Consider the following 130,188-nt stretch of genomic DNA (forward strand, 5'->3'; position numbering starts at 1 on the left):
CTTACTTCCAATCTTCGTTCGGTTACGTATTGCTGGTCTTATTCGTAATTCGTATGATGATGACAGGGGAATAAAGTGAAGAAATAGTGAGCGAACAGATGAAATCAGGTATACCTTCTTGTTTCATGAACTGTTAACATGCAATTTAACTAAACAAGTGTTTTAGTTTGATTAGGGTAACAAAACTTTGTGTTCATTTATTTTCTTAACAAAAATATAATTTTAATAAATCTTGATTTTGTATATAAATAAGTATAGATATATTATTATGCTTAAGCCTATTATTAAATGTAGTTTGCGAATGACACATATAATGTAAATAATATTATATATTTGAATGAATAAAACCTAACTAACCTTGGGTGTATAAAAGTACATACATGGAGTAAATTATTAATTTATTTTATTATAATTTATTTTAAGAACACTATATTATTAGTTAATTGTTCCAGAAAATATCATGAATTAAATAAAAATGGATTAGACACTAATTATTCTGAACAAGGAGTTATAAGTATTTTGAATGTGAAATATAAATGTTTTCTCAATTTGAAAATTAAGAAAATATACAATCAGCATGTATTTGTTTAACGATAAGTAAATGAGATGGTTCAGTAGATATACATAAAAATAGCACATGCACATATTATGAGAAAGTTAACCAGTGATACTCTGAATATAAATTTATATACAATATACAAAACTTGTACTTTTATTATACACTAAATAATGTTTATACTATTTTATAATCTAAAGTCAATTTCAAACAGTGAATAAATATTTATTTTAATTTCTATTGTAACAAATCATATTAGTTAATACATAGTATAAAATTATAACGTATTCAATAAAAATATCAACCTTTTAAAGATTAATTAGATAGAAATGACTGTTTAAGAAAATACATATTTTATAACTATTATTTTCATAAAATAGATAAATATATAAAATCAGTAAAATATAAAAAGCACAATTTATTAATCGATAAACAAATAATTTGATAATTTAAATACTATTCATATTAAACATAAAACATAATTAGACTGAAAATAAAAACAAATTGTTTCATCTGTTTTAGATATAAAACGGTTAAAACGTAAACTATAATAATTTTACTATAACCGTTTAAGATGCAACAACCATTTCATTTTCCATAAAAACCCTAAATATGATAAAATGATCAATGAACAGGTAATAATTGATGAGTTTTCAATAATGATATATCAACATAATAACTTATGTTAGGTGTGATATTTTATCATGTATATAAGTTGTATAATATAGGACAGGTCCCTTCTCCTCATTTTCATGCGACAAGAGAGACTTAGAGTTTTGGAAAACCTTGTCGGAATAGCATTCACGATGCTATCTAATTTCAACCCGCATTTTCCTTTTAGCAGTTAAGTCCCAGGCCGTTTTCACGTAGAAATGGCAATAATAACAACAACAATAATAATAGGTGTAATAACAGTTGTGTTATAGACCACGCCGATAAAGTGACGCTACTTAAAAACTATGAATATAATTTAATAATATGTGTAATATGTATGACCTTTCAACGCCACCGGTTTTTCACCGACGATAACTATAGGTATTCGAAAACCATTCGTCTGTTCGCGCTTATTATCGTTATTGTATATATATATATAAATATACAGTTTATTATTGACGATTATGGTATATCGCGCCTAAAACACGACCGGTGAGAATCCTAAAGCTTTTATCAACAATGTACAACTTCACGACGACAAGTATATAATTATTATTATTGAACCTTATTAATATTACCATGATATACACGTAGTAGTATTTTTACGTGGCGGAACGCGATAATAAAAACACGCGTCGGACGTCTTCTACCTCTAATACATCGTCATACTTGCCTAGACGAAACGAGAAGAGGACGTGTGGATGTGAAGTGCATAGGTACAACCTAATCTATGCCGTGTTATTACATAATTTACGATATTCCGCCGACCACCGCCGTTATGAATCGTGTAAGACTGACAACGAATTCCGAACGAATTACATTACGTTAGGTACTCGTACATCCGGCGGCAGCCGTCGTATTCTGATGGTATTATTAATTGTACGGTTATATTATAATAATTAATAATATAATAGGACGTACTATGCACACTGAAAACAAACGTCGTGTACGCTACTTGCGTCTAGGTCGGAGGTATGGGAAAACACGACGAGGAAAATGTATGGTAAAACCGACACGGAACGTGTTTTCTTATTTATAGGTAATAATTAAAATGTTTGAAACTACAAATATCTTTTCTAGTCGATTTAGCCAATCAACATGTCGACTGTCATAATATGAGCATTTTATTAACAAATATAGAATGTAATTTTTATGACCGCCGACTTCCGAAATTATACATAATATTATATCACGTTCTAATACGAGTTGTGAACTTTGAGCTTGGATTACAATAACACGTTAACGGGAATACCTATACGGTTTAGGCATTATCATGGCACAGAGGGGAAAATAACTTTGAATAATGATGAGATCAATAAGATACCAAATTATCGAAGGCGATCATCATAATACGTAAAGCGTAAAAATATGACAGTAACGATAAAATGATAGCGATTTATGCATAAAGATCACTTGGGTAAATTTTTATTTTTAAAATGAATTAAGAGCTTATATTTAGAAAATTCTTTAATTTATGTATATAACTCTGACTCGATTCATAGAAATCCCATAAGGAGCATAAAAGAAGATGTTGTTGTCACCTGAATTCTTGTCCTTAAAATTAAAAATATATATTATACAATAAAATAAAAAATCAAATATTATGTATAACCACTGGGGTACTTTTTTTCTCGTGTAAGTCGTCTCATTGTATTTTAGCGTACATTCTCATTGTGAAATAAACTGTCACGGATCGCATATTATATTTATTAATGAAAAATAAATCATAATGTTTAAAAAGAATTATTACAAATATACACGAAAATCATAAAAATAAATTATTCAAAAAATATATTTATAACGTGTAATCATTTAAATTCATTTAAAACATTTTACGAGAAAAAACACATTCCTAGTTGTTTTTTACCCTTGTCGGTTTTTTTATTTTTTTTTTTTTTTACTGTCTGGGTCATAGACGCGATTAATTCGTTTCGAACGAAAACGAGACGTGTCGATCATTATTGTATTGTTATTATTATATTATTATTATTATTATTACTAAATTATGGTTTTCACCTTCGAACGCGTCGTCGCGTACAGGAACCTCGGGACCCGCGCGGCAGGCTTGGTGTTGTGCGCGCGTTAACGCGATTAAACGTAAAATCAAATCAAATCAAATCAAACAAAATAATCACGTTTGGTTAAGTATAAAACAAACACGCATTAAATCCATACAAGAGGCCGCGTCGCGGCAGGAAGAGCAGGAGTAGGTGTGTGGTGGCGGAATAGGTGGCGGTGGAGGTGTGCGCGTCGGCTATTAATGTATTATTATCGTGCCATAGCCATTCGTCGTCATCGTCGTATCGTTTGTGCGACCAACAGTGTAAAAAAAAAAAAAAATAAAAAAAAATATTACATAAACTATAATATTATATTACAGCCGCGCGAGAAGTACGTATAATATTAAAACGATAATATGATAATTTATTATTTTATATTACAATATTTGTTGTGACGCGATATTGTTATTTTGATCGTGTTGCGATCGCGGGCGCCGCGCTCCTATAATCTGACCGGGCAAAGGCCGAACGATAAGGTTTTCAGCGTGAAGTGTGCAGTACATGATATCACTCAGGTTCCCTACTCTCGGACTCGCGACGCATACGCACGCACACACCCGCACGCACGTACACACGTTCGACGGTTATAAGAGAGCGCGATCGCCACTCGCCGTCCGGGAAACTGTCACAGTCGGTCACGTGAAATCTTTCGGCCCGAACGTCTCTTACCCACCCGTCGCGTGCGCCCACTAATCTCGATCGTTCAACCGTCGCCGGAAAGGCCGTTCAATCCCGTCCCCGCGGCACAGAGCAAAAAAAATAAAGGCTTAAGAAACCATGTACGCCACCATGGCTGACGTCCGCGGTCTGACGACGATCGTCGTCGTATTGCTGATCGGCGCCGTCCAATCCATCAATCCACCGCGCACTGTTGGTGGTCACGGAAGGCAATCCGCCGGCAACGCGATAAAAGTCTCGGACACGAAAGGTACTGTGCACGACAGGTGTGAAATCGGTCTTGGTTCGTGTTTTTTTTTTTTTTTCATCTTCCGACGATCGACAGTTATAAAACGCTAACGGTCGATTTTCTGTACGAAAATCTATACTTGGTTTTTTTTTTTGTTTTTGTCGAGGGTTATGATATGTATTTTCGTGTGTATTATGTATAGTCGAGTAAGTACCTTATTTTGGAATGCTAAAATGTGTTAAATATAGGGAAAAAAAATTCTAGCTCCGTGACGGCGAATCGCGATGTTGCGATGTTTTTCACGATTCCGCCTCGGAAAATTTTATTGATGATATAATCCAATAATATTTGACATAATATAATAATATGTCAAAAACATTAGTGTCCATATCAAGAGATCAATAGTGTTTTTTTGCTTATAATTTTTAATCAACTTCTAGTATGTATTGTATTATTTTAATTAATAACTACGTTTTTTACATTATTTATCCGGATATTTCACCTAACCTAACCGTCGACTAAATTTTATATACTTATAATATGTAATATCTATGCAATTAATATCTCTTTTCATATATACAGGTAAATACATTATTATAGAATATTTATAGATGCTTGTTTGCTGTCTTATATCAAGTACTCTTTGAAACAGGATGGCAAACAGTATTTAAATATGACGTAAATATGATTTATTGAAATTTTATTAAAACGTTTATTGTTATTACTTATTTATCTAACTACAATACTCGATAGGCATTACTTAGCCTGGTACGACGGTGAATGACGGTGAATCGCGATGTTGCGATGTTTTTTACGATTCCGCCTCGGAAAATCACAATCGCGGTATAACGCGGCTAGATAGTATACCTAATATATTTGACGAAAGTTCGTTTGTGATAAACGATCTGATTTCAACGAGCATTTTTCCTTTTCGTAGCTATAGGTTCCAAGGTCGTTTTCGCAGTAAGAAACGGCAAAACTAAAAATGATAATAATAATCGTATTAGTTCAACACTATACACACCGTCCACAGATAACTTTTATAGATAGGTACTGTCTCTGTATTCTCTTAACACAAAGAATTTCAGTACTTAAACGGATTATACTCGTATAATCAGAAATGTACGCAATGGTCGCAATGTAATCTATACGAATATAGTTCACTATTTGTAATATTTACAACAAAAATAATCATAATTGCTTATTAAACTACGCGTTTTTGTCGAAGTTTTACAAAAGAATCAATATTTTTTTTTTTTGAATAAAAGTTTAAAATATTTTACGGGTAGCATACAGGTCGTTGATTGATTATGAAATTAATTCTGATATTTTGACATAGGCTGGTTATTACTGATTATTTTACTCGAAATATTATTAATTTTGAATTGCATGACTTAAATTAAATTTCGAGATGAATGTATTGGTGTTCAATATTTTTCTGAAAAATCTTTTTATGTCAAAAACAATTATTCAATCTAAAATATGTTTCTTGTGAAAAATCGCGTCTAATTTTTATTTAGAATTAAAAAGTAAAAAACATCAATGATCATTTTGATAAATCATGGAAATATTTACGCAAAAATTATTTTTGACAAAATCAATTTTGTTTGAGTTTTGTAATTTATAATCACAGACTTAAAATTCTCACCATATATTTGTATTAGTATTTTCTATACATGATATAATGTTCAAAATGTTTTTGCTTTTTCACACTTTTTTTCATTATGTTACGTTTTATATATCTAAAAAATATTGATACAGATTTGGATGTTCGGTCAAAAAACTAGAATTAAATTAATACAAGATTCCCCATAAATTATACTTATAGTAACTTAAAATATCGGAAACAAAATATATAGACATGATTTTTATTTCATCGACGGTTTATTATATCCAATCAAAAATAGTCACTGAAATCTATTGAAGTATACTATATTATACACTCGTGCAGATATTGGCTTGAGAAGCTCACAAAGAAATTTTAGAACACGATGCATTTTACATAGTACGACGAAGTTCGTTTTCCGGTTTAGCAAGCTCTTGGTTTAATAGCACGAAATAATATTTATAATTACTACTTACTGCTAGACATTAGTCAATAAACTTTCAGTATATTTTAGTCAATATATTTTATAAGGAACTCGTTCTAGCCGTTATAAGTATGACGTAATGGATATCATAACTGAAACACAATATTTTAATAGCTATTAGTTATGACCATGAAAATTGAATAATAACTTATTTCCTTACTTATAGTTTTATTTTTCCTAAAAAGTTTTTAATTAATAATATTTAGTTATGAAGTACCAGTTATTAAATAAATTTATAAAAATAATAATTCATAAAAACAAATGAGAGTGTAGATTACATCATTCGTATAAAAAACTAACATGTAGTAGTGGTGTGTGTGTGTGATGGGAGTTATAAGTGTTAGTTTTTTAGATTTTGAACGGAGCTTGAATGATGGAACATTAAATACGTGTGTTGCATATACATTAAGTTGTCTAAAATATGTTTCGATTTCCAACATTGAGGGTGGTTTCTGATAGAAAATTGGATCTAGTTTGTACTTAACTTTTTCTTAAAGAATTTTTGTCCTAAACAATTAATCTTAAATGTTATAATTGAACTGAAATCAGTAAATTTGAAGAATCGTGTAACATATTTTTACTATGTAGTATTAAATCACTTAGATATTGCCAATCGCCTGCACTGCGTTACTTCCATACCCACTCAGGCCTCTTGATTTTTTCTCTCAATAAATTTAATTATTATACACATTGCAAATTTTAAACAAATTGTAAATTTTTATATTTTAAATTGTTCTAGTCGGACGGTATTAATATATAATTAAAAATTTAAAAAAAAAGAATAATATTGGAATTGTAAAATAGATTTGTGATGTGGAAGTGAGGAACAAGACACTCACGAATCAACTTGCTATAATTTTATCAAAATACTTTTATAAATACTTAAATTTAAAAAAAAAATAATTTATATATATATATATATAAATTACAGGATTTCTGCTTGTGTAAAAATATTAAGTTCGTGAGTGTTTTCTGATAAAAATCACGATTAAAAAAATTGAAAATTTTCAAATGATTATATAAAATTCAAAAAATGTCAAAACATTTTGAAAATGATAAAAAATAAAGAAAATGCTAATTTAAACATTTGGTAAAATGTAAAATTTCTTCGATTTTTCGTTTTTAAGTTACACCCAAAAATAATTCATCGAATTTTACTAAAACTCTGGTATATCTTTTATTGTTTTTATTTATTCTGGTTATTTTGAAAAATACAAGCAACTTTTAATTTTAACTTCTCATGTATCGATTAGATTTTATTTTCTATCAAACACCATCTTCAAAGTTGAAGATCGAAACATTTTTTGTTCAATATTTTTTTTTTTTTTGTTATAAAGTGTTTCTGACATACAAGGTCATCAACTTATTGATATAATAGAAATTTGAACATGATTAGTTGTTAAGCGTAAATTAATTACAATATATACAATAAATTACAGTAATTTACATAGATGAATAAATAAATACAATTTTTCTACTATAATATATTATAACGTATACGCGCAATAAAATAACACACATCATTGTAAAATAAATACATCGCCTCACTCAGAATCTAATATAATATTTTAGGTACCGGACATTTCACGACTGAAATAAAGTTTACTACTGTTTACTAGGTAAACAATTTACTATATATTCTTAGAGCTCTTTAATTTCCACGAAATCAACGACCATTTACAACAATGGGCAACGATATCTAATATCAAAACGAAACAAATAAATAATATAATATAATATTTAGTAGTCACAACTAGCGTAATAAATAACACGGAGGTATTATAAATAATATAATGTAATTTTACTCGTTAGTCATTTAATTTCGGTGTGTCATCGATATCAATGATATCATATTGCTATTTACTTATTAAATATTTTATTTGTTATTAGATAGAGTACACGATTATGACCGTTAAGACTTCATGAGTAATGTTATTCGTAAACTAATATTAATTTTATATCAGCTATAAATACACAATAATTACCTAATAACGTAAAATACATTTTGTACAACGCAAAAATGACGTAGAAACGTGTTTTTTTATTATTATTATTTTTATTGTTAATCGTTAGAAGTTTCATCATCGACTATGGTCAGCGATGTTGTGAATATTTCATGGTAATAGAAAATCTTTGCTCGGAAACGATCGCGCGTGTTCTTTTGTCGTAATCGTAAAGTTTAGGCACGTAAAGCATAATATCATAATATTATAGGTGTCATACAAGTCAATATAATTAGTGTATTTACTAAACTGCTGGAAAATGAATAGTAAATCTTAAAAAAATAGGCCAACCTGCATTAACTTAATGCACAACATACCAAAATCATCATTGTGATGCTGATGTAGTATAATATACTTTTGTTTTTTCTGTATATTTTGTATTCACAATTTTAATGCTTTTTATTTTTATGATAAAACATCAGCTTGTTGGAATATTGGTACGGTTCATTGAATATATAACAAGAGAAATAAAAGAACGCGGAATTCTGGTACTCTTTAACATTTAATTTCCAGGGGTCTTAAAATCGTCATTAACTAAATAAATTTAAATATGTTTAAAAATAAAAATAATAATAATAGCAATCAAATCTTAAGCCACAGCTACAGAAACCAACTTAATAGCTGTAGTATAGCCTAGATCTAGAATAAAGCCATTTATTATTCTTTAATTAATAAGAAATTAATCTGCACGAAATACTTGTGAGATGAATTTACACTATACTTTTTAAGTTTTTAAGTCAGCGGCGTAACATTTACTGGTAGAAAGCATTATATTAGAATATTTAATACAATTAGACCTCACGGCTCACACTATTAAAGTCATGGTAATATTATTATTATACATTTTATGTATTTATAATATTTATTGTATTATATATTTGTATCTCTAATACCTTCTTATGTATGATTATAAGGATAATATTACGATTGCATCAAGTATAAGTAAAATGTTGACTTAATAATAATTGGTGATAAATAGTAATGAATCATTACTAATGAGTAATGATTGATGTTTGTATTCGGGACTTGAGTTTGCATTTTATGAAATTACCACATATTTTTTGATAGCTGTTTAAAATTCAATAATATTTTCTAAACAAAATTATTATCTTACAAAAAAACGTATAATTAAAAATATTTAATAACCTACTTTAATTGATGTGAATACTGAATCACGGAATATAGGTATGATAGGTATGATATAGGTAGTAGCTAATTACTATGAAGTTAAAAGTTACTTAAAAACATAATTCATCATCAAACTAAATTCAAATTAGCTTAATTTAAACCTTTTAGCTTATTAACGCCCAGTCTTGCTAATATCCAATAACTATCCAATAACTAATAACACTTTATAATTTTTATTACCATTACCTTTTTTTTTTTTTTTTATTGATATCATATGTTATACATCTGTATAGCTGTAATGTTGAATATTGTGTAATATGGAGTTACTACTTGTTCGGTTTCCCAAGACCCAAATAGAATTTGCTTCTGCTATAACACGTTAAAGGTTTTGGATTTAGATACAACACTGTGAAGCTCTTATTTGATCGATAATTCTAATAATTCGTATTTAAAGTCATAATATTAATACTAATATAATGATTATATTGTAAAATAAATACATTTTTCAAAACTTTGTGAACGAAAATAATTTATGATCGTGGAGATCTTAAGTTGTACCTAAGCTTGGTCATCGTATTAACTAAAATGAAACTATTTAAATACTATTGTAAATAACAGTAGTTTATAACAACATTACTTACTATGAAGTATGCTAGTGCATTACGACCACTGTAAAGCTCAATTAAATAATTATTTCATGATATATTTTTTGTTATTGACTATTTAATATTTATCATTAATACGATAATACGTAATGTTTAATATCTCGAGAACTGCTTGTTCGATATTTGATTTAGACATAGGTACATATAAAAAAATTATCTCTGAATAATTTTAGTTCTCGTTTGAAACATTCCTTACTTAGTGATATAAAGTGGTATAAATATTCTCAAGATTTTGAATACACGATTTTTAAGTGTAGGTATTTAAAAACTTCAAAAACCAGATTTTGAATGCCTATAACTGTATTATTAAAGAAAAAAGGGGGTTGATCGTGCTTGGTGATCTGTACCTTTATTATAATATTTTATATAAACGTCAGAGGCCGTTATGCGTCCACTATTTTTTCATATACGCATCTTATAAACCGAGTTTATTAGGTACATTTTTAAGACAGCTCGAGTGTTGGCCAAGTGACAGTGTCGACAAGAGATAAAAAATAGTTTATAATTATTAAGCATTATTTTATTCAGATGATCTGTGCAATAATATGTTTTAAGTCATCGCTGTAGTTGGACGACGAATTTATGATTGCGATGTATGCCACCTAACCTTTTGTATGCGGCCTTTGGGGTTAATATTCGACGTTCGTTAGGGCACGTTCTGGTAAGTTCCGACTTCGATAATATCATTTACTTACTGCATACATTTATACTAATATATATATATATATATATGTATGTAAGTATGTATGTATGTATGTATGTATGTATGTATGTATGTGTTTATGTAAATAGTATACACCGTGGGTATCGTTATTATTGGCTCCCACAAACGATTCTAGTACAGTCAGGTGTAAAACAAAGACGTTTACTCAACAGACCCGATAATTTATTTATGATAACCTATCTAAAAAACATTATTAGACATTAATATTTGGTTTTTATCGGTGTAAATAGCAGTGTATCTATTGATTGAAAATAATTTATAGGTATATAATTATCTACATATTGAAACTTAAACGACGAGCAATATATGCTTCATGCTTGTAAACATTAAATTAAACTTATCAATTCGTTTTGAATACAATCCATTTTGTTACCTATACATACCTATTAAGTAAATAATATTTGTAAAAAGTTGTTTTCTTCAAATTTTACGTTATGCTTTAAAAATTACTTTTTCTTTTTTCTTTTTTTTTTACATAAAATGGAAATCAAATCCTCTACAAAATAATGTTGTGTGTTTTTACAAAAACACATAACATTTACAAAAGTCGAAAATCAGAAGATTTTTATTAAAATTTCTTGTAATAATTATCTTAAATTTTTTGTACTCTACATTAAGCTGTTGATACGTATTATGTAGGTACCTATCTATATTACTGATTATTTTCTTATATAACTATATGCTCTCTTAAGTGTTTAGTGTCCATCATAGTCTTTATGTTTACGATGGCCATAAGAAATATGTTATTTGACGGCTTTAATTTAATTTTTAAGCATGTAACTCGGTTATCTATTTAATACTTAATATTATATTATTTACATTAGAATTTAATTTTTATCTATTTAACACGTTTTAATATGTTGCTAATTTGTTACTATTTGTTTAAAAACACGACTCTGATTTGAATTGGTGTCATTGTCGAATGTTGTATTGCCAATTGAAACTGTATATTAACTACTTCAAACTTGGTTGCAAAATATACCTAATGAATATTTTTAAACTGTAAAACACATAAATCAGTCATTAGTCAATCCACAATTATTTTTATTATTCATTAATTTTTTTTTTTATAAATATTTTTTTTTGATACTGTCATATATACTATATCATATTATTATATAATAATTATAAAAAAGGATGGGCAGTATTTTATATTATTAGAATTTTTATTTTTTATATGTAATTATTAATTAGTATATATTTATGGTGATTTGTTTTGTATTAATATATTTAATACTTATATATATATATTTATGTAGATATACATTATAGATAGCAGAAAGGAATATCTTAATCGTACTTATGTCATTGAACATTAATCTTATAAGTATTAAAATACTTTTATATTATTTCTGGAATCGATAACATATAATGGTTAAATTCTCAAGTGTTTAATCAATATATTATATGCATTTTAACAAAAGAAATATTTTAAGGTCATTTGAACACGTGTAACATGTTTGAATTGTATAATGAAATAATGTTTCGATTTTTATTTAATCCGTTTCATGTTGTACATGATAATTAATTTATGAGCTTGTGTTACAATTCCAATATTTTATACTAAACCTTGCATTTTTTATAAATACCTAATTAAAAAAAAATTAAATAATCTAAGAATTTTAAATTCCTATAAATATCTTAAATTCAGTACAAATATTTTAAAAATATTATTGGGATAGTAAATAATAATTTAAGTCACAAAGAAGTGTTTTAAGATTCAATGATTGATACTTTTTAATCATAAAATAAAAAAAAAACTAAAACGGTATTATGAGAAATCATTTTATTATGTGTGAATACGTAATTTCACTAAAATTTAAATTTCAGACGCTCATAAAAATATTTATGTAATTAAATTAAATTTTTGTTTAATGATTCTTGTAACTAAACATGTTTAGAATCATGTACCTATTGAATATTCAAATCATAAATTTTAATATTAAAAATAATGAGAATTTCGGACTACAAAACAATTTGCAAATTTCATAGTTTTTCCGAATTTTGGTGAAAATTAAATGTTTATAGTAATAATGATTAAATAATACAATAATAAACACTTATATATATTTAACTCTAGTATTCAAACTATCAACAGCAGAAGAGAACCCTTATATATTAAAAAAAATTCTAGATTTCGATACAACTTAAATTTTTTATCAACATTTATTGAAAAATAACAAAAAAAAATTAAAATTGAAAATTTTAAATATAAAAAAGGCTCTTAAAAAGTTAAAATATTTTTACTGCTCTCCTTTCCCAAAAAAAAAATTACAGTAAAAGCTCTAAATACCTGATCGTATTTATCGATACTTGATAGTTGAAATTTTGTCAGCTATTTAGAGGGGGGAAAGTAAAAGAAAAAATGAACAATATAAAGATTTCATATTATTACAGTAAAATATAATATTATGATAAAAAAAATTATTAAAATCTAACCTTAAAAGTATCCGTTATTTAGAGAGTGTCCTGTATTTAGACTTTTCTTGTAGATAAGTAATGAAAATGTTCCAGTTCCCGAAAAATATCTGCTATTTGGAAGTGTTCGTTAAGAAAAATTTCACTGTATTTTTAAAATATTTTAACTAAATTTTGGCATTTAAAATTTTCGAATCGTTTAGCAATTTGTTAAAATATCGATAGATATTTTTTAAAAGTTCAATAAATAATCTAAAAATATAATAAAAAATCCTTCATAAGTTTTTCTTATAGACATTTAGAAATATAGAAAACATTTAAGCACAATTATTTATACACGTTTGAAGTTTAAATTTTGATAAAACTCGTCAATATCACAAAAACGTTCATATTTGCTAATTTAATATAGAGTCCCTCATGATTAGTTTTTGCTGAATTTAAAAAATCTTATAAATAAAGAACTACAATTTTTTTCTAGTCATTTGAAATTAAAATGTATTAAATAAAGAATAACGAGCTTAGTTATTTTATTATAACTTAATCATATTTTAAGGACTTTGATGTATTTTATTATATTTTACTAAACACAACGACTTTTTAAAAATATTTAAATACAAATGATACAATTAAAGTTATTTCTCATTTACACCTTAAATTTATGAGTGTATTGACCTATTCAATGAAAAAGTGATAAACTACCACTTATTTGATAATTTTTTTTTTAAATATTCAGGTAAATAATAGTAATAATAAGGATAGAAATATTTCGTATAATCAAGCTTCTTCGTCTAACTATGATATACAGGAGTCAAGTGACAATTTTTTTATTATAGTATGATCATTGATACTAAATACTTTAATTAATTATAACTTAAAATCGAGTGTTATGTCACCAGAAATCTTTAACTTTAATTTTGAACACACGTATTTTTAAGTTAAGTGGATTTTTGGTGTGATCACGACATTAAGAATTCAATAAACGAGATTCAATTATTCAAACTTAACTATCTATGAGGTGTAGCAGATAAATATAACTATGTAATTATCTAATTTTGATTTTTTTGTATTCTTTTTTTCTTTCAAAGGACCCCAATGCCACCACCCATTGATAAAAAATTGCGACACTTCAGTGTACCCGATCTTGGACTGGGAAATATCCGGATGGTTTTACCACTCGATGTTCAAATCTTGCCGACCAATGTACTCACCAAATGGCGTACACATTTGCAATGAAAACAGAGATATACCTAATACCAGAGAAATGTGTGAAGATTTATGCGGTAAGTTATCCATTTAACGATGCGTAGCGTGTATGTATCTACTATTGCCCCACTTTGGTATTATAATTAGGGACCGTAATACCGTTAATATTTACCATTAATTTAATGTAATTATTAAAAATTATAAAAAAATAAAAATAATCAGATATTAAAAAAAAAAAAAAAAAATGTTTAATTTAGAATTACGTAAATACATCTAAAACAAAAGCCGTGTTTAAAAAGCCAATTATGAAATATTCGATAAAATGTGTTCTAAAAGATCATTTTTTCTAAGAGATGACTGGCGCATGAATTCAAGGAAATTTCGAGCAGTACTTACCCTGTTTTTCTCCATTTTAAAAAATTCGCTTTTAGTATGAGCTCTGAAAATAAAAATCCACACAGTCAAAAAATATTATTGACTCCAACTCATAAATTTTTTAATCGATGTTGATAATGTATATTCGGACCAATCAGACACACACGCAATAAAATAACATTCATTTTTTTCCCAACAAATGTCCATTGTAAGAGTATCTATACAACCTTTCAAGAGTATACAACTAGCGTTGAACTTTGAATAGTGTTATGTTTATTATTTCTTTGTAAAATGTACAATCTCTACATTCAGCTGAATGATTTCTTTGGCATTTTACGCAAAGTTACATTTGATTTTGACAGTGGTAATAATTATTTTCCACCAACATAATTGATACATGATATATGGATGGTAAACGATAAAACTTTTGAGTGTATAAAAGTCCTTGATAATTCGTTCATTAAGGGATGTCCTTGAAAGGTTTTTTTTTATTTATACTATATTACACGTGTAAAAATCTGTTCAAAAATGTATTTTTGTAGAAAATTTACATAATAAGATTGTGACAATAACTATATAACTATATAAGTATCAGATTTTTAAACTTTTTCTGAAGACGTTTTATTGAAGCAACTTCGAATTTTAGCTATTGAAGTTCGTTTTAAACAGAAAATTTTGTAATGTTTATGGGGACGATTCTATTCATTTCTATTAGATTAATTTCAAGGATATGATTTAAAAATAAAATTAAAAAAAAAACATACACATTATTTAATACTTTTAAGAACAAGTAAAATAAATAATTAGACACCAAATCAATAATGTTTAAAAGTTGCATACGAGAAGATAGCCGTGGAAATATAGAAGGAAATTAGTCCACTAATATCATGTTGATTCCCCTCTCTGCTAATAAGTTTTTAGTTAAATTTATAAAATTTAAAAAGATAAAAAAATAAACAGCTGCAATGAAGTATCATTCGACTCTCGACTCCTCTGCAGATGTGTTGTATATCATCTAAGACTAAAAAAATATAACTAACTAATTCGCAGAAGTCTAATTTTATGAGAATTACAATAAACTGCCACGGGACTATAGCTATATATTATTTAAATTTTAAAAACTGCATAGCGAGACCCTGCACGAGTGCGCTCGTGCTTGCTGTAGTGCAGGTACAAGTTAAACGCCCAACCGCGGATCTATAAAAACGATTTACAAAATGTAATACGCTAGCAATACTGATTCCGTATGAATTGATTTAATTTTGTTAATCATTTTTGTTTATTTTTTCATAGGTGAATCGTGTATCATGAGCAACGGTTCGACTGGTATTTGTATGTTCAATCAAATGTGCAATATCGTCAATGACAAGCCCTCCGCCCACCCGAGACCGTGTGGGAGTTACAATGTAAATTGCTGTCCCAAGGTAAGCGACAGCAACTTGGTACCATTCGAAGATCCTTCGGCAAACAACAACGGGAACGCTGATCCCGAAAACCGTGTACAGCTCGCTGACCAATCGTCCTCACGAAATGGTACACTCTACGTCTATCGTCTTCCGAATAGGCCACGTGCGGAAACCAAACGCAACTAATAGTACGAGGACTCGCACCTGCAGTGACATTGTTATTCTGTTTAAAAATAGTTACTGAAGTTTTTTTTTCTAATTATTACTATTATTATTATTATTATTATTATTATTATTATTATTGCAATTAATATCATTATCATAACTATATAATGTCATATATTATTTATACGTTACGTCGTCTAAAAAGTGTATCTCGACACCGCACTGACCGGTCGACAGTCGACGTTATATTGTGGCTACGCATCACAAAAACGAACGGACTATAAAATATAAAGACGAACCAAAAAAATTAACCGTTTCATTCTACGATTAGCGGTCCCTCCCCCCCCTCCCAAAAAAAAAACAAAAAACACGTCAATAAATTTATATATTTTTTTATTGATGCAGAAATACTACACGCAGTATGCACATTGTATCACCTTCATTGCGCACACGACACTGACACGTGAAATATCTTCGAATTCGACATATCATGACCTCATTATTTTGTCCGCAGATAAGGTAAATAAGTTGAAGTTCCGCCAACGATCCGTTATCCCTCGCAACGATAATGATTTCAAAACTTTGAATTTATATAACCGGCCCTTCGTCAAACAATAACAACAACATACTTAACATATTATTACATAACATAACTACTTGAAAAACAGTAATTTATTTTGCATTTTTACACGACGTCTTACCTGACTTTTATCTTGTATTACATGAAAATAAAATATATTTCAAAGGCCGCCAAGATGTGTGATTATTTCGTTGTACAATACTAAACTTTGACGGAGCCCGTATTGGTAAGGGTATAACTACGTTACAGTGTTTATTTATTACGTTTATGCTGATGGTTCTCTTAAATGTTTGTTTATTTTTATTTATATAATATGTATTTTTTTTTTTTTTTTTTATAATAAACTTACCATGTTTCGTCATGATTATCAAAATATTAAACCTTTTAAATATACGTATTATTATTAATTATTGATATCACCAATAATTATTCAATTTATTCTTTGGATGTATTTTTTATCATAATGAAACAACCGATAATTTTATAAATACATACTTTATTTATAATATTTTTTATTTGTTGATGTTTACTATCTAAGATTTTACTTCTCTAAGCTTATTTTTTAAAATTAATTTCTTACTTTATTCGTATTAATATTAATTATTTGTGAAATGGTCAATTTTAAACGAAATCTGAAAATATTAAGTTACAACAGATTAGGTATATCTGCATTAAATTATTAGTAATTATAGCTATACATTATGTAACACAATAATTACTGTGAGTAATATTATTAATATTTATATTCTTGTGCAAACGTAATATTCACGTTAAAATCATGTAACCAACCAATAAGTTTCAAGACACCATTTTTAAACCGTTTATGATATTGTCATTGGAAATTGCTTAGCATATACATTTTAATTACTAATTAATCTATGCAATTTGTTAGCTTGAGATAATTACTAACATATTGTTTTGGAATAAGACACTCAAGTGACTACTGAAGCATTAAATTATTAGAATTAATAGCATCGTTCATTTTAAAAGTGGAACGATAGCTTTTTGCTAGCTTGTGTTCAAATATTTCAAACAAAATCGTCCAACCCAATGAAAAGCTGTTAATGACTTTTAATAAAAATAGTATAATTATTATTATAATAAATACCTAAGGATATAAAATAAAACTGGTGGTTAATTTTTATGAATTTCATAATACTGTAAAATGTATAAGAAAACCAATACATTTGATAGATAAATATGTACGCTTTTAAACACAATTATCAATAATTGTAATAAATTAATATATTTTACTCGCTTATCCAATGGAATTACATTAATGTATAGTTAGGTATTTGAATTGCGTATATATATTATACATAAATAATATCAAAAACATTTTTTTTTTTTTTTTTTTTTTTTAATTTAAAACAAATAATTTTGTTACTATATAATTTAGAGATTTTAATTTTAATATTCATGATAGTATTTTAGAATGTTCTTCTCCAATGTTTAAATATGTATATTTATGCTTATTTTATTTTTTATAATTGAAAGTGAGATAAAAGTATAGAGATTGTCTTTCGGTAAAAAAAAAAAAAACATAATGATTTGGAGACTGGAATTTAATATTATTTTAAGACATCTACATTAATATTTTTCCCATTTGTTTTAATTTTAATTTAATTTTTTTGTCAGGTTTTATATTATCATATCTATCAAAGTTATTACACTAATACAATTTTTATTTTGCTATTTAAATCGTATTAATTTTTATATTACTTCTTGTATACTTTTTCAACCAAAATAATAAGTAATAAATATAATACAATAAACTGCGTGATTCTTCCAACAAAAAATAATTTAGTATTTTGAAAAAAATATTTTGTTTAATCAATTTGAACTACTAATAAAATAAATGAAAATAAAAAGTAATATATATTTTAAAATCTGAGAGGAATTATAAATGGGATGACTTTGAAATAATGTGTACTTATTTTATTATCGTGTCTAATGTCAACTTTAGGAAAGCAGTAAAAATAAAAATACTTAGACATTCAATTTAAATATCTATTTAATTGAATCTAGTTATTAATACGTTGTGGATAAAACACTAAACTTAAAATTCCACGATATTTTTTTTTAAATTGTATATAAAAAAAAAAAAAAAAAACGTGAATTTTTACACAAAACTAATTTTTGATAAAATAAGTTTTTTTATTTTGTTGTAAAACAATTTTATAAACAAGAAATAATTATATACCTTTTTGACTTTTTAATTTGTTCATAGATATTTGAAATTTTCATTTTTCGTTTTTTTTAAATTTTAAATGTATACTTAGTGAATAAACTTAAATGTTCAATACACGGTTCTTCATAATTTATACATATTGTTATTATTATTATTTTTTTTTTCTTTTGATCGTTTGAAGATAAAATTCTGACTGAATTTGACTATATCGCGAGAAAACGTTAAAAATACATATAATTATTAATTTTCATACCTACGATTTTAAAATTAAATATAAGAGTTCATATAAGGTTTCATTAAAAAGTTTAAGTAATATTTTATATAACAAGCTGTTTTTAACAAAACTAAAATAAAATATTATATAAAAATAAAGTTATTAATAAACTTTCTTTATTGTACCTATATTTTAAGATTTCTCTATTTTTAAGGTACAAATTCATATATTTTATTGATTTATAAATTACAAAATTATTCGTTTTATGTTACAAATAATCTTTTTGTTCGACATGAATGAATTATTTGCAAATACCACATTATATCACAGTAGATATTTTTTAATTTCCCTTTAAATTGAACTGAAAATAAAGATTGAATTTTCCACTATTATTCAATTTAATCAATATATCGTTAAACTATTCACCATTTATTATTTATTTATTTCTATATAAATAATAAAATATTACGTAATTGTCATTGTATAAACTAGAATTATGTATTAAACAACCATAATACTAAAAATTATATTTTAGTGTAGTTAACGTTCATAAAATTTGTTTTTAAATTACCTACCATCTTTGCCTATAATTTTTATACACAGAGATATTGTTGTAGCTTATAAATAATTATAACTGTAACAGAAGTGCAACCCCAGCTAATGTCCATTTGGATGATTTATCTTTGCTCTTAAGACTAAATGTCCATACATACGTCGGTCCCCTCGTTCTAGTTTTATATACTGGGCACTCATAAACGTTTCGTGAATCTTGTTTGTCTTGTGTAATCGCCTGTAAGTTCAACATAAATCGTAAAAATTAACAACAAATCACGTAAGAAAAAAAAATGTTGAATTAAAACATTCATATACACACACAGTATACATTATAAATTATAATATATTTTTGAACAAGACAAATTATAGCTGGTGATAAATACTCGAGCGTCATTTTAAGCGTACTTAACATATGACTATATGAGTTATACATGTGCACAAAAACGCATAGTTGTTTGTGAACTGAAGGAAATATTAATTTAAAAAAGTATTAATACTTACTCGGACATTAATCACTGGCATTTGAGGGAATAACTCTTTTAGTTTGGATTCCATGATGACCCCTTGCATTATATCCCATCTGGCGCCTTCCATGAAAAGCCCGTGAATGTAAGCCCCGTCTCTGGCGGCTCCACTAAAAAATTGTCATCGGTAAGCATACAATAAACTACGCTAGTAGTTAAACCCGACAGTTGAATTTGCGATACGCTTACTTATTGCGTATAATTATTATTATGTGCTGGATCATTTACCTGAATTCTTCTTTGTGCTTTTTTGTCACGTCACACTGGAGACACATTTTGTCAAGAGGTAATTCATGTTTCCTCGCTGTGCTTTGCATAATCGCCGTCAAAAACGATTGAGGATTGAAAAATCCAGAAAGCCAAACTGAAGTAGGAACCTTAAACGATACAAATATGTTCTTTTGTATTTGTATTATATCTTAATTACTAGATAATAAGTATATGACATATAGCCTAGGTGACTAGGTATATATTAGTATTAGTATATTATCAGTCAAATAATAATAAATTATAAACAAAAAATATATATTATAATGGACCTTTTTACTGGCCAACGCTAATTATATCAAAAAGTACACATTATTAAAAACGTAAACTAATTAATATGCAGTTGTAAAATGTATAATTTTAAGATCCTTGATTTTTTTATTTCTTATCATGAAAACATTATATTGACATGTATTTTTAAATGGTGACCTATAGTTTAAAAAAATTAATCTGAAGTAAAATATTTGTATAACAATTTCGAATATCGAACAATTATTTTTAGATTATAAGCGGAGCTATGAATACTATTTTTAGTTAATAATAATTATACGTATTGTACGTTTTGACGAATAGTTCATGCATCTCAAATTTTTAGTGGCATCCTAATTTTTACTTTACACCTCACTATATACATTATAACTTATAATAGCATAAGATTTAGTATGAAGTAAAAAAATTTTATTAGTTTTTATTTTTTTTTTTTTTTTTTTTTTAACAGCAATAAGTCAATAAGAAATTTTTGATTTCTGTGTGTGAAAAATAAAACCATAATTTTCTTACGATTCATGTAATATGAATTTACGCATAGGTACTCACGACAAAATCAGTGGTCCACGTTTCCAATTCCCTAATACGCAGTAAAAGATCGGAAAACCACGCACCAAGACCAAGCAGAGACGGATAAGCCCGATTTGTCCACACTAAAGGAATCTGATCTAAGAACAAGGCGTTTTCCAAGTTTTCCATGTCAGAAGTAATGGTTAGTTCACCCTAAAAATATAATTGATTTTGATGATTAATCGATGAATAAATATACAATACAGTCGAATTCGCTTATTACGATGCCGTATATAACAATATTCCGGGTAAAACGATTTTAAACAACGTATTTGGTTGGTTTATGCTTTATGTGTAGTACTTTTAGTCATATATAACGATATCGGTTACAACGATAATCCGGATATAGCGATGTTGTATTTTTGAATTGAAAATGAGTTTTTATATTCCCTTATAGCAATTAATAATATATGCATAAATAGTAAATTTGATTTCGTTCGAAGCAATAATAATTTTTTAATCTTATCTGTAACAGATAATATGTCTTGTACGGCACGTATATTGTATCGACATACTTATTTAAAGTACCGTCTATTTCGTAAGTTTATTTTTATATCGACCAGGTGCGTATTTTTGTCTTGGTAAACAGCAATATAAATACGCCAGAAGTATCAATGGCAATAAAATATATTTCTAATTTTGTTAAAAAATCTTATTCAAATTATAAACAAAGCACTATAGCAGTTTATTTATCAAACAAATCGTAAACATTTATGTACTATGCATAATGCATGTACTTTTGTTAAAAATTATAAATACCTTTAATGTTAAAATGTGTAATCTTAAAGAAAATAATACAATAAAAAATGTAAATAAATCAATTTTTCAAAAAAATCAAGTTACTTTTTATAATCCGAGTATAATGAAGTTCGATTATAACAATCAAATTCTCTAGGTCCCTTGAAGATCGCTTTAAGCGAATTTGACTGTATATAGATGCTGTAAAACACGTGTTTACCTTAAGTCCGAGTTCTAGCTCTTTCAAAGACCGTTTCATTTCGCTTGTTAGAAAATTCATCCGTTGGCACTCTTGGAAAGCTACAATCACGTAAGGTGTTCTTTCTTCGACTTTACCCATCATCTCAGTTATGTTAAATTCTTCAGGTAATTTTTCTAACGTTTCATCGACAATTTGTTTTACCTAAAAAAAAATATAAAATCCAAAATAATATGTCCAAAATATTTTTATTTTTCTTTACACCGTCATATATTTTGTATGATAAGATTATTTGGTGAGAGTTATTCAATTATTTGCAGTGTCGAGATTATTTGTTTTTTCGCCCGATTTAGCTTAATATCATATCATTTTGCGCGTTTCTGGATATTAGTTTACTATGGATAGAGGTTATAACATTCCAATGCACTTACCTTATCTTCCCTTGTGACGTTCGTGCCCCCGATGGCACCAGCTTCACGTGGCTGCATTTCGAATACTGTGCGAAACAAATTCTCGGACGTTGTACTCATGAATCCAATTTCAGCGTTGGGGTGCAATCCATAAAGCACCGGGTTCTCGGCAGGTAAGACTTCGTCGATGTAATTGTGGTAACCTTGATAATCTGTGTTTGGTGGTGCGGGGAAACCCGGAGCGAGCTGAAGATCTCCGTCAACCTGTACAAGGTATACATGTAAAAAATTCGATTCGTTGACGGTCATAAACAATTAAAACTAAGAAGTCAAAGACTTGTTAGATCTTTTATAGAAATACAAATATGGTGTACTATAAGAGTGGTAAAAACAAAAGCTCAAGGTTAGTGTATAAAATATCTATAACATTTCTTAATTATCAATATTCCATTCAAGGGGTTTTAAAATAGTATTCTATTTTACTTTTTCAGATACAAGACAGTCGATTAAAAAACCAAACTAAATTCAAACTGATTTTATCTTAAGTGTCTTTACTTCGATCACTGTAGTAGATAATAATTAAAATAATATATAATATGCTCTAAAATATTTTGAAATAATTTTTCATAAAAAATTCAATATTTTATTCTAATTACACTGACTTAATTAGAATAGTCTAACAAAAAGTATAGATACACAAAAATATATTATAATGTGAATGCGCCTTTGTTGAAAAGAAAAAACATTTTATCGATTGAATAAAATTTAAGTAATATAAATATTTTATCAATAAATTATTGCAAAACTATGATAATATAATATTGTAATACCTATTTTGAATATTGTATAAAATTGAAAATACTTTTAACATTTAATTGACAAAAATATGTATCTATTGGCTATTTCAAATGTTTGAAGTACTTCAGTAATACTATACTATTCAGAGCAATCCACCCACTGTACTCAGCGTTAATTTTAAAAACTATTGTTTTTTATTATATTTATTTGTAAAAAATTGTTTATAAAAAATATTTGAATTTCAAGAAACTATGATGTAAGATAAATTGAATTATAATTTTTATGAACATAAATTGTTTATTATTTCATATTCATTGTTTATAAATAATTATCGATATTAAGTTATTGGTACTTTTATTTCTTCCGTTTAATGTAGTAATATTAATATTATTAACTATTTTCATTCTATAATAATAAATGTCAGATTATATTAAATTTAAAACTGAATTCAATTCTTGAAGAATTTAAAAAAAATGATCAAGTGCTTTTTTTATAAAAAAAAAAGAATATAAAATACATATTCTATCTTCTATGATAGTCGTATATGATAATTAAAATGCTTTTGCCACATCTCATTAATTAACATAATATTATGGTACATGTTATATTAATTAAATTTGTAACATATCAAAACTTATCTACCAGGTCAGGCTGCATTAGTTCCTCCAAATATGATATACATAATTTTCTATCCCAATCGTCCGTTATGTGGCCACCATACATGATTTCGCCAAATAAATACCGCAGATCTTCCCATGGAACTTTGTTATTCGCTTCTAAATAGTTGAACAGCACGCTGACACTAATATTTAAGTCACCTGAACGGAAAACGATTTGATAAGATAACATCGTGATGACGATTATATTGTGTGCATTGTAGATATCGTCCTCAACTGTTCGCCACTCTGTAATGCTTTATTTGCAATTTTTGCATGCGCATACGTACCGACGTTAAACGGATAAATCTTATTCCATCCCTGCGCGCCGAATTTCCTGCGTTCAGCGACTACGGCGTGGAAGTAGCAAAGTGAAAACAGAATCGCTTTAAATTCGGCTTCTTTGGACGACATCTCCAGTGTTTCTTGGTTGAAATTCTCCAGCGCTTTATGCAAATTAGCTTGCATACCTGTCGGTGGTTCGTTCGTAATTTTGATGCACGATTCCAAAATTCCCTGATGTTATTATTTTAACGGTATAATATAAAATTATAAAACTATAACATTATTTTTAATAAGCATAATTATAATTTAGATGTCTATATCTACAGACAATCTAGGTTAATACAATTTATTTTGTGCACATATTTAAGTGAAAAAAAAGCCGTTGTCTTTAGACATCAATAATAAACTATTATGTACATTTTTATCAAAAACAACTTTTTCTTAAGACCTAATATTTCTTGAACTTGAAAACCATAAGATAAGTTAACATTTTTTAGCGATCATCTTCTATTATATATCATAAACATATATATGTAAGTGCTGACAGTTTACCGAGTTGAAATTATTTGTATTGTATACCGTGCATTAAATTCAAAATATTAATGCATAATGCATTATAAACAGGTAAATATAAAAAGTTAAATACTTGTGGAATAATGTGCGCGGATGCCGTAACTGCTGGTTCAGCGCTTAAAAAGAGTCTATAGTTCGGATGAGCTATTTCTCCTAGTAGTTCCATTTTTTTTTCAAGCGTCGGTAGCCATTTCTTTACTAAATGTATGTTCTGAAATTAAAAAAAAAAAAACATTGCTTATGAACTAATATTAGGTACATAACTAACTTTTATTCAGTAATTACGTATTTGTTTTTGTTCTGTAAATTAATTAAAGCTGTAATAGTTTGTGTAATATATAATCAAAATATTAGGTATGCATAGTATGCAATTTTATTGATAACTAATCAAAAATTTATAATATTGTACAATTATTTTTTAATATTACATTATTATTTATAATGCAATATGCATTATGTAATTATAATAACATATTGTTTTAAATTTTTAAAATTGAACGGTCTTTTGTTAGACCTTAATATTATAGGTGTACCTTCAATAGATATTTTTGAACAGCGTCAATACAAACCGTCGCATGATAAAAATGTATAGTAACGAAATATACCATAAAATATGCATTTTTTGCATTTTTATAGTCGAAATATGTAATAATATGCATATTATAATATGCAAAATAATATGTAAAATAAAATCACCTTATTTATCTCATCATGAGGTGGTTCGTGGAGATTACTTACAAAAAACAATAATCAGAAGTAGCAAAAAATATATACTTTTACATGTAAATCTTAGCCCTAATTATAACATATTTGGGTTGATTCTTTTCTTACCCAGAGAATTTAAATTAGATAATGATTCATGGTTATTACGAATTCGTGTTTACTGGTAAGAAAAATAAACAAAAGTTGGTAAAAAACAGGTAGATACATGTCGATGAACACATTACTTTTTTTTACTTGATTCGATTTAAAAATGATTTACTATAATACAACGTCACTCTATGCATTTTGGCGGGTCCTAGTTAATCTAGAGCAGCTATACTCAACCTTTTTTTCATTTGGGCCACATAAAATATTTTGAAATATTACGCGGGCCGCAAGTCTAAATGAACGGAACGGAAAAAAAACTAAAAATACATTTTTATATAGTGTACAACATTTGAAAATTTATTGCAAAAAAAATTAAATATTTATTTTAAATTAGTGTGAATTTTGATATAATTGTTCTGTTATATCTATTTTATACTCACATTAGTTTTAAATTTTTTTTATAAATTCAATGAATTCTGTTTGGGCCACATATAAACCATTAGCGGCCCGCAGGTTGAGTATGGCTGATCTGGAGGTTACAAAAAAAAAAAAAACACACTGCAATAATGTACCTAAATTGCCTATTGAAAACGCCGTTTTATATATTTATTGTAATCAAACTCATAATAAATTATTTTTAAAATGTGAAAAATTAAAATATAATGTTGTTATTAACATATAATGTCTACCATTTTTATAAAATTAACTGTATATTTATATACATGTATTATTTAAAATATGTTAAATAAGAAATAGTTAAACCTATAGATGTGATTAACTGAAAAGTTGGTATAATGATATTTTTTCGGGATTAATTATTTAAATTTATTACTCGTGTTTTTTATGTTTTATTTTAATAAAAAGATAATTATTTAACTTATTAATACATTTTTGGATAGTTTTTGGATAATACAAAGTACCTGAAGAACGACCCAATGACCATTTTTTGCCGAAATCTCCATTGCGTTTTCAGCAACAACTTCTTGGCCTTGACCTAATGATACATTATGAAAATTGTTTAATCCAGTTGAAATTCCTAGTTTATGTCCCAAATCTTCGACATCCTAAAAAATTAATTTGTTTTAATAGTTTATCATAGTAGACGTAATAATATAAAACGGTATACTATACATTATAGAGAACAAAACAAATGTGCGCTTTTTAATAAAAATGTAGAAAAAGTAGTACAATTATACTCGTGTTTAGAACAATATTTGATACGTAAATGAAAATTTTGAAAATAACGTTGTTTTATATACTTAATTTCAACAAATAATTTTGTAAAAACATTTAATTTTTAGTATTATTTAAGTTCTTGATTTTAAAAAATTTTAAAAACCTGAATTTAATACTAATATTACGATTTACAGTCATCAAACCAAATAGTATTTATTTTAGTTTGTTTAAAATAGATCCAAACATGAATATAAATAATACTAACATTACTCATTAGTAATTTTAGTTTTTAAATTTTTTTTTCAAAATATTTAGATTTATAAAAAAAATTTAATTACCAGTACAATAGTACTTTATTTATAATTATTACATAGAATACGTATAACACAAATTTCTATTTTTATTAAATGACATGCAACTATTTTTTAGAATTTTTTGACTGTAACAGACAACAATGTTTATATAATAATATAATATTTATGAAAACTAGTTCGTCAATTTAAATATATAATTGGAATTTTAACCATATAATCAAATTCAATTTTTATAAAATGGATTTATAATAACTAGTTTTGAAAAATTTTGCTTTTTCACTGTTATGTTAAAAACAAAACATTATTTAATAAACCATTAGCTTCCTAGTTAACAAGTGTTTACTTTCAAAATTTTCAGTTAAAAATTATTTATGTACAAATAATCAATAAAAATTCTACGTGTCCAAATAAAGAATTCTGAATTTTTAATTGGGTAAAAATTTACCAAAAATTCGTAAATAAATACTCTTATCAGTTATCAGTAATATTAATATTATTAATATTACTTTTAATGGATTCACTCCTGGGGAAAGTATAAAGAAAATCGGTGTTGTTGGACTAGTTTCTTCAAATGATTTTGCAAATTCTACACTTCGACCTTCTACATATTTTGTGCCAAGTTTCTCTTCAATAAATACCCTTAAAAAAAATTCAATATGATTAATTAACGTCAAATAAATTAAATAAATAAAATCAGATTTGAAAAATATAGTACACAATTTTTCAAAGAGCAAATCGAAATACTAACGACATAGCATAAGTCATTCGGTCTGGTCGTAATGCCCTCATCATCATTAGTCTTTGTAATGACACTTTATTTTTCCATTCTTGAGGAAATTTTTCACGTTCCGGACAATCCGACTCAACAAATTTTTTCCATCTTTTTGATGATGTCTCGATATCACGGTCTAAATTTCTAATACATGTAATTTTAACAATTTTAAACACTATTTCATGATTTTGCTATTTGATCTAATTGAATATTTTAAAAATACCTAAATTCGTCTTTAGTTGACAAACTTCTAACACCTGACCAACTAGAGTTAGACAAAAATTCTACTGGACTGCTAATGTGTTGAGCTGTAGGGAATCTCAAAAAAAAATCTAACTCTTGTGGAGCTATTTCTTCACTCATTAATAATATCTGTAATACGTTTTGTTTTTATTACTAAATAACTTACATCATGACAAATGAATATATAATAATATGACTACTGATTACTTCATGTCTATATTGAAATCAAACTTTAAAAACCTTTATAGTATATTAGTATGAGAAAATATTATTATAATTTTATAACACACGCGCTAGATTACCAAAATACTTTATGCGAACACTTAATAATATGTACCAACAAAAAATTAACCAACTGTATAATATGGTGTATGTTCATTTTTCAAGTATATTAATTGTGTAAATGTGTGTATCTTATAAGTTATAACTAATATAGATAAAGGTAAAAACAAATAAATAATTGGAATTTATAATAGTTATAGATTGGTAACACATTGTGTTTTAATGGTTATATAAATTCATAGCAAAACTTAGTTCAATAAAGTTTAGACAACAATATTATTATTATTTATAACTTGCAGTGACGTAAATGGAAAATATTTTCGATACAGAGGGAAAAATATTAAACAACTTAGTATGAAATAATAAAATTCCATTAGCAATCCTATAATAATTCAATATTAAATAAGGAAAAAATAGTATGCTATATATACAAACATGGTACGTCTATATTATAATTTATGGACATATATTAACCTTTTTTTTATATATATAATATATATATATAAATATAATACAATATTTAAAAAAAAATAATTTAATTATTTCCGAAAAAACATAGCTTAGATAATCACTCTGATATATAATAGAGATTTTGAGTGTAATTCTTCATATAGAGTAAGTTATCCACAGTGTAATACATTTTTTTAAATTTTAATTCAATGATAAATCATTACATACGAAAAATTGTTCTAAAACGGCATGTCAAATTCTAATTCTAAGTATATTAGTTAATCGTCATCATAGGTTAATGTTACTATTAGAAATTTATTTTTCTATTAACGGTATGTTGGACTGATTTTTTTTTAATTGTTTATTATACTACAATAATTTTGTATAATGCATATTCGTGGTACAATAATATAAATAGCTTAAAACCAGTTTAAATATTGACGAAAGTTTAAAAATTCTACAGTAAATATTTTTTTATTTAGAAATTAATAACTAAAACTATTATTTTAAGTTTTAAAACCCAATTTTTCTTTAAAATCTCAATAATTACAAACATTCATAAAATTTAATATGGCTTTAGATCTTTATAAATAGGTTATTTTTTTATTTCTAGTAAAAAAATTTGCGATGCGAATCTTTTTTTACATTTTCAAGTCTAAAGAAAATAATTTAAATGAAATATTTAATTAATTGTCAATTAAAAAATAATTTTAAAACGTTTATGATCTTAAACTATTTTGTAAATATATTAAATTACATATATCTTTTGAAAAACTGTTTTAATTAAACTATTGTATATATTTTTAAATTTTTGTAAGAACAACTTATGAAGATTTTTGTAAGATAATTTCTAGCATTTTTACTTGGTGATAAATTATTTATAAAAAAAAAATCAAAAATTCATATACATAATATATAGCTCAAAAGTTCCAAAATTACACACAACAAAAAAAAAAAAAAACAAAATCTTAAAAGTTGTTTTCCAATTAAAAAATATCAAAAATCTACCGTCATAATATTTTTTTATAAGCTTTTTAAGTTAAAATTACGTAAAAATCTCAAAAAATTATAAATAATTTTGTATTTTAAAATTCATATTCTTTTTCTAAAATTTGATAAATCAAATAAGTGTTTTATAACTGCTTGAAGACTACATTTTTATGACATTAAATATTCACTCATACAAAACAATATTTCGTATTAAAAACGTTGTAATTCCAAAACGAATAATACTTGGAATTTTGCCTTCCACTTAAAAATTTTTTTTGTAAACAACAATAAATCAAACACCAAGAAATATCTTCAAAGTTGAAACACTTTTTGCTCTAGATGTAATTACATAAATACATAGTTTTAACACTAATATATTCATTTAAACTGAAACTGATTTTTGTTGATTATGAAAATAACTAATACTAGAACTTATTTTATTATTTTGAATGCAAAATTTTATGATTTTTTATCATAATATTTAAAAAATTCCATTTCGTGGCCTGTGTCCCTAAATACCAAATTAAACTCGTAATATATGATTAGGGTAATAAAAGTCAATACAAAGTTATTTAAAAAATGTAATAATTAATCTCCTTAGTCTCTCAACGCCTGTGTACATCAATAATAACGATTGATTAATTATATACCTGATTTAACTATATTGTACGTATCATATAGTATGTGTGTACTAAAATAATTATCATTTAATATATTTATTTTAGTGATCTCGTTTACTTGGAATGTCATCTGTGACGCAAATATCAGTTTGTCGCATTCGAATAGCCCTCTAGAAGTATACACGAATACGAAGTAAGTGATACAGTCGATCAAGTTGTTCACCCTCGACGATACGTTTTCCGCCGGTACCGATTTTTCAATGGCGTTGTTAAACACTACGCTGAAAGCCTGCAGTTTTTGACACGGTATATAATGTTACTTAAAGTGCACATATTAATTGTAACGTTCTAACGAGCATTTTTACCTTTAACGAGAATTGATAGACCAAATTAATTGTGTTCAGTTCATTGAGTATAAAATACAACAGACTAGCTCTCGCAGCTGCCGGTCTATAATGTTCTCTGGCTTCGTCGATCTTTTCCGAAGTTATTTTTGCCTCGGCTACTTTCTGTTGTATCTCGGCGGCAGTTTTTTTAGTTGTTTCCAAATTTTCCACCAATGCTGTGTCACTTAATATGTTGTCTTTAAAGTGAAAACAATTTTCCTCATATAATATGCAAGTTATAAATTATATTCAGCTTTATAGAACAAAATATTAAATAACAATTAATGAATACTATTCTAAACTACTCAAATTTTATAGTTTTAGTGATCCTTTTAATCGGTAACGTTCTTTCTTTTAAAATATTAAAAACTGAAAGTGAAACTTAGTTACTATTTTTCTTCAATTACGTTAACTATCTACAGAGATAATATGTGCGATGCAGGGCTTGCATTTGAAAACAATATTTTGTTATACGTGATTTATAATTAAACCTTTATACAACTTTTGTGTTTAACGTTATTCAGAATTAAAATTTTTAATATATTTTATAATTTATAACTATTAAATAATTAAAAATTAATTATTTCTTTTTATGATATACTATATAATATAACGTTATGCATTATGTTTTGTTTTGTGTTATTTAAATATTTATATTGATCGTTTTTCATAATAATTACATTTACAAATTTCAATTGTTCTTTGTCAAATATAACGTTATATAACGTTATTACAACTTTGCAAGCCCTAGTTTAATGTATTCATGTACCTGTATAAAATAATATTCAATTATGAAAAGATTAAAAATTAAAGTTGGCACGAGTTGCATAAATATTTTAAAATTATTTATGTTAAATTACCATATTATAAAATTAGTTAAAAAATTATTTTTATTTTTTAATTTCTGATACATTATGTCTATACAATGTTCTTTACCATTGTTCAATGTTAGGACTAATAATTATTATGCATTTAAAATAGCATGTTCTAAAAACGTACAATAATTTAACTTTTTTTCAGATGAGTATATATTATATTATTTTATATTATACTATACAAAAAGAAAAAACTTTATACCAATATGATAAACTAAAAACCTATATGAAATTATATATTTGCGACCATTACTTTTTTAGTCGAGATTTAGCTTTTTTTCTATAATACAAAAAAAAAAAAAATCATTATAATATTAGATATAAATTCTTTTGTTAAGTATTATCTTAATATGAGCTAAGTAATAACTAATAAGGGTCTATATATTTCTGTTATTCACTTTTTTTACAGTTTTTTAATAACGTATTTATTGGAAAATCTATAATTTAGACATAGGTACGAGGCCGTGATATGTTTATTCTTAATACCATTTTTATATTTAGTGTTCAGACAGCAGAGAAACAAAATCTTGTAATTCTTGAAAAACTAATAAATTTTTTTAGGTATAGCGATATTTAAATACATTTAATATCCTTTATATAGTGTCTAAAGTTTTATAACTATACAAGTATTTAATAAGTAATAAGCAACTATTTATATAAAAAAAATAATAACTGTATGTAGCATACCTCCTGCTGAAGACAATCGTGAAAGCAGATCGTCTTCTAATTTTTTCAACATAATTTTAAAATCATTTTGTTGTTTAGTTAATTCAGCCTTGCAATAATTTAACAATTAGATTAAATTATATCACAACCACTAATACAAATAAAAGTAAAAATATAAATTACTTTTAATTGCTCCAAGTCAGGTCTTTCGGCTTTTACAACTTCGGCAAGTAACTGATCTTCTAAACCATCTCTCGTTACAGTAAAATTAATTAAAGTCGTTTGAGCTTGCATTTCAGGTTTATAATGTGGATTAGCTAGTTTGGTATGAAGTAAAAGCCGAAATTCTTGATTATATTCGACTTCTTTATCTCCCATTTTAATGGCTCTATCCGAAATAAAATTAAATATAATTAAAAATAATAATACAGTAGTTTAAAAAACTTAGATCAAATTTTTACAAACTATAAATAGTATAGCATACTAATGGTACATACTTACTTTCCTTTTTTTATCAGATTACGACCTAATAATGGATCTAAAACAGGATCCAAATTTTCTTCAATATTTTCTAGTAAAACAATTTTTCCTGTTATTATACTTTTTTCTAACTCTTCCATTGAACCTTTTTGCCCTAGACGCAATACAACTAAACTTTCACCGTACTTCTGTTTGATCCATTTAACACCTTGTAACTAAAATATAAATTACATATATTATATTAGAAAATAATAAATAAAAATAAAACACGATAACAGAAAGAATTTCTAATAATTTATTTTAATAAGTACCAATGCAAAATCATTAGCATTTTAAAAATATTTATATCTATTTGATTTTTCATATATTTTCATTTTTACACATTTAAGTACCTATGCAAAATTAAACGTATTTGATGCAATCCAAAATAATTAATGAATATATTAATATAAATGTATTTGTTATATATATATTCCTATATATATTATATATGAATAAATTATTTTGGATTTATTATAATATTAGTTATTACTAATCTTTTACAAGGGAGGTATATTCATTTAAAGAAGATTCATTAATTAATATATTAATAAATAATAGCGCATCTCTAAAATGAAATAAATTTATATAAAATTTGAATGCTATATCGATGACATACTTAAAACATTACTTAAGACAAATAAATAAAATTAGTAAATTAATGGGTAGGCAATACAAAAACCATTGAACATATTACTTGTGGATCGATCATTAATGGCCAACGATCTGAATTTGATAATATTGTTGCGTTTTCTGTTGACATACGATCACTGGGCAAGCCTTCATTATTCCATATCGCCACTTGAGTGTCATCTGTCAGTAAAGTCAGCGGATCTAATCCTTCAGTTATTGGTACAGCAGGCTACAAGTTTAATAATTTTTAATTAAATACTAATTATTATGGTCACGTATTTTTATTTGAACACAATAGTAAACAAAATGAATATTTAAATTTTAAAAAACGAGAAAGCGTAATTAATTTACTTATTTAATATTCTCTCAAGAAAGAAAGTTAGTTTTATAAAACCACTATGAATATTATGCTGGGAAAATGAACATTTTAAATGTACTTTGTTGTTTAAACTTTATGCAAAATGTATTTATATAATTCTTATTTCTTATTAATTATTATAATTTATTAATTTATTACTTTTATTACATTTTAGGATTAATTGAATACTTTATCTATTTAAATTTTTTGAGAGAAGTATATTTCACTTTTTTCGAAATAAAGATAAATGTAATTATAGTCACAATAGTGCGGCTAAATGATGATAACTAAACAAAATTTAAAATGTTCTACAACTACGACAAAAGCTTTTATATATTTTGTAAGATCTAATAGACAATAGTTTTTAAGAATTTGCTTTCGTGAAACTCCAATGTGCAATATAAATTAAATTGAACCAACTAATTTAGTTAATAGATTAAAATAATAAATACCTACCTACTGATCACTGAAAAATGAAAACAGTATGCTTTTTTTTGCAATAAATTAATATAAGGGTTATATTCAGTAACATTTTAATTAGTTTTATGTACAAAACTTGAAGCAATATTCAAAAGTATAATATACAAGCTACATTCATTATTTTAAACTAATTGATGACATGCGTTAATGCGTTTTGAATATAATGTGTAATTTTTAACTATACTCAAATGTCACGTTTAAACAATATTGGTCTCATATGTATTTTTTTTTTTTTTTTGAAAGTTTTTTATTTCATAAAATCCTTTAATTTCTATAAATACGTACATCTAAGGTTTTTACAAATGGTGTCCATATTTTGTGTAATAGCTCTTGTCTATAATGCTTCGTGAAGCATCCAACATACGATATGAATGCTGTAATAAGTAAAACGTCACCTGGTAAAGTGGTACTTTGTTGCATAAAACTTTAAAATAAAAAAAAAAAAAATTAATCCCTGATAAACACACTTTGACACGCAACAATAATATACCATGCTACAGCTTCAGCCCATCGGACGTTTTCTGACCCCAAACCACCAATTAGTCTGTTTGCTAATTCGATTGTTTTATTGGTCGCGTCCGCTTCTTGTTGACAATGCAATTTTTCGGATGTGGCTTGCTCAAAGTCAGCTGTCAATTTGGAAAGCTGTTCTTCTAAGGACTTCATAAAAAATGTTCATTTTAATTCAATATACCTATAATTATTATACTGCTAAAGAGAATTTCATACTTACGGCGACTTTTTTCTTTATAACAGCCAATTTTTCTTGGGCCTGAGCGAGTTCTGTGTTGGCTTGAGCTAAGGCTAATCGTTTTGGTTCCACGTCACAATATACTTCGTAAAATTTTATAATGTTTATCACCCAAGCACAGAGACCTACAGTTAAAATATTGAATACAATATTAAATACTGATTTATGTTAAACCTTAACACAGCACGAATATTTTGAAATTCACCAGCAGCTGCAGCGGACTTTGATCTAACGAATTCAGGTTCGAACTCTGGATCTTTTAAGTACGGTTTAATAGCTTTAGTTACTTCAGGATGAATGTTCTCTTTATCATAATTTATGAGTAAATCTAGGAAACTGTCCACTTTAGCCATCATTATCTAAATTAAAATTAAGCAGTCTAAATTAAATGGAAAACCAGTTTTTTAATTTTCAAAATATATTGTTTAATGTTTAGATATATTTCCCACATTAAAATATAAATTGAGTATAATATTATACACTTCGAACCAAAGTAATCTAAAGTTTTAATGTGAATATATGTTTCTTATAATATATTGTATATTGATAGAGTACTTTTATCGTATACATTTAAAAACAAAATATATATAATATATAGATATACTGTAAATTATCATATTTGTAATCATAAAATTAAACACTGATTAAATTTTCTGTTTAATCTCAACAGTACTATTTAACAATAAAATAACGGATATCATATTTTTTTTATAAAACCAATTCAATTTAAAATTATAAATATAATATAATTACATAATATAGATTTAGCACGTACTTTAGTAGCTTTCCAACTACGATCTTTGGGTATTTTACCGTTTTGTGCCAACAATACCATAACAGCAGCCGTTACATTTGTAACAACACCGGGAGGCGATCCAAATGATTTTAATTCTGTTAAATTTGATTTGTTCAATGTGTTTAAAGCTTCCTGAAATAACAAAATTATAATAACATTTTAAACCATTTAAATATAACAATAAATACTAATCAACAAATACGGACGGAGTTCACGCCAAATTACATTGAAAATGTTTTGTAAAAAAAAAGTATGATAAGTTCGTTATACTAGAAACCTCTTGTATTTATTTCGAATATTATTTTAATCTTAAGTCATCCACTGGATGCATATATAGTGAAAGGCAAGGAAACGGCGATAATAAGCTGTGTTTATAACCACAGATTTAAAATAAGTTGCCTGAGAATCAACCGAATGGTCCAAACCCAACTTTCTTCTTAGGCAAGAAACTAGGTTCTATGTGTGACATAAAATTATAACACAGTATGACTTCTTGATCACACCACAGCTTAAACCTTTTAAAAAACTATTTTACTAGTAACAAACTACCCATACGGTTGTAAACCAAAAAAGTTATTAAAAAAATATAACTTCACAAAAATATATAGGCGAAGTAATGGAAAACAGTCAAATATGTCACTATAATTATTTATTCATATTTTTTTAGTGTTTAAATATTGTTTCATTTTAGATATTAAACTAAGTATTTTAATTCTAGTGCAATATGATATTTTATTTTCTCAAAATAGGATTTCATAAACTTTTAAATTTTTAATATTTAAAAAAAAAATTAATGGAGTATTAAGCATTAATTATCTAATATTCGGTATTCATTTTAGAGAATCTTATAATTAAAATATATATTATCTATATTTGTTTTCAATATATTTTAAATACAGACTTGAGCAGCGAGTAGTGCTGGTTCAGCCTTTACAAGGTCTTCTTCGCAATCTCGCTGTTTTTTCTTTACTTCTTCTGCTATCGAACCAACTTTTTTTTCTTCGTCATCGGCTTCATACAAATAATACAAATATATAAAATATTTGAATTTAGAAAATATTATTTTTGTAATTAATCTTAAATCATACCGAATGCTTTTTCTTTTGATACTTTTTCAGTTTCAATACCAACTATTTGAATAAGTTTGTCAGCTGCATCGTTTTTAATTTTTAATTCAACTTCTTGAATTGCTAATTTTTCTTTTAAATTATCCACCTAAAATTAAAATTTAACAAAAATCACACACATGATGCATTTAATACAGATAATGAGATAAATATATAGTAACACATTAAATTTTATCCGAATGGATCGTCAAAAAGCTTTTGTTACTAACATATATTTTTAGATTATGATCAAAGTAATGAATATATTGTTTTTACAATACTTATATATTTATTAAAACGTATATGAAAACGGTTTATCTTTATTTTTCATTTTTAATTTAACATACCGTATAATTAACAGCATAAAAAATAAATTACTTTAATAGCAAAATAAATGTTTAATAGAATGTACCTACTATCTAGTATTATATAGATGGCTAACCAACTGATCAAAATCGTTTTCATTTATAATTATTTATCATTGAATTCAAATTCAACACATGATTACTGTGACCTAACCTCTCAGTGAAGAAATTTATACTTTTAAAACCAAGCTATATACTATTCAAATATACAACAGAGTATATTCCCTAGGTTTTAATATAGGTACTATCACAAACACAAATCTTTTCTTTCTTATTTTTAAACAATTGAGTCTATAATATAGACTCAACATAAACTAACTTGATTAGCTGTACTTTTCAGTTTTTCCAACCCATTTTCTAGACGATCTATTTTGCTTGCTAACTCAGCTGACTTTCGCCTTAACAACTTGGAGTAGAGTGATATCTGTTCCAAAAACGACTTAGGCGTAGTATAGTTGTACCGACGGTCGCTCTGTAAATATATTCGCGATATGATGTTGACCTGAGTGTGCGCGTAACCCATGAACTTGGCGACAGATTCTCTAAAATTTTCCTAGAAAAAATGCAAAAACGACGGGTACGTCACATTACTTTTTAGCAATGATAAATGAGGATTTGATTGAAAAGAAATAGTTTTTACCGGAAGCACTTCAAGTTCCGATAAAAACTGATTGGAAACGGACATGAGTGCTTGTTGAGGCCACTCGTGAAACCAGTTGATAGATGTGCAGTTGACCAGAGCGGGAAATTTCCTGGAACGAACTCGTAACACCGAACCAACTGGCGAAAAACATAGTACGATTTTTAACTGTCGTCTAACCCGGTCGATGAAAAACTTCCAACAATTTTCACGCGTGTCCAACTGTCCAGCGCCTTTAACCTAATCAATATCCAAATGTATTATATAATATATGTTTAATTTATTATTATTGTTTATTGTACAATATCTTATAATTATAAGTAAAGGGTAAAATATATTTAAAACATTGTTAGGATGTGTCAAAAGCAACTCACATCTCATAACTGTAACATTAAAATATTGATTTTTTAATAAGGTGTTACAAAATATTCTCATAGATTACAGAGATTATGAGTTATTGATTTAAACGTTACGATATTCTAGAGATAATGAATGAAATGCACTGTCGGGTGTTGTAAAGTTACAATAGCTAGTATTAAACTTATAATTCCTCATTATAAATTGTTTGCTTATATGATTCATTATAATCATGTATCACGTCCTTTATTATCAAAAAATAAATAAGCCAGACGAGTAAATACACGCAAGCATCGAATTAATACCCTTATAAACACCTATGTTCTACAACAATAAACACATGAGATCATTGATCGAGCAGCAATAAGTAGACATTTCATGCTAAATGTATACATATATTACATGCATTTACTAAATACTTGAATACATAAATATATAAATACTAAATACATATATACACAATTATAAACTTATTAGTAGAATATAGTATATATATATATATGTACATTATAACGATAACGATTTAAAATAAAGACTGATTAATATCAACAAGTAAAGAAACCACCCCTCCATGTCATTATAATATCTCCTTACAACATCCAACGACCGATTCGTTTTCACAATCGTATCTTTCTTTTGTATACCTGAGTCATAACTTAACACCTTCTTTCCCATTGACGTCTACTAATTCATTTTATTTCATTTTTATTACAATAAACGGTTTTATATACGATAACATAAAATCTTACTTCGTTACGAACGCCGGCTATAATATTTTCGACCTCATCGTCGGGGAACAGTTCAGGAATTTCGCCAGTTGAAAGCATGTCATTGATCAAAACTAAAAACGATTCCGACGGTACTTGAGCGTCAGTCATCAAAAAAACAATTCCTACATTCTTCAAACCCGATTTTAAGTACAAACTAGATAGTTCCATCTACATGTTAGGTAATAATTATTTTTAAACGATTACTCTTTGTTGAATGTTATGTCTTCAAAGGTAAACAATTTAATTAAAACAATTGTCAAAAATAATTAAGTTAACACAACATTAAGAACATTAAGTTACTGTTGATAAATAATAATTAACAAACAATATCTTTAACTAAAAATTTTAAAACCAATGTAGAAAAAAAAATTAAGCTTTACTTAATTAAAAGGAGTTAATTTTTTTCTTTTTTTTTTTTTCTATTTGAGTCGCACATAATATAAAGATTGCTATGAAACTTTCTATTTTTTTTTTAATACTAATTAAATATTTTATTAAAAATAAATCCTACTGTTCCTTATTATTATACATTAGCTGTTGCACCTGTTATACCTAGTGTTAGAGGTAATTACAGGTCAGTAGCACATTTAATGAAACTAAACTATTTTATCAAGAAATATCTATTGATTCGTTTTTATTTAAAATAATGTATAAAGTGGGTATAATTAATATATATATATGCATAAACTTGATTTTAACTTAGTGTATTATTTTTATATTAACTTGTATAGCTTAGTAATTATAATGGATATTTTGATTAATTAAGTTAAATAGAAAAGTAATTCTAAAATATTTTAAAAGTCAAAAAATTAAGTTTAAATTTAAGCTTTAAATTATTATCTAATTAATGCTTACCTTTGAATATATTTTAATTTTTTTCTATAAATAAAAGATTTTTTTTTAAAACCTCACTTTAAGATCCAAAAGCCCGTAGCCTTTGCGTAATTGTATTTGAGCTACCTCCAAGCTGGAAATAAACGCTGCCAAACGCGCTAAACACTGTTTTCCGCTACCTCCAACCCCTACCAATAAACAGCTGCCCCTTGGTGATTCCAATATTCGGTTTATTCTAAATGTTATTTTAAATTATTTAATCATATCGAAAACTGTAACTCATAAATTATAATTATTAATTATTACTGCCAACCTGCAAATGTGCATCATAGCGTCTTCGAATAGCACCAAATTCATGGCAGCAACCAAATCATTGTATAAATTTAGAGCTTCTTCCAGTAATTTTGTAAGATTAGTCCAATTTTTTACCGATAAATACTTAGGTTCACCAATACCTTGAGCAAAATGGCAATAAATATTCGGTTTTTCAAAAACTGCACATTCATCGATTTCCTATAAACAATAATGTTTATTTTTATTAAAAGTACTTATGTCATATTATAATATATAATAATATATAATATAAATATAGGAATTATAATAAAACGGTTATTTGACATACATAATTAGGAATTAAATATTGAATTCTTAAATTTACTCCTTTTTGTTTCAATTAACCAGAATTTTCAATAAAAATAACTTATTATTAATAGCATACAGTTATTTAAAAATGTTTGAAAGAAGATTATCATAATATATTTTCGTCATAATGACATTAAAGTTTTCATCTATATATAAATATATATATTATTTTAAACTATCTATTGACTATTGTTTATTTATATGTTTTAAGCAAAAAAGAAATTAATTTTATTTAGTTGATAGTTTCTATTTAACTTTCTTAAACAAACTGTGTTAAAAATAAAAAATAAATCAATCAAATATTAACTACAAACTTGTTTAATTTTTTTTCTATTAACTCAACTCAACTTAAAAAATATCATTAAATGCTCAGTTTAGATGTGTTTAATGTAATTTTAGTTGCCTACTTTTAAACTTATGAAGGCATTTACACAAATATTAATAAAAAAATCTTTGAATGTTACAATCTATCAATGAATTATTATAATCAATAAATGGTTATTGAGCATTTCGAAAAAAATATATATATTTTGATATTTCTATAGATAATATAATTATTGTATTTTAAACTGTCAATAGTCATATGTTTAAATGTTGAATTATTAAAGTATTCTATTCATATACGAGTATAAAACTGTAGACTTACATCAAAGAATTTTTTTAAGGCATCTGTCTGTATTTTGGTAAACGCATCTGAATCTTTGTCGTCAACTAATTTATCTGAATATACTCTTTGGCATTCGTGCATCCACAATCGCATTAGATCTGCAGTGCAGTTCAGACATTCCCCGGTACTGAAAAGCAAACCCTAAAATACAATATTTAAAAAAATATTATACCTACGTGATTCGTTTCAAAACTTGTAAATACTTGAAAGACATTTGATAAATCTCTTAGATTGAAAATATAATGAAATTTGGTTGCGGTAGGTAGAAACACCGAATTAACTTTGTTGTGTAACCAGATTGTAGCTTCTATTACGTTATCAGCTAGTTTTGAGGCGACTTGTGGGATTCGATATTCAAAATTTCCGAAATGTTGATTTAAAATTGAAGAATAAATCATTGTCAATGACTCTGACCCTGGAAAACTGTACGCTAAGAATCATTAAAATATATATGTATAACCAATTAGATAATACTAATAAAGTAATGAATAAAACACAACCAATAACTAAACTTAATCATACATGATGAATGGTGTGACATAAATACCTTTTTCCATTTAAATTTTTTATAATATAAAATTGTAATATTAATATGAATATGTATAAATATTATATTATATTTGAAGCTATTATGACATAAATATAAATATATTGTATAATCTGCTTATATATTTTATCACTTTAGTCATACACAACATTATAACAATACGACCTACGTATTATTATTCTATTTTGAATTTTTTTTTTTTTTTAATAAAAATTAGGTGTACTTGCTCAATGAAGAATCATAAATGTCTTGACAGTTCAATTTTAATGAAACTATTTATTTTTTAGAAATTAATTATAATACATTATTCATAGAAATAAACAATAAATCTATAAGATTGTATGTATTATTGTAATTTAATTCCAAATTTAAATTTGTAGATTTAACTTATTCGATCGTTATGAATACGTTGTATACATTCTATTTTTGCAGCTCAATCTTTTATTTTTACAAATATTTAATATCTTGTATGAATCTTCGAAACAATAGTGAAAGACACCGCGCGTAAATTGTAATTTGCCAGTATAGTAGATTATAGGTATACACAATTTGTTATGTGGAGAAAGTGAAAATAAGATCTTTTAATTATTAAAAACAAAAGGTTTATTAGATATACCTCACAGCGATGACACAAAAATGCCGCTGTAGCCGAGGGTTGATTGTAAAACTTCCCGCAGTTGGATTCATGCAAGACACATATTGACAGTTGTGAATGTCTTTTAACGACAATTTGGTTCTATCATACCAGTGCCCATAGTCCAAATGTTGTCGTATAAGAGTGTGAGGTTGAACAGTTCCGTAGCAATCTACCTGAAATTGTATACAATAATGAATAATAAAAAACCGTGGTAGTCAACATTTCACCAAGTCGCATGTATATTAGTTTTTATGCATAATCATTCTGTAGAAAAGTGTTAATTGTATTCATATAGTAAGTAATTAGTAATCTAGACATTTACCAAGTTCATAATAATAATATGTAATTTAAATATTTAAAGTCATATTGTAAATTATTATTATTAGGGATCAAATTTACATATAAGCACAAAAAATTCTCAAAATATATTTATTTTTTAAATGCTGTAATATGCTAAAAAATAAGCATTTATTATTAAACATGCACTAAAAATTGAATCGAAAATATTTTATTTAAAATTATGTAAAAAATTATTATTAATTTATTAAGTATTAAAAAGGGAAAAAAGTTTTAAAAGTATAAAAAAGTATTTCGCCATCTTCGCCATCTAACATTCTTTATCTTCAATTTATAAAATATTAGCCCACATAAATAGTGAAAACAAAAATAGATCTATATTAATATAATATACCTATATACGTAACATATGAGTATGTCATGTTATCGATATTATATGGTTGTAAACATGGAAATACGACGAAAAATAAATATATGTGCGATAAATAATAATATGCTCTATAAAACTACAAATATATATATATATATATATAATATATATATTAGGTAAAACCGTAAAACCGTTGAAATATGCAAAATATGCTAAATACAATTAGTTTTATTTGAATAAAAATGATCTTAAACGGGGATAATTCTTATCGGATTTCAAAAAGCTTATTTCAACACGTATAAATAATATAATACAATACATATGTATTTGCGTTTTTGCATATAAATCCGGTCTCTAGTTATTATTATTAGTTATTAATAATTATTTTACCTCGGGCATATTCATGTCGTCTAAAAAGTATATGAGTGTTTTATTTCCCGGTGGTCCATAATTTCGGCCAGCTTTTTTCTCTAGAGGTTTTTCTAGTATTTTTTGTAACATCTCTGCAATAAGCCAAAATCAAATTAATTACGTATTGAAAACTATAAAAATGTACAGATATTGACACCAAACTTCATCGTAATGAGTACTCATAAGTTCCCATGCATATTATCAATCATGTTATTAAGTATTTTATAATAGGTGACATTGAATATTATTTCAAGATACATTCATGATCGAATTGTTTCAATTTTAAAACAAATTATAATTTTATAAATATATATTTTTTTACTGCACATTCGAATAATTTTTTGGCACAAACTCTATCGCACTTACAAGCCAAAATCATTATACTGACAGTATTATTGTTTATTATTCATTACGTTAAAGTATTTTTACCTGACGTCGTATAGTAATTGAACGGTATATTAGTCACAGCATAGTTTTCCGAGAGACTGGTGAGCTTCTCGTTCATCAATACCGTTTTTCCGCAACCCGCACTCCCTACTAACATTACTGGGTGTTTGTGGTCCATGAGAAGGTCCACAAAAAACCTGGTCCTTATCGATTCTGGCGTATGAACCAAAGCGCTCTGTGGAAAACGAAACAGTGGTAAACAAACGTCAAACAATCAATGAACATTATTAAACCTGTAGGGGCATGTCCGAATCCAATTCAAATTTTGGGATGATGTTCGTCCAAGGCATGAACTCTTTGGTTTCCGTGTCGATGTAGTAATCGAACACAGTACCCTGAGACGGATATTTAATAGTTTTGAATTCAGCTACCCACCATTTGGAAAACTCTACTTTGTAATCGACCACCTGAGTGTCAAAAATAAGAACAACAATTTTATGATCTATCAAAGTCTCTAGATTGTCAAAAAATCAAGAAAATATAGAATATTTTGAAAAAAAAAATACAAGTTTTTAATCACCTAAGAGTACCTATGCGTAAAGTATGAACAAATAAGCAAAATATTTGGTGTAATAAGAAAGGGCTTCATCCCCTGATTTTTTTCACGCGTTTATTGTATAATGTTATATTTATATACAATATATAAATATGTTAATTTAAAAAAATTATGCATTATATCAACCATATATTTTTTTAATGGGGTTTATAGAAATTTTAGGAACTAATATATTTTTACTTGCGCTACTTTCTACGCACTAGATAATACCACCTGTTGATAGCTTAGATATACTCGGTGTGTTACATGCTCAATCAGCATTTATTAATCGTTTTTTCATTTAATGGTGTGCTTTTGTTGCCAAGGTATATTTTTTTGAAGAGCAATGGTGCTGATATCCGTTAAAATATTTAACACTGTGGTAAATAATTAATATAACCCAAACATTGAGATAATAAAACAATAAACTACTGATTACAACTATATAACTGTTTAATAGTAAATATTTAATATATGTTTTATGTCAACTTCTCGGGTTCAAAATTTTAAATTTACCATTTATGACTTTTAAATTACTCCTACCGATTTTCGTTCTTACCTGTTCTTGGTATATGGCCGCTCCGAATGACCATATGCACACAAACGTGAAGTATAGTTCGTACCATTCTTTAGGACAATCCGTCGGAGTGTTGGTTGGCACTAAAATGCACTCAAGCAAATGACACAGCATTTGTATATGTGACATCTCTGTTATTGGTATGATCTTTTTAAACCTGTTGCGGATATTTTCTAGACACGATGGTATGTATTTATCAAACAGGATCACGAGGTTACTCTTCTCCACAGCATGCTCTCTGGTCTCGATCCAACTCGTTACATACCTGTAAATAACGTATATACTTACTATGGAGATTGTTTTAATTTTATAAATGAATATTATATTGTTTTTTTTTCTCACGGATTCCATCCTAAATCTTGCGGGTTTAAATACAAAATGCCTGCTCGGGATACGGTAGCTGGTGTAGCCGTCCGCAAGTTTGATATTTCAAAAATGAGCCTCATCGAAGGAGTTAAAGCAATACGTTCATTGCTAGCTAACGTTAATACCTAAATAACACAGATTTTTAAAGAAATTGGTTATGAACAATATTATATTAAATTTATATATTCTTTATTAATACCTTGTTGTCGTCCATTACAGTGTTAAGTGACTCAATCCACATCGGGTCAATATCACCGTCCAATAAAATCCATTTAGGAAAATTGTTTGGAATGTTTGCTTGTTCTCTCATTATAACAGAAAATAAACCTTTGAATGATATATAAAAAATAACCGTTGTATTTTAGAGTTAAAATTAAAGATATGCAATTTAATATTAAAAATATCATAAATTATTATTATATTTTATTATTATTATTATTATATATTATAATTATTTTATATTAAGAATGATTATAAATAAGTTAAAAATTTAAAATTTACCGTCTTTCCATTCGCGGGTAGCAGGGTTAATGACACCAAATAGCTCATCATTAGTTACTGCTTTTGGATTTAAATCATTGTAAATCGGTTTTCGTTTTATATTTTGATAAGTCCTAAATAGCGTTTTCCAAACTTCAGTTTTACCAGTGCCTGCATTTCCAACTACAAATACGGAATGACGAACTTCCAAAAGCTCTTCTAATTGTACGACCTGTATATTAAAACTTATAACTATTACGCTGTCGCTATGTACTACACGAAATACAACAGCCAATACTTTAAGTATGAAATTTTCTTCTGGTTGCAACAATAAATCAACAGCCGCTTGTTTCACGGTCTTTTCAAAATCTTGGTCCCTTTTACGAGGTACGTCCAGCGACGGAAACAAATCCCCTATCAGTCCCATGAATACCGGGACATCATCACTAATAATTTTTGGTATGTTGAAATCTCTTAAAGCTCTCATCAACACTTCTTCTTCGATACGTCCAGGATCACCTCTCTTCAATGATTTTATAATTTTATAATCATATGTGTCGTGTTACAAATAGTATAAATAGCTTACCTTCAAAGAACCAGCAACAACTAATACAGACTTTATGGCCCTTAAACCCCAATCATAATGATCCTGCTTGGAAAGCAGTTCTTTACACAGAGTATACAAAGTTATAAATTTCCTTGCAAGAATTTTCGCTTCTTGAAATCCTTCAGCGACCAACATTATTTCACAAATTAGTTCAAAATCCGGTACTACCATAGCACATGGTCTATAACAGTTGGAATTGTTTATTTAATAAAAAAGCCAGTTTTTTTTTTTTATCAAGAGTACTAACCTAAATAGAGCTTTTAAATTTTCTGGTAACTCTGTTCTACCAGCATAACCGGGGTTCATTGTAATAAAAATTCCAACAGACGAAATCAAACTAATTTTTTCTCCCATAAAGTTAAACGTAGTCGCTTTTTCTCGAATCGCATCCTACGAGAGATAGTATTTAATATTATAATAATATTAAGTTTTAACGTTGAAATGAAAGATTTGTATTATAATAAAATCATAAATAATAATTTAATAAAAGTATTTTAATCCATATAAAATTTTCATAGTAATATTTTAATATGATATACCTGAATGGATTTCACTTGGACAGCGACCACTGATAGTACTTCGACAGATATTCTGTTAAACTCGTCGAAACAACCCCAAGCACCTGTTTGAGCCAATCCTTTATAAATATTGCCGCATGACTAAAATATATGTATTTACTTATAAAAAAATAGTTATATAATATATTTATTGATGCGCGTTATACTATACAAAACGTATACCTTGTAATCCATTTGCTCAGAACAATTGAACACGTAAACCATGACGCCGAGAGCGCGACCGAGATCTTTAGTTGTCTCTGTTTTACCAGTTCCTGCGGGTCCGGCGGGTCCTCCGCCCATCACTAAATGTAACGACTAATAAATTTAAAAAAAAAAATACAATATTTTTATCCTTTTAAAAATTACAATATTATCGTAAATTTTAATGCATACTTGAGTTAGGGTTATGTAACATCTGTCCGTCAAAGGAGTGATTACTAAACGCGGTGTATTACCTAAATATTCGTGACTGTATCGAAATTGTGCATCACAGATATTAGCGAAGCAGTCTTTATCTTTTTCATCCCACCTAAAATTAAAGGCATTAATATCAATAATATTCATGGATGTGATATATTTAGATAATACTCTCTATTAATTTTTATGTTATCGCAAGCCATTATAATTACCTTAGTCAATTTTTGTGTTTAAGTAGCTAAAATAATATATCAATATGATAATTTTTAATTACCTACATAATACTACATACATAGCAAAGAAGTGTTCTAAAAATATTGATTCTACAAAATAAATTGGATATGGAAAAAATATATTTTTTTCAATTATATTTGAAATATATATAATTTATGTAATAGAAGTAAAAGTAAAAAACATTTTTAGGTAATTAAAGTATTATATAAGTCATAGCTTTTAGAAAAGTATTCTGATTCAGATTATTAGAAAACGAAAAAATATCAAAAAAAAAAAAAAAAATTATAAAGCTTATAAAAAAATATCATGACAATGTAATTCTCTGTATTAATTAATTACTTTAAGAACGACTTAATTTAAGAATCTTGTTTAAGATTAATTATACTATTTGATAACAAATCGTATAACATATAAATCGAAAAAAATACATTTTAATGGGCAAGAAAAAACTCCGAATTCCAATTATTGCAACTCCACTATATATATAAAAGGTATCCGAATAGAAAAAATATTTTTAAAGTTATATCATTACTTCTAGTAAATCTTATTATGAATAAGTATAGGAAAAAAATACTCCATCATTTAAAACATTGTTACTTTTAAGCTATAGTATAAAAAAAATATAATCTCGATTTTGATGATATCTGATGACTGGTTTTAAAAAAATATTTTTAAATTTTTTAAATTTTTATTTTATTTTCAGATTAGGTTCAGATTAGGTTTAGACATACTGGAATATTTTAGTGGTATTGGCAACCCCAAAATACCAACTAAATCAAATCAAGATTTTTTACCAAAAACCATTCTCAACAGTAATTAAAGTTTAAAGCATTTTTACCACTTTAAAGGATTATAACCTCATTACAGTCACAAAAAAACATAATTCACCACTCAGCCATACATTGTCATAAAAATAATTAATAACGTATTAACGTACGAAATCAATTAACACAAAACATCTATAAGTCGATTATTACTTCTAACTATAAATGCTATAATTTTACTGATCAAGAACATAATATTCTCTTCTACAAACAACAAATTATCGAGGTAATATGTGATTGATGTTAAAAATATTCTTTGTAAATAATGTTAATTTTAATATTATTGGTATCATTATACAATATACATACATTATACACTTATATATTATATACATAATATTTAGTACCATATCTTGATTCTTTAATAAATAAACCACTGTATTATAAATGATAAAATTAACTATTATATACATTAATACATTATAGTAATAAGCCTTCAATCATTACATTATCTTATCACATGAAGAATACACTTTGCATTTTTTACTTAAATTAATAAAACACTACATGCGTTTAATTAACATGTAGATATAGACTTGCCTGTGTCTGAGTTGCGATTGCCATTGAAACGCAAGTACGTTTTCAATCTTTGATTGTATCAATCTAGCTACGACGTCTCTAGAATGCACATCAATTGTACAAATTGTCATTATTTTTTGTCTGTCTTGTCTAGTCAATTCTCCCAATAATAATGATATCAGCGTATTCAACTGAGAAATCTTTATATACAAATTCGTTTTTAATAAACTTACAATAATACTATTTATATACTAATATTGATATGTGGCTAAATAGATGATCATGTACTGTAAACTTATTAACTCTTTATAAAACCAATAAAATAAGATTATGAAAATTCAATAAAAAAATTGAGTTAAATTTACTTTAATTTTAATAACACTATTATAATATTGTTTTAAGGAATAAATTATACAATTGACTAAATTATAATATTAAATAATATAGAAGTTAATAAGTTTTTAACGGCAATGCATAAATATTCATACATTATTTTCAGTATTATAATTTAATAGAAAATTATTATTTTTAATTTTTAAGAACAGGTAATTATAATAATTATTTCAATATTATGTTTTATGCATTACTTAAATAGTTAAATGGTAAAACAATTACATTTGTATAAATATTTATAATTCTAATGTAAATAATAGTTATTATAACTCCTTGTCTTATTTCATTATACAATAGCTCAAATCATTATAATATTTGTACTAATTCTTAAAGTTAGTACCTAATATTAAATTATTTTATTTCGATAAAAATCTGCCTACTTTATAATATTCAATAAATTAACTTATATTTTATCAGTTAGATATCTGTAACTAGTTATGAGTTTCTCATATTATATTTTATAATCACTTGTTTTCTTTGATAATCTTTTAGGGCATTTTCATAGCCCTCTTCAAGCCTGGCAAATGCAATGTTTACTTCCGTAGTCCACCAAATTTGAGTACCGCACAATGATACTTGAGCTGGGTAGTCGAACAGCCATTGTTCTCTTGGTTTTTCTTCATAAGACAAGGTACTTTCTAAAAAATTATGTCTAATTGTCTCACGCATCATTGATTGTATCTTGTTGAGCCATTTTTCTACCTGCAAGTATATTATAGTTAAAAATTAAAACACAGTATAATAGTAAACATTAAATTTATTGACTTTTAGTTCATAAATATTATTATAATAATAATTAATTATTAGCAATTGAAGAAATAAATTATACTGTTTTATTGTCAAAATTATCAAACACAACATAATCATCATCATCATCATCATCATCATTGTAATTATTAATTTAATGCATGTGTTAGAATTTTATTTTATTTTATATTTATGTTTTGTATTAGTAAGATTGATTTTACACGATGTACCCAAAGTCTTAAAATACCTATATTACTTAAAACTGAAATATAAAATATTCATATTTAAACGAATTAAAAATATAATAAAATAAATACACAATATACATAAAAAGGTAAATAAATTTTTTCATGATACTAATAATTAGTAATTAATATTATTGTAGTTAGTAGTATGATTATAAATGACAATAAATTAATAAATAACTATGTGATTATTGTTAAATTAAACTACTCGTAACTCGAATAAAAATATATAATATACATTAAACAGAACATAACAAATATCTATCATAATTATTAATATTTTAATGATACCTATAAATTAATACTTATATATAATGTCATTATACGCCTGGACACTTATAAATTTGTATATTATTATCATGTGCCTATTATTTAATATTCTTAATGTTGAAGTACAACTTTAAAAAAAAAAAATATTGTCTAAATAATTGTTTGTTACATTCTACTGAGTAAGTTGAAAGTAGTGTTCATATTAAAACACTTAATATATACCACAGTTCCTACTTCCTATACAGTACCCATATAAACATAAACATTATATGTATATACAATAAAATATACAAAATAATTCAATTGTTTGAATTAGGTACTAGTATGTAAAAAAACATTGCAAAAAAAAATTTTTTTTATAATTGTTATTAAATACATTATACTACTATTTTCACTTTTGTTTTTTAATTTTATTCAAATTTATGTATAAATATTATTAGGTAGGTACTATCTAATATTACCAAATTTGTCAAAAAAATAACACCAATTAATATTTATTAATATTTTTATAAATAATTAGTATTTATTTGGATGTCACTAAATAATTTACCTCGTAAAGCTTATAAGTTATAATATACGTTAGCTATAGTTAAATTGATATTCAATTTTTATTACTTATAATATCGCCTATTTTTTCTATTCTAAAGGTCTTTACACTCAGATATATTAGGTACTTTCAAAACTGAAAATAGTCTTGGCAAAGTAATAAGAATGAATTACTCTTTCTAATGCCAATTCTACTAACCTTTACATAAACTTATATATATATATCATATTGAAATAGATTTCACTTGTAATCTAAATTTATAATCACCTGCCAATTATTATTTTATTTAAATATAAAAATATGTGTGTAAATCAGTAGATTACAATTAAAAGAATTTTCGATTTTTTGTACTTTTATTGTTTACTATTTTAGTAAATTAGTTTGATAATTTAGTGTCTATACAGCACTATTATAATACGTTATAACTTAAAATGTAAGTTCAGAAGCGCTTGTAATGTTAAAGTTTTGTTTTGTTTTAAATAATTAAATTAGTTATACTTCAAACATATCTAAAACCACAAGCAGCAATAACAACTAGACAAATAATCGGAACAGATACAAAAAAAGGCGTTCATCCTTGTTGACTCGTATAGTTTTGTTTTTTTTTTCAAATAGATAATTATTAATAGTAACTATAGTTCAACAATTAATTTTATTACTAGAAAAAATCTTTTTAATTAGAAATCACAACTGAAATAATTAAAAACAAATATAATACATTGTATGATACTATGATACACAGTAAATGGCAATTATTATTTATTACAATTGAACAAATAATAATAGTTCATATAAATAGTGTTGTTTTTATTGTTACTTTAAATTCGGAGGCGATTTATTCACATTAGAAAAAAGACGATTCAGAGTCGAGCTCGGATAATTGAATGTTTATGTCGTACTTGAAATATTGATGGCTTACAAAATAAACATATTGTGTCTATTGCGTGTTATTCTAATGTGCTACTTACGAGATGAAATAATATTATTTTTGTAAAACCAAGAGATTCTTGGCCTCGTATGAATCTAAAATAAGTAACCGTTAGTCAATGAAGAATTCAAAGAAAATATTTTTCATCTTGGGATAACAAAAATTTCTGGATGTATTAATATTCTTTAGTATGATAATAAAATAAATTGCGTATTTTTTCAACGATTACTCTAAGCAGAGCATATTTGCACTTTATAGGTCAAAAGCAGTGACCAAGTCGTTAATAATAATAACAATAAAGGCAATAGTGAGCGGACTTATGATAGAATATTATATCTTTGATACATCTAAAAAAAAACATAACTATATTTAGGGCTAGGAATTGTATGTATTGGTATTTATTTTTTTTAATTCCTTAAAAAATATGATGAAAATTGTCCACAAATTGTCTAATAACAACAAATATGATTTCATATTTTGTTTGCATATCTTAACTGTAATCACGAAAAATTAATGTTTTATGATTTATTTTTAAACAAAAGTAGTATTAAAAACAAGATGTCATTAAATATTACGCTCAAAATTTCAATTTCATAGGACCAGTGATTCTTTTCTTCAATGTGAAAATGTAAAAATATATTAAAATTTTAAGGGTTTGGTTGATGAACTTGCCTACAAATAAATAAGATAAATATAAAGTGACTTTGTTTAAAATATTTTTAAGTTATAAGATATTTCTTTTAAACTTCATGATAGCTTGGATATTGAAGTACTTATAAATTTATCACATATTTTTATTGCATAATTTTTATTTTGTATCATTAATTTTACATTATCTAACAAGTAATGATATGATAAATTTACATACTTTACTTTTAGATTCCGAGCAAAGTATCGAATGTATTAATTTTATAATGATATTATGTGTTTTTAATTTTTAATTTTTAAATATTTTTTGTGTCCGTCATTACTTTTTTGGGACAGTAAAAATGCTTCATTTTTCGCCATTGAAGGTAATTTTTGATAGCTAATTAATGCTATAATATTATATTAATTACATTAAAGGTATTAATATAATCCGTATTATTTTTCGAGATTGAAACTAACAAAGTGACATGTTCCTATAAATACAAATTCGAACATTTCCATGTTGAATATTTACAAACACAAAATAATATTTTGTATTGTTTCCATCATAAAATAATACTTACAATTATATGTTAATATAAATAAATAAACCTTAAGATTAATATATATAATCAATAATATATTTTATCACCTACCATAGTCCATAAGACATATTAATTATAATCTTATGTTTTTTTTCCAAAAGAAAAAAATTGAGGATTTTTATTATATATATACATTTATTAAACTTAAGTCCTCGTATTTTTAAAAAAATAATAAAAATGCTCAGTTATTATTTTAGAATAGTTAGCTAAAACAAACTTAGTGTGTAAAATTTTTAAAACTAATAGTTGTTTAAAATTTACATGTTTTTATATTTTCAAATCTATATTTCTTTCAAATAATAGTTTTAAGTAAGATTAAAAAATTAAATTAATTTATATGATACATTAAAAGTTTAAACTTAAATCACCAATATATTAATTCGTTAATTTAAGATTTTTATAAATATATTTATTTTACAACAATATGGATCTTTTTTTATATGTATACACCAAAAAGGATTGATTTTAAACAAAAAAAAATTATTAAAAACAAGGGACTTAAAACACAAAAATAAAAAATCTTAGATACTTTAAATTTTTATCAAATATTTATAATGATATTTTCTATACATTTTAATATTTACGAAATACTTTGATATTTTATGAAAATTGTTTTTTTAAATGTTGATATAAAATTTTTTGCTTTGTCAAAATCCTTGAAATTTTAAGTTATAAGTTATTAATATGCCAAATAAATATATCAAATGATATAAATTTAATATCACAATATTTTCTTATATGTATTTAAAGTGTCAAAATAAATAAATTTACAAATAATTTAGTATTTAAAAATGTATAAAATATTGGATTTTTATAACTAAAAATTACAAATTTAATTCTAAGTACATCTTAAGTAATTCATATACCGCAACAAAAAATCATAAAAATATATATATACTTTTTTTTTTTTTATAGTATCTATGTATTTAAATTCCAAAAAAAAAAAAAAAATCAATAAATAAATTAATAAAAATAACGATCTTTGTTATTTTAGTGTTATTACTTATTTAAAAATATTGTTAGTGAGTTCTTAAAAATGTTTGCATGTATAATTAATTTTACTATACGCAATGACATTTTCAAAATATGTAGATTAATTTTAAGATATTATCTATTACTGTTAACATTGTTTTACGAAAGGTATAATATAAATATGCATATACTTAATACTATAATAATAATACAATACTAATTATATAAATAATTTAATAATGCAATATTTTCGGACATGGCAAATGTTGCCTGTGATAATCCCAAGAGAGAATCTCATTTATATTATTATTGTATATTAAATGGAGCGATGTTGGGCGTTTTACGTCTACACGAAATTACAATGAATTGAAAATACAAAGTACTCCAATTTTCGGGCGTGTGGGCGTAACAGGATATCAGGAGAACACGCAAACCCGGCAATATAACTATGTAATTTCATAAACGATGCAAATTAATTACTTTGAAACCCAATAGGTACCGAATTCAACGTTTAATTTATTCTATTCCAAAAGAATTGTTTTTGTTAATAATTGAAGTTCGACGACAGTGAGCTTGTGATGATGTAATAAAAATCTAAATTACTTATATAATACTATTTATGTAATAACCAAACTGTTACTCGTTAGGTACGAGTAATGTTTTTATGGACATCACAGAAGGTACATAATGGCGCCAAAAATTCTGATTATCCAGGAAGTACAAATTGTCATATACGTGTTATAAAAACTGTTGAGTATAAAAAATAAATTATATCCCACCAAACAGGTATAAATTCATACAGAAACTGGTAAGGTTGAAATAGAAATAAAAGATTTTTAGCAATTTTTTATTTATTTAATAATGACGTAAGTTAAAAACACTTCGACTTCTTAGTCTTTAGCTGTGTATAATTAATTATAATATACTTAATAATTATACACTATAATACCTATATTGAAGTATTTCCCATTCAAATAAAATGCATTTCAATACTAAATAATTGCACTTAATAAATTATATAAAAATTGTACAAATAAACCTTACAAAAAATGTGAAAAAACACTTGTATATCGACTTGTATAGATTTGTGTAAATAAACATTTTTTTTTTTTTTTTTAAATCTGTTACTAAAACTTTATAAGGGAGTTTATTATTGACTGAATTTTCAATTCTTTAAGTCCATTCAATCTTGTAAATAAAAAGTACAAATATATTAAAAACAAACCGTATAATAATCACATTTTTAATTAATCAAAAAATAAAACTCATGTTGTAACTTAAGCATAATATCTGACTTTTTAACTTCAAAATTTAATTTAATTTAAATTGAATCTAATTTAATTGATTCGTAAAACATGACAAATGCGCAAGTATACAATAATTCCGTACTGAAAACATACCTATATTGCATAAATCAATTTTGTACAGTCATATAAATGTATAAAATTTACTCACGTCTCTCATATTTTCATATTTCTACATTTACAATAGTATCTGCATAGTATATAATGTTGCATAGTAAATATAAACATGTAGTATTCCTGCAATACAGCAATTTATATTTTAGCATTTGTATAATCACAGCTCACAGATACATTCTGAACGCAATAAAATTACTAACAGCCTAATCTGATTTGATCTCTTTAAATATTATATTATATAGGAACTTGCTAGTTGCAGTGATACCTGAAACAACGATAATGATTTTTGTAGGTACCAACAGACTTGGGCATTGAAAAAAAAATGTTAATTTTGACAATTATTCAAGGTTTACGTCGTTGAAAAATACAAGCCATACTCCGTTTATGCAATAATTCGATAAATTAAAAGATATCGTATATTGTTAATAGTTATATTATAATAATGTGATTAGAGCGCAATTTTATTTGTGTGATCTGTGCAGTTTGGAAACATCTCAGACCTCGGTAAGTCAATATTATTTTCTCAGAAAACGTGAAAGGTTGGATTACGTGTTTTTCTCTTGTTATTAATTCTCTAAAAAGTGTTTTTAGGAGAAAAAAAACCCATTTATTCGAATAGCTGGTTGTTCGTTAGTTGGCAATCAACACGTCGAAAACGCGACAGTCTACCAGGGCCGTAAGCGACATCGGCGCGCGCGAGAGCTAACGGATTGGAGCTCGCACAACGTCTTGACGAGGGCATTGTTTGAGAGCCCTGCACTACCAGGACCGCATGCAGACAGCCGTCGCGTTTTTTGCCGCCGCCGTCTTCGCGCCGCGATCGCCCGCCGACGGACACACTTGTTGCGCCCGGCGACAAATTTTTTTTTTCTCCGACAAAGACCGTCGTCGGTTGCCCGATAACAGGATCCCATCAACTCAGTGATATGCTCCGGCCGCGCCGTGCATAATATTATCGATAAAAAACGACTGGACGCTCGGCCAAATTTAATGTTTTCGTAATAATAACGTGTCGACTTCTCGACTTCGTGGCGTTATCGTCGGTCGCAGAACGCCAGAGAAACAGCTATTGGATATTATATAATATTATAAATCAATAATAATATTATGCTTTCGAATTATTATTTTCGAGAAGCGAAGACTTCGGTGTAGTCGCATCTTAATAATATATTTACGTATAAATTAACTCGCGTGAAAATCGACGAACTTTTAAATAAAAAAGAAACGAACAACACTAATAACTATTAATTCTTGACATTACGACGACAATCTTTGTATATGTTTCTAAGACGACTGTCGAACGTGAAATCGTGTATAATATGCACCTAACTCAACGGATGTTAGCCACGTTATATTTTATGCAGCTGTACATCGCAATAATATTATTTACATTGACGATAATTCCGTGACGAAGTAATATTCTGAAAATTAAAATATTTTTAGAAAAAATTTCGTAATCAATCTAGAATTTTTAAACGCATATTATTATTTCGTTATATTATAAATTATAATATAATATAGTATTGCTATGGTAAGTGTCTATACGTTTTTAAGAAACGTTAAAAATTCACAACACACATAATATTCTAGTTTATTGTAGTATTTTATACAAATTTAATATGAGTTATTTAAAATGGATTTCGACAAAAGCTTAAAAAACAATATCAAAAAAATTGAGATTTGCAATTGAATTATATAATAGTATTTCAATAATGTTTTTGAAAAATAATATTTAGCTTTAGCTGTCATTAGTTATAAATTGCGTTCCGTTTGAAATGTTTAACATACATAATTATTGACCGTACAAATGGAAAACGTTTTCAAATAGTTAAGACTTTATAATTTATTTTGAATTATTACTATTATTATAATTTATAAGTATAAATATAGTATGACACTATGGCAGTATATGCACGTAAATATTTTCACCACGAAAAAAGTATTGCAAGTGTATCTTTAAATAAATTAGTCGATGACAGACAACAATTATTTACCAACAGTCACCGTGCCAAAATGATCAGTACAAGATGAAATGAATCGTACAGATAGTAGGTATAATATTATAATAAAATAGAGGCCACTCTAATACTGATATGACATGTTATAACGTTAAAATTAAAATTATATAGTCGTATACATGAGTACGTGATGACCGACACGTGTACCCATCACGTGTACATAGTCATACATAGTAATATAGTATAATATACAATACGCGTTGTTATTATAGTTTGTGGGCATAAATGTTTTGAAGACGGTTTAAGAATCTTAAAATTTAATTATTAATAATATCAATACCAATATTTTAGCCAGCACCATTCCTAGTGTATTTGGTACTGTATTGTAATGTTGTATACCATATTATAAAGAAAGAGTAAAACTAAGATCACAGCGTTTTATCGGTTGCCGATTTTATTCTGATCACAGATCCGTAGTTTAATGAAGTCATTTCTAAGTTGGTACAAAAAATAATGTAATTAGGTAACAAGTATTGAATTGTTGTTGAAATTTCCAATAATTTAAAAAAAAGTACAATTATTAATAATTCTTAGATAATTTTATTTAAATGGTATGTTTTAATATAATACGGCTTTAAAATAAATCCTTATCGACAGCAAAATAACGGTGGAATAAAATGGTTTAACACCCATTAAAATCAATTTTAAATTCACGGATTTGGTTGGTTAATATTTTTTTAGAAAACAATAAAACCAATCTTTTCGATTAGGTAATTTGTAATAGTATTTATCGTTTGTGAAAATATAATAATTGAATATTATTCGGTGGCACAATAAAAATAAATATTTATATACATAATAAAAGGGTCATATTATATTTTATAGAATTTCACCAAGAATAATACTATAATAAATAAAGGAATATTCATTGAATGTGAATTACATATTTTGAACTATTTATATTATGTTCTAAGTTACTATTCGTGTAATCCTCGAATATTAATTTGAATATTCACGTTATAATAAAAACCAGTGTAAGAGAGTGTCAATTGTACAACTAGAGACTTAATTTAAAGTAATGCGAAAATGCAGAATACATGATTAATCAACTCACTCGTAAAAACAACATTCTTTTATTCTAATAATTTTATTTGGTAGCTAATATGTACTGGTACTATCCGCGTTATGATTCATGTGATACTATATAGTTCTAGGATTCTGGACCCTGAACTAAACACTAAACAACCTAGATAGTTGCTTTTGAATATTAATAATATTATATATGCTTAGTATTCAATCTCATTTGTTCATTGTACAATATACATAATTATTACTTATTAGTTATTATTTATTATACATTATATTAAATATTGCTTTATTGAGTAGTGCACCATACTATCACCGTGATTGTTCATTATAAATTTACATAATTCTTCAATTTACGCCCTTTTCGCATTTTATTATAGGTACCTACTGCGAAAAATATTTAGCATTTTCGCTACTATTTTTGATATCCATATTAAACAGAAATTGTGGTGAACTCATTTTAACTGAAGTTTAACACGCATAAATAATATGTATTATGTTAAATTATAAAAAAAATAAATATTAAGTAGGTACTTATCGTCTATTGAGTCTATCATCTGGATGAATGTATATTATAATATGTGTTTCTGTAAATACGTTATCAGTACACATTTAAATACATATAGATAACGATTTTAATAAATCACGCATGTGTATACAATTATTGTGCTTATACACACGATTAAAATAGCCAACTTTAATATAAATATGCGAGTGTGTTTTCAAGTGTATCAATGATGTATGTAAAAAAAACAGGAATTATTTTTGATGGAAAAATAAAAAATATGACGTCTGTATACTAAGCCTATACAGATTCACGCATAAATAATGTATATTCAAATCTATACATATAAAATCCAAATACCTCACTCACTAATCGCTGTATCTCGAAAAATACTCAACCTACGAACTTGAAATTTGAAATAATGGTCCCTTTAATACTTTCTGCACTGTTCAATAAGAAAGGATTTAAAAAAATGTTGCGATTAAGTGGACAAATTAATAATTGTAATTATTCGTTAATTAATATTTACATTTGCATTTTTACTGTGTGACGTGACGGCCGACCACGCGAGTTTCCAGCTACCTATACCGACTATACATATACCGGCCGGTGCGGCGTGTAGATATGAATTAGTCCAAGAAATTTATCGAAAAAAATATACACGGGCAAAACCAGATAATAATTCAACTATAGTATTAAATAAATAACCGTACTACAATCATCGTTTTTATTTATTGCATATAATACAATATTTTATATTAGTACATTAAACAGATATGTTATACATTAAAGCGACAAAAAATATACATTTGTCTGTTTTTATAGCGATATCCCTATAGTTAGATACCAAATGTTTATATTCTATTTCAAATTTAACAATATTAAAAAACTATAGTCAGATTAAATAAGCTGGTGTAACTGCGTGACTTTAAAATATAAAGGTTATTAGGCTAGTTGTTATCATATTTGTTTCATAACGATTGTATGATTAAATAATGTTTATAAAGTACTCGTGCTGTATATAATAATCTATTTATGTAATCTAACCTGCCGGAGAACGAATACCAATTGTATCCAAGGACCTTAAATTTAAAGTTTACCCATTATTACAATGATTTATGGCCTGTAGCGTATAGTTTTAATATTTTAAAAATTTACTCATTATTCCGTGTGAGACATTCAACATACCTAATGTAATCAATACATCAAAAACTATTATTTAAAGTTTACAGAAAAACGAAATGGAATGGTCTCTGTGTATGCCCTTAAATGCTGCTGGTTCACCTGTCAACTATAGATTACTTTAAATAGTTATAATGATATGAAAATAATATTATGCATGACTTCATTTCAATAGCCTCTTGATTAACAAAATTTAAAAATTTGATTGGCTCAAATGTTTATGAATCATTTGTACAGAAATTTGCACCATGTTTCATCATTTGTGCATAAATATTTACTATGATATCTCTAAAATAAAATTAAGAAACTTTGAAACATTGAAACAGTAAATCCTCTTCTAACGTAATTTTAATAATAAAAAAAATCGATACAACATACTACATTTTCTTAAATAAAAAACCTATAATTCATATTGATTCAACACATTAAATATAATTAATTAAAACTTAATCTTAAAAAATCTCTCATTGATACCTCCTAATAAAATATAACAGATAAATAATAAATGTGATGATTTAAAGATCATAAATCAGATAAACAATACAATTAAATAATATCACACACAAAATAGTTCATTATCTATATAATAATATTTTAATTTCCCACTTAAATAATTATATTTTTAATCACCCTTTTATAACTAACACATTTTAATCTTAAAGATTTATACGTAAAGGAACGTTGTAAATATTTATTTACATCTAAAGTTCTATAGATGGTCCTTCAAGCAATAAACTGGTTCATATACTCTTTGCTATAAATATTCTTACAGATAGTGTATTCTTCCATAATTGTAAAACAAAAACAGAAAAAAAAATAGATATTATATATAATACATTTCAATAATTTTATTTCATAATAATTGATTTAGATAATATATTTTTTTCGGCAACAATTATTTGAATACTAAACTGATTTTAATTTTAATTTAACATTGATCTAATGACATTAGTCATAAGATTAGACTGTCAAAAGAAGACTTAATTATTTTTGCCAACCAGAATTGATTATGTCTTTATATTCTATAATATATATCCTTGAAATTCTCAGTGTCATTAAAACAATTATTAATAAATAATGATTTATTGTAACTGTTAAATGAGGTATATTGTTGATTTGTCCTATTTTTATAAAAGATTGACCTTCGTTTATTAGTCGAGTATTACATTTTCTGGTTTATGTTGGTATTTACTTCAAACTTTAATCAAACAGAATGTGATTTAAAAACGATAAATGCATTAAATTACTGTTTCTACAGTCACTATTGAATTAAGCAAAACGCTATTTCATTAGACATCAAGCTAATCTTAATTTATTCCATAAAAAGTATTTGATATTCTACGAGATTTAAAAACCGTTGTTTAAATTTATTATGAATAATAAACAATAGACACATTGGCTTAGCATCAAAATCATAGATTAAATTATATAAAAAGTACAAAAATTCAAACACATTTAATAAACAAACAAAAAAGATTTTTTGCACAAATTCGAATATGCCTATAAAAAATGTATTTTTCATTTTTTATTTATCTTAAATTTCATTGAGTTTTTAATTCATTTACAATGTGTCTATACTTTAGTAGGAAAATTCTAAACTCATATTTATCTTCATAACCATAAGAAATAACCACCAAAAAAATACCCTGCAATTGTAATTTTAGGTATTATCTAAATATCAAATTCCAAATATTGATTATTAAATTACTTACTAATACGATCAAATAAAGCTACTTTTTGTAGGTAATAATACTTATCTTTCTACTTAGTTTATTTCAAATAAAAATAATATTAAATTCACATAACACGAATAATAATAGTAATAATATCCGTGCAATATTATGCTTTGGCTAATCGGAACTGATTGATTAAAAAAAAAAAAAAAAACAATTTTTTTGATACTTTAAGATTGACCATGAACTAAATATAGGAATGATATATTTCAATAGAAATTAAGGATTTTCATTTAAATGATAGCGCGTGATTTTTCAAGTAAAAAAATTTTATACTTTGAAACCAATTGATTTATTTATTAACTTTATTTATTATTTGAACCAATATCGCCTTAACAAACAATGTCAACATGGTATGAATAAATAATATCTTAAAATTTATTTTTATTTTTACTGCCCTAAAAAACGAAAAAACATATATTATGTTAAATCAATATATTCACCACCGCTCAGAATAAAAAAGTGGAAAGTAAGTAATCTTTTTTCCATAGAGTAAGTCCAGTGTATCTTGTTATTCTCGTTATTGAAGAAGTTACTGTTATAGTTAATGTATGTATATATATTTTAAATTAAAATTTAATGCACTGAATACAAAAACCAATTCTGAATAGTGAAAGTATGTTAGTCTATAACAGTATGTATATTTTATAATATATTTTTTAACATAACTCATTTTTAAATATCCACTATGAAATTACGGTTTCAAAATAATAAAAAAGTTGAGAAAATCCATTCTTCGAAAATGCTAATTTCTCAGTTTCTAAACATATTTTTATTTTTAATTCATTGTAATAAGTAATAATTTCATATTATAATTAAAATTTAATAAGAATTTAGATATCTTCGTATTTTAGTTCCTTTTTTTTTTAATACTAGCTAGTATGTATTTACTTTGACTAGAATTGTTATAAAATCTTAATATAAATAACCATAATTATTAATTAATAAATATAATATATAAAGATATACAGACAGTAACTATGGACAATAAATAAATATTTTTATGTCAAAAATTGTAGTTATGTATAATGGTAACTAACAAACAGACACAACGGGAATATAAGGTGGTATTCTAAAGTTTAGAAACTTAAAACTATTATTTAAGCTATTTTAAAAAAAGATATTAACCAATACAATTTATGAATAAGTACCTATATTATTGTAAGTTTCAATCTGTATGCCAGTAAAACTGTAACAATAAAATTAACATTAATATTACGATGGAGCCTCAAACTTAAAAGTTATCTTGTAAACAATAAGAGGAAGAGAATTTGAATTACATCTACATTATTATTTGAAAATAGAAACTAGACATGTCATAGTTATATTTATTTTTTTACTAGCCGTTGTTGTTTCCGTATAAATTTTGATGAATACAATATGTTAGATAAATAGGTACCTATGTATGAGGTATGACTAACGTCGAATGCAGAGTACGCGATAACCTTGAAGTCAATTTGAAGGTTAACATATCGAGGCAAAGCTAAACTAAATTTTGAATATCATGCTTAGGTAACTACATGAATCCTAACAATATAATTTTAAAAAGACGTCACACCAGCATGTGTTGTCGCCATCTTATTAACGAATAATAATCCAATATTTAGGTTCAAAAATTCCAGTTTTGTGTTGTTAAGTTAAATACTGGAGTTAATTGACCTATTATCAAAATTACAATTAAGAACATTATATGTGTTGTCTCTTTATATTATGTTAATGTTTAAATAATTTATGAGCATTATTAAATTTTAATACTTTACATACACAAATAAAAAAAAAAATTAAAGATTGGGAGATTTTAAACCTTGAAAAGTTTAATGTGTGTATCTTAGCAGATGTATATATTATATTATTCCCAAAATTTATTTGAATGGTAAAACCTAATGTTCTGTTTGAGTTTTTATTTCGAACAATTATTCATAAATATGATTTAATTTTATAAAATATATTACTTAAGCACTTATTATAAAATTCACACAATAAAACAATAACATTAGCAAAACATTAATTAAAGTAGGACATTGAAACAATATTTTTATCACATTTTTATCATTCATTATAAAAACTAAACAATAAATTACTAAATCGATACAACTTGATGTTGTGTATTTTGTGTGTTTATTAAATTTTATATTATACATATTATATTATGTACCTTCTTATAGTACACAGAATAACTACAGACGTTATATCATACTATAAACACGTTCATATTAAAACATTTAATTCATTTTTTACATACCTACATAATATATTATGTTAGGTTGAGAATTTAAGTTTTTTTTGTTATTTACGTATTTATATTCACCGATCCGCGTATAAATAGATAGGTATAATATATATATATATTTATATTTTTTTTTAAAATCGAGGTATGTTTACTTTAAAGTTGAAAAATTACCTAAGTATACTAGTTTAGGTACAAATACTATAAACAAGAAATAAAAATAAATTGACGACAGTATTATTGTTAAGTTTTATGAAAATTTTAGTTGTATTTTCAATTTAATTTAAAATTATTTTAAATGACTGATCGTATCACTGCGTTGTGTTATTAAAAACGTCTGTGTAATTAACATTGCTATATTGTTTGTGTAAACAGAATTTAACTGTATTAAACATCAACTTAATAGCAGAAACGATTATATACGAATTAAAAAAAAATACCTGACCATCTCATTAGTATAATACATATTTTAGTATTTTAACAACAAATAATTTCAATAGTGTTTAGTACTATGTGACCAGTTATAGATAGTATTTAGGCGAACAATAAGTACACACCAACATTTAAAATATCTATTGATTTTAGCCTTGGAACAGAAATATTCAGATAGCCATACTGTAGGTTCATAAATGTTAAAATGTTAAGCCACAAGATTACAATATAGAAATTTTTATTTATTAATTTTTTTTTCCATAACAAACACGTTATGATTTCAAAAAATAGATAGATGTATAATTGAGAAATAATTCATGTATGAAATCATATTAGATTTTTATCAAAGCGATGAATTTGCATGATCATGTTTATATTGGTTTCTCTAAAATATATTTTTTATGTTTTTTTGCGTGAGCAATCATCTTTTAGACAAGTTAAAATTCTATAATTTTTAACTAGTTCAACTTTGAGGGTAATTTCTAGTAGTAAATCGAATTTAATTGGTACTTTTAGGGTTCCAAATTTAAAAAATATACAACAGGGGAGGTTAAAAATAAAAAATATGATTTCCAATTATTTATACCACGAATCTATATTTACGTTGGTTTGACAAATATACCTATCGAATTATGAAAATACTAATAACAATAAAAACACGGTATAACATAAATACACTATTCTTGAATATAAAATCTATAATATCTATAATATCTCCATAGCTCAAAGTCATTTTTCGTTAAAAATGATTTATCATGAACACCAATTATTTTATATATGTACATACCATACAAATTACAGTTCTAACCTATTCAATGACGAGATGAACTTGAAACCTACTATAAATTATTTTATTTTTTTTGAACCTAGGTACCTTATAACCGTACAATCTGTTGCCATAAATAACCAAACTATACCAAAATCAATACTGCTCGTTTTTTAGTTTTAATGCTAAATTATATTGAATATATCTAAGAAAAACTAACAACCTTTACTAGGCTCTAAACATAAATCTCATCATAACATATTTTTTTAAATTTGATTTCTAATCAAAATTATTTTTTTATAAAACTCTAATACTGTCAGTCTAGAGTCTAGACATATGATATCCAATTATGAGGTGCGACCAAAAAACTAAACATTAACAAATTTTAAACAATCCAATCAATTTTTCTTAATAAATTCACAAATTTTCTATTATTTTATTAATTTTATTTCAATGTATTTCAATTAATATTAAAAATACGTTTTTAAATACTAGATTGAGGTTTCTCAAACACGTATATAATTTACATATTAAAATCATTTATTTTTTTTTAAATTATTTATTTACTTTCGATTTTTTTATAAAATTAAAATGAAAAATAATTTTATAAATTATCTGCAGAATTGCAGTCTGCGAACACTACAAAATTCAAAATGTTGTTATTATTTAGAATTTATATAAATATTACTATTATTTCTAAAAATGTAACCTATTTTAATAATTAATATTAAAAAAAAAAAAAAATTTGGTCGGGAAATTTTCTATTTATTGTAAAATATTAAAATATGTATTTAAAATACATTCTCTGGAGAACCAGACTAGTATTTCAAATCTTGTTTAAGTATTTCAAAATTCAGATTCAGAGTTGAAAAAAAAACTATTATTTTAATCAATCAATCTAAGTATGGCTATAGGTTATACGTTATTTTAAGTTATACCTTTGAGTGTTTTGAAAAATATACGGCGCATCGTATACCTATTTAATGAATTAGCGTATACTCTGTAAAAATAGTACAAATAGGTACGCACGAATGCCTTAAAACTTTTGAAAACATTTTGTAGGTAGCTTGTAAGTAGAATGAGATTTGAATATTAAGTAATCTACATTTAATATAATTCAATTAATTAATTAATTATTGCTTTTTGAAAAGTTGAATCTGATAAGGTTAGTACTTATACTTGTAATATCAGGAAAAAATTGTATTTCATTAATACCTTAAATGCATAAATAAGCATGTAGCTTATAGTCCTATAGTTTCTTTTTTTATAAAAACACCACTGTTCCATACTTAATAAATTATACTTTGATGTAATTTCTTAGTATTTCAAATAATATGACTCTTTTTGTTTTAATATTATCAATAGATAAATAATAAATGATATAAACCAATTCAATAAGTATTCCTACACCTATATAATACTTACATAAAATTATTGACTTTGGAATCTAATTTTCCAAATAATCATATGTCTATATTGTCTATATACATATATCATAAATTTTAGCTTAATAATTTCATAGAAAGAGAAACGTATTATTTTAAGTCAGACAACCCTAAATTTCAAATAAAAAAATGTTTCTATACTACATATAATATGTGATTATAACACTACTCACTGGTCCACTACAGTCACAATTTTCGTTAAATTTTACGTATTCACCGTCCTTGGCGTGCATTCCTGCAGCTACTTTCTTCTCAGTTGTTTTCGAATCAATAAATTCAAGTGATGCTATTGAATCAAATAATTTTATCATATGTCTGAAATATTAAATCATATAATTTAAAGCAAATAGGAATATATATTTTTTTTCCTAATTATTTATAGAAAGCATTTAAATTTTAAATAGTGTGTAATTATATTTTATCATAGTTATATTATTAAAATTTAGTGGTTCTACTATAAAAAAATTCGTAGAAATTGTTCGATAAATAGTTTTTAAATTGTATTTTGAGAGTATAAATGATGTATTATGAAAAAACAGAAAATCACAAATACCCAATCTTTGAATTTCACTAGATAATAAATAATTTACCATTAGCTATAAGTAAAAATTTCATTTATATGACAGTAACAACTTATTTTTATTAGCACAGTTTATATACATATTTTGTTCATAGTTTCATACACTTATTATTCATGAATTTATGCTTAGTGATTTTGAAATAGTTTTGTTATTATATTATTGAGTGATGAAATAAATATAAAAAACCTACATTTATTTATTTTATAATATATTAATACATCAATTGCTTATCTAATATCACTAATACCTATGAGTAGCTACTTAAGAATACCCAATTATAATTTATCACTAGCATAAAAAAATATTAAACATATAATGTACCCATTTACGCACAAACAACCCGTGTATTTTTATTTTAGCAAATTAAAGGAAAAATTATTATTTCAGTCTTAGTTATTTTTAGATTTTCGAGCTTTTATTTTACTTTTAATTTAGAATCGAAAATTCTACATAAAATTATATAATATAAATAATTTTATGTTATCGAACGTGTATAAAATTTGATTTAAATTAAATCGATCAAAATTGAAATATATTATATTCTTTCAGTAATAACAAATCAGACACATGAGTCATGACACCTTGTATATTTGCTTAATTAAAACATTTAAAAACTAATTATTAGTAAGTTGTTAATTAGATAATTGCCAACATAAATTTATACATCCAACTATATTAAGTATTAACAATGATTATTTATAATCATTTCATATTTGACGATTTCAAAAGCATACTATTATTGGATGTAATTTATTAATCGAATTCTATGCGAAATGTTTTTATTTTAATTACCTGACGACTAAATCTGGATTATTTCCATTGGACAAGATGTCTAAGAGATCAGCGGCAGATACAAAATAAAATCTTGGGAACGCTAAACGTTTTGTTTCTAAATATTCTGCCAGGGCTTTTTCGCACAAAGTTAAATGGCCGTGTAAATCGTCCAAATGTTTTATTAACCCGGGTTTATTTGTAGCTTCAATCACTTTAGGTGTTTTAGACATGTTTGCCATAAGTTCCTAAAAATATTTAAATTAAAACTATTTTAATTCAAATTCAATATTATCTAAAAAAAAAAAATTAGCACATTATAAATTTACTTTAAATTCAGAGTCAATACGAAAAAATCTTTCTGAATCTTCTGGTAATTGTTTACGAATATCATCTGAACTCATGAATATTGATTCTAAATGCATCCATGTTCGTTGCACCTCGAACCATGAGTTTATTACTTGATCAGCTATACTTAACTTTTGTTGCCAACTAGAAACTTCTTCCAAGAAAAATGCCACGAACTTCGAAGTCATTAAATTTTGTAATTGTACCTTTAGTATAATATAGGTAAACAGAAAGCAATCAATAATTTTATAATAATTATTAATATGGAATTAACAATGAAATAAAATAGTGTAATAAAAACTATTTCAGTCCAAATTTATTTATAATATAAAATCTCGATAAATATCAATAAACTAATACTACTAATACATATACTATAGATTCATTATATACTAATATTTCGTATATCTGATTCTGATAGTATCTTTTATTTTAATAACTTAAAATAAATTTTATTGATTTAACTCTATATTAATTTATTATATAATAACATTTTTAATATTATATTTAATTGATAATTTGAAATTATTGTTATTGTATTAGATATATATACATTACCATTTACCACAAGACAATAGTTGTAACAACAGACTAATAAATATAGTGTTTACTGATTAGGTAATAGATTTTTTGTGATAATTCAACTTTTTAATTGTACCTATAGTGTATTGTTATGCATTTATAATTATTGTATGATTTTATGTACACAAAAATATTTTTATCAACAACCATTAAATAATTACCAATATGGCAATATACTATTGAATAAAAATATTTATTTGTAACTAGTTTTAAATATTGTATTATTCGTATAATTATAGGAAAATGTATTAATATTTTCAGTTTTGTAGTGTAAGGAATATGATGTCCATGATTTCCCGTCCTCTCAACTTTCTCTAGTCGATTTAAAATAATATTGATTTAAAAATTCAAAAATCAATTTACAAAATATTGACATCATTTTCGAGTTGAAGAACCAACTTCATAGATATTATAGACATCATAGACAGAGCATTACATAGGAAATTCAAATTAATTTTAAAAATCGAACATTGCCTTGCACTATTGGAGTTGAAAGTAAATAAATGTAAGATTCAAGCAAGCTGTATGATCATTATTGATAAAATTTTCTGTACCTACTGATAACTAAGGAGAATGAAGCAATTAGATTACTTAACTTTTTTTTCATTAATTAAAAATTCATTATAACAATATATCTTATGGGTCAGCAATTATGTTTTTATATGTTTTGATTGCACATTTAATACAAAATAAAAGGACAACTGTGACAAACAAGATCAAGTTTCAAAGATCTCTGCAGTTTGACGGCCTTATCGTAAGTCGTTATTTAACAGTATAACACTTGAATTATACCATGACCTATTATTTTGCAACATTGAAGATATGTCGAACATAAATTCATTTAAAACTTGTTTTATATTTGTAGTGGAATATGGAATTGAAAATAAATTATATTATTATAATATTAGTTATATACTTATATATAATAGAAAAAATGGTAATAATATAAACTATAAGTACATTTAAATGGATTTTTAATAAAAGTCTGTTTAAATTTATAATCTACATTAATGATTAATAATTATTAAGATCGTATTAAATGAATAAATCAAATTTTTTCTACTAACAAATTAACTAAACTAAACATTTTTAAAGAAATTTACCAGAAATTAAAACATAGATTTACAGTTGTATAAATAATACAATAAACTAAATGAAATGAAACTAGTTACTACATTACAAATTTAATACAATTATAAATATAACTTTCGTAATAATTTTAAATTAGAACGACCAAATAATAAATTTTAAGTAGTTACTTAGAGGTAAATTAAGATGGATCCAAATGTAAATTTTTTACTGATTCAAATAAAAAAAAAACTAGCTTTTGGTTCAAATAAAAAAAAAGATTTAAGTAGATAGTAAAAAATGTAACGTGCTTAAGTATAGTAGGTCTTGTATTCGTTTTAAACAATAACATTAGTATAGTTTAAATAAATAATGTATTTGCCATAAAAGAGCAATTTAATTACTTCAAAATATTTATAAACATAATATAATTATTATAGTATTAATAGAACAATATAATAGACACTCGAGAAATTTTTATTAATTATTATAATTTTAAAATCAATATAACCCAAAATCTTCTGAATTTTCTTCTGGGAAAAAAGATTATATCATTAGAGAAAATTACTTTATAATTTATTTTTTATTTTTAAAACAAAAATAAATAAAAGACTTAAAATAAATTGTTTAGTATACTTTAAAATAGGTAACTCACTTGGTTTTCTTCAAGCGTTTCAATTAGTTTTTCACTTGCTCTTAACAAACTGCATCCTGTACGGCTATGAGTTTCTTGATAAAATTCCATAGCGGCCCAAGTTGTTTGAAGCTCGCGTAACATTTTTTCCATAGACATTTCCTTTACTGCTTTATCAACTATGGTCTTAACATCGTCTTCACATTCGTGTAAATTTAATGCTAATAACTCAGCTAAGGTAGTACCTTGATCCATAACAAACTTAACCTAAAATTTAAATCATTTAATTTAAATAAATTCTTTATAATTACATTTTACTCGTTTATATTTTCAAGTTGTCAACTACAATTACATTTTCCTTATTAATTAAAATATACATAATACACATTTAAAATATGATAGTGTCAATTAACTTAAATTAAATTTAAGAGGTATGAATTTTGAATTTTTATAATATTTAGATAAATAAACAGTGTTATTTTTTTTTTTTTTAACGCAAGACACTTATTTTTCAGCTATTTTTTTGTATTTTGAAAACTTATATAAATAATCAAACACATTCTTTTTACCAAAATATCTTTAACTATATTTTATCTACAAAACTTTTTTTAAACTCAATAATATATTTATTTTAATTTTCTGTACTGAAATGATATATTTTCGGTAAATGTTTACAATTTTTATTGAAAAAATACTTTCAAAATCACAAAAAAAAAAACATGAATGTCCTACGTTAAATAATCCAAATTATGTAAAATGTATTTAATAAATGTTTAATTTTACTTATTACAATTGTTTTAATATCATTTAGTTTTAGGTATGCTACAAATACATATAATTTGAATGCTTTTACATTATAATTTTATGTATATTTATATATATATATATATAGCCCACGAGTGATTTCAAGGCAATACGCAAATAATAGGACGATTCACAATGCATACAACACACACAAAAGACAAATACAATTACAACAAGCAACGCACAAACACATCGTGTTTCGATTGTTTACTCACATCATACGCTTCAGGTAAATCGGCTAATGTCTGTAAACATGTTTTGGTATTGATTTGTTCAATTAGGGATTTCAAACGAAAAAAATTAACTTCATCTTACTTTTGTAGAGCCCATGAGTTGTTTCCAATGACGTTCGCGAATCGCCGGGTTTTGCAGTTCACCGACAGCTCTCAGAGATGTTACCATATTCTTCACTGTAGCTTCTAAACACGTATAGGTATCCCACGATCGCATCTCTTTATCCAACGCTATATTATATCACGAATAGATAAATAGTAGACTTTACAATATTACTAGCCTAAGTTATAATTAAATACAATTGTTTATAAATAAATATTTTCTCTAATAATGCCAGTATGAGAGTATGCCGTATGTGAATATATTTAAATTATACAGAATAATATAAAATACAGATAACATAGTTTTATACCTATATATTTAATATAAAATATTATAATTTATAATAAATAAATAAAGATATTAATTAATAATTTATAACGATATACCGACCTCTAATTTCCTTCGCAAACTTTTTACATTCTATATCCATGTTTTCAACATCCACCTTACGCCAAGGAGTAGTTTTCCAATCGTTTATGCACGAATGAACTAAATGAACATAATCCCAAAGTTGCTGGAATAATTTTTTTTAACCGCAATCATTATAATATTAATTTTATACTCAAATTACAATATTATATATTAGAATCACTTAACGAACTTTTAACAATTTCAATTCCTTTCTGCATTGTTTAAGTAGTTTGAATTCCGGAACGTTCACTTCAAAAAGTGATGCAGACTCTTGTATTTGAGCCATATTCATCTCGAACTCTATTATCTTAGCGTTGGCGTCATTCAATACAAAATATGGATAAGAACAATCGTACCTAAATTTTCATTAAATTAAAATTTATTTTCATCAGTCGTTGTGATGAACTTAATAATCATGATAATTTATGTATTATCTATATAATATAAGTAGATCATTTTAACGTGTAATTATTAATTTTTTTATTTTTACCTGAAAATGTTAGATTTTTTGAAAATTTCTCTAAAAAAATTAATTCTACTATCAAAATGCGATATTCTGTTTCGTATATTATTGACTTCGATTGCTTGCAGAGGAGCTACTTGTTGTTTGATATTAATCGCTAATTTGCAAGTATTGTTCCAAAGTTCTGGAAGCTCCTAAAATAAATTATTATATCTATTATAGTAATTTTTTTATATTTATTATGTATATTGTATATATTATAAAATATTAATTAAGTCGAAACCTGTAATAAAACGTTAACTTCTTCTGATAGTTCCATATCATAATATTTCAACAATTGTATAGTATCTGTAAGAGGTTGGAACATTTCGTCTGTTGTAGCTTGTCTTTCTTTTACATTATACAAATAGCCCATAACACTGACGAGAACTTCATAATCTCCTTCTATCACAGGTTGCATTAAACCTCCATCTGCGTCTTGAATAAACTTTGCCAAATCAAATAGACTAAAAAAAAATAAGAAATAATTTAACTTTTAAATCAAACTATATATAAGGATTAAAAGCATATTTAAGATATTTCACTTATTCAAAGTACTACACTAAATTATCGATATATATGTATATATAATACGTTTTACCTATTTGTTACAGTATCCATCAAATGTTGTTTAAACATATGACTCCATTTGCATACAGTGTTCAATAATGCTTGTTTAAAAGGTCTCATATCTACTTGAAACCATGAATCGAATACTTGAACAGATTTTAACTGTTCTATTTCACAATAAAGACTTTCGAAATTGTCAATCTATAACAACAAATATGTTTATTTAGCAATATTTGTATAAAATGATTTAAGATTAATAGATATGAAAAAAAAAAACTTTTTAATTAGTCTAAGAATAATAATAATACTTGTTCCTTAAATTGATCCATTGTGGGATTCACAATAGGTGGGGAATAAGTATCATCGAGTGACATATTTTCATATTCTTCGATTGAAAGCGGATGTCCATATCGTAAAAAATGTTGCATATAAAGTTCTCGATCATCCAACCATAAGTATGAATAGTTTTCAAAATTTACACAATAATCATTTGCCTAAAACCAAACGTATTAATAGTTTCAAAACAATACTTATAAATTTAAATGTCGATTACTTCTCTTATCACTCGAGTTACTGTATTCATAATATCTTCTTTCATATCGCAAATGTCAGCATTTGAATTCATTTCTTCCTAAAGTGTTAAAATAAAAAAATTTCTTAATTTTTTTTAAATACCAGCATTTTGCATTTATACAATAATTTAATCAAATTTAAATTTAAAATCTTATTTGTCTGACATACAAAGTAATCACTAGTATTATTTTTGTCGCAAATCCGTGGCATCAGCTTAGAAAGTTCAATTATTTCTTCGATTATCCTCTGAATGATAGAACAAAAATTACCTTCGGTATTCGAATCTAACGAGGGTGTAAAAACTAAATCCGGTTCGTGTAATTCAAGACAAGCCTCAAATAATGGTGCATTTGATACTCCCGGGATCATATTCTCTGCTATATAACATAAGCTGAAAATATCAGATGATCGAAAATACAATATTTCTTCTACGTCAACGAATGGTTTATATTATATATACACTTGTGTATGTGTGTGTGTGTGTGTGTGTAATGATAAATGGTCACCTGCATCCTATAGCGTTCAACAAAGCATCAGCAACAATGGAATCTATGAAAGCCACATAATTTTGCCATTGCTTGACATTCGTTTGGTCTTGCATACCAAATAATACGCAATTTTCTTTGAGGAGTTTATGAATTTCCGTAGCAGCTTTTTCAATTTCTTTTCGTCTACGCAGTATAAATTATATAGTTAGTACTTAGTGACGAGTTGCCAAATATAATACGTAATTGTTGTTTACAAATAGTTATTAATAGAGGCTGTATAATGAGTTTGGATCTTCGTATACAAAATAAATTTAAAATATCAGCGTTTCAAATTAAACTGATTTCATAAACAAAATTATTTTACTTCACATATTAATTCCTATTAATATAAGAAGTATTATTAATGCGTAATGCGTATACATATGAAAACTTTGCATATTTTATACATTTTATTTTTATTTATTATAATAGATGCCATTCGGCTTTTAAAGATTGTAATAGCAATATAAATTAACAAATCTTATGATGAGTGGTAAATTAAAAAACAAATACAAGATATAACAAAATTAATTGAAATTACATATTAAATTAATATTAAAATTATAGTTAAATATAAAATATATAACTACTCGTAATTAAAAATTATATCATGAGTTATGAGAAGTTTGCAAAGGTACGAAAAAAGTATACATTCTTAGATGATTAACTGAATTACTTTATTTCTGAAGTTCTGAATATTTAATTACTTGCGATAAAAACGTGATGTTTATTAACTATTTTCTGATGGCCAAGAATTTGTAAATAAATGTATTTGAATTGCGTAGAATATATGTTCTGATAAATATGTATGGTAAACTATAAATATGAACATTAATCAAAAGTGAATAAAAATGCCAATAAAAAGTATTATCTACTAAAAATAATCTAATTATTTTTATTTCATATTATAACATGATCAAAAAAAAAAAAAAACTGTTGGATGGATTTCATTGTTTATTTATCTCTTTATATTGATGCGCATATTTCACTATTTTTGAAAAGTATATTTAATATATAATATACAGTATTTAATCATAGTTTTTTTTTATCTACCTGCTAATAGGTATATACTTCAAAACACATAGATAATATGTCTCAGTATATGGTACAAGCCACAAAATTATAAAGTGTATAACATAAAGGTTATCAGGAAAATATAATAGTGAGCATTAGTATGCACGTACATAATTTTTAAATGTAATATTATTGTATATACTTATGTTATTTAAGAATTAAGAAATGTTAACTAATTAATAATTACATTGGAATAGCTGTATTTTATATTGTATTGTAATGCATAATAATATTACCTTTTGGAAAATCGTTCAATGCGATCGTCCATTGCCAATAAAGTGTCTTTTTTGTTATCTTTTCGACATAATACCGGCAGTCTGGCCCACGAAGATATTGCAGATCGCATCCGTTTAATATTTTCTTGTGTTTTTTGTACCCTACGGTATAATTTATAAACAAGGTCTTGAACACTTCCAATGTACTCGTTAAGACCTAACATTTTTGATTTAATTAAAAATTGCTTACGTAATGTAATAATTTGGTAATATTTTTTGTACATATTAATACTTATATATATATATATGTATATATATTTATATAGACATTATATACCTTCAGAATTCCAATTTAATGAATATTCGCCTTTTTTAACTAATTCATCGATTTGTTGAATCTCTTCTTGAACTAACTGAAATTCAATTTCTCGGCTGTTGTTTCTTAATTTATTGTAACTAACATGTATAATTCGTTTTACTATTAGCAGGTACATATAATAATAATGATAATAATACTTAAACTAAATAATAACTAGCATACCATTCTTTTGTGTTATTAAGATTAATGCAGTATATTCTATATGTATCTTCACGTTCGTGAAATTGTAATGCTTCAATAGGTATATCATTCAGTTCATATGAACGAAAATAATGAACTTCTCTTAATATCGCTACCAACTAAAAATATTTATATTATTATCGGGTAAATAATATTAAATATACCAGTAGATACTCGTTAAATATTAAACAATAGAAAATATATTTGAATATTTGATTCACCTCTGGATGAAAATTGAGTTGTAACTCATTACACTTAGATCTACGATTAAATAATGGCAACTTTAATAATTCTTCGCATCTTTTTGATACAGAACCTTTCCAATTATTTATTAAATCCGATTCAAATGTATTTAATGAAACAATCATATCATCTACTTCTTTAATAACCGATTGAGCCTTTTTTGACTGGACGATTCTAAACATTTATTTAATCAATTTTAATTAAACACAAGTTTAATAGTATATTACGGATGATCTAGATTTTTAAAACATTGTATTGGATGCTCAACTCTAGCTTTAAGAGTTTTTGACCATTTCAAAGAACCAGCTATTGGGGGCATAAGCTTATCAACGTTTGCTGAACCCTGAGTTCTTATAGCAATTAGTTGGCTCTCGAATAAATTCTATAGACAAATCATAATTATAGTAATTAATAATTATGATATAATAATCATTTTATAAGCACGTCTATATACACTAACTTTACAAATTGTAACTTCGTTAGACAACATGTTCAAAATTTTACCATAACTACTTGTAAACATATCTTTCATGCCAGACCGATCCATTACGACACCCACAATTTCAATTAACTATAAAATAATAATTTATGTTTATTAGTTTATAACCGACATTATAATATTATTAAAAATAATTATAATTATAATTTACAAATATTTATATAATATGTTTAAAAATAATAATTATGTAGTACATTTTCGTACAAGTAAATAATACATAATAGTAAATGTTTATTTTATAGGATATAGCTCTATTATGCCAGTACTGTCACTTTCAAATATTAATACCAAACCTTGACAGTGTGATATACTTTTTTTATACATTTTTTCAATTTAAAATATACAGTTATACATATTAATATGTATATATAAATAGGTAATAAGAACCTACTTACATAATATTTAAACTTTATATAACTTAAATCTTAAATTTTAAGTCATAAAATAAAATTAGTTCAAGTTTTAGTTAAACTTAAATACTTAAACTATACGTGTACCAACATATTATTTATTTTAAAATGTTGAATATTCGCAATTTGAATAAACAAATATTATGTAATCTTATAATTTACTATAAATAAATTAATTACAAATATTTTTGAATAAGTATAAAATTCGTGGCTTAAAGTGTATGTAAGTGGGCCGTGAAAGGAGGATTTCGTGCACATTACAATATAGTTTAATAATGATCTAAACAACTGTATAATTTGACATTTACATGCTATTATATATTTTGCATCAAAAACACTTACCTTGAAAACACTGTCTAAATTATAGCTATCATCAAACGCTTGACTGAGCGTAAATGCTAAGCGATGGTCTAAGTCCTTGATACTCTCTTTAAATTGTTCATAATCTACTTCAAAGCGTTCGTCTTCTGGTTCAAGAACATCGTATGCTTTACTAGAAAACAATGAGAATTGCTCATTGAAATCTGAATATATTTCAGTTATACGAGAACTTAGTAATCGACCTTTAAGTCCGCTAAATTCGATCCTTTCCAGTTTTGTAAATTCAACAACCGTATCGAAAAACCACTAACGAATAAAATAAGCGTTTATTAACAACCATGATAAAATTTAAGTTTTCTATGTTAAGTAGGTTGGTAATCAAGTAATGTATAAATATTAAACATACTTCAATAATTTGTAATCTTCGAATAAATAAGTCAGTACGGTTGAAAATTATGTTTGGATGGAAAGTCCACAAAAGTGCAGTTTCTTCATTTTGGAAATACGACGGCAATTTTTTACGATAATCGTTGAATATAGTCCTTAAACATAATTGTGTACACATTTATGATAGATATGTTTATTGGTGAATATACACCAAGATCAAGTAACACAAATATTAACGACAGTAAATATTTTTGACACAGGATTTTGTGGATATTTTGTTTTTTTTTTTAATAATCATGGAATAAAATATCGTACATGACATTTAATAAATTATTTTGGTGATAACTTCTTATACATACAATAAAGAGAGTTTCACGGTGAACTGACAATTGCAATAAATTTTATTCTATCGAACATTTTTAACTTTTTTATTTAATTATCAATTGTCATCTGCGCTAAATTTTAATTAATTTTTCAATTTTTTTTTTTTAATTTTCAAGATAACCATTTTATTGATATGATTTTTAAAACATGTTCACAAAAAAATAAATAAAAAATATTCAGCTGTTTACTTTCTACGATTTTTTGAAGTTTGCATAATTTTATATTATTTCAAATAGATTTTCTGGATAATCGATTATCAATAATCGCTGTAACACTGATAAACAAGAAATAAATTTGAATTTAAGCAAACTTTAAAAATTATTCGAAAATTATTGATTCAACCTTAAAAAAAAAATGGTTATCTTGATTTTTTTAAATATCAAATAGAAATTTTTTAATTTTTTAATTTTGCATACAAAGTATTAAAAAAAAATTCGAAAAATATTTTAAATGTAGCGTAGACAACGATTGACTATTTAAAAAAAAAAGTTGAAAATGTTCAATGAAACAAAAGTTATTACAATTGTCAATTCATCGTTAAACACTGTTATGTTCTACTGTTCTACTGGTACTTGAAATATTTAAAAAATAAATATTTGTTATATCATTTGTTGGGGGCTATTGTGTTATTTATTTAATAATTTTTATCTTAAAAGTTTTAATTTACAAGCAAATTTTATGATTTATTATATTTTCATAAACCTTAATATTTATCTTTTTTAAATTCAAGTATAAGACTAAAACAGTACATCATAAATTATATTTTTAGATTTTGTTTTTAAAGCTAAGTCCCTGAACTATTAGCAATTGTTAATTTTATTGTGAAATGTAAAAATTAAAAAAATGTTACCTAAACTTTTCAAAAATAAATATACAATGGCGGACTCTCAATTTTGTTTCATGAATATCACTTTGAAATATTGATGTTGGATCCAAATATCGAACTGCCTGTAGATAAAAAAAACATGAGAAATGGAAAATTATGATTCGATATAAACTTTTATGCTAACCTGTGTGATCAATAAATTACATATTTGCTTTAAAAGAACAATAATCTTGCCGGAACTACAGTAAAATCGAGAATTAGACCACACTAAACAAACGACATGCATCAGTGGACTTAAGCATATAGCTATGTCACCGAAATCAGTTTCTTCTAATAATTTGAAATGCTTTTGTAACGGCTTCAGATAGCGAACGATGTCATTAGCTTCTTCCAGTGCTGAATAATCAGGGGAAAAACAAATCGTATCGAGTGTTATAAACAAATTATGAATTCAATAAAAACTACCAGAAACGACATTGGCATAGATATTCTTCAAACATGGGTAATAAGCACTGTTAGTAAGCTGAACGATAGTAGTCATCTTCATTATCCGTTGATCTCTCAACTGTTCAAAAATATATTCTAAATTTTGTACTCGATTATTCCAGAATGCCACTTCTGTAACAAAATTTAAAAAATGTGAATACTTTAAACAAAATATAACCCTCTGTAATGTATAAATTTATAAAATTTGATTTAATTTTATACTTTATCGATTTTAATATTACCAGCCCAAGGAGTTAAGTGTTGATTACTCTTGAATGCCGATACAGAATCTGCACTTAATACTTCAGTTATTTGAGTTGCCCATTTTATAATAACACCTTCAACAGCCGATTTAAAGTGTAGATCGACTATTTTCCCATCACTAAAAATTATAACAAATTATTGCTCAGTGACAAATCATTTTTTGAATTTTTTTTTTTTATCAGGTAAAAATATACATAATTATTATTGTTATCACGTTTATAACTCTATTAGTCTTTATTAAAATATGTTTGTTTTTATAAATCTATTTTTAAATATTTTAGATAACTTGGTATAAATAACACGAGATTAATTAGTGTTATTTTAATTTTATAGACGTATATTATACAACTTACCAAAGAATTCCGAGGTTAAAAAGAAAACCTATAATAGCTAATCATTCCATACATTCATATTGAACATGACTTAATAAATTTAAAACAACAAATAGATTTTTAATGTTCAAATCAATTCAATATAAATGCTTTGCAATTCGTTTTCAAAGAAAATAAATATTATTTAAAACAAGCTGATCCCGTGTATTTTGTTTCCCATTAAAAGTGCCAACTACAATATAATGTTTTATTTTATGCAATGAATTACTTGACGTTGTTCGCCGACCAGTAACGATGCATTTCTTCGTAATTCGTATGCGTGTTGAAATTATTGTCAATGTTAAAAAATAAATTCTCATTTATTTTTATCACCGAATAAAAAAAAACAGTTTTTTATAAGGTTTTGAATCAATATATTAGAATTGTATTTATTTTAATCATTACATGGGTAAATTAATAAAACCAATTCGTAAATTATATTATTATCTTCCATTATATAATTAGTACCTATAGCTGTTGACTTTGGGTCAATTTCTGTTATTAATATGATTGCGATTAAGAAGTTTTTAAAATATATTTTAAAGTACTTCTGCGTAAATGATATTTTTAGTTTTATTTTATTTTTATGTTTGCAGGCTATGAAACACCCTATATTCAGATTTTTTATTTTTCATATTTTTATTTTTATTTTTTATATTCTTTTATCATTATTTATTTTTCCTGTTTTTGCAACATTTTTCACTAATGCTTCGCTCCTATTGGTCGCAGCGTAATATTATATAGCTTTAAGCTTTCCTCAACAAATAGACTATTCAACACAAAAATAATTTTTCAATTCGAACCAGTAGTTCCTGAGATTAGCACGTTCAATCAAACAAACATATAAACTAACTCTTCAGATTTATAAGCTTTATTATATAAAATATAAAAATATAGATGTATAATGACAATACAATAATTGACTATATTTTTTTTAATCCGGAGTATTTAAAATTCATGGCTTAATTATTATATAGAAGAAAGTACTAGATCACAGAGCTTTTAAAAATCTAATACATGTAAAATAATGGGTCAATTAGTTTAATATACATTATATTATATTCGTTAAATTTATATCATATGTTATAGATTCGTTAATTATTGTTTATTTTATTAAAATAACTAATCCAAGAATTTTAAATTATATTTTATTAGTTATTTAATATAACATCAATAATATAGTACACCATATCACCCAATCACCCTTACCTTTCCTTAACTATTTTTTCAATACTATCCAAACGTTCCACGCCAACCGGCATTGGTAAAATAGTTTGTCCATTTATTTGACCTTTAACTTGGTATACAGTACTTTTCAGACTATGAACATGTTCTTTGACATCTAATGAAACGACAGTTGCCCAGTTTTTATGATTTTCTGGATTTGCAAGTAGCGGAACAAAAATCTGTAAATTACATTAGTAATTTCCTATTACAAAATTAATATATTATAGTAACAAAATAATATGTTAAATAGTATTTTTATAATAACAATTTATTTAAAGTATTTAAGATATTTAAACTGAATCGGTACTTAGATAGATAATCATACTTAAATTATGATATTTTTATTTTATTTATGCTTAAAAATTTTAATGTTTGTTTTAGGTAAAAAATTTAAAAAAATTAAATATGATTCAAGTCTAAGTTCATACTATATTTAAAAGTTTAAAATATGATACATATTTATTTAAAAACCTTAACACAATCTATAGACAAAAATTGAACGTCATACTATACAAAAACTTTATACCTAATTATTTTAGTATTAGGAAGTGGAATAGTGAATAATACCTACCTAACTTTACTATGATTATTGTTAGACTTCACTTTACATTTTTAAGGATTAGAAAATTTTATAAAAAACAAAATTAGTTTCAAAGGAAAACTAAAGGCTGATAACTAAATATTTTAAACAAATTTTAATAATTTTAACTATTTTACTTATTGAGAATAAAACCGTACTGGCCTAGTACCTATAGTAAATTAAGAAGTTTATTGCTTCTTTTAGCTCGAATATTTTTATTTTACCATATAAGAGTTTCAATACAATAATATATCGTCATGACACTATCGTGAACACTGGACCTAAATATAATAAATCAGCAAATTAAACCAAAAATAATCGATCAATATCAACAATATTCAAATGATCTGTAAAAGTATACATATTTTTTACTTGTCACCAAATACACAAATGATACGTTACACATACATCTATGAATGGCTAAATAGGTACCTACTACAGCAATAGTATTGCAATAATAACCAGCCATGGTGTATAGCCAAAACCTACGTGCGTACACAAGGCCATAACCGTACTTTGTAAGCAACGTAGGATTGTAATAAATTATATTATTTTGTTTAAAGTACGTCACTCACAGAGCTCTTCAAAACTGTTTATTTTACTTTTGTGACGTTGTATAAATACTCTGTAGCCATACGACAAGTACAAAACATAAAAGCTATGTATGACACAAACCGAGTAAACAGAACAATAATAACATCATAAATTAACAAAGCTGAGACAGGAGATAATAAAACTCAATATTGTCTTGTAATAGTATAATATTATGAGTAGCGAGTGTACGTGACTTGTCTATTATTTAAAACGGATCTAAAATAATTTGCTGATTAAATCGAACAACATCATATTATGCAAAACATATTTTGAAAACAATATATTAAATAATAATATGATTAAGTGTCAGTTATTCGATATGTTTGAATAACGTCAAAATAATATAATTTTAATTATTATTGATTATTGTGTTACAAAAGTTAGGTAAACGAACACTATATATTATTCCTAGTCAGTAGTCTCTACGTATACTACTCGTGTATTCGAAGTCTCGAATCATCGTAATAAGACATCATTCCGACTCCTTCAAATTTAGTTAAAATATTATTTTATTGTTATCATTGAAACTTAAACGTAATACGTAATTTTGGATTGCCCCCAGAGTAAATATAATAGTGACAAAATAAAATATTTAATTCAAATCAATTATAATAATACGAATAAAATAAACAATGATTTGTTATTATTTATAATACATAATATTTTAATTTATTATGTTACAAAACTTTAATAAATTATTGTATTTCAATATTATATAAATAACACTTTATTTTTCTATCTAAACATCGGCTTTCCTTTTTATAATTAATGGTTTAGCAAGGTTTAAAGTATGATTATCATTAATAAATAAAAAATTAAAAAATCATAAAATTAATTTACATTTACCCTATTTGACCATAGTAAAATATATCTATTTAATCAAATCTGAAATGATGTATTATATTTACTTTTTACAGTAACTTACATATTATTATTTTATATTTACCAAAATGCAAAAAAGTAATTATGAAATATGATTGGTAATAGATTTTGAAATGTCGCTTCCGCTTCAATTTAGATGAAAACTTGGCAATGCATTTTGCATCTGCAATAATTTCGCTTTTTTGGTAAATTTATAAATCTTTTATAATACTTAACTGTGTTGCGATCATTTGTAATGAATTACGAAAAATATAAATATTTCGCAATTATTGTTTCATTTTATACAGTTGATTGTATAAGATACACAGAATAAGAATAATGAAATTTTACAACAATATCTCTTTTTTATCTTCAGTAGATATAATACATATCTATTTAATTTGATTTATTTAATCAAATTTTAAAATATTTATAAAAACAACAACTCATATTTAATTGTTTAAACAAAAACATGGTCAACTGTATTTAATGAATAACAAATTTAAAATCTATAAATATTTTTTAAATTTAACATTCATATTTATTTTTCAATTTTTATATTGTATAATATTTATCCTAACAATTCAAATTTGTTATAATTATTACATTGTACATTTTTCATTTTATATGTTAAATGCGATGTATAAGAATAAAAGTAACTTTGTACTTACGTCATCTACAATAGTCGCCAATTGTTCAATAGGCTTACTCGCCATATCACCAATTATAAGAACTGAACTTGGATTTTCTTTGGGTACAACAACCTTGGCAATTTTCACAAAATAAATTGCTTTAGTTTTCAGAGGAACTGGAAAACTGTCCATTGCAAATAATTGTGCTGCCATATTCTAAAAATATTTATCTGATTTTAATATTATTTAATAAGTATTGTAATCAGTACAATATGACATTTAAAAATAAATTATTTGAATTATTAAAAAAGTAAAAGCATATATTTTTTATAAAATAATAATTTATTCACAATACTAATTTATTCATTATGAACCTATTTATTTATATCCAATATTTGTGGAAGTAAAACATTTTAACGATTATTTAATCAAATATTTTGTAGAAACAATGTTATAATGATTATTAATAAATGTAGACTGTGTTTGAATAATTAACTAAATGAAAAAAAATATATATTTATAGTTTTTACATTAAACAAATTTTCTGCTTAGAATTTGCCGAAATATAATATTAATAAAAGGTAAATAATCATTAATAGCAGTTTTTAAAATGTTACTTTATTTTAATTGTAAATACATTAAAACATAGTAATATCATTATATTACTAATATCATTAATTTTAGAATATATTAATAATAGGTATATAATATTATGTTTTAAAATCAATACTAACATTATAGTTAAAATTTAGTACATTTTTAAACACTGTTGTATTAATTATCATCATTCATCTTCATAACTGATTTATAGCACTATTATTGTAATTTGAATGAAGTAAACAATATTTCTATTATCTTCAAAACTATATTATATATTTATTTTTCTGTTATTTTATTTTAAATTCGTTTAAATACGACACAATATAACACTACAAATGAATAAAAATAAAAATATTAAATAAAACAATTTAAAATTATAAACCTTTAAATTTCAATTTTAATGAAATTATAAATTAATTAATACAATACTATTTTAGATTAAAAACAAAGTACAATTTATAAATGGTATTTCATAATATTTATGTGTTTTTCTATAGTTTTTTTTTAACAGTTATTATTTTTTTATAATATATCAGACATTCTAATTTTAATTGTTTTATCGTGTATTGGAAAAAAGTTTTTGAGTTAGTACCTGAAAGATATTTTTTTGTAATTTGTTCTTATACATAATGAGTTTATAATGTATGACCTATATAGGATTTCACTTGCTATTATTTCATATTATAGTTATTACTTATTTAAGTGTAAATAAAATTACTGAAATTAGAGGAATGAAATCTGTCATTTTTAAAAGTTTAAAATGAAATTAATTATTATCATTTGCCGAAATACGTTTTCACCAATTATTTATTTAAGTATTTTTAAGACGTTAAATTATTCCCAAACAAATTTAACAATGTTTTCTGTCATGTAAATATAATAATATTCAACACTTGTTTTTTCATCATTTTTATTACGTGATTTATAAATTATATGCATATGCAAAGTAAGCATGTACTATATAAAATTACTAATCTATAAGTACTAATGAATATTAGATAGGTACCTAACTATACCAAGCTTTGTCAGATTAAATTTATCATAGTTCATAATAATAAGAACAAAACACCGCCGACTATAACAACGTATACAAATTGTATGCCCTTTATATCCGATAATTATACTCTGTTTGGATTTTTTAAATTTCATATGATAAAATTTTAATTTTGATTTTTAAAATTTGAACATTAATACAATATTTTATTTTAATATTTCAACTAAAAATTAAAAATAAAAGTCTTAAATTGTATTTTTTTTTTTTTTATAAATGTTAAAAATTTGAAAAATATCCTTAACTTAAACACTAGCTAAGTCTTATAAATAGGTCTATAAGTTTAATTATAATTATATTTATATATATACTCGTATATTTTTTTTTTTTTTTTTTGATGTAAACATTTTTATTTAGAATATTTTTTGTATAATAACTGTGTCTTTTATTTAAATTAAAATAATACTTGCATATGTGATAAGAATTTTAATTTATTAACATATAATTTAATTGCGGTACCTACCTGAAATATAATCAGAACATTACATTCTGGATTATCCAAGAAGTTGTACACCTTTGTACCTTGTTCTTCTGTCACCATTAATCTGAACCATTTTTCAGACTTAATTTTCAAAGCTTTTATAATATAGTTTCCGAAAAACTCGGGACGTGGATCTTGTGGATTATCATTTCCTTCAGACATTTTGGCTAAAAATTATCTTTCAACGTTGATTGATAAAACCTTGCATAATAATGTTATTAAAAATTATATTTTTTTAGGTTATTCTAAAATTTGATTTTAGATTACAATATTTTACTTTGATTGCATAAATACATCATTTGGTATAAAAATATTTATAAGTTCTCAACCTCAATGATGTTCACTCAACAAAATTCAATAATAACAAATATAGCCTTAATATTTACTACCTTAAAAAGTACTATAATTACCTGATTAAAAACGTTCTAGCTGATAATAATACTATATTGATACGATGTATATGCGTACATAATATTCAACGCTACATAGAAACAAAAAGACTTGCTTATTATCGTACATAGTAGCTAGTGAACCGTTTTGGTGAATGAACAAAATGTCACAGTAGACCTAAACACAAGACAATATTATATACAGTAATTTATTGGAATATCGTGTCTTAAATGTCGTATGCGTGACAAATGTTTCCCAACATTTTTTTAAAGTTTAAATCACGAACGTCTAAGTTTAAATATATTGGTTAAGTAAAATGCTATATACCTATAATATATATGAAACAAACAATAATATAAGTATTATTTTGGTAAAGAAATCGCATTCTTCTTTAAGCTGATATTCATCTTCCATTGGAAGTTTTCAACTTTTAAGTAGATATCTTATTTTAAATAAATATTTAAAAAAATTAATTTACAAACAATAATATTTTAATTTTTACAATGAAATTATTATTCTTAATATCTAATTTTAAATTTCCAGACATCATAGGTAGGCTACAAAAAAAAAGACGATTAATTCTGAAAAAATTGTAAACCCCTGATTTATATAAGTAAATCTGAAAAAAGCACGACTGATTTAGTCACGCGATTGTAATATAATTCCTTACTATGAAAGTTTTTTATACTCAACAAAATATAATAAAAATATAATTTGAAAAATATAAAGTAAACGGATTGTTTATTTTATTGTCATAGTAAACTCGTTACAAATAATGTACTTTACTCTACCCATCTATTGTGAAACATTTTAAACATGCTATAGCTTATAAGCTATATATAGCCTACTTTTTTCCTTTTAAAGTTTTATATTAACTAACATTTCTAATATTTTATACAAATCCAAGCGTTTCATTACAGTTAAAATATCATATGTGTAATTAATTAAAAATTAAAGTCTTCACATATTTCATAATGTGAATATTTTTAAATATAAAGTTTTTAAGATTTGTTTTTTAATTATTTGTAATTTTTACATCGAAAAACAAAAAAAATTACTCTCAATTTTAACTTTTTTATGATTGTGTTTAATGTTTAGATATAAATATCGTAACCATACAATATAATGAAACATATCAGAAAATTTATAATAGAATATCAAAATTAATTTTATTTCTATATAAACGGGATAAATCTCAGATCATGTTTATCTTTTTTCCTTATTTGTAAGTTTTATGTACGTACAACTTTTTATGTAAGAACGTATGATAACAATTTTTTTAAATTATATTGAAAATAAAAGTAATTAATAATATTATGATCATAATTTAAATCATAGTAAACTATTTCAAGTTTTGCAATTGAAGTGAATAAAAATTAAATTATAACAAATTAACTAATTATTTTTTTTTTTAATAAATCGTCATTTTATATGTGAATATCCAATATAATCAAGTTTTAACTTCAATCGCTTACTAAATTTGATATTATTTTCAATATAAAAAGAAATCTATAAATATAAGAAATCTTATATTTAATTTTCAAAACTTAGTGATAATATTTAGTTCAATTGATAATAATGGAAGTGTAATTTTTAGTTAATTAGATATACCGTTGTGTAAGGTGGCACAAGAAGTTCCATTTTATTCCACTCATTTAAACTTTAAAGAGGCATTAATAATAAGCATAAGTTGTACTAATATCTACTCAATTAAAATTTGATTTTATAATATATTAAAATATTAAAATAAAAAAATTTGCTTTAGAAACTAAAAATGTAAGCTGTCTTTCATAAAGTAAAAATCCAAAAAATTATAATGAAAATAAATAAAAAAAAATTTTCTTCAAAAATATTATTTTATAACTTATGTTAATTAAATAGAAAAATATTTACTAAAACTCTTGGAAAAAATTTGAATATATACTTTTAAAAATAATCACATTTTTATTATACTCTTATACTCGTAATATGGTATATGTTTATCGTAAAGAAAATATTTTATTGGTCTTAAACGTGTGCAATGTGATTTCTTAAAGGTGATAATGAATTACTTTTGCTCGCTAGCTAATAAGTATTGTATTATAAAAAATGATATAAATAAATATTTTACAAAAAATAAAAATATATTTTCAAAGCAGTTATATATAAGTAACTAAAATTGTTGTATCATCACCACTAATAATATTAAATAATAATAACAACATAAGACAAAATATCCCAAATATTATATTATTTATTGCAGTAATAAAAAAAAAAAAGAAATAATATTCAAGTTAATTAAATTCAAATTTTATACCTACAAAAATAAACATGAGTGAAAAAACATCTGACAGTCTATGTGTATGAAATAATTTATGATTTTAACTAATATCAACAAAATTCGAAATTTAAGATCCTATTATAAAAATATTGCGACTATATATTTTCAATAGTTGTTAATTTTTGCCAGGAAATTATTAAATAAAAACTAAAAAAAGTGAAAGTATTAAATTTTAAAATAACAAAAATACAATATATCAAAAACTTTGATTAAATATTCCCGTTATTGTTATTTTTTTTATTTGTTTTTTCTAATTATTTTAAACAATGGTGGGGAATTATTCTTTTAACACCACAACGTACAAACTATTTCCGATTCTTTAATAAAAAGTAAAAGCCCTTATCAAAGCTGAAGATTAAAGTACTTTAATTGTCATAAACACAAAAATTACAGTAAAGTTAGTAACGATTTACTAACGACTAAACAGTAGATGTCGAATGTACCAGGTTACTTAGATGTAAGCAGGATTTTATATCAGGTACGTTTTTAACCCGCTTTACAAAACAATGAGTAATCCACTTTTTTCGCTCATTATATGCATATAAGAAAAATATAATATACCTACTCAACCACTTGTATATAGCTCAACATCTGTAAACTGTTCAGAATATACATAATATATAGCTGATCTTAATTAAAGATAATAAGCATATCGTCTTACCCTTTAACCCTTAACTATACACAGTACACACCCAATTTTTTTTTTTCAATAATTACACGCGCAATGTATTTTATACACCAATTTAATTTACACAGAAAACAATATCATATTATATATATATATATATTGACTTTATTTACTTATAAAAGCAAAAAGTTCTACTTAATATTGTTTTAAATTTAATTATAATAATATATAAAAGAAAAAAAAGTTGTTATTAAGATATTATAATTGATAAAAGTTAAAATATCTTAGGTAGTAGATATACTGTCAAATAATTGTTACTAACTTAAATTAAATCTTATTATCTACCCTGACTTACTAATTTATTATACATCTTACATATCTGACAACAGCAGCTATAACGTGCTCCTTACATTTAAACTTTTAACATGAAGAATATTTTATTGTTGTCACCCTACATTTTGTTTATTTTGTTCACCGATATAAAAATAATTTAATACAGAACTTGTTTATACTGCTATAAACATCGAATGCTAATTGAAATGGATTAGTATCTAATATATTTTACATGAGGAAAGGTTAGATTAGGAAAATAACTGAAAACAAATATAAACAAAAATAGAACAAGATAAATAAAAATATTGGTGTACAGAATACAACAGTGTGTGTATAGTTAAGGGTTAATACAAAATACTTAGTAATGTTATAATATTTTGAGAAAATAAATAAATAATTTGCAGGAACTAAATAATTTTTTAGAAGTACCTATTTATTTAATTTGAAAATTGGCACTGAAAATATTTTAGAATATTTCCAAAAATAAGGAATTAGTATTAAAATACAAATTTCATATATATTGGGTAGGTACATATTTTTTAGTGTTTTAAGCTTTTGTATAAATTTAATTTTAATTAGTATCACTTTTTACATTATTTCTATGATAGGGTGACAGAAATTAATATGTCATTGTTTACAATTTTTAGTAAAATACAATTTAAGTTCTCATTTTCTCAATTGATACAAAAATTCTATTATTTACTTGTTATTTCTATAGTTATACTAAATATCTATTATTTTCTTGATTAGATTTTGGTTAATATACATCTAGTAAGCAGAGGAATACATATTATATGTAAATTTTATTTTACCGAAATTTCTAAACAACTTCATATTAATATCTACCATTTTAATATAGACTTATGATATTGTTAGTATGTTGGAGATGCGAAAGCGAAGACCCTTTGAGTCTCTATTTAATTTATAAAATTGCCCCCCCCCCCCCCAGAGTTAGAGCTCTAGTTGCGCCTATTTACGTCGGATTTCATTGTCAATAAGAAACGCATCTATTTTTAAACTTCTCGTATAAATACATCATATTATTATCATAATATTTTTCATTTAAATAATAAAACTATTTTATCCACTACATTTTTTATTTATTTTTATTATTTTTTCTTATTATATCTAATATCATTGTTATTAAATTTAGTAATATATAACCTGAAATATATATTATGTACGATATCATTGATATGAAAAATACATCGCATCTCGAGTCACTACCGACTTACTGTAGAATAGTATGACTAGGTTCTTAATATAAATAGATAGATGAATAGTTTATACTTATGATTTAAATATGTTGAAAATGTAATTATGTAAAGTAAAACGACTAAAAAATAATTATATAAATAATAGTTTCAAGTCTTACAAATAATATTTTTGAACTATAACAAAATAACAAAAATCATTTTTCTCCGATAAAATGTTATTTTTATTAAAAATTGATCTTTTCTCATCACTTCGTTTGGAAATTAAAATATAAAAAACACACGTCATTTTAAAAACAATACATTCTTCACTCCACTAAAAAATCTAAATATATTATAGTACTAAAATAATCGATGATGAATCTAAGGAAATCTATGATAGATTTAAGATTAAAACAATTGTGTATTTAAAAAACACAATATTAATACATAGGTATATTTTATAAATTATATATATTAACAAAATAAATATAGTACCTACTACAATTAGGTAGGTATGTTAAATTCATTAGGTTTACAATAAACAATTTATTTATTTGGCTAACATTTAATAAAATTCAATTTAATACTTATTACAATTATTAATCTACGTACTTATATTTAAATTAAAAATATTTAATGATCGGTCCATATTATACGCGTATTATGATGTGTTTACTTTTCCAAAGTTTTCAAGTTTTTCTTCCAACAAAATCGATTCCGTCCTAGAACCATAGAAACAAATATCATAACACGACAGTATGGTGTGTGTGGTCGGGTAGAAAACTTTAATAGTATATTCATGCAAACCGTACTTAATTGTATACGCGTTAATCATACTCGTATAACTGTGAATGTAACACATCGCGTTTGACATAATACGTTGTTCTAGATAAAAAAATAAAATTGTTTAAATTTGTACGTTGTACCACAAAAATATTAGTTGTCAAAACATAATTTCAAATACAAAATTTATAATAACTGGAACAAATATTTTGAAAAAAAAATGAATTCAATAATCGTTCCCGAGAGTTTACCGGACATATTAAAAAAATATGTGAAAGCCGCGATCCGATCTCAGCCTGAAGACATTATAAGTTGGTCTGCGGAGTATTTCAAAAGTACAGATGATCAATACGTTTCATTGGGTACAAAAAATAGTATTAACACTAAGCAAAAAATGGATCGAACTCTATTCAGAATATTAGCTTTTCAGGTAAGTATTCGACAATATAGATTGTACGCATCAAGTTGAATATCTATACTATCAATAATGTAATTATTTGTTCATAATTTTTTTCAGTTAGGTACCACTATAGGCACTAAAGAAAGAATAGAAGAAGTGTGGTCGGACTTATCGCTTGATTTCAATCTATTAGAACAAATTTATACGATTGGGAATTTTCGTGGAGAACACGTGGACATGGTTGAATTTTTGGGTATAACTTTTGGACATTGGACAAAAGTAAGATGAATTGATAATTTATACAAGATAAATTTATTATATAGATAATAAATAACTATTAGAACCAAATCTCAATAAAATGTACAAATATATATTTTATTTTTAATAACTGTAATATATTATCATTATTAATAAATTGTTTTATAGATTTTTAATATAATTTTAGTGTGAATAATGTACACTCATTTGATTAATTTAACAAAACCATCGCAATTTTAATATGAAACAGATATATATATAAGACATATATATAGGTAATATAAATAAAATAATAATTAACAATTTTAATAAAAATACAAAATATAGACTTATAGACACATAAAATGTACCTACTAATACAAATTACGAATATCAATATAATTGTTGTTATTAAATATAAATTTAGTTAGAGTACCTAAATAATTATCACAATTATTAATTAATTATCCGTGCAAATACTATAATAAATATCTAATATGAAACATTAAAAATATTTTAACTTGTGCGACTATGTCCAGTAATTATAAATAAAACAGATAGCCATAATAGGCATTATAATTATTATATTATGTAGATTGTAAATATTATAGTAATTATTCAATAAAAAATTTTAATGAATTTATTTAAGAGAACGCCGCACCCGCATGTGTTGTCTCTGTCTGTATGTATATACAAATACAACATAGAAAATTTTTGTTCAACAGAATCAATTTTAGGTTGTTAGCTTTAATATTAGAGTAAATTTACCTATTATCAAACTTAAATGTATGAATTTTATCTAAGCAATGACATAGGCTTTTACTAATATTATGATTTTAAAGTGAGTTATGACTTATGAGCATTAGTAAGCATAAGTTTCAATATTTCATATGGCTATAACTCAGCTTAAAATTAAAATATCAATAAAATCCTACGTCATTGCCTAGATAAAATTCTTACCTTTAAGTTTGATAATAGGTAAATTTACTCTAATATTAAAGCTAACAACATAAAATAGATTCAGCTGAACGCAAATTTGCTGTGTTGTATGTATGTAACACATGCGAGTGCGGTGTCCTCTTAAAGCTGTATTATTCTTTATTAATTATTGTTTATAAATAATAGATGGTATTTTTATTAGTTATTATTATCTATGTAGATATATTTTATCTGTAATGTTACTGTCTGTAATAAATTGCGATAATAATAAAAATGAATATATATTATACATATATTTACGATATAACAAATAGACATGTAGTATCAAAATTCTATTGATATTTATTGAAAAAGCAAAAAATGTGTATCTCTCATCTCCAATTTTATACAGAAGAAATATAACTCAATTTCCTTAAACAATTAAAGAACTTGTACTTTTTTTATTTTATTGTCATAAAAATTATTTCTTAATTTATAATAATACTTTTTGAATTTTTGTTTTATAGAATTTACAATACATAAATAATTATATATTTATTTCTAATGCCTTTTAAAATATAATTTTTGGCGCAAAACTCTACACTATTTGATTAAATATTAATTGAAAAAAAAAATGTGAATGACAAACAAATTTGACTATAATATTAATGAATAATGACGTACGGATACAGCAAACAAATCGTGACATGTCATCCATCAGTTTAAACAGTTTAATTATATTTATTTATTTATTTCAGTCACTAAAAGAAACCATATTATTGTGTTGCGAAGCGTTCTGCAAGTGTTTAGCCACTGACGGTTATTTCATGCACGTGGACATCGCTTGCAAGCTCTATGAGTACCTCGCGAAATTGGATTGTTCGCTTCCGGACGACAATTATACAGGTCGGTGTACACCACCTAGCTAACTATGTACCAGCTACACGCTGGTAATTCTTGCTAGTGCTCTTTCTATATTATATTTACGTGTCCACTGATCATATTAATCAACAACACGTCTTATGACCTACCTAGCGAAAACTGTTATCTCTTACCTACACAATAATCCTAACTTAATCAAACATAAGACAATATTTTATGGTATCATACATAAAACGTGCCTCCTTTTTAACCATTTAACCCCAATACTAAATGCTGTATAGATATGATTTATAATTATTACAGTTATAAAGTGTAAGTATTTTTATATTTTTTTATATTATGCATGATATTATGAAGCTCCGCTTGTTAGAAAGAGCGGGGAGAGAAATAATTTATTTGAATATTCTGTTAATATTTATTGTATAGTCTGTACACTATTTTTGTATGAAATGGTTCTCCATTTTACAAAAGACACTACGATTAAAACGCGCTAAAAAAAAATAATAGTTTTTCCTTTATAATATCTGTTGCATAAGGTATAATTATTAATTTATAATATTATATGGTATATTCTAGGTTTTATACGTCCATGACAAAATAACGTGTACAAGTTTTATCAACAAATAAACATCAACTATTATTAAACAACATTTAATTTAATAGGTTTTGATCATATTTACTAATGTACCAAAGAACGCAATTAAATAAATGTATCTATTATGTCATCGATATTTTTTTTTAATAAACCACTTGATACTAGTGTATTTTAATACACTTTTTTCGACTTTTTGAGTATCATAAAAAGACCGACAGTTTTATGAATTTAGCATAAACAAAGGAAGTCCTATATAGGTCTTAATTGTGTTGGGCGAATTTTAAACCTTTGGATATGTATAAAATTAGGCGCGGATTCAGCGGGGCCCCCCCCTTCTGTAAGCTGTATTTTATTTAGAAAAAAATACTTAGTAAAAAAAAAAATCATAACAAATTTTAATTTATTTGTGTAATATATCAATAATCCCCCCCCCCCATTAACTTGGTTTAGATCCGCCACTGTATAAAATACAACCAAAAAAAGTTCTGTGGAGAAAGAGGGTGGATATTTATTATCTGCGACGTATTATTTGCCCATGTCTAAGTTTTGTACATTATATTTATTTTTCTAGACGGCGGCAAACCAGCGGCAGTCCAAACCAGTAAGTCTCTGGACGCGTCTCCTGCGCCGCCAGCCGAAGATGACCATTTAAAGCAAAGCGACGTTTGTGTGTCACTTGAATCGATTTTTTCCCGTCGTCTGACAGCAACAAGCACAGGCGGTAGACGAAAGACCGGATACCACGTACCGGGTATCGGACCGACCGCGACTGACGGTCAGGTGCAAAAGGTATTCGAATATTTCAAAAAATGCGCTGCTGACAACGGCGGTTACGTGTACGATTTTGACATCGAAAACGAACGTTGTCCCCAGTTGGACGCTATTTATAATAATTAAACAACCGCAAACTAAATGTCGTAACATTTAGTAGTTTCGTTACGTAACGTCATTATATTTAGCGAGCAATCCGCTATCCGACCGTGTCATCGACCCTAGTGCAGGTACAGATTCAAATATAAACGCGGCCGCCGCGCCAGTGAGCACTTCTTCAGCACTTGCGCCGTATCAATACGCAACACGCGTCGTGTTAGTATTCAAAATAAACAATTACCTCTTAAATATTGTATACGAGTGTCATATAAGATGTAAAAATCTAAACAAACTAAAAATTGACCATAACGCTTCAACACTTAAATTACAAAAAATTATTAGGTACCTACTCGTTCGTAATACCTAGTGATGCGTATTAGCTTACACTGCAGCTTATAGCCGACTATAATGTGTAAATTGTAAACGAAATATAATATTATATTCATAAAAGATATAATTTGAATGTTAACTAACGTCGATTAACAACGATTCATTGAAGAATATTTCGTGAAATTGTTGATCCAAAACATTTAAACCTTTTTTCACTCCCACCGTCACGGCGCAACATTCGTAAAATCGCAGTTAATACAAATAACAGTCAGATAACTGAAATAATTGTGCTTAGCAGGACGGACCGTATCGGTTAAAAAAAAGCTAAAAGATATTTTTGCACTATAACGGTAGTATGTCCCACTGGATATAACTTCATAGTTAACGTTCATAGATATAGCCACCATTGCCCGTTGGACACCAAGGCCGAATAACGATAACATAATTACCGGCATCAGAAGGCAATACTAAAGTTCCGGGAATGACGTCGAAATTCAACTTTGGTATCAGAAAAACTGCGTTTATTGGACGACTACCGGAGTTCTCAATTTTCTGCTGTGTATTTTTTTAAATATTCCTGAAAAAAATTAAGACCTAAATATTTTAGTTCCATCAGACGTTGACAGTAGTAATGGGCTTGCATTGTACCTTATGTCCTTTATAAAGGTGTAACAAATAGAGCAATAAAAATGCTTCCATACAACTATCGGTAGCAAAGACGCAAAGTGAATCTAGTAAATATATTGAGAAACCAACAAATTTTAAATATCTTTCTTAATAATTAAGAAAATACGAGAATTTCTATAACATAATACCAATTTTTGACAGAATGTATTTTCTTATTTTGCTGTAGTTCATGAATAAAATCGTTAAAATGACGAACATTTGTAAATTATTTTTTCTAACTGAAAACTTATAAAAATTTTAATATTTACATTTATAAATTTAAAAATATTAATACATGACTTCTTATAAACTTTAATTCCAAAAATTTAAAAATAGTTATGAGTAATTCCACAATTATATCTTATTAACGATTGAATTTTAAATTTACACAAAATCGGAATATATATTCCAGCATAAAATTACGATTTTTCTTTTAACGTTTCTATTATATTTATGTTTTTATTTAACAAATTTAAATCATAGAAAATTAAAAAAATTTTTAAATAATTGTATATACTCAAAAAAATTTTTAAAATATTTGGACTAAATTTAACTTACTTACCTATAGGAATTTTTAATTTTAAAATTTTTTTTTTGCTCTATTATAAATATTTATGTTAAGCAATCTTATAAGCTTACAAGATTGCACTTAAGTTGTTCATAATGCAATTTAAAAATATTAAAAATACATGGCACCATTTTTTTTTATGATCCCTATTGAACTTCAAAACTCGACTAAATCGCAACAATTCTGTTGTTAATTTGTTAATACAAATTAAAATTTTATATTAAGCCTTAAAAATGTAAAAACTAGTTTATCAGTATTATTCAATTTTTTTATAAACGTTTGAAGTTTAAAATTAGATATTTAAACATATCTGTTATTTTGTTGATATTTTTTCTTATTCAATAAGTTGAATTGAATTTAAATTTAATACATAAAAATATGTTGTGACTTAAATAACGAGATATATTTGATATAATCTTGATATCTATACTTAATATAATAAAACAAAGCTTAAATATTAATTTTTTGTGTGTTTTTTTTATGTAATTCCTATAATAATTAGTCTTAGTTTTCCATTAAAATATTTATCAAACATGGTAAATTTACTCGAGTTAGTTTAGTTAATTGAACATAACTTTATTGTGTTAAAAAATTATATATTTAACGCGCAGTTAATTTGTATTATTATTACTATTATTATTATTTTTTTTTTTTTGTAATTATCATTCAAGTTAAGTTACATACTTATTAGTTATTGCGATTTTCAGATTATATAATTTTCAATTTTTTCCATTAACCAAATCAACATTTCATATTAATTTATCCTTCTATTCAATAATATTGCTATGCACTTATACATACTGTATCTTTTTTATTATTATTATTATTATTATTATTGGTCATGAAATTTATACAATTTCTGCTTCGACAACATTTTATTAGCATATCACTGTTACATAAATATAAATACTGTATCTGTCTGTATAATTTTAGACAATTATAAGTTCATGTCCAATAAATCATTAAATCAAGAATTATTTATTTGTTTACTTTTGTCATTGTCTATTGAGTAATTAAATAAAATAAAATATTTAATAATAGTTATACAATTACTAACTTTTTTATTATACATTCAGATACTTTTTTTTAATTAACTGAAAACAATTCTAATCAATTAGAATGAACCATTAATTAAACTAAATTATTGAATTCATCAGAAAATAAACTAAGTTTAGAAAGCTCGTGCTCACCTTTGAGTACAAGTACACCTACTTCAAGCTAAATTTAGTTATTACTTATCAGTTTATCACATATTATTTTAATACGAATACTATAGTATTAATATATTCAATAAATTCAATATATATGTTTAAACAAGGTTATAGAACTTAAATAAGCTTAAACAAATATAACAATCAATAAATATTTTTTACTTTTTAGTACAATTTATAATTATACAATTAATACAATAATGAAGTGCCTCAACTCTTGAATTGGGGTACATTTAAAAATCTAGAGCCCACAGAAATCGTTATATTCTCAACGATTATCGAATTTTTCATTCAACTGGCGGATGGTGCGTAACGCGTATTTTAAGAAAACATGCAAATACTGTGCTCGTAAAAATACAACGTGAGTAAATTAGCTAGGACCCTGTTTGGTTTCCATAATTAATAACAATCTAGGTAAGTAGATATACCACTCGGCGACAATATTGTTGTCTGGTGCTGAGTGCTGACTACTGAGTAGGTAATGAAATATAACAAACTGTACTTTTATGCTCAACATTTTCTAAGCTGCACACTATAATACTGTATACGATGTCCAGTGTATAAGTTGTGTTTTATTTTCGCGCAAAACATTTCAGCATTATGTAATATACATTTAAACAAATATTGTAAAGGTATACCGTGAAAGTATACGTGCGTGATAGACGATAGTACGTGACAGAGATAAATCAGTACATTTTTATTATATAGAATGCCTGTCCTATGTACATATTACAAGTCATACATCATTTTTATTTATCATCTATACTCTATACAATGTATTTGTAAATAGAATATTGTATATACCTTGTATAGTTGTACGAATTTAAATATAATATATACAGACCCGTGCACAAGAATTCTTAATGGAAAGTGTTATAAAAAAAATATAAGTATAAAACAAAAGTAATTTATACATTAAATTTTTAAGTATATGAAAAGTATTTATTATTATACATTATACTTCAAGAGTCTTGCAAAAGTTAACTTCCTTTTAATTTGATAAAACCATAATAACTGTTAATGACTTAGACGCAAAAAACGTAATAGAATAGGGGTTTATTCCCCTTGCTCACAGGTCTTTATAATATATATTATTTATATTTTCATATATCGATATCAATATGGGTATCGGCGTATCACAACACAAGTAAAAATATCATAAATAAAATAAAATACTAGCCATTTAGATAAAATAACTACTATTACTTTTTTTTCAAATATTAGGTATATGTATTATGTAGGTATCTGAATGAGTTGCCCTTATAACCCTTCTTCTATTACATATTTGTAGGGTATTATATTATTATAGCTAAAAAAAAAATAAATAAAACACGATCGTCTTCGATCCAAGTACAATAATTACAATTTTATCCATTAGCATTTTATATTTTACGCTAACATTGCATCTTTAAATCTCACATATGAAAAGTCAAAATCTTATATATTATTACGTACATTCATTTAAGTACAAATTTACAATGTAAAATACTAAAAATATTCTGTATCAAATGTCGATAGTCGGTGGCATAATAACAAATTGTTTCTATTGGAAATAATTCGATAATCAGTCAAAAATGTTCAGTTCACAGTCATACAGTATACTTACTCGACCAAATGCGATTTAAAACTTAAAACCGACATTTTTAAAACATTATTTATAGGTATTTTTACTCAAAATATAAACTAATAGATAAGGCAATACTGTATAAATTGTAGAAGTAAAATTAATTTACGAAGTTACAAACCTATTAATATAATCTATATCTTATAATATTTTGATGGTGTACACATTGCGGTGTAGTAAATTATTGCATAGTATAACTTATTTTATCATTCTTATCGATTGAAATTGTTGAAAACATAATTATGTCAGATAATAGTATTTACACGGATATTATTGTTTATTTGTTACTGTAGTGCGTGCGTGGTCGATGGAATAATGGTATTTACTCTATAGTTCAAATAATCGTTCAAATGGCCATTATAGAAGGCTAGAAAATATTAAATACGTAATACATAAATAAACCATATCTGTACCTCGATAATATTAAATACTAAGTACTGGTATATAAATATTATGACGCAAATACGCAATATGGTGCACGTGAACGTCCAATATTTATCAGAGAAATTCTTCCCTGTTGAAAATAGTATCAAGTTAAATTAGGTATGGTAATATTTCCTACTTTGCTAGTCACTAACACAATTTTAAATGCGATTGGATCTTATAAGTTGTAAGTTCTACAGCACTTCTACATTTTTTAAATATATTAGAACTAGTTTTGTTGTAATATAAAATTTAAAAAAATCATTTGTTTTATTTGTAGTAGTAACTACTAACTAAACAGTTATACAATTAGTTATTATTATTATTATGCTTTTATTAAAATAAGATTCAATCGTCTTAGTATTAAATAATTCTGTATTTGTTATGATATGAGTTTATGACTATAACTCATAACTTATGAGTTATAAATTATAACTTATTGGATTAAGATATATAGTATGAAAACTTAATTTCGGGTAACCCCTATGAATATAAAAATTAAAATTACATTATATAATAATATGACTCGTTCATTAATGCGGGGTCTTACACCATACATGATAGAAAACCACGAGAATTTCGTCGATGAAATCATCTGTCATATCCTTCACAATATGTAAATATATAATCGTGTATAATATATATAATAAAAAACAGATACTTGCAATGCAGTTCCGGCATATCGTTCACTAGCGTAACAAATTAAAAATAATACAATATCTGTAGTATTGGGGAAGTTTCTTTTTTTTTTTTTAAGCCTTAACTTAACTTTTTTGTTATAAAGCAATACAAAAATTTCATTGCCAGAAAATTGCACTTATAAGTTGTATGATATATTTGCATATTATAATATATCAGTTGATTAATAAAATATATTTAAAAAAAAAAAGTAATGAGTAATTTGTAACCTTACTACAAAAAAGTAACTTAAATTACTTACAATAATATGTATTTAAATTACCATCAAATTATTTAAAAAAAAAATTCTTTACAATAACTTATAACTTAAGTTGTTAAGTTACTTCCAAGCATTGTATACAATACTATATTGGCAAATAATTGTTTAAACAACCTAATACATACTGCTCTATTAACATTTATATCAGTGGTGTTTTTAATTTTTCACAATAGTAAAATAATAATAATAACTCATAAATAAAAACATATTATGGTAAATTCAACTATTTCAAAGCAATTTTCGTACATACCTACTCACTAATAGTGTTTCTCGATTACCACATTATTGCGCCACTGTGAGTAATTTTGTGTATGCATACAGAAGTGTTGGCTAAAATATAATATTAGCTGTTGACTCCCGCCTATATCTATTTACGTGTTTGTAATTTTGCTTGAAGTCGTACACAGCGAGGTGCGTTGTATGATATAGGTACTACGAACAATGAGAAATATTTTTTTACACATTTATCGTAATATAATACAGGTATCTATTATCAAGTATAATTTAACAGACAGATTTGTTGATTCTATTATTGCTAAATATTAGACTACTATTACTTTATGTTTATACCTAGCTTATAAATTATAATTAATAATTTTTTTATAGGTAATATATGAACAATATAACATAACGCCTCACCGAGGTAGGGTAAAGAATCCTTGTAGCTTTTTAAAGCTCGAACCAAGTGCCTATTCATTTATATGTTCATTGCATAGGTATATGAGTGGTTAAATTAGGTTGCTCACATACTTAAATATCTTGTACGTGATTGAAATCATAAAAATATGATAGGTACCTATTCGTTGTACACTCTTTATACCGCTTAAATGTTAAGATCCCCACTATTGTTTAAAGACTTAACGATAATACACGATTCAAATCGTTAGGACACTTGACACTTTACTCATTGGCGAATTGGCCGACTATAAGATTCGCCCGAGAAACGCTAAAACTGGGATCGCCAGGGCCGGTGCAAGGGCAGTGCAATCAGTACACCTGCACAGGGCCTCACGCAAACAGAGCTCACTTCAGAAAAACATATCATTAGCGACTAAATATAATATATAATAACTTATAAAAGATAACATTAATAACAATATTATGTTTTTCAAACTACAGTTGAATAATAGTTTGGTAATATCCTAATTCCTAGTAATCCTGATGTACTAAATACTAATGTACTATATTTTTATAAATACTGCGATTATTGACTTAATGACAAGTTAAAATATAAATTATTTAACATTTATAATATTATGGTTGATAATATTGTTGCTTAATATAAAATATAATTTTGAGCATTTTCGTGGTATCAATAATTGTAGAGTGATTAAACAAAGAGTATAAGTAGATTATGTCAAATGACGTCACGTCAATAATATAATTAATTTTGGAATCTCAGTATTTAATTGTGCTCATTTAATTCTTCTGAAATATATACCTACTACTATTGTATCTATTTATTTTATTTATTTGAACTAAAAGGTAAAGAGCATATTATTATTAAATATAAATATTGTTGCGTATTATTTTGTTTAATTTTTTTTTGCACGGGTCCCCGCAATTTGTATAGCGCGACTCTGCAGGGCGTCGCGACGATGCAATTCTAATTCAGCAGGACGCTACAGTCTACTACTAAGTAATAGTAATACCACAATAATAGGTACCCCCCCCCAACATTTCAGGATCGTGTTTCAGTCTTTGTGTGTCGAAAAATACCGATCAGAAAAATGAAAACGAAAACCGACTGTGCACGTCTATGCAAGACGGTGCGTATGGGTAGGTAAAATAATGCCAATAAAAAGTGCGCTGTCGTCGTGAATCGTAAATACTTCAGCAGCGTCCAACGACCGAAATATTAATATCTGTAGGCAAGTGCCGTAACATTATTTTATGTGCAATATTACATATTATCATCGTCGCCGTCGTGCTGTGACGGTTAACGGGGAACTTTCGTGCACCTCACCGATCGCAAATTCGCAACGCCGCCGACACGTTTACGTAAAACACGGCGAGCCGCCTTTCACCGGGCGTCCGGGTCGCCGGCGACGGCGTTACTTCGGACCGAGAGAACCGTAGCCCCGCCAGCTCGCTCGCGCCAATAACTGACAACGTCGCAGCAGAGGTCGCCAACGCTGCAGCGGCGAGTAGCGGTGACGGGTCGGACGACCGACGTGGCAACGTTCGATGTGTGCCGTGTGCGCCACCGACACGGACCCGACTACGGCGGCGGCGGCGCAGCTGCTCGTGCACGACGAGTAGCGAGCTGCAGCCTCTCACTTTCCATGCTTATTTACCACCCGTCCGCCGAGCAACAGAGTGTGCCGAGTGCCATTGTTCCCGACGGCGCGGGCGCGAGTGAGGGGGGACACCGCCACCGCTCCCCCTCGCCCGCCGATCGTCGGTACCCGGCTGTCGGCGCGCGGTGGGGTCGGAGAGTTGCGAGTCGGCGGGCGGCGGGTGGTATCGAGTAGTAAACCCCACTTCCACCGGAGAGCTTCGGATCGCCACGGCGGTAGTGGTGCTGTTGTTGTTATTATTTTTGTTGTCGTCGAACGACTATCGCTGCGCTGTCGCCATTCGGCATTCGCCCACAGTCGTTCTCGAACTTCCATCCGTTGCGTTTTTTTTTGCCACTGGCGACGCGCTCGGTCCGCATCGCATCGTGACTATTGTTTATCCGCTATTAAATTATTATTTATATATTTTTGCACGTAGACATTCACGAAACTAGCGCGCGTTTGTCGACGGAGAATCTATATTATTGACATTATTTATTATTATTATTATTATTATTATTATTATTATTATTAATCGGCGTCACTGCCGCGCAATAGTAGTAATATTATTTTATTATAATACCGATTGCGACCCGTCGCCTACCGATCGTCTTGTGACGTCGTCGCTATTGCTGTCCCGACGGTTTTCTTTCGTTCGTCCGTATTTAGTGCGACAAAGAAACGGAAGAAAAAAACATTGTCCGTTCGTCGGTGCAGTGCTGTGCAATAATATCGTATTATTATTGTTGACCTAACAGTGAGTTTGTTGTGCTTCGTTGTCCGGTTCAATTCCATTTTGTCAGCGAACTAGCAGCACACCAGCCCGCAAAACAACATACGCCAGACCGCGGCTCGTGCTGCTGTGCGTGCGTGGCTGACGCAATCCTGAACGCGGTGAAGAGATTTTGCCGTCGACGTCATTACCAGAAACGAAGACTGCGACGTAACGCCGCCGTTCACCGCCGATAGGTAAGCGTCAAGCGGCTGTTTTATGTTTTTATCTATGGTTAGCAAAATAGAAAAACCTTGCAGCGGGATCGGACGTCGTTGCTGTTAACCGCGGTCCGCGGCCCATATCGTTTCGGTTGAATGCGAGTTTTCTATGGAGTGTATTGTAGGGAGGGGGAGGGGAGAGAGTAGGGCAATGGCGGACCAACTTAATATAACTTTTTTCGCGTCGAACAAAATTATTCATTGCAGGTAGGTTCCTACCTAACTAGTATATACTTTTCCTACTTAGTTCGCACATTCGCGTTGTTGTCGTTGTGTTTTTGTTGTTACCATTACAATTATTACCGTTATCGTTCTCGACGTTCCATTTGCCGGCAGATGAAAAGTGATCTGTGATCGTGCTAATATTAAAACCGTGTCTTATTTGCATATTTTGAAATCGCGTAGGCGAGCATCACGGCGACGAGCACTAAATATTGCAGGTATCCATTATCTGGGACGACTATCACGTCGTTTGAAGTTTATTTTTATTTCTTCTAAAAATATATTGAATATTATACGAGATATTATATTACTGAATTTAACAGTTTTTCACAAATCTTTGATTGCCATTTGACCAATCTTTGATCAAGTATAAAAATTTAAGAAACAATTGTTATCCCTAGTTAGCTGTCGGCACAGTTGCGGTCAACTTTTTTTTGGTAGTACTTGCTGTCACTTTTTTTTTATAACTATAAACTCATTTTACATTACTGGCATAATAATAATAAAGTATAACTTATACCAAATTAAAATCAAACTTTCCTACTTTTATATTATTTTTGATTAACATTTACAAAATTATCGACAAGGTTATCGATATCAATGTTATAATAATAATTGTAATATTTCATTGCGATTACAGTAGGTAAGTTGTATTTTTCAATATAATTATTAATTAGTAGACTCAATTTTATTAAGATATGTCAGTTAATTGTTTTAGTTTTTTAAGTAAGTTTTTATATTAACAAATTAATTTTTAGACGTTTATTTTAGTTTTTGTACTTTCATAATATGTTTTTAATATTTTGTCAATTCTGTTGTCGAGTTCTATGTCACATTTTTACCGTTTTTTTCCTTCCAAATTTATTGAAATTACTGAACCTATTTCTTACTTGGTTGTGTTTCCTAACATGTTTTATCTACAACTGATAAACATATACTTATAAATATATTGAAAAATACAACTCGTTTGCCGCTATTATTATTATTATTATAATTATTAATCATTTGTATATATAAATAACATAAAATAAGGAAAGTTTAATTTTACTCTAATATAAGTTTTACTTTATTATCATGTCAGTATTGTACAATCAGTTCATAGGTATAAAAAAAAGTGACCGCAAGTGCCACCAAAAAGGTTATTTTTATAACTGCATCTGTGCTGTAATCCCATTAGTTTAGTTACTAATGACAAACAGGTACCTACTTCCTATGTTAATTAGATAATAATTATATCAAATCACAATTATATGAAGAAAAATATTTAAATAATTTATTATGGGTATGTAGAAATTATAAACTTTAACAATAACATAACACCAGATTATAGTTATAAATTTGAGTGCTCTATTTTTATTATCATACATATTGTATTACTTATACATTTTTTTATTATATTTATTATTGTTCTTAAATATGAAGCTTTTGGAATTTTCCTATAATACTTATAAAAATTGTTCTTTGTTCATTAAATTTTGTAAAAGTTTGATACTCGATGATTTTAAATTTATAAGTATTACCTAAATGCCAAAATTTTTTCTTTTATTTTTCACAAAAACTATCTTATCTTCTATAGGTATAAGTTTAAATAATGTTAAATAAAAATTTCCCAGAAAATACTTTATATCTTTAAAATAACCTACTTAAAAAACTAAGATCTAATAATTTTTCAATTCTCAGAAAGAATTAGGTGAATTATTAGCACAGCTGGCAATTTTTCAACAATAAAAAATGAAATGCCTATTTAGTGTGGAATTTGAGTCTTATAAAGCTATATGTGTATTTTTAATAATATTGATAAGCTAAATTTATTTTAAAAAGATTGAATTAAGTTGATCCAACATGTGATTTACCATTGAATTTAATATCTAACATGCGATCAACCAATTATCTTTTCATATTTACTTCTTAAAATAGTAATTTAGATACTTACTATAATGTTGTTTATTAAATGTATACTGTAAAAGTGTTCTTTAAATTTTATAAATTATAATTTTTTGTTACTTATACTTGCTTATGAAAATTACACTATAAACTGATATAATTTATATCCAACTCCAAAGTATCAGACAATGTCTTTTAATTTCTGCCATTGCTAAATTACTATTATATTTACTATTGAGCTATTTTTCAGTACAACTTAAAGACACAATTTTTTTTTTAAATGTCATCTAGATGTATTTTCATATAAATGTTCACTATATTTACATTTAGTGCGATAATTGGTAGCTAAATAGTAACCAAATGGTATTTTAGAATACAAAACTTAAAATACACATTCAACTGGTCATGTGTGTTTCATTATTGTATCCATAATCACTACATATTTATTTTTCTGTAATACCGTTAGTGATGTGTTAGCGAAATGCTCACCTATTAAAATACACGTATGAGCCTTCAAATTTATATATTGCGGTACTGATAAATATCAATATTGAACTGCTAAAGCATAATAATAAAATAACTAAATAATATGGTAAGGCGATCAGTGACATACGAGCACAACACTAACATATACGTTATTATTACATATACGGCAATATTGGACTTCAATAACTTTGTTAGTTTATTTATAACATTTAATGTTTTTCCTTATTTATTTTCGTGAATAATTCAATGAAGCATTTATTTAATATTGTCAAAATCGAATGAAATATAAACCAATGGTTCTAAAAATACTAAATGTTTGAGTGAAATACACATAGCGTCACCAACGACGGGTTAAAGTATCTATCTACGCTACTTGTCTACTTTTTTAAAACTTCAAATAATTCTTACCTCTATATGTTTTTAATATGTTTTTTTTAGATATATAATAATTACATAACCTAATTTATAAAAACAAATCTGTATAGTTTTATGGCATGAATCGATTTTAATTGACTCAATCTTAAGGCTTAAACCAATCAGATTTAATTAAGACTAAAGATCAATAAACCTATTATAAAATAACAACTAACACTTTAAATATAAATAATACTTAAAGCAAACTATAAAATCTGACATGAAAAATTTCGAAAAGAAATTGTCCATTTTATCTTATTTATTAGTTTCCTTAATTACTTTAAGAGTAAAGAATCACTTCTACAATTGTTCTATAACAATTTGTTATTAATATGTCTAGCTCTTCTTCTTATATTACAATGGCACATATTGAGATATTAGGTGTTAAATTGTATTTATTTACACTAAACTTGTAATATTACAATTCTTTACTTCATATAAAACAATGATATTTATAGAAATATTTTTTTTGTAGGTTAACATTGCTCATTAAATATTCAATGCAAATCATAAATATGTACAAACCAATTCGTCCAAGGAGAAACAGCTTACCAAGCAATGTACATAGAAGTAAAACAAAAAATTTACCCAAAGCAGAGTTCAATTCAGCTAAAAATTCTAAAGTGATTCATGAATCAAAAAAACCCAAATCAAAAACGCCTAATTGCGTTAAACAGCTAAATTATAATGAATCACATACAAGGAATGTTAGAAAATTTATGGATTATAGTTTGTCAGATGGCGATGAAATTATTGATGATAAAACAAATTTTCATAAAGTAGCTAAAAACAACAAAATAATAAAAGATAAAAGACCTCATTTGTTATGCTCTCAACCAATAGACACTCCGACTAGATATCTACCAGAAGTGCCATTAAGTCATACTCCCCCATCATACGAATCCCCACAAAAATATGGTCCATATAAGAAGTTTAAAGAAGATGATATAGAGCAATTGGTTATTGAAAAATATGCCCTGCTCAAACAACTTATGAACATTGATGAACGATGTGGCTCACCTAATGGTGATAACTTTTATGCTGGTGCCAAATTCAATAATTGCCCGTCTCCTGGAGATTTGCCATTGCCACCAATGCAATGGCTTAACTCTTGTCAAGCACAAGCAAAATCCATGCGACAAAAATCACCTCTTATCTTCAATATAACTATCTAAGATATTCTTCAAAATTTAAATTTTGACTAATGTTTTATTTTCATTATTATTATTTGATTTTACATTGTAACGCTTATTGTGATTTTTTTCACTATAGTATATTCCCCTCCACCTTACTATATTGTCCCCTCATCCCATATTCATAATGAAGTTGTCTTTTAAATATTTTCAACATTCTAGTTATATTTTATATATTATCATGTGTTAATAACTTATATTTTATCTTATCAGTCTCTTTTTCTTAACTAAAATTTTTAATCTTAAGTATCATAATTATTTAAATGTAATGTTGTTTTTTAATTATTTAATTTTTTTTTTTTTTTTATTGTTTTTTTTTTTGTGACAAAACTCATTATGGACTGATTTTTGCATCAGTATCTAGTCACTTATTTAGGTGAACTACAAATTTAATGCAATACAAATATTAGTACATAGATAGTTATGAAAATTATTATTTTAAACTGCTATAATATAATTGAATTGAATTGCTGATTGGTTGTAATATTTATGAAAATCAAATCTATGTTTAATAAGACAATTTTTATATATACCTAGTTGTATTATCAATCAATATGTTATGTCGTCAAAATCCACCATACCCAATATTTAAATTTAAAAAAAATTATGTTAAGAAAAAATAATTCATTTGTTAATGTGATATTTGTGATAATAAAATCAGCGATTCAATTTTTATTTTTGTCAGTAATTGGTAAAATTTGTATTTGAATTAAAAGCTATGAATTTCAAAAAAAAATATAACATAAATATATGCATCACTTCAATCAGATGTATATGGAACTTGTCATCATTCCTTTAAATGTTACCTTTTTATTTAATATTTATTCATATTTTAATTTAACTACCAATTTTATAAATAATGAGCATAAGCATGTGAAAAAAAAAAGTTAAAATAAATATTATTTCAAATACACTTTTTACCCTTCTCTGATATTATTTAAGTGCAATTGTGATACAGAACAATATTTTTTTTAAGGTTTACTTACCATAATTATATTACACATAGTAAGCCCTTATGTGTGTTGTATCTTGTGAATGTTGTAACTTTTGAAAAGATTAATGAATGTATGTTTAAAAAATAGATTGTTTAAAAAAATGGGAATGAATTTTAATTGTATGTCAACCTCTCTTACGTGTAATTAATAAGTATTGTAGTTCAATATCACAGATTATTATATACTAATTGTTTATTAAAAACTATTCCACCGACTGTATCAAGTAGAATAGATTTAGTGTCTTAATGTGTTATAGAGGTTGTTATGCATTTCATATCAAAGATCTTTGTACAATTAAAAATGTAAATTGTTATAAGTGATGACTTAGAAAAAAAAAAATGTAAAACAACAATATGTTGTTCAATTGTTAACAATATATATGTTTGTATTATATAATATGTTGTCTCACTTATGCAATATTAATGTTTGGCATAGATTTTCGCTATTAATAATATTGACATACAAAGTATGTGATTGAAACAATGGGCCCAAACCATATCCCATTAAACTCCTTATGTCGAGCATTAGGCTTTAATCTGTTAAGGTAGATCAATAATGAATAATTCTTCAGATTAGTTTTAAGGAACACAGTATGTGTCTGTTTTAGTGGCTATCCTATTATTGTTGATAATATTATACATATTATAAGGAATGTGGCCATTGGTGTGATATTACTGTGTTATTTTTTTATGATAAATTATTTTATTATTGTTTAAAAATATATGCTAAGAATATTAATGTTGAATTGGAATTTTTTTTTTTCTGTAAGACTGTTACAGTTAAAAAAAAATAAGTATTCCAATCCATTACGTGTAAGATGAATCACCAATATTCAAATGTATTTTTATTTACTTAAATTGTTTTACAAATATCTTTAAAATTGTTATTAATTTTTAAACATTTAGTAGTGTTTTCTTTTTAAATTAGTGTATTAATTCATCTCGAAACTAATTTTTTTTTTTTTATTAACTTTAAGGAAAAAAAAGTAAAAACCAAAAAAAAAGAAAAACCTAAAAAAAAAACAAAAAAAAAATAGTAATTATAATAATGAAATACAGCCATTCCTAAGCTGTTAGTATTCCTTATACGATCTCATTCTTATAACAATACTACTACAAGTACAGTACATATATTTATTTATTCCTTTCTACATCATAGTTTTGCCATCACAACAAAACTAGTTTTTCTTAAAAATAATTTAATGTCTCAAAATATCCTTTATACGGCACAAAAAAAAAAAAAAACTCAAAATTAATACAATTTTTCTCTTAAATAAATAAATGCAGTGCATTTTTATAATTAATTAAACCGTGAGTAACATTCCGCCCGATATTCATTTATAAACTCGTAATAATTTATATTATTTAAATTAATTTTTTTCTCGTAAATGGCTATTCATATTTACATACATAAATTTCTCCTTGTATTGAACCGATTGCAATATTTTTTTTCCTGTATAGAAAATTAAATTATTAAATAATTATATATACATCACTAAAACTTTAAATTAAAACCTTTTTGGATTGATTTTCATTGCAATGATATTGCAAGATGCAAATTTTTTGATTGAATCTGTTTTCCCATTTGTCAAATTGATTTTAGTAAGTTCTCCATTGTCTTCAGCGATGTACACTATAAACTCATTTTCTAAACTCCAACATAATCTAGTTATTAGTTTTTGATTGAAAATAATTTTTTGTGGATCTTTCTGTGAATAAATTACATTTAATCTATAATGTACTCAAAATTAATAATTTACTTTTACCAACTTGATACACATTATATAATAATATTGTACAATCAAATTGAGTAATGATAAATGTAGTTGAATTTTTGTGACAAAATTGTATATTTTCAATCATTAATGAATGTCCATTATATGTTTTAACTTTTACTGCTTCTAAAACTTGGTCTTCTGAAACGCACAATTTAATAAAAATTTTGAATAAAAATTAATCACCGAAAGTACAAAAAAAAAAAAAAATTATAAATTATGATAACAAATTTTTGGGGCTTGAAATTTTAGGTAAAAATTATAATAAATTAATTTAGTTCTATACTTAATATTTTTATATAAATTATTTAAAATTTAAATATTAACATCATCTGTATTAAAATAATAGGTACATAAGTTTACTATATACATTGCAATATTTTCTGTTAAATTTAAAATCAACATCCATAGTCAAATTCGTATTAATGTACTTATTTCTATAACTGAATAAATAAAAAAAAATTGCACGGTACAAGTAATAATCCTCTGTACTTGTCATAGTGGACTAGGCCTATTGGGGATACCACTTTAAAAAAAACGCACCTGACACACAACCTCATGGGTGGTGTGGAATAGTGTGTAATACAAATTTATTTTATTTTCAGTTAAAATATGTACCTTTAATGTTTCTTGTTGTTTCACATAAGTGACTAGAAATTTTTCCATTTTCCAAAGCTACTAAAAAATGTCTGTTTGAATAATCAAAACATCGAATCCCAACTTTTCCTGGAATTCCAACTAAATACCTATAGACATGTAGTTAGATGTTTATTATTTATTATATAATTTATTACTAATTACTTAAATCCAGATCTTAACTCTAATAATAAAACTAACAAAAGCACTCAAAATATTTTAAAATGTAAATGCAAATAAATTTTTTTTTGTTCAAAAATATCTAATAATTTTTGATTCTGGACAGAGCTAGAATTTTTATGTATGTCATAAGTGATCACCAGTCCTTAAATGTATATGTAAAAACATATTTTCAATGTGACATGATAAATTAATTTTAGCAAGTAATAAATTTGATACATAACATTTTTGAAAAAATTAGCTTCATTTGATTTTACATACTTCTCGCTTATTTGATTTTTTCTTACATATTTAAATGATTTTAATAAAATAACAAATGTGTTTTTCTGATGTATACAGTGTATTTCCCTCAGAGTACAGACTGATTGAAAACTTGTCATAAATAAACCAATTGTTTACGACTTGCATAATATAATTTTCTCAGGTCTGTGATATCAACCTGACATATTTTTAACATTGTTATATGGATTCCATGTTAACAAACAATTGTACTTAATGAGTTAAAGTACTTAAGTGTTGTATTTTTCAATTATTCTTGATACAATTTTATCAACAATCTTTTGAATTTAAATTGCAATCAAATTAATTTTTTTCAATTGTTATGTTATTGCTTGTTTTAATATGATAAACACATGGATACACTAACGCTAAAACAAATTTAGTATTAGCAAAGGATATTTACATAGTCTACTCTAAACCAAACTTCATTGTCTAATATTTTAATATTAGAAAACAAAAACTTATATGTATAGTTAATGTTTATTCATTTTAACAATTAAATAATGAACTTTATTGTCTATTCTGTCTATCAGATAATAAGTATATTATATACTTAAAAATTATTCCATGGTGTTTAAATATCAAAAAATGCCTTACAAACAGAAGTTATTATAAGACACGAAAACACATAATATATTATGAATACAATAATATGATTTAAATATGCAACCGTATTAAATGTGTAAATATGAATTTTTATTTATGTATAATATGTCATGACGATAATATTTTATACTTTAATATTAAGAATTAATTTTAGTTATATTAATTTGTATAGAGGTACATGTAACATAATTAAATAAAATATAATTTAATTACTCATTAATTATGATTGTTAATTCGAATAATTTAACTTCTGTTTTGATTACCTGCATATTCGCTGAGTAAATTTTATTTTGTCACTCATCATAGTTCCTACACATACATATCCATCTTTTCCGGCAGTTATCAATACCACGCGAAGATCAGATCTTACAAACCATAATGATTCAGATACAGATTGTGAATGCCATTCGAGAGTAACCATAGACATATTGTCATTTGTGTTGCAAATTAATAATTCACCTAAAAGTTATGTTTAGCATCATATATCCATTGGTATATAGTAAATATAGTAAGTACTAATGAAGCTAAGTATACCAAATACAATTATCTTTATCAGTTATGGTGTCATTAGCAATTTACCATAAATGTTGCAATCTACTTATAGCTCACTGGTATCATGAAAAATACAAACAAGTAGTTCATGCAAATTATAAAAATAAACATGATTAAGTATTAATTTATGACGAGAAAAATTTCAACTAAAATAAGATTAAAAATAAAAGAAATGTATAAATTATAAAGTTATTACTATTACTGTACTAATTAATCACAAAATGTTGCATTCATGTAATTGAAAAAATCATGGACAACTGAATCCTTTGATGATTACACAGATGGTCTCTATTCTTTTTACACCTCCTTTGAAGTGGAAGCTCTATTTACATGGATAGAATATTGTTTAATAATACCCACAAACACTTCATTTAAGTTATTTGAGGGTAATTGCTAATTAGTATGGACTCCAATTTGTTCTATAATTAATATAACATTTACTGCTAGCGTTTAACACAGCTACAGCAAATTGTAGTTCATGACAAATGTGGTAGAACACAGTATCGCAACTAGGGCATTAATGATTTAGGTGCAAGTTAAATTCTATATCTGTTAATACAACTTAGTGACAAAGTTTACGAGCTCTCTTATGAAATGATGAGGTCTCTTTGGGGTGCATTGTGCCCTCACTAGTTGCGGAACTTGTAGAATGGTTTTGTTTTTTCACGACACAAGTGATCTACATGTTGATTGCTTAGGTAATGCTTATTTCTCTACACATGTTAAACAATAAATATTTTAAAACTATAAATTATTGGTAACATCACCATTTTAAAAACAAAAAAAATATATATTTTAGTAATTTGTATTACTAAAATATTATAATATGTATTTTTCATAAAAACTATTACCATTGTATAATCCAGCTGTTATTAGATGTTGATTGGTTGGATGTGTAGCTAAGCATGTTATACAAGAAGTGACCTCCAGCTTATTAGATATAGTACTACCACTATTTTCTAAACTAAATTTCATATAAAACACACATTATAGTATTTATTATTCATTTTACTATTAATATTAAATAATAATTTTACAAAGTTAGATACTAATATCAGAGATAATTTACTCACTCCAACATAGAGTAAACAAACACTGAATTTAAATGATTACACCACTGGGTATGACAATGTTCACCAGTAGCTACCATTAACTTGTCGCCGCTACAATTCCAACTAAGTGCACTGATATTTTTCTTAAAAATCAATTTAAAACAAATTATTGTAATTCATTATTAATAATTAATATTGTTCAAACATTAAAGACTTTTTAAAATGTTCAATTAACTAATAAATATGAATTTAACTTTAAATTTCACAAAACCATTGTTGTTTAAAATAATTAAATTAATATAATATGTATGATGTAGGTAATGATATATGTTTAAGCTACTTCAATGACTAAAATATGTGATCATTAATTATTATAATTGACCTTTTAACTAAAATCTATAGTCAACATGGTATATAATATCTAAGAATAATTTACTAAGGTACTGAAGATAACTCATTAACATCTCAAACTAATATCTTTAAACTATTTCTTATAGCTTATTCAAAATTAAGTTATAAAACTACTAAATTTAATTTACTTTATATTGATAAAAATATTTAAAACTAGAGATTTAATAATATTTTTAAAATACAGTTAACATAATCTTTTACATAAAACTACCTATATTTATAAAAACTACAAGTAATTACCATTCCAAATGAAGGGTGTTGTCTTAAAAATACTTTAATGGTTTTGTCATCATTTATATCTTTCTGAGTTGTCTCTAAATAACTATTCATTTTTGGCCAGTCATTACATTGAGTCTTTAAAAGTCTTAAGCCTTTTTCCAAACAACTATTTAATGCAACAAGATCAATATTTCCAACATCAATGTTTTCAATGACATCTGTCTGCGTCTAAAACATTTAACAGTAAATAATATTTTATAGGCAAAATTGGCGATAAATTTAACCAACTTCTACAGTTTTCACATCAACAGTATCGCATGATTTGTCTTCAGTTAACAGTCCATTATATTGACTTGATTTTTCAGTTTTCCTGTTTAAACAAATAATTAAAAATAATTCTACAAAAATATTAAAATAATTATTTAACACACCCCTTTCTATGCGTTTCAGTGTGGTTAAACCCAACTACATTCACTGGGCTGTCACTAAACATTATATTTTAAATATATTATATTTTCACAATATTTGGTATTTTATAAACAATATTGTTTATCTAGGTAAGTCAGTATAACTGAAAACATAATATTACAACAAATCAATGATATAGTTGTGAATGTTGTTACTATGGTGATCAAAATTATCACAATAATAATTGTTAGATATCTTATTTGTTATTATTCTCTAATCTCTCTTTGTTTAATAATTGTTAAAAAAAACACACTCATATTTATAACTTCTATGAAACAAATAATTACATAGGTACCCAGATCATACATTACATACATATATATGGGTACCTACTAGACATAACATGTACCTATATAAATATTGCCTATTGTAGAAATTGGTGTTTTTGTTACAACTTATACCTAATAGGTAAGTAGTTATAACATAAAATCTTATTGAGACCTAATTAAACATATTAAATCATGTCTAGTTTCTACACTTAGTATATAAATTAATTTTCAAGTTGATATTTTATATTTTTACTATATCTTGCCATCGTTTATATAGGCGTTTCATAGGTGTTATTCATTTGTATCAATTTAATAATGTAATGGTATTATAGCATTAGATCAATAATTACTTTCTACCTATTCAATTATTCATTTAAGTTTATACCTATATAAGTATAAAATCTATTATATGTTGGAATATTTCAAGTACGATTTAATATAATAACTATTAAGTTCTCGAATAGTAGTCGAAGTCTAAAACTATATGAGGAATTAAGTATAGTGTTGCCCTGTTTCGAGTTCCCTACTGGCGACCAAACCTACCTACTACTAAACTATCTATACCGACTATACTTAACAACTTTTGATTAACTGGATACAGCAGTATATTACTACGCGTCTATGTGTCTATGTATTATTAGTATGAAATTCTAATAATAATAATATGACATTTATTGTATTGTTACTACTTACTAATATTATCGAATCATTTGAACATTTACTATAATAAGTAGTTATAGCTATATAAGCTATAATATGTTAATATAATATCTTATATAGACATATAGTTATATCCAATTAATATAGCACCTATACGGCTATACGTCATAATGTCCTATACGGCGGGAGCTACAGGATAACTAATACATTATTATGATAATTATACCTATTTTGTATAAATTAAGTTCAAAATTCCCGTAGTTTCAAAATAACTAAGAAAATAAATTAATAAAAATAAAAATAAAAATTGTACGCAAATCCAGTTTCGGAAAAAAAGTTTTTTTTTTTTTTTTAAGTATTTGAAAACAAATAATCGTGGATACTTAAATTATTTGTCGAATGTTTATATAATCATTTTTTATACTTTATGTAATTTTAAAAATATTTTATCTTTTTTTAAGTTATTTATGAATTTTATTTTTTTGTTTTATTTCTATAAATGTAACAAACATTAAGCGCTGGATAAAAATCCTTGAAAATTTAATTCAAAATTTCTCTTATGTAATTCTTTAAAGCTAAATAAAATGTAATGAGTGGCTCTGGACTAACCTATTTTTAGAGGTACTTATTTTACAAAAAAATGTTTGTACACATTTGTTTATTAATATTTTGAAGGTTCTCTTTTTTTTTTTTTTTTTTTTTTGAGGGGCCTAGGGATATAGCTCTCTTAAGCCCTATCTATTTAATTCGTCTTTAGAATTCATGTAGTTACTAAAAAGTAGTGCTTGAAGTCGGTGTCGTATAAAAAAATAATAATATTAAAAAAAAAAAAAAGAATAATATAAAAATAATAAAAAATAATATTTAGTATTGCAAATTAAAATCAAAACGAAAAAAACTAATTTAATAGCCATTAAAATGTGAAGATTAATGAAACATGCGGTGGTGGAACTACGTTTATTGAATCCTGTGGACACTATTTTTTTTAGAGGCACTGTTGTATATTTTGCCAATTTACTAAACTTTTAGGTACCTAATTCTAGTATTAACGAAGTATTAATGATCACATTGATCACGTACTTATATTTTATATTAATATTTATTTGTCTTTTTACCGATCTTAATCTGATTCAGTATTTCAGTGCAAATTGCTGAACCGGGTTCGAAATTTTAACACAAAACATTTGTATTCATTATCAATACCTAGTAGTTATGAATTAATAACAATTTATAATGGTATTATAATATTTATTAAATAACGACAATTTACTTATATTTTATTCAAATAAGATATAATTGTACTTAACAATTAGTCATTAGTATTTAATTAATGAATTAATTCACAACAATATTACCTATTAAAGATATCAGGACATCAGGTACCCGTGTCTTTTGACTTTTATAGTAGTAAATAAAATAAAATATAATTAAAATCAACTATGATTAATGTGTAAACATTTGTAACTGATAAACGTATTACCTAGTCGTATTGCAATGTTTTACGATTGTTATACATTTTATAGATACTTACCAAGTCACTACAAAATACAGCATACAATATTTATACGTTTTGTTTATGTATATTACATTAACAAAATACAACATCAATGTTATACTTATACAATACGTCAACACAGAGCATTATAGCATATTAAAGTAAATTACCACAAAGCCAAGCTCAAGGAGTAAGCGAGTAAGCGACATAAGCCCACACCTAGGGCAGCATTTAACATTTTAATATATAGTTTTTAAAAATTTTACTTGTAAGGGGCTGCAAAACTCGAGTTTACCTAGGTGTGCTTATACATTTGAACTAGGCCTGATTACCATTATTCAGTAGTTCTTACTATATAGGTAGAGGTATCTATTAGTCGTTTTGGACTGATTTTGTGATTTAATTACATAATATAATATCTTAAATGTTTATGTACTATTGCCGTCGGACCTCATATGCGCATACGCGCCCGACAGTGGTCTTAACACCATAAATTGTAAACTTTTCACCAAATTAAAAATTTAGAGTTCTGTATAATGTGTACTCAATCCTTCTCCAAACTTTTTTTTAAACCCATCATATCTCTACTAATTACCAAATAAATTGCTAGATTAAAATTAAAATTTACTTCTGTACAGTTGCGAGTAATACCCACTTGTCCACCTTCTTTATACTTCTAAATAAAATAAATTCTTCTATTACTTTAAACAAACTTTTCTGTTACTTGATTTTTAAATTAAAGGCTCATTTTTAAAGCTCCTAATATTATTTCTTCCAGTAGACAATGTTCTGGGGGAAGATAAAGTTTAACTTGACCTTCACCTTTTAGGACATCTAGGTACCAATATGTTTTTATTATTTTTAAAGCCGAAATTGCGTTATTTTCGCTCATATTACTTTTGTACTTGAAAATTGAAATAGTTACGATTAATTTACCAACTAGTTTATATATTGTTTTCAGCCCTGAGTAGTTAATTTAATCTCATACGTTTGATTATATATTTGATTTGATTATTTAAAATGGGTTTATCTTTAAAACCCACTCAACTGTACAAAACATGTAACTCATTTTAATAGGAAAATAATAAATTAACTTCTATATTAGGTATTTCTTTAAATACTATTTCATTATCAGGAAATACTTGATTGTATTTCTCACAGGTAATCAAAATTAAGTACTAGGTAATAACATTGATAACTTATAGACAACAGTACTGAGTAATACAATAATTAAAGTTGACGTAATTCGTGATCGTATTGATTAAATTTAATAGGTACATACTTAAATCTTCATTTTGGAAGTAGGTGTAATATTATTATAGTGATAACTATTAACTACCATCGCACTACCCTTTCGGTACTATAGTGGGCGTGACTCCGCGGGTTTGCTCGGACTGGTGTAGAGTTGATGTCCCCCCGCTCCCAATAGTTTTAAATATTCAAATTACCTCCAGACGTATTATGAAATGTATTTATGTAATGCACTTTTCAAAAATATGAATTGATATTTATATTACCCATTATTATAATTTATAATATTGTTCATACGATTAGTCTGTGATGATTTCGTAATTCGTTGCATTGGTTCACCGTACAATGTAATATCGTGTTATTCATTGTATGTAGTTACTATTCGTAACAATTAACATTCGAGATAGTTGTACATTTCATATTATGTACTAGGTAATAAATAGTAATAATAAAATATCGGGGCAGAAGTTATTTGCTGCACTGGTACACAATGCCCAACAAATGAAGTATTGAAAATTAGTTTATCTTTAAAATCTGCTAAACTATCATGAACTATAAAAATTATTTTTATATTATTCGCAGTGGGGACCTAATTTAAAAATCGAAGTAGTGGTTGTCATTATCAGTATTCAGTACACCATAACCATGTGATAGCTACATGCCGTTATCAATAGATAACTCACACCCGGCTAATGCGATTACAAAACAGTTTCTTACACACAGATATTTACAAAAAAAATATTAAGCTCTTAAATTAAGTAGATTTTGCTATTCGATTGTTTGTTAATTGTTTTCGATAAATAAAAATACTTTTTCTTTCGTAACAACAATGTTTTACATCATTGGAGTAGGTTTAGGGGACGTCAAAGACATCACAGTCCGAGGTCTTGAAATCGTTCGTAGTGCCAATCGAGTGTACTTAGAATCTTACACATCTATATTACCAGAAAACAAACTTAAACTGGTTGGTAAATATCAATATGTATTAGGTTTAACACTGTTTGTAGTTTTTGGATGCATATTAATAATCTTTTTCCAATAATTAAAATTAAATCTCAAGTAGATACACGGGTATACTTAATATACAGAGTTAAAAATGTAGTGAATTTTTATATTAATATTTTTAGACCATTCGTATTGAGTTATGTATATTTAGTTATAATAACTATTGCAGAGACTAAATTTTATGAGTTTAAATAATAGCACATTGCTTCAGTTTGTAATCGACTGAATTTTTTTATTTTATTCAAAAAAAAAAAATTTAAATACTAGCAAAATTTGTACTTATGTATTACTTGTGCTAATAAAAATTTACCAAACTAATTTTTCAATTTTTATACTAAAAAATATTGTTAAAAAAATATATATAAATATATAAAATTAAATAAATAATATTTCTTAACTTCAAATGAATAAAAAAATATGAAATAAATTTTATTTTGAAAAATATTCAAGTATGATATTTAGGTATAAATGGTATATTGTATTATTCTATAGGTATAATCATAGGCGAAACTACGGGTCAGGCCAGTCAAGCCATGGCCTGACCTAATACTGGCTGAAAATGTTTATAATGTATATTATATATTTCAATAATTATTTGGGCATATATTTAAGTAATTTTTTTAAAATTCCTAATATTATATTTATTTAAAATTAAAAACTTTATTTTTTGCATCTAAAATTCGTGAAATTTTGCGTTTAAAAATAAAATATGTATATTTAAAAATACGTAAACATGTTTACGTACTGCTCGAATGCAAGATTATTATGCCACTCGTGTACATACTTATTAGAAGTGTACGAATTTGTGGACTTGAATCGCTTGATATAATTTTTTTTATATATATATTTTATTTGGCCTGACCTAATAAAAATGTCTAGTTTCGCCTATGGGTATAATGTTACTATATAAAAAATTGTGTATTTTGTATTTAAGCTACAAGTGGCTTTCACTATCCTTTAAAGGTTGTTCATCTGTTTGATTTGAATGAAGAATGAAAAGTATTAATTTATATATAAAATTTAATTTAAAATATCAGCCCAAAAAAATGTTTTATTTACATTTATAATATACCTAGTCATTTCTGTTTATAATTATAGTAATGTGATACATTTTTTACATAATATACATTTTATACCATACACATGTATTTACAATAGTTAAAATTATATAATATGCTTTATATAGGAAAAATTTTATGAAAGGCAATTAATTGAAGCTGACCGAGATCTAGTAGAACAAGGTGCAGATGAAATATTAGATAAAGCAGATAAGGACGATATAGTCTTACTTGTGGTTGGTGATCCTTTTGGTGCAACTACTCATGCTGACATATTGTTAAGGGCACGTGATTTAAACATTGAGACTAAAGTGATTCATAATGCTTCTATTATGAATGCCATAGGATGTTGTGGACTTCAAGTGAGTTAATAGTTAAATAAATAAATTCTATCACCTTCCTCATATTTGTAATTTTAACATAACATACATATTTTGCACAATCTATGTATTAAAATATTGAAAACTAAAATTTACTAAAAAGTAAAGTTGGTTACAACTAATAAAATTTAAAGTTTTTCCGACTAACACAAATCTATTTTAAAGATACAAACATATTTATAACCTTTATAACTTATAAATTACATTTGAATAATTATTATATTTATTTTGTCTTTACTTTTTTATATGTATAACTTTAATAGAAGCAAATCTAAAAATTGTTTTTTTTCTATTAAAATTACTTGAAATGTTTTATTTTTATTTTCAAATAAGGAAAATGTCATGTAAAAATATGTTTGAATATATATGAGTTTTTATAATGTTAGTTGTATGTTTATACCTACCTTTTAATTTTTAAAACACTAGATTTCATTATTTTTTATTATTACTTATTAATTTCCTTCTTTCTTTTTATTCTTTCACAAATTAATTATTATATATTTATTAAAAATAATAATCTTACATTTTATATAATTTAATAATATAATACTGTATGTATATATGAATAATGTACATAAACAAGATACATTTGTAATAGGAATATAATATATTTGTACTAAAAAAGTGTTGTTATTACAAAAATGTTCTAAGATTAAAGTTTTAGGTATTCAATGTTAAAAATTATCAATATTTTACACATATATTGTCTTGGTTGTTCACTTAATTATTTTTTTTTTAATTATTTGATAATTTTTTATTTTAGTTATATCATTTTGGAGAAACAGTGTCTATACCTTTCTGGACAGATAATTGGAAACCTTCAAGTTTCTTAAAAAAAATTAACCAAAACAAATCTAATGGATTACACACCTTATGTTTACTTGGTGAGTTGAAAATAATGATTTAAATTGAAAAATAAAGTTATAATAATTGGCTTTTTGTAGATATTCAAGTAAAAGAACCAACATGGGAAAGTATTACAAAGAAAAAAAAAGAATATCAGCCATCTAGATTTATGGAAGTAAAACAAGCATGTTCACAGCTATTACAAATTATAGACAGTAATGAATTCGAAGGAGAAAATTGTTAGTCATAATGTTTCAATTTGAAATATTTGTATTTATGTTTATGTACATTTTTCATAGATGTTACCAGAGAAAGTTTGTGTGTGGGTGCAGCACGTATTGGATGGCCAGATCAAAAAATATTGGTGGGCACATTAGCTGAAATGGCCAATGTGGATATGGGTCCACCATTACATTCAATTGTTATTGTTGGTACATTACATCCTCTTGAAGAACAGTTTCTTAAACAATTTTATATTGAAGCAAATAATTAAATATTTAATAAGTTTATTATGTAAATTAAATTTTTTTATTAAATATTTTTTAAATTAAAAACAAAAAAAAAATCTTTTTGAAAAAGTATTTCTTTTTTTCTTTTTATAAGGTGTAGTTGTGTAGCGATAAACATGTTACTGACGTATCATTTATGCTGCACTCTGCGTTTTTTGCTTAAGTCAGAAGAACACAGGAACGTAGAGTACAAGTATGTACAAATCATTGCTACAGCTAATCAGTCAAATTTGTTTTGTAAAATAGAGACAACAGTCATCTCTATATTTTTAAGCAACATTTTTGAGTATTAAAATATTAAGTACCAAATTTTTCAAATTATTGATTTAAAGCAGCGGTTCTCAAACTTTTTTATTTGTGTACTACTTAAGTATATTACAATCTAGTGCACATACAATTAGTGTACCACTAATGAATAAAAAATGATTTTTGCATGATCAAATATATTTATTTTAAATAATAAGGCAGCAAAATAATACAATAAAATTATTATTTATTTATGAATATAGATTTATTAGATTTTTAAAATAAGATATGAATAAAATAAAAATTTTCAATGAAAACCATGGATTTGTAGATTTGATATTAGTGATGAAATATCTAGTTAATAATTGTTTATATTTTATAAACAATATTATAATAACTTTTTCAAACATAAGTAAAAATATTTATTTTTAATTTTCTGTTCAACCACCATTTGGCCTTCTGCATACCACTATTTAGTTTTTTGCGTACGACAGTTTGAAAACCTCTGATTTTAAATATGTTATACTGTCAAGTTTTGTTTATGTGCAACAAATTTTTAAATTCGTGTTTAATGGACAAAATCTTGTGTTTGTAATATTATTATTGATTGAATGAATGTATCATCAAATTTGTATAGAAAAAAATTATTTGTGTTTTTGTTAATTTTTTATAATAAAATTTAACAATTTAATGACGCAAAAATAACTGGTGTGAGTAAAAGTAGAGTTGTAGACTTAGAATGGTTGAATGTATATCATAGTTGATTGCGAAAAGTAAAAAAAACAATTTATAACTGTGTAAAATATTATGTATTAAAAATGTTCATAATTTATATAAAAATTAAAGAATAAACTCGGATAAATATAACCTTATCTTTAAGTTTAATACTAAGTCAATTTTCTCTAATATTATTCATAATGAGTAATGACACAAAATTAATTATCAGATTCTAGCAAACATTATAGTAACATTTGTTTTAAAATATACTTAGAAATGTCTACTTCTGAGTTTTTATCCACTAAAGTAGTTACAAACTAAATTTTCAAATTGCTTTTTATTCGAAGTTTATAATTTGAGTATTTTTCTACTAGAAAGCGTCACAAAAATAAAAATAACACCTCAACGAAAAATTAATACGTTATTCATGCATCACTAAAAATCTAAAATTGAAATAAGAGTGATAAATGATATTATTTTTTGGTAAAATATTATTGTAATAAAGATTCAAACATTGCCTTTTTTTTTGTGATATTAGGTCTTTCAATACTGAAAATATTTAAATAATAACTACCATAATGGTACTGTTATTTATTTATTTATTCGTTAACATTATTTGTTAAAATACATGAAAATGAAATGTTAGAAACAAAGTAATTCATCTGATGATCATATATTATGTAGTTCGTTACCTCCAAAATGTTTTCTTATTGCGTTGTAATTTTTGTTGAATGTAAATTAATACACATGTTTTGAAGTCATATAGACGTGTAGTCTGTTCGTGTGGGAGTCTAGAGATGTTAAAATACGGTATTTTATTTTTTATTTGTGTAATACCGTATAGAACCTTGTATTGCCTTAAATTATCGGAAATTTAACACAGATTATAAAACCATTCACCATTATTAATTATGAAATATGAATCATTTTAAAATTAATAAATTGAAAAATGGCTAAAAGGTAAGAAAACACTGAAAAAAATACATAATATGAGAATTATTTTAGTCCAAATTTACTAAATTAATATTTAGTCTTGTTACCAATTATGATGTATCATGTACTATGCAATCATATACCTAATGACTAGAAATGGGTTGAATTTAAAATATTTTAATTAAAACTCATATTTCATAGCAGGTATATTATACTCGTATTTTTGAAATACCTATCAAATAAATTTCAAAATAAATTAGGATTTGAGTTACCTTATAATCTGCCAATCAACACATAAATATATTTACTAACTTTTTGGTTCCACATTTTTTACTTCTTGTAAGTATTAAGTACTTATATTTAATACCAGAAATTTAGTAAAAAAATTTTTTATCTTTAAAAAGTTTAAATAAACAAAAGTATTAAGGTAGGTTTCTGTTTTTATGTTAAATTTTTAAATAGAAATAAATCGAAAACCATAATTAATATTTATGTACTATCTCATTGTATTTATATTTACAATATTATAATAGAATAGTACAATTATCTATTTGAGTCATTTTTAACGCATGAATGCTAAACAATAACTAAAAGTAACGCTTTAGCTTTTTTTTTTTTATACCGTCGTCTGTCTGTATAAAATAATTTTATACCACGTATTTAATACCTTGTATTTATATAATACAGTTTTATACCAATAATACAAACTACCATCTCTATATAGGACGTACCAATATTGGTGTCTATGTTTACTTATCAATAATATTAGTATCTATAATGATTATTGATAGTATTTAAAAAGTTATTAGATTATAGGTAATAATTGATGAATCATAGTAGGCGGGTACTTTATTATGAAGTACTTTACATAATAACGTTTCTTACTGTTTAAAGTTGTGTTAATTTGTCATCGATTTATGTGAATGATATCTAAATGACTATAAAATATGTGTTAAGGAATTATTGTAGTAATTTATTGTAATTTGCATTCTCATAATTTATCCGAGAAGATTGAAAACAACCAAGCTATATTTTTACACAAGTTTTGTTATTTATTGATTAATGAATTAGGTAACTTTATCAAATACAGTAAGGTAGGTAAGTATTTGGTTTGAATATAGGTAATATTTTCTTTTCACGCACATATTATTAAAGGTTAGGTTTAAAATGAATTAATATATTTTATGAAAAATAATTACTAGTCCGATTGCGTAGTGTACCCATTGGCCATTAGAAGTGGGTGTGTCGGGAAATCATAGTAATAAATTAGCTGCAAAATCTAAAAAAATTATAATTTACAATATTATGTAAATATGATGATTGATGAATATACATTTTTTTTTAGTATTGCAATATCCTTTTAAAAGACATGTTTTATCATGTATATAAGTCATATGATTCTATAAAATGTTTTTGATTAATTAATTGTATAATACTAAATAGTGGGAAGAAGTAAAGATCGCGTTGCTCCACTATTAAAAAACTATCTCGGTCCGGTAGTGGTAGTGTCATGTTGAATTTTAGTGGAGGCATTAAATACTTCTTTGCTTAAAATCTTATTTACAAAGGAATATTCTGTGTATGGTATGGACGGTATTCACTATTTAGTTATATTGGTTTTCGATTATTTACTGACTATTTGTTTTAACAATATTAGCATAAGTTCTTAAAAAAATTCTTTGTAAATCTGAATTTTATTGTTTTTGTAAATGTGCGTGTTTTTAGTTCATTATAACATATATCTATCTAGTTATTCTAATTTTATTTATCATATCTAGGAATTATATGTAACTAAAGAAAAATAAAACATTTTATGTTCAAAGTTCGTGCATACAATTTATTTTTATATTTTCAAACGTGTTAGTTCATTTTAAAACTTAAATGCTGTATATATATTATGTAAAAATATAAATATATTAAACCAATGCTAAACAAATAACAAATGATTTAAAACTATTCTAACTTTTAAACTATTACATAATTGTTTTAGAAAAATTAACTATTACATCGCGTTTATTCTTCTCATTTACGTTATGTATTATTATTTTTTTTTTAACATAATTTTATTATTATTACTTAGATTATGCATATATCGAAAACGTTATTAAGCCATTAATTCGGTTGTATATACGATAGAAACGGAAGATTTTCTTTCAAATTGTAAGCTCGTAACCGTTCTAAACTAAAATACTTTTAAAGAAAGCGTCATCATTTATATTTTATACTCAATGTCTTCACTTTGTGTTTACCTATATGCTTTTATATACTCTTAATATCGTTAAAAATTTACATTTGCGCTTCCGTTAGATTTTGTTCGAGTTAAGTAATAAATAAAAATAAAAATAACATCGAAACTTTATTAACAGCAGTTTTATTCATCGTGCAATTTTTAACGTAAGTATTTAAAAAAAATATCTGTACAATTGTGTGTAAAACATGATGTACAAAATCATGCTCTTATATTGCTTTATTTACGAATTATATATTTTAAAGTATAATATAGCATAATATAATATAGAAAATACATATATACGTACCTATATTTTGTTATTATTTTACATTTTAACTACTGTCTACTACTTGTCTACTTATACATGTATGTAATATAAAATATAAATAGTATCGAAAAATTATACAATATGTTCTTAAGATTTAAATTCTAAAGAATTTCGCAATAGTACCTCGAATATTTAATATGGTTTTAATTTTAAGTATAGAGCGGAACTATAATTATGTTTTTACGGACGATTGTAAACTCCGCCAGAATATCGGTTAGATAAAAAGGTAATGAAAAGATCCAATTTTAACTTTGCCAGTTTAATTTTTTTACCTGTAATGAGTATATGGAAAGTTCGCTAGTTTTATTTTATTACTTGATACTTACATTAAATACCTACATTGATATCCGTTGGATGACATACGTTCGAATTAACGAAATTTTCAAGGTTAGATCGATTCATTTATAAATATTTAAAACTAATTTTAACTAACTTTTTAATATAAGAAAATATTTCTGATGATGTTATCAACAGAAGTTATTTAACCTATACTTTAATGAACATAATCATTTGTAGTGTTCTTCCGCTCGTGAACGAAATATATCCGAACGCATTATGTCGCAACAAAATTCTGAAATAAAATTAATTACTGACTAAAAAAACAATGTATTGGTATTATTTAATAACTATAAGTACAACAACAAAAAAAAAAAAATGATTTAAATAGATATTCCAATGGATTAGTATTAAACTTAAAATATTTATAAATTGTGTCACATCATTATAGTTAGCATATTATTACATAGCACAACTATCCACACATTTTAGGATTATTATAATTTTTTACTATGATTTAAATATTTATGTGGACGATTATTAATTATTATTAAAAAAATATAATTATTTTATTATTATTATTATTATTATTAGTAGTAGTAGTAGTAGTAGTAGTAGTAGTAGTAGTAGTAGTAGTA

The 130,188-nt window shown here is 25.4% G+C and overlaps 7 protein-coding genes across 8 annotated transcripts; 4 read left to right on the top strand and 3 right to left on the bottom strand.

Annotated features, from left to right (window-relative positions):
- The first annotated feature begins 3,762 nt into the window (after positions 1–3,762).
- Positions 3,763–16,473, top strand: LOC112598247. Its single transcript, XM_025344649.1, has 3 exons — positions 3,763–4,198; positions 14,291–14,485; positions 16,077–16,473. Exons 1-3 carry the CDS (start codon positions 4,048–4,050, stop codon positions 16,373–16,375), a joined length of 645 nt encoding a protein of 214 aa, XP_025200434.1. The 5' UTR covers positions 3,763–4,047; the 3' UTR covers positions 16,376–16,473.
- A 3,443-nt stretch (positions 16,474–19,916) lies between these two features.
- Positions 19,917–80,725, bottom strand: LOC112598246 (dynein beta chain, ciliary-like). Its single transcript, XM_025344648.1, is given in 75 exon segments — positions 19,917–20,129; positions 20,396–20,528; positions 20,647–20,795; positions 21,502–21,675; positions 22,481–22,663; positions 22,891–23,133; positions 24,310–24,485; positions 24,614–24,839; positions 25,255–25,392; positions 26,912–27,055; positions 27,988–28,120; positions 28,230–28,397; positions 28,477–28,625; positions 30,957–31,127; positions 31,204–31,421; positions 32,787–32,874; positions 32,949–33,153; positions 33,267–33,460; positions 33,982–34,146; positions 35,041–35,179; positions 35,246–35,415; positions 35,489–35,631; positions 35,712–35,865; positions 36,282–36,434; positions 37,204–37,313; positions 37,391–37,517; positions 38,093–38,326; positions 38,414–38,653; positions 39,520–39,708; positions 40,453–40,609; positions 40,688–40,887; positions 41,663–41,824; positions 41,887–42,106; positions 42,847–43,040; positions 43,925–44,037; positions 44,375–44,567; positions 44,626–44,799; positions 45,487–45,769; positions 45,847–45,995; positions 46,070–46,197; positions 46,372–46,582; positions 46,649–46,873; positions 46,937–47,138; positions 47,205–47,347; positions 47,497–47,616; positions 47,698–47,832; positions 47,911–48,046; positions 49,533–49,711; positions 50,373–50,606; positions 67,774–67,915; positions 68,974–69,200; positions 69,282–69,506; positions 71,606–71,851; positions 72,604–72,633; positions 72,704–72,852; positions 73,115–73,238; positions 73,326–73,491; positions 73,626–73,792; positions 73,882–74,104; positions 74,239–74,408; positions 74,516–74,701; positions 74,761–74,838; positions 74,949–75,171; positions 75,287–75,451; positions 76,618–76,813; positions 76,934–77,052; positions 77,138–77,274; positions 77,377–77,572; positions 77,626–77,780; positions 77,859–77,969; positions 78,650–78,934; positions 79,035–79,170; positions 80,250–80,347; positions 80,410–80,626; positions 80,628–80,725. Coding segments are annotated over 75 exon segments (12,705 nt in total). The 3' UTR covers positions 19,917–19,967.
- An 82-nt stretch (positions 80,726–80,807) lies between these two features.
- Positions 80,808–87,534, bottom strand: LOC112598248 (dynein beta chain, ciliary-like). The gene is made up of 5 exons (XM_025344650.1): positions 87,355–87,534; positions 85,280–85,456; positions 82,556–82,752; positions 80,934–81,093; positions 80,808–80,843 (listed from the first exon to the last, which is right to left on the bottom strand). The coding sequence occupies exons 1-5, from the start codon at positions 87,532–87,534 to the stop codon at positions 80,808–80,810; spliced, it is 750 nt and encodes a 249-aa protein (XP_025200435.1).
- A 5,528-nt stretch (positions 87,535–93,062) lies between these two features.
- LOC112598251 (ropporin-1-like protein) lies at positions 93,063–98,067 on the top strand. The gene is made up of 4 exons (XM_025344652.1): positions 93,063–93,452; positions 93,540–93,701; positions 95,336–95,483; positions 96,626–98,067. The coding sequence occupies exons 1-4, from the start codon at positions 93,243–93,245 to the stop codon at positions 96,949–96,951; spliced, it is 846 nt and encodes a 281-aa protein (XP_025200437.1). The 5' UTR covers positions 93,063–93,242; the 3' UTR covers positions 96,952–98,067.
- Positions 98,068–105,262: 7,195 nt separating this feature from the next.
- Positions 105,263–110,374, top strand: LOC112598252. 2 transcript variants are annotated; one of them, XM_025344653.1, is made up of 2 exons: positions 105,263–105,952; positions 109,458–110,374. In XM_025344653.1, the coding sequence occupies exon 2, from the start codon at positions 109,483–109,485 to the stop codon at positions 110,155–110,157; it is 675 nt and encodes a 224-aa protein (XP_025200438.1). In that variant the 5' UTR covers positions 105,263–105,952; positions 109,458–109,482; the 3' UTR covers positions 110,158–110,374. The 2 variants fall into 2 exon arrangements, with proteins under 2 accessions (XP_025200438.1, XP_025200440.1); XM_025344655.1 differs by lacking the exon at positions 105,263–105,952 and adding an exon at positions 106,206–106,416.
- Positions 110,375–112,561: 2,187 nt separating this feature from the next.
- LOC112598254 (WD repeat-containing protein 34-like) lies at positions 112,562–117,398 on the bottom strand. The gene is made up of 10 exons (XM_025344658.1): positions 117,311–117,398; positions 117,168–117,249; positions 116,901–117,107; positions 116,271–116,392; positions 116,049–116,161; positions 114,909–115,104; positions 113,563–113,690; positions 112,940–113,085; positions 112,685–112,878; positions 112,562–112,622 (listed from the first exon to the last, which is right to left on the bottom strand). The coding sequence occupies exons 1-10, from the start codon at positions 117,370–117,372 to the stop codon at positions 112,562–112,564; spliced, it is 1,311 nt and encodes a 436-aa protein (XP_025200443.1). The 5' UTR covers positions 117,373–117,398.
- A 4,315-nt stretch (positions 117,399–121,713) lies between these two features.
- Positions 121,714–124,807, top strand: LOC112598250 (diphthine methyl ester synthase). Its single transcript, XM_025344651.1, has 5 exons — positions 121,714–121,986; positions 123,214–123,447; positions 124,229–124,349; positions 124,410–124,550; positions 124,611–124,807. Exons 1-5 carry the CDS (start codon positions 121,852–121,854, stop codon positions 124,802–124,804), a joined length of 825 nt encoding a protein of 274 aa, XP_025200436.1. The 5' UTR covers positions 121,714–121,851; the 3' UTR covers positions 124,805–124,807.
- Positions 124,808–130,188: the final 5,381 nt, after the last annotated feature.

This window comes from Melanaphis sacchari, unplaced genomic scaffold (genome assembly GCF_002803265.2).
Source record: "Melanaphis sacchari strain LSU unplaced genomic scaffold, SCAv2.0 Contig462_pilon_pilon, whole genome shotgun sequence".
NCBI classification, from domain to species: Eukaryota; Metazoa; Arthropoda; class Insecta; order Hemiptera; family Aphididae; genus Melanaphis; species Melanaphis sacchari.

What these genes read in the sequence shown, in the direction of transcription:
- LOC112598247 (XM_025344649.1), top strand. Translation starts at nt 4,048, where the DNA reads ATGTACGCCACCATGGCTGACGTCCGCGGTCTGACGACGATCGTCGTC. An exon ending in AAAAGTCTCGGACACGAAAG is followed by an intron (nt 4,199 to 14,290) that starts GTACTGTGCACG and finishes TTTCTTTCAAAG; the next exon opens with GACCCCAATGCCACCACCCA. An exon ending in AATGTGTGAAGATTTATGCG is followed by an intron (nt 14,486 to 16,076) that starts GTAAGTTATCCA and finishes ATTTTTTCATAG; the next exon opens with GTGAATCGTGTATCATGAGC.
- LOC112598248 (XM_025344650.1), bottom strand. Translation starts at nt 87,534, where the DNA reads ATGTCTGAAGGAAATGATAATCCACAAGATCCACGTCCCGAGTTTTTC. An exon ending in TGGCGACTATTGTAGATGAC is followed by an intron (nt 82,753 to 85,279) that starts GTAAGTACAAAG and finishes TGTAATTTACAG; the next exon opens with ATTTTTGTTCCGCTACTTGC. An exon ending in GAAAAAATAGTTAAGGAAAG is followed by an intron (nt 81,094 to 82,555) that starts GTAAGGGTGATT and finishes TATAATTTTTAG; the next exon opens with TGATGGGAAAATAGTCGATC.
- LOC112598251 (XM_025344652.1), top strand. Translation starts at nt 93,243, where the DNA reads ATGAATTCAATAATCGTTCCCGAGAGTTTACCGGACATATTAAAAAAA. An exon ending in TCAGAATATTAGCTTTTCAG is followed by an intron (nt 93,453 to 93,539) that starts GTAAGTATTCGA and finishes AATTTTTTTCAG; the next exon opens with TTAGGTACCACTATAGGCAC. An exon ending in TCCGGACGACAATTATACAG is followed by an intron (nt 95,484 to 96,625) that starts GTCGGTGTACAC and finishes TTATTTTTCTAG; the next exon opens with ACGGCGGCAAACCAGCGGCA.
- LOC112598252 (XM_025344653.1), top strand. Translation starts at nt 109,483, where the DNA reads ATGCAAATCATAAATATGTACAAACCAATTCGTCCAAGGAGAAACAGC.
- LOC112598254 (XM_025344658.1), bottom strand. Translation starts at nt 117,372, where the DNA reads ATGTTTAGTGACAGCCCAGTGAATGTAGTTGGGTTTAACCACACTGAA. An exon ending in TTTACTCAGCGAATATGCAG is followed by an intron (nt 113,691 to 114,908) that starts GTAATCAAAACA and finishes ACATGTCTATAG; the next exon opens with GTATTTAGTTGGAATTCCAG. An exon ending in TATTATATAATGTGTATCAA is followed by an intron (nt 112,879 to 112,939) that starts GTTGGTAAAAGT and finishes ATTTATTCACAG; the next exon opens with AAAGATCCACAAAAAATTAT.
- LOC112598250 (XM_025344651.1), top strand. Translation starts at nt 121,852, where the DNA reads ATGTTTTACATCATTGGAGTAGGTTTAGGGGACGTCAAAGACATCACA. An exon ending in TAGGATGTTGTGGACTTCAA is followed by an intron (nt 123,448 to 124,228) that starts GTGAGTTAATAG and finishes TTTTTATTTTAG; the next exon opens with TTATATCATTTTGGAGAAAC. An exon ending in TGAATTCGAAGGAGAAAATT is followed by an intron (nt 124,551 to 124,610) that starts GTTAGTCATAAT and finishes CATTTTTCATAG; the next exon opens with ATGTTACCAGAGAAAGTTTG.